This window comes from Lissotriton helveticus, chromosome 10 (genome assembly GCF_964261635.1).
Source record: "Lissotriton helveticus chromosome 10, aLisHel1.1, whole genome shotgun sequence".
Taxonomy (NCBI): domain Eukaryota; kingdom Metazoa; phylum Chordata; class Amphibia; order Caudata; family Salamandridae; genus Lissotriton; species Lissotriton helveticus.
This window is the reverse complement of record NC_136071.1, coordinates 278,190,266-278,334,444: the sequence shown is the minus strand read 5'-3', so window position 1 is coordinate 278,334,444 and position 144,179 is coordinate 278,190,266. Positions and strand designations below refer to the sequence as shown.

At 44.3% G+C, this 144,179-nt stretch overlaps 1 protein-coding gene across 4 annotated transcripts; it reads left to right on the top strand.

Annotated features, from left to right (window-relative positions):
* The first annotated feature begins 25,968 nt into the window (after positions 1-25,968).
* Positions 25,969-92,407, top strand: LOC144786256 (5-beta-cholestane-3-alpha,7-alpha-diol 12-alpha-hydroxylase-like). 4 transcript variants are annotated; one of them, XR_013602097.1, is made up of 4 exons: positions 25,983-26,089; positions 51,085-51,224; positions 89,877-91,901; positions 91,945-92,407. XR_013602097.1 is itself a non-coding variant. In XM_078665305.1 (3 exons), exon 3 carries the CDS (start codon positions 89,921-89,923, stop codon positions 91,454-91,456), a length of 1,536 nt encoding a protein of 511 aa, XP_078521431.1. In that variant the 5' UTR covers positions 26,006-26,089; positions 51,085-51,224; positions 89,877-89,920; the 3' UTR covers positions 91,457-92,407. The 4 variants fall into 4 exon arrangements, 2 of the variants coding, with proteins under 2 accessions (XP_078521430.1, XP_078521431.1); XR_013602096.1 differs by lacking the exon at positions 51,085-51,224 and having other exon boundaries at positions 25,969-26,089; XM_078665305.1 differs by having other exon boundaries at positions 26,006-26,089; positions 89,877-92,407.
* Positions 92,408-144,179: the final 51,772 nt, after the last annotated feature.

Sequence of the window (144,179 nt, the reverse complement as noted above, 5' to 3'; positions counted from 1 at the left end):
TGTCCAGTAGGAGACCAATTCTGGTCCTGATGCAAACCATCAGTGACGGCCAACACCTCCGGGTAAGACAACATGAATTTCCGTACCTCTTTTTTGGAGCATCCCCAGTGGGGATACCACGAAGTTCTTGAGGGGTGGGTTCTGAAACAGGCCAGCAGCGCTGCCCAGCTGAAGCTCGTATACCACTTTCTGTTCTGCTATTTAGCCATGATCCTCAATAGATTTCAGGTTCTTACTGCGGCAAGCATGTGCGGGCCCACATACTGTATCAAGCATACATTATCAGATCCTATCGCTAAAAGTAGGGCCTCATTCCGCCTGTGGTAGCCATTAAGTTACTAGCAAAGTCTGGCTGTGTTAAGAGGTGTGGGTACCCTGTGCTTAGCTTTCTCTACTTCCAAGCACCTGCCTCAAGCTCAGTCCCCACTGCTGTTTCTTCTGTGAGTTCTTCTTTTCAGTCGGTCCATTCCCCTCCACCTTCCAGCATTCGCTAGCGGGTGTGCTCACCTGCAGTCCCCACAGGCATGCCAGAGTTTACATGGTGGCCCCCATTTGCATTTGTTCTTGTCATTCTACCAGCAGATGACTGCCGTCCCTCTTCCAGGTTTGCTCCCAGAGTAGGTTCTTGACTTCTCATCTTGATGGGTCCAGCCCTTTCGGAAGGGCAAAAAGGATCATCTAATCTACTTTCATCCTCTCTAACTGCCACAATTACCTATGTATACTCTGCCACATTCTTGTGGTTCCACTGTACATTGGTCATGTTTGCATCTTTTCCCTGAAGCTCTGTCATATTTTAACCAGGCATCACCTTGTTATATGCGCTGCGCCTAGTGAGATTCTTTGTCATAAAGCCATCGTGATGCTGCTCTCTGCAGAATCCTGGGTTTGGGCTCATCTTTTATTTCCTCCTCTTTCTTATTGTAGGTCTTCAGATCAAGGCCAGCCTTCCTGATTTCTGAGAGGGAGTTGTCGATTCATTCTTCTCACCAAGCCCAGCCAATAGCTTGTGTTCGCTGGCAGGTAAGCCACCAAGTGACAAGGTAGGTGAGGAGGGTAAGTAGCCCACAATTGCATTGGTGAGAGGAGATGCAGGGATGCCAGGTGTGAATGAGAAAATACACCTTAGTGCCACCCCGCATGTCTTCCCGCTGCTATTTTTGCCAACTACCCTTGTGATTAGTCCCTGCCATGCCGCTGCTGGGGGTGTCAAGGATGGTTAGCGATGGTGGTGTTCACAACCGCTACCTGCATGTCCTAGTTTTGGATACCATGATATGTGCTTCCTCCTGCCTCATGTAGCGCTCTCGATGGTGGACTTACCCCAGCTGCCCAACCCTAATGAGAAACATGCAGACCCTGCAAATTTCTGCTCACCAGTTGGTTGCTGTAATCCTTGGGTGTTGGGCTGGGTGTCCCCAGGTAATGTGTTTTTCTGTGCAGCACCTCAACTCTGCGGTCCCTGCTCCCGCTGTTGTCCTGGGTGGGGCTCAAGAGTTGTGCTAGAAACCAATACTGGCTGGGAACCCCGGCCATGCCTCGTTCTTTTTCGAAGAGGCTCTGCAGCTCCTTATCCTCAATGGGTGTTTCACATCTGGCCTGTCCGGCTCACCGGTCCTTTGGCCGCCCACTCTTGGAGATGTACCGTGCGACTTCCATTGTTGCTTCTGCTAAGTCGTTGCTCCACTGCCTCCTCCTTCGGTTGGTTGCATGCCATATTCCATGCTTGCAAGCGGGGAAATACTGCCTCCTCCTCACTGCCGCACTAGCCAAACCCTATGGTGCTACGGTGACTAACGTAGCGAGAGCTAACGCAAAGTCAGGCCAACCAGTGATGCACCTTGGTGGATTGGTGAGCTGTTAGGTCCCGGTCTCCTGTCGGTTTTGAAGGCCCCTTTCTGTGTGTCTTAAGTTTCAGAATCTGGCTGCCTGGGCAGCTTTAGCAGTACTTCTAATGGTTCAGAACTGGATGGAGATCACTTGGAGGGCAGGACTCACTTCATGCAGTGTCCAAGCGCAGGGTTCACGATTGTTGGAGCTTGTAGTGTCCCTGTAGTTTACACAGAAGGCCAGCTAACTAGCCCTTGGAGTCACTCCTGTAGCCCTGGGTTTAAGCAGTTAGGCCAGCCTGAAACAGCAGGGCAGTCTTCTGAGGATAAAAGGCAGGCTTCAAGCAGCAGGGCAGTCCTCTAAGGTACAAAGCAGGCTTCAAGAAGTAGGGCAATCCACTGAAGTGTCAATGCGCTGCTTGTGGGGGTCCTCTGCAGTTCCAGGAGTGACCTGAGGAATTGGTCTGAGGTTCTAATATTTATACCTGGCACCAGCCTTTGAAGTAGGAGAACCATATAGGCTATACCCCCATCTGGTTCTGGAAATGTCCTTCTTTGCCCTGTCTAGGTTCCATGTGGTCTAGGGTGACAATAGAATGGCCTCAAGTTCCTTTGTGAGTGTGCAGGAGGGAGCCCTTTGAAATGTACATGCAACAGGGAACAGCTCCACCCCACCCATCCCGGAAGGATGACCCATTCTGATAACACGTAGTCCCTCTTTAGTCTCACTGTCTGGGATGAATACACAAATGTCAATTGCCAACTATTCACAGCCATGTGACCCAGTAGACAGGCTTAAGGCACCAAATGGTTAGGACAAGAAAATGGTAACTTTCTAAAAGTGGAATTTTCAGGATTGTGCCCTAAAATCCAACTTTACCATTAAATAATATTTTAAATAACAATTAGTTTGAGACCAAACACAATGTTTCTACCTACACCAGTCAAAAGATAGCACCTATTAAATGAAGTAAGGTAACCCATTCTTATCCTATGGGAGAGGTAGACCTCACAGTAGTTAAAAATACATTTGGGAGTTTTTCACTACCAGGATAAATATAAAACGTAAAAATACATGCCAAACTTAAATACACTGCACACTGCCCTTTGGCCTGCTGTGAGCCTACTTTAGGGGTGCCTTATAGTATTAAGAAGGGAGGTTTAGGCCTGGCAAAAAGTTTATTTTGCCAGGTTGAATTAGTAGTTTAAATCTACACACAGGCTGCAGTGTGAGGCCTGAGACAAGTTTTAAAGTTCTACTTAAGTGGGTGGCATAATAAGTGCTGCAGGCACACTAGTAGCATTTCAGTTACATGCTCTGGGTGCACATATATGCATGTAAAATATGATTGCGTTTTGCTTTGTTTACCTCTGTGCTTGGGTCAGATGAACCCGGAATTTACTACCTGGTGTGTGCAAGCCTGCTATTGAATGCAGCAGATATCAGTGGGCTAAAAGACAGCAATGAATTTTAGTTACCTTCTATAAAATCTGCATTATACACTGACCCTTGGTCACTCATGGCCCTTTGCCTGGTAGTTATTGCTGCAAAGATAATTTCAAGGTACTGCATTCTGATACTGTAGTATCCTGATAGCAATCAGCGACTCATAGCTTTGTTTCAACAAGGATATCACTACTGCTGATGTGACGAGTTTGGTTTATCAGCAGCGAAGAAGGCAGGGACAGAGTGAATCCTATTCCTGCCTCTCCTGGGCTGGGGAGCCTCAACCTTCAGGGAGCACCCACTCCACCAAAAGCCTCTGAATATCCTTGATTTACAGGGAGTGTTGCTGGAACAATTTTCTGAGTGGGGGTGCAACAATCTATATTGAATCACAAAAGTCCTAATCATTGTGAAAAATCCAAACCCTAAACAAGGATCAAGTGTAGCAAATGAGTCAGGCCCATGCAGCAGGATGGCGGCAAGGCTCTGATGTGTAGCAAGAGGTGCATTTCGGAGCACACTGTCACAAATATATTACCAAAGCAAGATGCTGTTTACAAAAGCAAATTTACTGATCAAGTATAATAAATGGAAATTGGGTTTCGGTGAATATTTATCATTTGCACATCACAAAGTAAAGTCTCCTGATTTGTTTTGATCATATTAAAATCTTTGTTTCGATCACACTTTACAGTTAAAAAAAAGTGTTCTTTATATCTGATTTCCTAACTGCTGATATATTTTGAAATATTTGTACAGTTCATTTACAGGTATTTACGTTTTGTTGTGTGTTAGAAACAAATTGGCCTATTACAGCTTTTCCTTTCACACTCCCTGAACCCAACAAGATTATCACATATTCCGTTACTTCCTCTCCCTTTCCAGTCAGTGAATAAAAAGTAAACAATAATCTCCATATTAAATGGCTAAGCAGCAATTTGTCAGAAGGCATAGAATGGCATCTGACCTCTGTGACAAGATATAAACAGCATTTAAAGGTATCTTTAATGCTCATTCACCCTCTGAACTCCAGCAACGATATTTTAGGAGTGCTGCAGCACACACGCACTCCTACTTCCGGGGCACATGGAATCAGGGGCCCCTCATCACTTGATGCTGGGGGTGGGTTAGTTTTGTATTATGCTACTGGAAGAAGCCATGAACAACTGCAATATTCACCAATCGAAATCACTATGTTAGAATATGTATATATTTTCTCACAACACTTTGGTGTCCATTTTCTTGGACTAAGTCTATGGTAGTGCTGGAAAACTTTTTTGGTGCATGTTCTGGTTTGTGAGGATACACCGAGATGGTAAGGGTGTATTGGATATTCCCAGGAAGTCAAAGTAGTGTGGGTTTTACTGTTACTGTTGTAGTCCCGAATTGGGTGGAAACTCACATTACTGCCTGAAATGGAATTACCTCTGAGGGGCCTGATTACAAATGAAAGAGGATTTTATATTAAATGTTTTTGCATTAACACAACGTTACCACGTTGCACATGCATTTGTTATTTGTAGAACGTGATCATGTTTTTTCACATTTAGATTGACCATAATTAAGATAAGCCTGCATTGTAAAGTTGCTAACGTTGGTTGCCATCCTGCTTTGTGACGTGTACATTTTACTTCCAGAAGAAGCTGAAGTCCTAATTATCGGATGCATGTACTTCTGCTTTCTTTCCTAGGTGAAGTTTTTATTTTGTTTGGGCTAGTCATGGAGGGCCCAATTCACAGAACGAACTTAAGACAAAATCCTAAACTTACTACCATTTTGGTATTCACAGAAGGCACTTACTCATTTTGGTATTTTCAGAAGGCACTTACTCATTTCGGTATTCACAGAAGTTAGGAGTCCTAACTTTAGGACTCCTAAATGCCTTCTGTGAATACGGAAAGTCTTAAAGTTAGGATTTTTCTCAGTTTAGGAGTAGTAAAGTTAGGACTCCTAACTTTACTACTCCTTAACTGAGAAAAATATCTCATACTGGCTTGTTCTCTTCTTACATGATTTTGATTGATATTATATTTTTAATGATTTATCATGCATTGAGTTGTGGTATCAAATTGGTCACAAGAGGGAATTTTGTGCCGAACTTGAAAACTGAAGTGCCTTTCACGTATATCTCTTGTGCTTGTTGAAATTAATGTGCTAATTGTTCAAAGCTGAAATTTGGTGATCGTATTTGTTGCAAACCAAGATTCCTGGATAGAGACATATTTAGGTGCTCTTTGACTTATAGGTTATGGTGAGGTGTTGGACAGTGAGGTGCCATGACATCACCAAGATAGAGACGCATTGAACTTCTATTGTGAGATTACACTTACTGAGATTGAAGTTCGGATGTTCCTTCAAGCACAGGTGTAGTATTAGTCTGAGTGAGAGTTACAGCCTGTCTATTACTCGCTTTGTGTATTTTATAGTGCCAGGTGGGTACTATACTCTATTTCCCTTAGTCTGATTGCTAATTTTAATTTTCTTTAGGTAAACAGACAAGAGTTGTTTAATTTTTACTCATGTGAAGTTGATTGGAGTGAAGTCCGAGTCATAGGGCCTGACATATATTTGTGGAGAGGATACTACATCACAATGGCGACAGAGTTCCCTCCCCAACAATATAAAGGGTTCGCCCACCAAATTTAATGTCGGGCGAACCTAAAGTTTGATCACAATAGAGACAACTCTGTCTCTGCCATGGCCAAACTTCTCCAACAGCCCTGGGGAGTAACCAATTTAGATGGGCAGACATGTGGTAATTTTTACTGTTTCTTATTGCCAGCAAAATCGTTGTAATGCTCCCTCTGCCATGGAAGATGTCTCCCATGGCGAGGGGAGCATTATATTTTATTTCTTCAGAAAAATGATCTAGTTTCAGGATTTTCTATTTGAAAAGAAAAATGAAAATGCTCTGTGCTGCACGGATACATCTTGCAGCCCAGTAGCAGAGAGTAATATGCATTGACAGGAATCGCTGTCCCAACAGTTCCTGGCAATGCTTTTATAAATGACCACCTGCATGGCAGTCATTTATAAATCGGATTGGCTGTCCTTCCATCAGGGCATTGGATTCATTTACTCTGTTGCCCTGGCGGACCTATGGGTCACCCGCCAGGATTTATATCAGGCCCATTGTGCAGTGATGAAAAATTAAGTCATTAGGGATTGCACTGAGATTGGTTGTTCAGTTTGTGTGCCCCTGGCTGTGGTTGGTTGGATCAGTGGTGTTACTCTAGGATTGGGTGTTTGCATCTTTAAATACTGCATTGGAATTTGCTGGACAGCAGGTCATTTTTAATTTGGGGTTTACAAGTTCTGTATTATTTTGCATGAGTAGGTGTTGTGCTGTGTTGTGTTGTGTTGTGTTAATGTTAATGTCATGCCGATTGGTAGAACACATTAACACCAGGGCGGCTATCCTGGCACTGAGCAGGTGTGAGTCTAGCCAAATTTGGTGCCTAGTGAGACTACTTGAAAAGCCAGGGCTCCAGCTTTGTTTGGAATTCAAGAAATGAAAATCAGGAGGCTCTTAGGTGTAACGACATGTCTTTCCACACTTTAGGAATGAAATAGGAGGCACGCCTGCCATGTCTGGTTTTCCTTATCTGTAGAATGTGTGCAAGTAGGAGATGTATGACATTACAACGCATGCTTTTACCACGCATGCTTTTACATCGCAGTTTTTACAACGCATACCATTACAACGCATAGCGCTTTGGGGTGCTGGATAGTGAATAGTTTAATTTACCATTCCAACTCCAGTCCCCGTGGATAGTAGGGAAGGTGTTGGATAGTAAATTAAATCTATTCCCTATCCTAGAGCGCCCCCCAGCGCAATGCGTTGTAATGGTTTGCGGTGTAAAAGTTGCGATGTAAAAGCACTGCGTGGTAAAAGTTGCGTTGTAAAGGATGTTTCTAGCAAGTAGGAGTTGGACAAGCAGAGGCATCTGGAATGTTTGTGAAAGCAGACTTGATTGTTAAGGTACCCTCAGCCACTATTGTGTAGTACTCATTTGTGAATCACTGAGATAATATCAACTGACAGAATATCGACTTGCAAAAATATCGAGGAAAAAATATCGACAGACAAAATATCGAGTGTGTATCTACAAACAGGTAAGTACAAAAATATCGAGTACAAAATATCATTTACAAAAATATAGTTTTAAAAAATATCGACTTTATTAAAAACAGTGTTAAATTAAATTAAAATTAAAAATTAATTACTAAAATATACTTAAAAATACTTAAATTAACTTATAATAATTAAATAATTAATGAAAGTTATAAAAAAATTTTTTACAATCATATTTGTTAAAACATATATATATATATATATTAACATAATATAATTAAATATTATCCAATATTATTACCGTACGATAGCAGAAGTGTAAAAAATACTATTCCCACTCCACAGAGTGCAACTGTAGGGAAAGCGATGGATAGCGTAGGGGTAAAAATTACTATTCCCACTCCAGTGGGTGCAACAGTGAGGAAAGCATTGGATAGCGTAGGGGTAAAAATTACTATTCCCACTCCAGTGGGTGCAACAGTAGGGAAAGCGTTGGATAGCGTAGGGGTTTAAATTACTAATCCCACTCCAAAGAGTGCAACAGTAGGGAAAGCGTTAGATAGAGTAGAGGTAAAAATTACTATTCCCACTCCAGTGGGTGCAACAGTAGGGAAAGCGTTGGATAGCGTAGAGGTTAAAATTACTATTCCCACTCCAAAGAGTGCAACAGTAGGGAAAGCGTTGGATAGCGTAGAGGTAAAAATTACTATTCCCACTCCAGTGGCTGCAACAGTAGGGAAAGCGTTGGATAGCGTAGGGGTAAAAATTACTATTCCCACTCCAGTGGGTGCAACAGTGAGGAAAGCGTTGGATAGCGTAGGGGTAAAAATTACTATTCCCACTCCAGTGGGTGCAACAGTAGGGAAAGCGTTGGATAGCGTAGGGGTTAAAATTACCATTCCCACTCCAGTGAGTGCAACAGTAGGGAAAGTGTTCGATAGCGTAGGGGTAAAAATTACTATTCCCACTCCAGTGGGTGCAACAGTAGGGAAAGCGTTGAATAGCGTAGGGGTTTAAATTACTATTCCCACTCCAAAGAGTGCAACAGTAGGGAAAGCGTTGGATAGCGTAGAGGTTAAAATTACTATTCCCACTCCAGTGGGTGCAACGGTAGGGAAAGCATTGGATAGCGTAGAGGTTAAAATTACTATTCCCACTGCAAAGAGTGCAACAGTAGGGAAAGCGTTGGATAGCGTATAGGTAAAAATTACTATTCCCACTCCAGTGGGTGCAACAGTAGGGAAAGCGTTGGATAGCGTAGGGGTAAAAATTACTATTCCCACTCCAGTGGGTGCAACAGTAGGGACAGCGTTGGATAGCGTAGGGGTTTAAATTACTATTCCCACTCCAAAGAGTGCAACAGTAGGGAAAGCGTTGGATAGCGTAGAGGTTAAAATTACTATTCCCACTCCAAAGAGTGCAACAGTAGGGAAAGCTTTGGATAGCGTAGAGGTAAAAATTACTATTCCCACTGCAGTGGGTGCAACAGTAGGGAAAGCGTTGGATAGCGTAGGGGTAAAAATTACTATTCCCACTCCAGTGGGTGCAACAGTAGGGAAAGTGTTGGATAGCGTAGGGGTAAAAATTACTATTCCCACTCCAGTGAGTGCAACAGTAGGGAAAGTGTTGGATAGCGTAGGGGTAAAAATTACTATTCCCACTCCAGTGGGTGCAACAGTAGGGAAAGCGTTGGATAGCGTAGGGGTTTAAATTACTATTCCCACTCCAAAGAGTGCAACAGTAGGGAAAGCGTTGGATAGCGCAGGGGTTAAAATTACTATTCCCACTCCAAAAAGTGCAACAGTAGGGAAAGCGTTGGATAGCGTAGGGGTAAAAAATACTATTCCCACTCCAGTGGGTGCAACAGTAGGGAAAGCGTTGGATAGCGTAGAGGTAAAAATTACTATTCCCACTCCAGAGAGTGCAACAGTAGTGAAATTAAATACTTCTTATATTATTTCAGTAAATATTAATTAATATCTATCAAAAATTAATTAAAAGTAATTACGAATTTAATATAATATAATAATTAATCAATTAAAATTACAAAATAAAAGTAATTATTACAATTATTTAACTATTAATACAAATTATTACTAATTAACAATTAATAATTTAACAATTAAAAATTAATTTACAATAAATTCAAATTAAATACATTTAAATAAAGTGTTTTATTTAATTAATTATAAATAAATTACTTCCCATCCTATTCCCCTATAAACCCACAACCCACTACAGAAAATAAATTAGCAATTGATCAATTAAATAAAATTAATGAGCAATTCTAATTTAATTAATTACCCATAAAAAATTAATTAACAATTAATTCTAAAACAATACCAATAAATATGTTAGCATATTTAATTAATTATTAATAAATTACTTGCCACCCAATTCCCCTATAAACCCACAACCTGCTACAGAAAATAAATTAGTAAAATTAACCTAATTAGCAATTAATCAATTAATTTAAAATAATTGCCAATTAAAAGTTAATTAATTACCAAATATAAATTAATTAAAAAATAATTAAAAATGAATAACAAATAAATTGACATATTTAATTAATTATAATTAAATTACTTCCTACCCTATTCCCCTATAAACCCACAACCCGCTTCAGAAACTAAATTAGTAAAATTAACATAATTAGCAATTAATGAATTATTTAAAATTAATTGCCAATTAAAAGTTAATTAATTACCAAATATAAATTAATTAACAAATAATTAAAAATGAATAACAAATACATTTACATATTTAATTAATTATAATTAAATTACTTCCCACCCTATTCCCCTATAAACCCACAACCCGCTACAGAATTAAATTACGCAAAAAATAAAAAATAAAAATGTCATTAATTAAAATTATTTATAACATAAATACACACTTTTAACACATATAATCACATAAAAAACACTATAAAAATGCAATATTATAAAAAATTCGATAATTTTATTAACCTATAATATTTACTTCGATATTTTAAATGTCTATATTTTTAACATTCGATATTACATTACTTACCTTAAAAACGATATTTTTGATGTCTATATTCTGTCCAGTCGATATTTTGTCCATTCGATATTTAAAACTCGATATTGTGTCCAGTCGATATTTTGTAGTCGATATTTTGACTGTGCACCCTCATTTGTGTATATGGGCCAGGAAAGCTCCTTCAAGTGTGGTGTTGTAAGAAATTGGGTTGTTGGTTGACTGGGGTGTGAGCCCTGATCAAGCAGCAACCACAAGCCTTGTCATGGAGATGCACAAGGCAACCCTAAATTAACCTGTGCTCAACCCTCTAGTGTTGTGTGGCATTTAGAGCTCCGAGTGAATTTTCCCGATTCATGCCCTTACATAGGTACAATTCACATTATCCTTATATAGGCATAGACATCATTCCCTTATTTAGACATAGCCCATGCAGGCCAAATACAGGCATGGCTACTTCCACCCGTACCAAACGTCACAACGATTTCTTGGAAAATCGGCTTAAGCAGTTAGGGTACTTCGCTTTGCTTTAATATTGATTTGTCCAAGAACTCATGTACTTTGCAAAGAACAACTATTCCCTAGGGGTTCTTTCCTGACGTTATTATGCTTGACTTTACATCAATCTATGGCATGCCTAAACACCTTCAAGGTATAAATATACCTTCACTAGCTATGGCAAACTACGGTGGTTCGGAGCAGTTCGACTATACACTTGCCCGACGCAGCTCGCTACAACAAGTGCCAAAGGAAGCCGACCCTCCAGCTGACGCACTGGTCCAGAGGCTGCCTTTCTCTCACCGAGAATCCAGCTTCAGTGTTTCCAAGCTCCTCTTGCGGGCTGTTGGGAAATCGAGTCCAGAGACAGAGACACCAGACCTCCTTCATTCTAAACCAAGGTATGGAGCTGATTAGAACCAAGAGAAACCTTTGGTAGATTCTTGGCAAAAACAACTAAACCTATGCTACACAATACTTACTTCTTTCCGCGTACTAGACTTAGGTTAGGTACATTTGGGTAGGCGTATTTAGAAAAACCAGTTGAGTATTTTAGTCAATGTTATTTATGTATGTATTTTTATATGGCTTAGAAACCATACAATGCTTTTACAGTATTATTTTATAATACTATTCTCGCTGGACGCATTATACTTTGCAGTCTGCTTAACAATTGTAGCAGTTCACTTCTCTTGTATGAGAAAGAAGACTGTTCAATAAACCTTTTTATTGAAAACGCCTGTCTCTCTATTTCTCTGCAAACTCTGTTGAAACAAAGCATGCACGATTGACTGAGTGAAATACTTATCTATTGTTTCTGCAACTCGAGAGATATATTTCTTATTCTTGGGGAACAAAATTGTTTTGTTTATGCGGTTGTCAGAAACGAATCCCTTCTTGTGAATTCGAGAAAGTTTTCTTTCGAGGATGTTGAAATTCCACTAACATACCAAGAGCATGCACTCTGGTTTAAAGGCGCTCTAAAATGTACACATCACATTACAAGACGTGATCCACTAGGTAGACCAGGAGCAACATGGCCGTTATTAGCCAGCTATGCACCACATCCTGCCATTGAAAATATGACAGATGAGGAACTATTAGTTCAAATAAAAATGCTAATTAAAATCCACATTCAATTGGTTCAATATGTCATGCGGACCTTTACTGTCCAAACAGCAATAATGATTCCACAACACATCCCTTACCAGGGGAACACAAATAACATTACACCACAGCCTATACAATCAGTCATTGGTAAATTACCCGCAAAACGGGAACAAATTCCATTTTGGATAGCTAAAACAATTACTCAAATCGAGGCAGTATTTCCTGATACTACCCCTCATGAGAAACACAGGATTCTAACAATCTGTTTACCAATGGGGATCGCACCACACCTGGAGGACTGCGACACTTGGGGTACAGTCTTTGCTGCAATCTACACCAAAACACATGGTGTTCCGTCTATGGCTGTTATACCAGATGTCCTGAAACAGATTCAAAATGAATACGGGGCAAAGCCTGCTTTAAATCGAGGTATGAAATTACTGAAAGATTTCAAACAGGTCCCAACAATAATATTAGCTAATATTAAAGGTGAAGCAGCATCCGTGGCGATCCGCCAAAAGTTAAGAGAATTTGATGTGACTGAGCAACCATATGAACTGGCCAGAGTAATTGAAACATCCTATGAAGAAATAGGAAGAGACAGTTTGGGTGGTAAACCAGTGAAACCCCAACTGACTGAAAGTCCTGAAAACGTCTTCATGAAAAACATTCGTACTCCTCCCAAAATGAAGTGGGAGAACACTAAACAAACTTCTAAAGAGAAGCGTTCTCGATCCAGAGGCAGGTTTCCTCAAAAGGAACCCTCTGAAAGGAGGTATAACCTCAGGAATAGGGATCATTTGAGAAAACCTGATAGATATCAAGATACTGATGCACGTTCCTCTCGTACCTTTCAGACTTCCTCACAGAAATCGGAAAGAAGAGGACGATCAGAACAAAAAGAAGAACACGTGAAGTCCAAAGACGATCAACACATTCCAAAAAATAAGAAAACTCAATTCACCAAAAAGAAGGTAGCAGGTCTAAAAATCAGACATGCCTAGGATCTTGAGGACACAACTCAAGAATGGGGAATGGGCTCAGACGATGTTGGACAGCGCAGCAGAAGTCACCATAGCTCGCAAGAACTTGAAGGATCATCTGGAGACAGTGGACTTGAATGAGTCCATCCACATTGAAACTGCAGATACCAGGGTTAGTGTCCCACATAAGTTATATGAGGTAACACTCCTGATGGAGGGGGACATAACTAGAAAAATAAGAGCACTCTTTTCGGAGAAGCTCTCTCAGGGTTATGACATTCTTTTAGCTGAACAAGACTGGCCACCTGAATTTGTCAGGGAGTGCTCACATGGCGAAGACATCATTATGCCATCTTTCTCCAATCATATTCCTATTCATAAAAAATATACCTATGCCAGGAAATGGGCAGTAGCCCATGCTCCTGCATTATATTAAAATCATGTAGGATGGGATGAGAATTCTCCTCAACATAAAATCCAGTTAAAAAATCAAGCAACTGCACAAAGGCAGTATCCAGTTAAGCAAGAAGCTAAAAAACAAGTTAGGGAGATATTAGATCAACTTGAATACCAATGGTGAAATATGCACCTCATCCATGAACAATCCTTTGTTTCCTGTCTCCAAAACAGACAATACATATCGTCTAGTTTTGGATTACAGACATTTAAACTCTTGTTGCAAAACTTTTGCAGTACAAAATGCACACCGTGCAGCACTAATGAATAACATTGTGCGTAAAAAATATAAAACCACATTAGATATTTCTAATGGTTTCTTCTGTCAAAACATTGCACATGAAAGTAGGTATTTGACCGCTTTCTCAATCATGGGGAAACAGTGTCACTTCTGTCGTCTTCCCCAGGGATTCAAGAATAGTCCAGGCTTATTTTCCGCCAGAGTAACAGAGTTACTACAAACCTATGATGATGAGGCATTATCATATGTAGATGACATCTATCTAACAGACGATGACTTGGATAGGCACTTGAACAGAGTGAACACCATTATTTTGGGATTCGCCTCTGAAGGGTATAAATTAAATGTTAAGAAATCACGAATTGCCCACCTCATCGTCCTTTTCCTAGGATACGAGTTATCAAGTGAAGGCAAAAGCCTGGCAGCAAACTTTCTAGAGAAATGTGCGCTGCTCCAACCTCCAAAAACGCTGAAAAACTTACAGTCGATTCTAGGTTTACAAAATTTTGGAAGAATTTACATTCTAAATTAACCAGAAAGGGTTAAACCTCTCTACGAATTAATCGAACCAGATTTCAAACAAATTATTTTGACTCAAAATCACACAGAAATTTTGCGTTCAGTCCAAATGGACATGTTGGCAACAAAACATTTGCAAACAAGCGTAAATGTACGCAACTTAGTAATCCGAATCATCCCAGGAAGATCGGGATTCATGTACTTAACCTTTAATGAAGGAGAAAAAGCACCAATAGCTTACAAATCACACTTGTACACACAAGCAGAAATGAAATTCACCTCTACAGAAAAAAATCTGACAGTGGTTCAAACTGCAGTAGCAAAAGAGAGAGACCTCGCACAGGGTAGGCGCATAATGGTCGTTACTCCTGTACCTGCCTTAGAGGCAGTGACGAAAGCGAGCATTCCAAATGCTAAGGCTTTACATCCGAGATGGATACAATGGGTTAATTCTCTTGCTGCAACAGACGTTGAATACGTTTTTGACCATTATTTCAAAACACAAGAATTTCTACAAGATGAACAAGAATGTCCTCTGCCTACTGACATTCTGCCTCTAGAACAGTATTAATGTATCATATATACTGACAGATCATCACAGCCCGCTATTGGGGGTGAACAAGTATATAGTGCTGCGTGCGCAATCGTTAAAGGTCGCTGGTGAGATGGCAAATTCCGACCTATGGTCACTAAAACGCAATCTCTAGGAGATTGTACAGCTCAGCGAGCTGAACTACAAGCATTCAAGATGGCGCTTGAAAATACTGATCGCGAGTTCCCCACTCTCATAGTGTGCGATTCGTATTATTGCTTTCAATCTTACAATGAATACTTGCAGAACTGGATTGAAAACGGTAACAAAGATGCAAAAGGTGGCACAATCAAGCATATGTTGCTATGGGAACAAGTAGTACAGTTACGACAAGAACTACAAAAAGCTCACGTGATCCATACACTGAGTCATCAATGTGATGGCGTTCACGTTGCAGGGAATTCATTGGCTGATGAAGCCACGAAGGCAGCTGTGCAAACGGCATCCATAGCTGCAATCACTTGTTCAAAAATGAAAATAGACGGCGAAATAATGCTAGCTGTCAATGCGACAAGCAAAGGCAGTGGTGCAGCTTTACCTCAAAATTATCCACTCAAATATTCATACATAATTGACGCAAACTCTGTTCCTTTCGCTCGAAACCCTGGAGTGGGGGATAGAGTTTTTCCAAACAGGAAACATAGAGTAGCTTTGATACACATAGCACATTTGGGAGAGGGTCTGATAAATCAAGGGATCTTTAAATCTATACTAGAATTAAAAGAGACGTACTGGTGGCCAGGGATGAATGGTCACATTCCCACATTTGGAATTATTTACCATGACTGCAACAGATATCGCAGCAGAGAACGCCGCTAGATACCTGACTACAGTGTAGCCAGCCCAGTACAGACACCATTGTTAGACAGCATTAGACTTTCAACACGCAGATGTCCCTGTGGACAAATGCGGTCCCACAAATATTAAGACAAGATTAATTTGGATGTGGCCTCAGCACTCGGCTGACGCCCAAACTGTTATAAAAGATTTGCGAGTCTTTATCAGCACATACGCAGTCGGCACGCTACATTCTGACCAGGGTCCTGCATTTAGCTCTTGAGCTTACAAAGAGGCCATGGCCAACATGGGCGTTGCATTGCATTATTCTAGTCCATTCCATCCTGAGGGAAATTCGGTAGTGGAGAGAAAAAAATGGGACATAAAGCAATCTATAACAGCTAGGGTACTAGGCTCGGGTGATGGGTGGGTCAAACATCTAATAAGTGTCCAACGTAGTCTTAACAATCTGCCAAGAAGTTCTCTAGGGGGTATCATTCCATATGAAATCCTTTTTAGAACTAGAATGATTGTGCAGGACCTCGATTGTCACACTTCAGTGGTGGAACAAAAACCCTTTGATATCAAAGATCGTTTGGCTGTTTTGCAGGACTTAAATGAAATAAGAAACAGACAAAGTAACGTACTCCTGAAGCCAACAACCATTGAAGAGAAACCATCCATCCCGGGCAAGACCTGTCTGGATTCCAAAGATTGGGGATCTAGTCAGAGAAAAGATCGCGGACAAGAAGGAATTTGGGTCTTCTTACAGACAACCAGTACCTGTCCTAGCCATCCACGGATCAAGAACAGTATTACTGCCGCCCCTTGCTGGTAAAAAAGAGAACAGGTTCATGTCCATTGACCTGGTCAAACCACATCATGTGGCCGATCATAAGTAGTAGGCCAAGTGGACTCCAAATATGTAGCAGACGCCCGAATCTGGCTACTATCCAAGAGGTTCAAACTGAGAGACTCATCACCTTTGAAGAATCTGCTGTGTGAAAAGAAGGACTATGCAACAAAGCCATGGAACTTGTACCTCTTGAGACCCAAATAACAGTTCGTCAAGAAACGCCTGTCTACAATGAAATAACAACTGACTATAAAGAATGTAACACGTGATCAAGTGGTTCCAGCGATTTCACCAATTCCTGATGAAATCCCTACAATTGACAGAACTGCCTCTGGCTATTTCATTAACTTTGATACATTTTCCGAGGATCCCAGTGAACCTGAAACAACGGCAGCTTAAAGAACTTTCAAAGAACAAGCAACAGGACGTTTTCATCAACTGGAAAAGACTTATCTGGTTTCACCATGGATTGAACTTTGGATTGTGTTGGGTGTACTTTTTCTTCTAATTTGGTTGACTTTTGTATTTGCTTTGGGAATGCTGATAAATTGAAGATATGTTAAAAAGGGCAAAGCAAGTAAGAACATCAACTCATCTCATAGTGAACAAAGAGACTTGTCATCAGTGAACATCATAGCCGTTCCTATACCAGGTGGTATAGCTTGGGACAGAACTGAATATACATAGACACTAACCTAAGCAGATGCCAAGGGTGGGAACCAGAGGCTCGGGGCTAAGGGGCAAGCCAGCCTCCACTCTACTATGAATCCACAAAAGAAGACTGCCCCTAGATTGTGTTCATAAAGGTATCTACATAGTTTGGGGGAGACGCATTGCCAATGGGGGCATCTCATTAAAAGTTACGGACTGGCCTCACACACCGCCCGGTGTCATACTTCATCATCAGCTGTCCTCGCCCTCTAAAAACTTGGTTTGATAGAGGGTGGGCATACACCTGGAGACAGGGATGTACTTCTAAATCTAAGTGATGGATGTGGGGGGAGTGAAAACGTGTATTAAAAACCATTACCCTTGCCCATATCCTAAGAATATTCAGGGATCAAAGGTATGGTAGTTAACCACATCGCTGCTAGGCATGTTTTCCTCCTGTGCTGAGGACCAATACTACTGGGTGTGGTCATGACGAGCTCAGCTCGTCATGAGCACAGGAGCACTGTACTGCATGACGAGCTGAGCTCGTCATGAGCATGGAAGGGGTTAAAAGAAGTGGTCGGTGATATGGGACATTAATCTCCCTTCACCGTGTTATAAAGGGTCGACTTTTAGTAGCAGGTCAATTTTTCTGACACTAGGTGCCGGGAAGTGGACCTCTAGATAATAACCTCTCCTTGGTCCTGAAGAATGCTGCGTACCCTTCGGGGACACTTTAGCAGAAACATGTCGACCCTTTATAACATGCCCTCTATCAAACCAAGTTTTTAGAGGGCTTGGTCTTTTTATGAGATGCCCCCATTGGCAATGCATCTCCCCCTAACTCTGTAGATACCTTTAGGAACACAATCTACTTGCAGTCTTCTTTTGTGGATTCACAGAACTGAATACGACATTCTTGGTCCGGCAGAGCTGTTGAAGATTCTACACCAATTCAAGGTTTCCTTGAGTGACTTTGTTTCATCTAGTACCTTTTCTGATAATTGGGACTTCGAGACTGTTAATAATATGATGTCAGACTTAGAAATGTCTGCAAAATTTACAAATCATAAATGCTTAGAAGGTTCATCAGATTATGAACAAATGAATTGTTTTAATCACTATGGTCATCATTTCTTGCATAAATCTGCAAATCCTAGAAATGTATTTACTTATTACCAATGGGAACATTGTCCTACGCCACCAAAGGGTAGCTCCAAAACATTTAATGGCAAATTTCCATACTTTTCAGGGTATAATGTTTCAAATCCGGAATCATTTTACTTTAAAAATGTTAATAGGACTGGAATGAAAAGTATGTTTACAAATACAAAGCAAATTTATTCTGCGGCCTTTTATGCTAAGCTTTCCACATTAGGTTTTGACTTTTGGGAAGACACCATTGAGATATAAACTGTCTGGGGCACAAAAGACTGGCAAGTGCAGGGATTAGAAGCTTTATTTAGAGCCTGCATAATCCCAGAACAAATAATGTTTTTGAATGACACTGTTCTGCTGACATCTTGTCTTGGGTTAGCCAAGATGAAAGATTTAAACAAACCGTCCATACCTACACCTACACATGATAGTAGTAACACTTCAGAGGGGGTGGTCGACGTACATACTATTTTGCTTCACAACAGAACAGCTCCAGATTGGAATAAATGGTTAATTTGGCCCACAGACACAAACACCTGTCAAGATAGATTCCTGAATAAGACACAAGGGTTCACATTCACTAGGCCAGATCCAGGATATGTTCAAAGACAGCATCCATGGATAGTAACATCATACAGTGTAGGGATACTGTGCCTTGAGTGGCTACACAAGTCTACACTGAAGGAAGTAAAACAGCACTTATCTTTACTTAAAGATGGCGCTGACCTGAGGGACTTCTTGCAAGGACCTAAAAAACTGCGTCATAAACATTTTATATACGCCGTTATCTATGCGCTATATAATGAAGCATGGAAGATTTCGCATGCAGAAACTATAGAATGAATACAATAAATTGATCGTATTAATTTAGAGAAATCTCTCTCTGTAGTTGACAATGGGTTACCGACTCTGTCATCCAGAATATATTCTTTGGACAGCATAGTATCCTCTGCCATAGACATAATGGAACAGGACTTGGCCATGTTGCAACATGGTTAGTCACAATTACGTTCTATAATGCTATTGGGCTGGACGATACAAAACCTTTGTTCAGGCTATGTGCCTCGGCGTTTAATCAACACAATGTCATTGTTTTTGTGAATTTAATCTCACAGATAAACAAATCAAATTGGCGCAGAGCGGAGCAGACTATACGGTGCTGAGCATTGAAAAACTGGAAAGATTGCAATTTACAGTCGCTGAAAAACCAGCAATTGAATGGATAATACACGGTACAATCACTCTGGCTGTTACAATTTTCCATTTTTAGTATTGCTTAAAGCCTATATGAAAGGTTGGGTAAAGAATACATCAAGACATACTGGGAATTACCTTACACACACAGATGTTGGAGTGCGGGGGAAGAAGTATTTCTTAGTGGCAATAATTGTGAAAACGCACTAAGCGGTTCTCTCCTATGTCAGGGTATAAACCGTGGAGAACACTCTTCTGTCGATGAAGTGTCATGAGCGCCTAGTCCAAATTTTGGGATTAACTCGTTTAAGAGAATTAAATACCACATGGTTTATGTCTTACCTATTCTACGATGCCTGCTATGTGGAGAAGAATGCGTGTTAGACATCTGTCTCACACTCCCATCAGTCATGCCAACAGATGTTGATGCTTTGCTGGACCCGGTAAAGGCCCATGCGCAGTGTTGTCCCCAGTGGCTACCGATTCTGATGACGGAATTCATTTAGATCTCACAGATGCAAAATGCCGACGGTGAGGTACGAGAGGAAAGCGGCAAACAGGTACCGAATTCGAACATTGCTAACATGACCAACGCGGACGGCGATGCTTCGCATCTTTGTGCAATTATTCTTAACGAGGTAATCCAACTTTCACCTACAATGGTAGACAAATTATTTTGAGACTTAGAAAATTTGATGTTTTCTCTAAACAATAACACTGACTTTTGAATTGACATACAGTGTTCTGAGAGACTCTGAATTCGACCTTCAATTTTTTTCAAAACAAACTTTGGAACTCTATTTTTTCTATGATCAAGCTTTTCTTTTTCCAAATTTTTATATTTATTTTTTGGTACAAAGTAACCTGCTCATAGTAGAACTATTCATAGACAACTAGAATCATTTGAAAAAACTTCCAAGAGACAATATTTGACCTTGTCCACGTTCAACCAGTTTATATAATCCGCCATGGAATGGTCCCCACTTTTTCTTCTGTAAATAAGAGCCATTTCATAAACGTATTTACATGATTTATTTGGAGAGCATTTTCAAATGTCATCTATATGCTTTGAATGAAACAATGCTTTAAATGCGTACAGCACAAATGCTTTTAGTGTACAACCAGTATCAATGCGTGGATTTTGACACATCATGTTTAGATATGTTTTAATGTGTTTAGAACTTAGTAATGTTGTATATAATAAAGTGGAGTGGGTGTTGTGTGGCATTTAGAGCTCCGAGTGAATTTTCTCGATTCATGCCCTTATATAGGTACAATTCACATTACCCTTATATAGGCATAGAAATCATTCCCTTATTTAGACATAGGCCATGCAGACCAAATACGGGCATGGCTACTTCCACCCGTACCAAACGTCACAACGATTTCTTAGAAAATTGGCTTAAAAAGTTAGGGAACTTCCCCTTGCTTGAATATTGATTTGCCAAGAAATCATGTACTTTGCAAGGAAAACTATTCTCTAGGGGTTCTTTCCTGACGTTATTATGCCTGACTTTATGTCAATCTATGGCATTCCTTAACACTTTCAAGGTATAAATATACCTTCACTTGCTATGGCAAACTGCGGTGGTTTGGAGCAGTTTGACTATCTACTTGCCCGACGCAGCTCGCTAGTGCCGAAGGAAGCCGACCCGCCAGCTGACGCACTGATCAAGAGGCTGCCTTTCTCTCGCCGAAAATCCAGCTCCAGTGTTTCCAAGCTCCCCTTGCTGGGTGTTGGGAAATCGAGTCCTGAGAAAGAGATATCAGATCTCCTTTATTCTAAACCAAGGCATGGAGCTGATTAGCACCTAGAGAAACCTTTGGTAGATTCTTGGCAAAAACAACTAAACCTATGCCACACAATACTTACTTCTCTCCGCGTACTAGACTTAGGTTAGGTACATTTGGGTAGGCGTATTTAGAAACACCAGTTGAGTATTTTAGTCAATGTTATTTATGCATGTATTTTTATATGGCTTAGAAACCATACAATGCTTTTACAGTATTAGTTTATAATACTATTCTCGCTGGACGCATTAATGATTGTAGCAGTTCACTTCTCTTGTATGAGAAAGAAGACTGTTCAATAAACCTTTTTATTGAAAACGCCCATCTCTCTATTTCCCCGCAAACTCTGTTGAAACGAAGCATGCACGATTGACTGAGTGAAATACTTATCTATTGTTTCCGCGACTCTAGAGATATATTTCTTATTCTTGGGAAACAAAGTTGTCATGTTTATGCGGTTGTCAGAAACTAATCCTTTCTTGTGAATTCGAAAAAGTTTCTAGTGACCTCTAAACTAGTTGCCACTCACTATTAAGTTTAGTACATTCGATAGAGACCTAGTCGACCTCAGTCCTACGTCTAATCTATAGGATATATTATTCCAATGCGCAGAGCCTATTGGGAATATAGGAACTACACTACATTAGTAGCTGGGCACAGAGCAGTCAGGCTTAACATAGAGGCAATGTGTAAAGTATTTATTCAACACTTCAAACAGTAATAAAGTGAAAACACCACAGAATTAGAATGCTACACCAAGTCAGGAAAATGGGCCCTCTTTTAATAAATAAAACAAGAGCAAATTGAAAAAAAAGCCAATCAGTAGAACTGGAGACTTGCAATTTTAAAGATTTTAGTGGAAATTGTGGCAAAAAGCACAAAGCATCAACAGTGACTATCTGATTGTGCTGGACTGAGACAAAGTCACAAGTTGGGGCCGACTGAATTGAGTGAGAGCCGGCTACAGGGGCCCAGTTAAGCCTGCTGAACAGAGTACCTTAAATCCTGATTTGCAGAGATTTTAGGGGTTCCGCTTTCAAGATGTGTCGCGCAGCCTAAGTGATGCCTCGGTTTCCGAGATGTGGTGAGGTGCAAAGCGAGGACGTGTATCATCAACGAGGATGTCTGGCATCAAGGATGCAGTGAGAAGTCAGGGCGATGCGTCGGTTCTGAGGAGCTGTGAAGCTGCGATGCGGAGTCTGGAGTTGTCGTCAAGACTGTTGTCAAGGAGGGATACAAGGGCCTGGGCTGAGGATGCATCACACACCTGCAGTTCTGATGGACTGCGATGCAATTCAGGTCATTGTGACAGTTCAAATCCTTGCAGCAGAGGAGATACTTCAGTTCCACTGGATCAACAATGGCTGGCAGACCACTTCAAGCCCGCCTCGAAGGGTCCAGGACTGGGGTTGCCTCACTTGGCAGGGTAGACTCACAGATGGCAGGTGCATGGTGGTTGGAAGCCTATGTGTCCCTGTGGATTAAGATCAGGAGGCCAGCCAACTAGCCCTTGGAGTCACTCTGGGTTCTGGGTTCATAGATGCAGGTCCAGTCCTTCTCACCCAGGCAAGAGGGCAACGGACAGCAGGGCAGCAGACCGGGACACAGTCCTTCAGAGTATTCAGCAGCACAGCTGTCCTTCTGGCTGGTGGAGTATCCACAGGTCCAGTATTTATACCCATTTGAACATCTGAAGTGGGGAGAAGCTTCTAGAGTCAGGCCTTTCAAGTGCACAGGTACCCTTCCATCCTGGCCTTAGCTACAGACTAACTACATGGGGTATTCAGACTTTGTGTGGAGGCTGGGCACAACCTAATCAAGTGTAGGTGGGTCTGGGCCCAGCTCCCCCCTCCCATCCTGGCACTGATGGCCCATCTAGTTCCACCTAAGCTCCAGATTGTGTGTGGCTGTGTAGGAGAAATGCACAAAGCCTAACTCTTGACTACACCCAGTCATGTGACTCAGAAACAGACTGCAGCCAACAAATGGCTAAGGCAGAAAAATTTCAAGTTTCTAAAAATGCTATTTTCAAAAATGTGCAATTTGAAATCCGACTTCACCAAAAGTTAGGGTTTTTCATTAAAGTTTCAAAGACACGAAACGTGAACTGGTTACCTGTTCCCATTTGGAAATGGCACTTATAAAATCTAACAATGTAACATCAATGTAATCCTATGGGAGAGGTAGGCCTTGCAATGATGAAAAATGAATGTAGGAGTTTTTCACTACTAAGACATGTATAACTTAAACATACATCTCCTACTTTTTAAGTACATTGCACATTGTCCTCTGGCTGTCCAGGGCCTACCCTAAGGTTGAGTTTATGTATTAAAAAGGAAGGTTTGGGGCTGGCAAGAGGTTTACTTTAACAGGTTGAAATGGCAGTATAATACTGCACACAGCCTGCATTGGCAGGCCTGGAGCAGGTTTAAAGTGCTACTTAAGTGGGTAACACAATTAGTGCGGCAGACCCACTAGTTGCATTTAATTTACAGGCCCTGGGCCAATTGAGTAGAAGCCAGCCTTACCATGATTTAAAGAGAGAATACCAGCACTGTAGCCTTGATTAGCAGTGGTAAAGTGTGCAGAGTCCTAAAAGCCAACACAAAATAGGTTCAGAAATGAGGAGGGTAAAGGAAAAAGGTTTGAGGCAGACCATGCAGACAGGGCCAGGTCTAACACCTGGGATGTGAGTGCGGCTTAGGAGGTTGAGGTTGAGTCTGGACTCTGAGTTTTAAATAGTCTGCAGCCTTCTGGTGAGGTTTTTATTCATCCCAGGATAGCAGGTGTTGCTGTAGTCCAGCTTCTGTGCGATAAGGGTGTGCGTGATGGTTTTCCAGGTGTTGATTGGCAGCCATTTGAAAATCTTCCTCAGCATCTCTACGGTATGGAGGCATGAGTCATTTATGGCGTTGACTTGGGCAGTCATGTCGAGTTTGCTGTCGATGATGATCTCATGGTTCTTGGCATGGGCGGTGATAGTGGGTGTCAATCCTAGCTCTGTTGGCCACCAGGTGGAGTCCCACTGTGAGGTGTCCTTCCCAAATATCATGTTTTCTGTCTTTTTCGACATTCAGCATCACACATTTGGCCTTCATCCAGTTAGCTATTTCATGCAGGTATTGAACTTGATACAGGTAGTGAGCATCTTGTCCGTGAGGAAGAGAATGAGTTACGTGTCGCTGGCATAGGAGCAGACATTGTGGTACGTTCGTGTCCTGAGAGAGGATGAGGCTGGCTAGAGGAATCATGTATGTGTTGGAGAGGGTCGGGCTCAGGGAGGATCCATGCAGAACTCCTCAGATAAGTTGTTCAGTGTGAGGCTGACTGACTGAGTTCTTCCAGTCAGTAAGGAGCAGATCTATTGGAGTCCATGTACATGGATTCCAATGTTGTGTAGGCATTGGCCAAGAATAGGGTAGAATATCGTGTCAAGTTCTGCGTTGAAGTCCAGGAGGAGGAGGGCTGCAGTGTATCCTCCATTCAGAGTCATGTGGATGTCATCCGTGATGGCGATAAGGACAGTTTCCATGCAGTGGTGAGACTGAGTGGTGTTGTGATGTCTGTGGTCATTGATGTATTTGGTCAGGTATTTGTTGATGGTTTTCTCTAAGACCTTGACCGAGAATGGTAGCAGGGAGATCAATCTACTCTTGGTGAGTGTGGAAGAGACCTTTAGGGTTTCTTCAGCAAGCAATGGGTGGACAGTTGTGTGTTTCCAAGTTTCTGGGAAGGTTACCGAAGAGATGGAGGTATTCAGAGTGGGTGTGAGCATGGTGTTGATGGGTTGCAGTCCTCCACAGTAGGCATGGCCAGGGTCCGATAGAGGCCCATGAGTAAATGGACTTCATGGTTGCAGTGATTTTTGATATCATGCTTCTGTCCATGTGCATAAGGTGTGTATAGACAACAATGATCTTTGAATTACGCATGATCAGGTCTCTGAACTGGGAAACATCCTTTACCCCGCATGCGTTACTCCGCAATGCCATTACCCCGCAGTTTTTACACTGCAAGATCTTTTACAACGCAGAGCTTTACACCCAAACTATTACAACGCATCCCCCAAAGTAACGCCACAGTGGAGTTACAATGCGAAATTGCGTGGTAATCGGGAATTCGTTGTAATAGTTTGCGATTTAAAGCCCTGCGTTTTAAAAGATTTTGCGGTTGTAAAAACTGCTGGGTAATGGCACTGTGGAGTAACGCATGGGCTAAAGTGTCCCATTCAATTTGTTTGTTTTTGATTTGCGCTGTAGTAGATCAAAATATCTACTTTTCTATATCATCCTAAAAGAAATAATGAATCTAGAATCTTGGCTAGCAATATGATGTTTACGGCAAGTATAAATAGTTATGTTCAGATTTACTCTTTTTTACTCCACCTCTATGTAGCTTGGCAGTATAAAAAGGTAAGTATAGATTTACCACTCTTCTTAACTCCACCCATGCATTCCTATACTGTCAAGATATGTACGTGGATTTAAGAACAGTAAATCTATACTTACCTTGATGTTAAAGTGATAATCGATATTTTGAACGTGATCTTTTTCTATGTGGACATGTAAAACTTGATATTTTGATGTGCAACCCCAGAAAAAGATTTGTTTTGTTAATGGTTTCTTTTATTTATTCATTTCAGGATTCAATAATATATTTGCACTACTTTGCAGCATTCACACTGACTGGGTACTCAGAAGGGACATTTTATAGGCCTGTAATAGGAGAAACAAAGAGTTAAGTTCCACCCTGATATTCCAGGTCGATGGTGAAGGAGCAAAGGTCAGAACTTCACATACGTCAACGCTGTTATTGCACCTAAGAAGATACAAGGGTTCAGGTTTTACTAAGGGGAGAGCCGCCGTCCACTGTGCATGCCTTTGGTCGCCTTGCACAGGAACCGACAGATTCAGTAAGTAATATGCACATATTCTGTTAAACATTTTCCTCTTTTCTTGAAAGCATGTTTGACAGGAGTGGAGTGGGATTACAGAAACAGCACCTGTGGTATGCTGCAAAAGCATAGTTTAAGTCGTCTAATGTGGAATTCAACGCAGAGGGCATGAGTGGTAGGAATTACTGATACAGCTTTAATGTCAGCAGGGAATTCCTGCAATTATGAGTTTAAAACTCCACAAAACAAGCAATAAATGAGTGGAACCGTGTTTCTAGACAATATTCCACACACTTTTCTTGAATCCATGAGGTTTAATACATACACTTATCACCTGCTCACTGCAGGTGGTGACTGTCTCTGAGGGTTTTTCTGCAGCCTGAAGACTGAGGGAAGGGAGGTGGCTTTTGAGGGTGGGAGAGGGAAGAGGAAAATGTCAGTTGACAGGGTTCCCCTGTGGCTCGCCTGAGGGTCGGGTAAGGTATGGGAAACTGGTCCTGGGTACAACACATCCCGTGTGATTGTATCAGCTAGAATGAATCCCCTTCCCATATATTTCGAACTGTGTTTTCGCATTGGAATCTGTGAAGGAGCCGGGTTCCACGTTCCACGTTCTAGATCTGCTCTGGAACCCCAGGTCGCTGGCTCATTTTGTCCGCATGAAAGCAGGGAGGGGAGAGAAATCGCTAGCCAATCAATCTTCCAAATTACCACGACTCCTAAGAATCACAGACTCCCGATCTAGTTTGGTTAATTTATTACAAGGCCAAGAACAGCTGGACATTCAGGTACTTCAAGGTGAGGGTGTGGAGAGTGAAATTTACCACTGGAATCGTGGCCGTTCAGTGGCATATTGAACCATGTCAGTATGGCACTGATTTTTGCTTCCAGTTTTGCACTTTGTGGTGCAAATGTGCATTACCATCACAAAAATATTTTGTGTCTATTTCAGCTTGTTTAGGTCTTTGTTGTATCACTAACATTGTCACACGCATTAGGCTGGGGTAAAATGGGGCTTTATCGCTAAGTGAGAGAGTGTAATTTATACTGCATATGTAAAGGATGGCAATGAAAAAGTGAGAACTTATGAATGAGCGCGTAAGTGCTCCTTCGTATATGCAGCACTATGAATAACGCTTATCACATTATTGATAAAGCTCTAAATGAACAGGGAACCAGACTAGGACGCTTTGATGAATCCAACCAACATGGCATTTGCCCAACGAGGCTAAGGGCCAGCCTGCTCCAAGCCTACAGCCATCTTGAGAAGTTATCATAGCTGTGTTTGGTGGTCTTGATGCACAAATAAAGTAGTACATCAACTCGTTCAGATTTACACCAAAGTGCAATGGAAATGTACTACTGTCTGGAAATCACAAACATTCCCAAGAATGAGCATGGGAAGATGCGCCAAGTGCAGGATTCAATGCTGAAACGCTTAGGCTTAAGTTTATGTGAGTTGAGATAAATGCATAGCATTGCCTTATGGAATTATATTGTGCTGTCTTGTTTTTTAGTCATTTTCCCCATTTTGTACACTGCCACAAGGTCAACGTTTGATCCCTACAGAGTGGAAGTAAGTATGTGAGTGTTTGAGAATCAGTGGACGTGAGAAGGGGACTTAAATTAAGATGTGGAGATCTGAAGGAAAATTTGGGAAAGATGGATGTGAGGATAAAGAGAGCAAATGAAGGGAGATATGGGGTAAAAGTACAGACGGAGATAGCAAGTGAAGGCAGAACAGGAAAGTAAAAAGGAGTATATATGTATGTATGTATATATGTATGTATATATGTATGTATATATGTATGTATATATGTATATATATATATATATATATATATATATATATATATATATATATATATATATATATATATAGATGTTTAATGAGTGGCACAGCGCCGACATTTCACCTTTCCACCATTTGATAGCACTGCAATATTTCAAAATAGGAAAACACGACCAGCATTCAGAGTATACAGAAAGTGCGAGCAATGTGCATCATGGTTGTAAACTGGTTTTATTCCTTAAGGTCTTTCTAGGCAGTGTGCTTTGACATATTCTTGCACCTTTTCTGTTCTTTGCTTGCTAAATGGCATGTTAATACTTTCTATTCTCTTGCTCAACCAGGGTGCCTACAAACTCCTTTCAGCCTTCGTAAAGTGTATCTCATATAGCTTTCATCTTCTGCTTCCCGCACCCCACACTGTTAGCTGTTTATCATTACAAACTACATCTGCTGTACTCTGTTACACCGACGAGATCTGTTTTTGTTTTCCAAAAATGTAAATTAACTGCTAGAGTTAGAGTAGGTCGTTTGGGGGTCTCACTTCCCGAAGTGATTGATGGGAGATCATAGAATGCAGAAATGGAGGCTTCCAAAATATTTTAACTACAGGTATTACTATAGTAAATATTGAAGTCTCAAGAGATGTCTCTGGGAAATGTGTGTGTGAGAAGGTTCTTCATTGATTGATTATTCATAGACAGTCCAAGAGGGAAAATAGGCTGAATGTTAATATAAACCCTGAAATTGATCACAACTCCTCGGTTTTTATGGGAAAGTTGGTCGGACAGGAAAGAGCGTTGACTGTTATTAAGTTGGTGTTCTACAGATAGTATATCATACACACATCTATAGGAAAGTGCATCTGTTTGAGTTGCTCTCCTGTATTGTTGATTAAATGTCTGGCACACTTTGACCTTGGAGAATAAGGGAGCAATAGTGGTCATATAACCATATCTGTTCTACCCCTAAATATTGTATATGACTGGCAAACACTACTCGGCATATTTGACTACGTAGGTGGTAAACAAGTTAAATACCCAGTGCTGGACACTGTATATGCTGATACAGCACACATGTGGGAGTTTAACAACAAGAAGATGGCAGAGGAAGCCCTGTAACACTGCTGGCAAAACCGCACTGCCAGCATACCAACCTAACTTTAAATATTTAAATATATCTTTGACTTTAAATGAGGCACATTTTGAAGATGCATGGCACAGGTGCATAATATTTAGAAGTAAAACATGCAAGTTGTGTAAAACATGAGTCTTTAAGTAGGAGCAACACCAATATGCCTTACTTTAAAGACTGGAGGCAGCTTTCCATTAGCAAACCTGCGTTGTGTTCAAAACTGTACTCTTACACATCTTGGTCTACGAACCAGATACAAATACATTCCTGGCAATATTTCTAATTCAATGGTTATCTGAGGTTAAGTGGCCACATGTTACAAATCAAATTGTTAAAAAGATTGTTCTTTTCGCTTCCTGGACTGGGTTAACCATGCCTGGGCCAAAGCTTCCTGCAATGATTATAATTAGCCTTCCCCTGAACCCAGAGCTCTGTTCCCAGTGGTTGGAAGCATGCCTTTAAAAGGAATCTGCTTGAGAGAGAGTGGGAATTTTGGTGACAGTTGTGGACTCACTATCAACAAGCATTTACAATGCAATGGTTTCGCCTTTGGAAAAGTTAGAGCTATTGGCATTATAAATGACAACATTTGTATTTATGTGTTGGTTTTGAAAACAGATACATAAATGGCATTGTCATTTACATTGTCATTAGCTTAATCTCTGCAGTCACTCAGCAGTCCCTAGCACTCGATAGCACTCCCTAGTCACTCTGCACTCCCTAGCACTCTGCACTCCCTAGCCCTCCCTAGTCACTCTGCACTCTCTAGCACTCTGCACTCCCTAGCCCTCCCTAGTCACTCGGCACTCCCTAGTCCCTCTGCACTCCCTCGCACTCCCTCGCACTCTGCACTCCCTAGCACTCTGCACTCCCTAGCACTCCCTTGCACTCTGCACTCCCTTGCACTCTGCACTCCCCAGTCACTCTGCACTCCCTAGCACTCCCTAGTCACTCTGCACTCCCTGGCACTCCCTAGTCACTCTGCACTCCCTAGTCACTCTGCACTCCCCAGTCACTCTGCACTCCCCAGTCACTCTGCACTCTCCAGTCACTCTGCACTCCCCAGTCACTCTGCACTCCCCAGTCACTCTGCACTCCCCAGTCACTCTGCACTCCCCAGTCACTCTGCACTCCCCAGGGCAGGCGCGGTGCGTCCATTGGGGCGCAGGGGCGTAGCCCCCCTAAGTCCCTTACGCCCCATGGACCCACCGCGTCGTCGCTACAATAAAAATGCAAATATTTAATGATTGCGCTACCTGCCGGCCGGGAATGCGGGAGACACCCGACTTTTCCGGAGTGCGAATAGGGGGCTGGGCCTGCTGCAGCTTGAGTGACAGTCCACTCAGCTGCAGCAGTACTGCGCACGTGAATGTTTGGGCACAGACATGCCCGCACATGCGCAGATGGGTTTCCAGCTCAAGTTCCCCTTAGAGAGAGGAGCAGGGGGCTGGCCGCAGCCCCCGGGGTTGCAAAGGGGACTGGGCGAGCAGACATGGTGCCCCCCTAGCCAATCCTGGCGCTGTATGCAGCGCCAGGATTTGGCTGGTCCAGTGGTCCACGTGCAGGCCAATCACTCTGTGACTTAGGGATGGCCGCCGCTGTAACGTAACTTCCACTCTTAAATTCATCTAGCCTGGAGCTCGTACAGCCAGGTAAGGCCACAGAGCATTATGCGTTATGTTTTGCTTCCCGTTTTTCTTGCCCGCTTTTAATCCGGTTTTTTTGCCCTCTTTGCATTCGTTTGCCTTTGGTTATTTTGCACACCGGCCGTTCTTAAATGTAACTTTTAAAAGCATAATTTCAAACCTGGCGGGAATTGTAATTGTATTTATGTAGCGCTTGCTTCCCCTGATGAGGCATTAAAGCGCTTTGTTTTTCAAAGTTAAGTCCCAGTGGAACTGCCCTTTGCTTCGTGCTTTGTGTGTGTGTGGGGGTGGGGGGGGGCTCTGTGGTTATTTTGCAATGTTATGTTTCCCGTTTTTCTTGCCCGCTTTTAGTCCGTTTTTCTTGCCCTCTTTGCATTCCTTTGCCTTGCCCTCTGAGTTTCTCCCGATTTCCTTGCCCTCTGTTCCGTGGGGGGCTCTGTGTGTGTGTGTGTGTGTGGGGGGGGGTTCGTGCTTTGTGTGTGTATGGATGCAGTATGGATGCAGGATGGATGGGTGGATGCATGAATGAATGATGTATGGATGCAGGATGGGTGGGTGGATGGGTGGGTGGATGGATGGATGGGTGGATGCATGAATGATGTATGGATGCATGCATGATGGGTGGATGCATGATGGATGGATGGGTGGATGCATGAATGAATGATGTATGGATGCTGGATGGGTGGTTGGGTGGATGAATTGGTGGATGCATGAATGATGTATGGATGCATGCATGATGGGTGGATGCATGATGGGTGGATGCATGAATGAATGATGTATGGATGCAGGATGGGTGGGTGGGTGGGTGGATGGGTGGATGCATGAATGATGGATGCATGGATGCATGCATGATGGATGGATGGGTGGATGCATGAATGAATGATGTATGGATGCAGGATGGGTGGGTGGATGGATGGGTGGATGCATGAATGATGGATGGATGGATGCATGAATGATGTATGGATGCATGCATGATGGGTGGATGTATGATGGATGGATGGGTGGATGCCTGAATGAATGATGTATGGATGCAGGATGGGTGGGTGGGTGGATGCATGAATGATGGATGCATGGATGCATGCATGATGGATGGATGGGTGGATGCATGAATGAATGATGTATGGATGCAGGATGGGTGGGTGGATGGATGGGTGGATGCATGAATGATGGATGGATGGATGCATGAATGATGGATGGATAGATGCATGCATGATGGGTGGATGCATGATGGATGGATGGGTGGATGCATGAATGAATGATGTATGGATGCAGGATGGGTGGGTGGGTGGATGCATGAATGATGTATGGATGGATGCAAGGTGGTTCGGGCTCGCTCGCTGCGCTTGCTCGCTGCGGTGCAATATGGAAATTAGTTTCCGCCCCACCACTTTCAAATGTCACCAGCCGCCCCCGCCCCAGGGCACTACCGCCCGGGCATGGATGCAAGGGAATATATTGGAGGCGTGGGGGGAGGGTGCTGAGAGGGGGGCTGAATTAAAAGGAGGTGACAACCAGACGCCATACACGACAGAGCATGTCTTGCTGTCCGCGGACGGAGGGGGGGATTTAAAGCAGGGACCTAGCGCCGAGTGACGGGCTGCTCGCCTCTCATCCATGAAGGCGCTCAGTCAGTGAGCAGCACGGGTGGGGCGCGTGCCCCGCCCTCACATGCCCCCACCCTCTTCTCGGTGTCAAGGGGCAGCAGGGCGAGGGACGGAGGATGGGGCTTGCGGGGGCAGGAACTGTGTGCTGTGTGGTGCGTGGGGGGGGGGGGCGGGGCTGTTTATATGGTTCTCACATGGGGACAGTGGGGAGGCGTCGACCCCGTAACTATTTATAGCGCGTTATTTTGCAAGGCTGAAATACTCAGGGCGCTCTACGTTTATCACACAACTCACACTGCTTTGCCACCCCCGCCAAGGTGCGTCTTCTGCGGCTGGTGCAGATTCGCCAGCAGCAGGTGGGCGAGCCCCCCAGGCTACATTGCGCCAAAGTCCAGCCCGGCTGTTGGGGTTTGAGGCAGTGTGTGCAAGCGGAGACCTCGGGGGCTGACATGGCCGATGGGACAGGGCGGGCAACGCCAGCTGTGCGTGCTTGCTGGTTGCATTACAAGTTTCACCCGTGCTAGGCACGCGTCTCTCTAATCTAGCGCTTTGAAGGGTGCAAGCGCTGTGCGCGTGGGCATGAAACGTCACGTCACTTCTGCCCCCTGAAGGAGCGGCCTATGGGACGGGGGTGACACCAGTGTCGGCTGGCACACTTCTGCGCACTCACATGTTGTAAAGGTTTCATTATTTCCATGAACACGCTGTTTGTCATGTGTTTCACATCCACAAGGGACTGGGAAACTAGACACATCTGCATGTCAACAACCAGCTGTGGTTTCCTTTGGACCGTGCTCGAGACATATTGTGAGCCTCGCTTCTTCTCCTTGCGGCATGCAACCTATTTGGGGTGTTTTCGCAGATTCTTGGAACGCTCTATCGTCTTAGAAGTGTTTTTTACATGTATGAAGTCCAGGAACCGCACTGGGGTTGTGGGATGCACTTCCGCGATGCACGAGGCACTTCCTGTGTTTCTGCACCACGCCTGTGCAGCCGTGCAAGTCCGGCAGCCTTGCTGCAGGCGCTGTGATCTCCCACAGAAGCTGTCTGTTCGGGCTTCTGGGGGCTGTGGCTTCACACAGAGGCCGCTCAACGACCACAACAGAGCTCCTATTGCAAGGCATTTTCTGTACACATCACTAAGTGTTCCACCTAAGAATCGTCTCAATAATGCAGCCTTACTATAATAATGTGAGAAAAATGTCACGGACCAAAATATCGACACGGTGAGACTATGTAGGGAAATATAGGTTCTCTCACTTAACTTCATGCATATGTACCTGGCACGCAGGCTACTTGTGGGCTGCGCGGGGGAAGTAGCTTAGAGGGGAAAATAGAAGAAAAAAAATGGATGTCACCGGTACCTCACCCGTACTCCCGCAGGAACCGCTGCTCAAGCTTCACCCAGGGCCCTGCCGGGGTTTGCAAGATTCTACAAGGAAGCCTGCACCACACCGTGGATCTTTGGGTGAAGTTTGTGGGTGGGTACGGCAGGAGTACTGAAATACCTAAAAGGAAACAAGCATTTACAAGTGGGACACGGACAGCGGGAGGGGGGCGGGAACGGGGAGAAGCACACGGGGGGGGCGGGAACGGACGGGGGGGGTCGGGAAGGCTTCCTCCGTTGGAGGGGGGTGCGGGAAAGCACTCACCTGTACTTCTTCCGGCGGCCGTGGTCGGCATGGAATGAGGCAAACAAACGAATAAAAAAAAAACGAAACTCCGCCCACCGCCGCGATGACGACATCGCAGAGGCGGAGAGGGAAAAAATCGTGGGAACGCCCCCGAATCTGGTCCGTGAATGACGGACAGATCTCTGTTCCAATGGCTAGCCTCCATTTATGGAGCTAGCCAATGGAACAGAGGGCGTATTCCAGAGTCCCTTACTGAAGACTACAGATTTCTCTGGCGGCGGAGCTAAAAGCTCCGTGCTCCAGTCGAAACCTAAAAAGGATACAGGCAGCAGGATTACAAGAGTTTCTCTCACCAGCAAATACCACCCTTTTACCATCAGGTGGTTCAATCAATCAATCAGGAGTTTGTTAAAGCGCGACTACTCACCCGTAAGGGTCTCAAGGCGCTAGGGGTGGGGGGGTTGGGTGGGTGCAGGTTCCATTCCATCAAGGAGGGGATCTGTCGAAGAGCCAGGTTTTTAGGTTTCTTGCGAAGATGGGAAGCGATGTTGTCTGTCTGAGGTGGAGCGGAAGGGCGTTCCATGCTTTGGCCGCGAGGAAGGAGAAGGAGCGGCCTCCCGATCTGGTCTTTCTGGTGCGGGGGACCACAGCGTAGGAAAGCTGGGCTGATCGTAGGGTCCTTTGGGGTGCGTGGAATTTGAGTCGGCTGTTCAGGTATGCTGGTCCGGTGCCGTGGAGGGCCTTGTGTGCGTGGGTGAGCATCTTAAAGGTGATTCTCGCATCGACGGGGAGCCAGTGGAGTGTGCGCAGGTGCTGGGAGATGTGGCAGTGTTTTGGCAGGTTGAGGACCAGTCTTGCGGCGGCGTTCTGGATGTTCTGTAGCTTGCGGATGAGGTTTTTGTTTATTCCGGCGTAGAGTGCGTTGCCGTAGTCGAGTATGCTGGTGACCAGGGCGTGAGTGACTGTCTTTCGGTGTTCGAGGGGGATCCATTTGAAGGTCTTACGAAGGAGGCGGAGGGTGTGGAAGCAGGAAGATGAGACAGAGTTGATCTGGCGGTCCATTTTGAGCTCGGAGTCCAGGATGATTCCCAGGTTGCGTGCGTGGTCTGTGGGGTTGGCGGGTTTCCGAGGGCGGTGGGCCACCAGGTGTCACTCCAGGCGTCGGGGTTTGGGCCCGTGATGAGTACTTCTGTTTTGTTGGTGTTTAGTTGTAGGCAGCTGTTTTTCATCCATTTGGCGACGGCTTCCATGCCTTCTCGAAAGTTGCGTCTGGCGGTGTTGGGCTCGTTGGATAGGGAGAGGATGAGCTGGGTGTCGTCTGCATATGACACGATGTTGAGTCCGTAGGTTCTGACGATGGGGGCAAGTGGAGCCATGTAGACGTTGAAGAGCGTCGGGCTGAGGGAGGAGCCCTGGGGGACTCCGCAGGTGATAGGTGTGGGGTCCGAGAGGAAAGGGGGGAGTCTGACCCGCTGCGTCCTGCTGGAGAGGAAGGAGCAGATCCAGTCGAGGGCCTTGTCCTGGATTCCTGCATCGTAGAGTCTGCGTATTAGGGTGCGGTGGGAGACTGTGTCGAACGCCGCTGATAGGTCGAGGAGGATGAGGGCTACTGTTTCTCCTTTGTCCAGTAAGGTGCGGATGTCGTCTGTTGCGGCGAGGAGGGCGGTTTCCGTACTCTGTTTTTTTCTGAAGCCGGATTGGGAGGAGTCGAGGATGTTGTGTTCTTCAATGAATGTGGCGAGTTGGCTGTTGATGGCTTTCTCGATGACTTTCGCTGGGAACGGGAGCAGGGAGATGGGTCTGTAGTTTCTGAGGTCGGTGGGGTCCGCTGAGGGTTTCTTTAGGAGGGGGTTGACTTCGGCGTGTTTCCAGTCGTCGGGGAATGAGGCGGTCGCCAGGGAGCGGTTGATGGTTTGGCGGAGCATGGGTGCGATGGTGTTGGCGGCTCTGTTGAAGATGTGGTGGGGGCAGGGGTCCGTGGGGGCCCCTGAGTGGATTGACTTCATTGTCTTCAGTGTGTCTTCGGTGGTGAGGGCTGTCCAGTCATCAATCGCTGGTTTCCGGGTGTCGGGGGTGGTTGGTGAGGGTTCAGTGTGTTGGTTGTCTTCGTCGAAGTTGTCGTAGATGCGTAGGTGGTTAGGAGAGCCAGAGGTCCCCCACAGAGGGTAGGCATGATGGCCTGGTGTCCTACCACACATTCCAAGGACCAGGTCAAGAAGGAAGGGCTCCGATGTAGGACTCTCTTGAGACATGTTTTCTCCTTTCACCCAGGGTGGTAAAAGTATAGAGAGCCCAGATGTAGAAAAAATCTCTGAAAAGAAGGGGATTGAGAAGAATAGACAAACCAAGGAGTGAGTTTATGGAGCTCAGAGAGTAAAACAGGTCAAGACTCCCTTTCATCATTTTGAATTAGGGCTTTCTGGAATAGATTTGACCATAAACATATGAAGTGTTGAAAACTAACATGAGGGGGCCTGGGAAAGTCATAATGTTAGACTCAAGTGCTGGCAAATTTCACTACTGGGATTATTGCGATTAAATCTGAAATTCATAATGCGGGCCAATGTGAAGAAAACATACACGGCTGCGAAAGGCATACTCCTGCCACCTTAGGAAGGGCTGAGAGGAGTCCTGATTCCTCCTGAATCTCTAGAGCTGAGACATTCTCAAAAATCAGGGAAGATGGTGTAAGGATTTGGTCATATGGCCTGTAGGTGGCACTCAAGTAAGTCCTGTGAGATCATGCCTTTAGACCTACCCACGCCAGCATACACTCCAGCACATGGAACACCTTGCTCACATTACGTTCCGGTCCTTCTTTCACTTTACCATCCTGATACATTGTGCAATTCATTGTTCCATTGCTAAACCATATCCAGATCTTGTCCAAGAGTTGAGGTCTGATGAGCATCATTGCTGATAGCCCCTAGAAGTATACTGACGTCTTGAGATTTGCTTCCTCACCTTGTCAAGCTCTTAGTTACAATCCACATTCCTTTACTGTTTTCTCTGGTTCCCTCCTCGTTCTTTTCTCTTCTCCAAATTCCTGCTTAGCCTTCCTTTGATTGGTGTTTCCCTGAATCCTGTCACCTGAATGATGATTTATGCCTCACTCACTCTCTGCTTCTGTGCTCTTCCACTTTGCCTTCAGCTATTTCTGCCCTGGAAGCTCAGTGCCCTGGGACTTGCAACAATCTTTTCTGCTGAGCACCCAACTGTTCCTGTTCTGTGTTGCTGCCTTGATTTCAGGCTTGCTCCTTGATTCTGTTCTAAGAATTCGGTCCTGCTTACCCTGGGGCCAGTTCTTATTTTCAGTGTTTCTTGCTCTGTTTTATTTTGCTGTCTTGTGGTTGTGGTGATATCTTGGTTACTATTACTAAGAGTGCCAATGAGATTCTGAGGCTTGGTGCCTCTTGCAAAGAATCACCTAGCACTTTTCTCCCATAAGAGCTGCTTGGTGACTTACCAGACCGATGAGGGTAACTGCTCCTTGCCTTTTGTATGATCTTTTCCTCCCACAGAGAGATACATGTCCAAGTAGCATACAAACTATCATTGTGCTTACATCATCTTTCCTTATTGTGTATTGTTCCACATATTTCCTGTCTGTATACACAGGCGTAATGAAACTTGAGGGCCACCCCCCTGCAAGGTATGTGGAGGACCCCCCTCCGGACTCAATTGAGAGCTTTTCTGCCAGAGAACTGTGCTAAGGAACCCCCCTTGGGCCACCCCGCACCGCGGGGGCTGCGGGGGCCTGTGTTACGCTACTGACTGTATAGTTTTGTTTTGGCTTACTTTACCCAGTTCAGTTCCCTGGTCCCAATCACAGCAGGTTTTGACCTGTTCCAGTCCACAGTTTCTGCCTTGTCCTTTTCTTTCCAAACCTCAGGCATTGCCTTGTGTTTACAGAATGGCTCCTCCACAATTACCTTATCCTTGCTGAGAAGAAGCTCTCCTTGAAAATTAGTTTAATCCTGGCCACCACCAATTTCCTGACAGCTGGCCTCCTGAAACGGTGCCGGTATGTCAGGCACTCACATAGATTATCAATTCTTCTTGCTTCAGGCATGCCCTCTATGCCCACAATACTGGTCAGACTTACTTTGTTGGGAATCTGTTCCTCATAGGGCATCAGGTTCAGCTCTGTTGCAAAACTCTTAGGTCTGCATTTTGAGAAGCAGTCTGGACACGAGGTTCAATGTCATACAACCTCTTCTTAAAATCTTCAATTAAATGCTACCAGATCTTCCCTCTCAGCTGATCCATGGCCTTTTGGAGCAAATGGACCATGAGCCTGGCTCCTCTTTCACAACCTGCTGTTCAGACATACTGAAGTTGGACATTATCATGTGGTCAGAGACCATGGTAGATGGATGGTTTGCTGAGAGGATGGCAGTTTTGAGAGAAAGATTGAAATGGTTTGAAAATATTTAAAATAACTGCCAGGAGACATACTATTTGGAGCTGGCTTTCAGGTATGAAGGATGCATCCTGTACTGTTCTTCGGTACCTCAGGGGTGTAGTTCGATGTCTTACAAACTGGCAGTGAAGCCAGCGAGCAAAGAGGGCATGTTTCCTGTCTTGAAGTCATTTCTTGGTGACGTGGTATCCCTATGAATGTGGGATAATCCAGGCTGATAATACAGACACATAATTCAAGGTATGAAATATATTGGCTTTGGTAATACTGCTTAGTGTTTCTGATTCTGTGGGGCCTGGAAAAAAACTCCAAATTCTGGGGCTTGTTTCTAGATTTAGCCAGTGCTTAATTTGAGCCAGTGTTTTTCAGTGCTCGGCACCAGCACTTAATCGTCTGCACCAAGACTGATGAAAGCCAGCCACATGGTGGCACTGTTCGTCCAATTTACTGATGCACACAACAATTGTTAATTCTATAGACATTAAAAACATAATGAGGACCATAGTGTGGGGAATGTGGTGCTTGCAAATAGATCTTGTGAAGAGATTAAGCATAGGGGACATAGCTCGAGGCACTCTGTATTTGGATCCCATAAATGTGCGGCATGTAGCACCACAGTATACTGACTTGCAGTGCAGTGTTAATGATATGTAGTGATTGTAGAGGGATACACACTTGAAAAATATTATGACTCCTGGATATACAATATGATCAGTGGCGTAGCCATTGTGGTGGGGGGGGGGATGGGGCGGTTCGTCCCGGGCGGCACTCTTTTGGGAGCGGTGGCGAGCGCAAGGTCATTTTTTTTATTTTGTATTTTACTCTCCTCGGCGTCGTCTGTCACCTCACCCAACCCCGGGCCAGATGTAGGAGCCCTAATACCGGTCGGAAACGGCCGATTTCGGCCGTTTCCGACCGGTATTAGGGTTTTCAGATGTAGGGGGCTGAAAAATACAGAATCGGTATATTTACCGATTCGGTAAAATTAACGATACGGTAAATTACCGAATCGGTAAATATACCGATTCTGTAATTACAAATGTAGGTGGCACAGTTTACAGTGCCACAGGCCCTTAAGAGCCGGTATTTTACCACACAATCCTATTGTGTGGTAAAATACCGAATTCAGGTGTGCATGCACATCTGTGCATGCACATGCACACCTGTGCAATGTGACACACAGACATGCCCTTAGGGCATGTATGTGTGCCACATTGCACACAAGCCTGTACTTGGGGTGCTAGAGGGTGTCAAAGTGACACCCCCTGCACCCTTGCAGGATTCCGTATTTACCGATTCTGTAAATACAGAATCGGTATTTCCCATTGATTCCTATGGGCTTCAAAGCCCATAGGAATCAATGGGAAATACCGATTCTGTATTTACAGAATCGGTAAATACCGAATTTTACAGATTCGGAAATTCAGATTCTAAAATTACCTACATCTGCCCCCTTCCCATTTACAGACTCTTAAATACCGAATCGGTAAAACTCGGTATTTAAGAGTCTGTAAATGGGAATTACCTACATCTAGCCCCCCCACTCTTACCTGCACCGGCCGTCACTGGGTGACAAAGTCAGGGACCGCCCAGGGCGGCAAAAGCAATAGCTACACCTCTGAATATGAGGTGTTAGGAGCTAATTGACCAAAGCACATGAGCCAGAGCACATGTGCAAACTCTGTGAGAGATGAAGGATAAGGAGTGAGGGATGATAAGTAAGCAATCAGGAGTGAAGCCTTGGGAGGGAGAGAACAGGGGAATGGATATGGAGGGATGGATGAAAGGTGAGAGTTGAGCAGCGAGGGATGGGGATTATTGGGTTACGATGGAAGAGTAAGTGAAGAGATGAGAGGTGAGGGTTAGGTAACGAAAGATAAAGAATAAAGGACGAGGAATGAGGTTCTCAGAGTGAAGGGTAAGGACAAAGGGATGAGAAGAGAAGAGAAGCAGGGGGACTGGGAGATGAGTAAGGAATGGGAAGTGAAAAGCGAATAATGGTGATGTCCCAAAAAAAGCTTTACAATGTGGTTGTACACCCTGTGCCTTTTAGCCAATTTCTTTGCAAAATTGTGCTGTGAAATGCTTCTGACAGTGCAATTTGTATTGCAATTTTCTTTGAGTGGTGGAATTCTCCCCCATTTCCCTCCTAAAGCAGGTCTTAGAGCCGCAATATGAGTTCTCCGAATTTGGCCCTGTTAAATCTGCACACGTGACTTACCAATGGGGTTCAGTGAGAAAACATCGATGTCAAAAATATAGATGTAAAAAAATATAGGTGAAAAAATATAGAATGCAAAAATATTGACTCCCTACACTTAAACAGGTAAGTACAAAAATATCCCCCCAAAATATCGATGTTGAAATATAGATGTACAAAATATTGATTTTTCTATATAAATGAAAGAATAAATATTAAATATATCAAATAATATTTTTTGTAATGATGTAGATTTAATATACATTATAACAAATATAACAAATAAACTTAATTTAAAAAAAGGTACACATAATAATAATAAATATATATACATATATATTTAATTTAAAACAATTATTAAACTATTAATTTTAATTTATTTTAAAATGTTGTACAAATTTACACATATATATATATATATATATATATATATATATCAATAACATAAAAATCTATTTAAAAACATTCTATTATGAATTAACACATTAAACTATTTACAAATCTTTAAACTTAAATTTACCACTACAGTCCTTGCAACAGTAGGGAAAGTGTTGGATAGCGGAGGGATTAAATTACTATTCCCATGAAGTGAGTGCAATCATAGGGAATGTGTTGGATAGCGGAGGAATAAAAATTACTATTCCCACTCCAATAAGTGTAACAGTAGGGAATGTGTTGGATACTGGACGGGTAAAAATTACTATTCCCACTCCAATGAGTGCAAAGGTAGGGAAAGTGTTGGATAGCGGATGGGTAAAAATTACTATTCCAAATCCAGTGAGTGCAACAGTAAGGAAATTATTGGACAGCGGCGGGCTAAAATTTTCTTTTCCCTCTCCAATCAGTGCAAAAGTAGGGAAAATGTTGGATTGCGGAGGGATAACAATAAATATTCTCACTCCAGTCAGTTCAAAATTAAAAACATATTAATAACAAAAATATTTTAGAAACAAAATAAATAAAAACATATATAAATATGTTAAAAATTAAAATACAAATACATTTAATATTACAAATTTAAAAAAACATATTATAATGTTAAATGCATATCACACATACCTACAAATATTATATTAAATAAAATACACAATAATGTTCAAACAAATACATAATTTTTATTAGAAATTATTTAGAAACTGAAACATTAATTATTACATGCATTTACAATTTTGTATTTCCTAACCTATAACACCACACAATTCACAATCCACATCTAAATAAAAAAAATTTACTTACATAACTAACATATTTAATTGCCAATGAAATAAATGTCAATAATTAAAAAGCAAATTAAAACTCATAACAATTAATAAACTTCCTACACTTTACCCCTAGAACCCCCACAAACCACAGCTAAAATGAAACTGTAAAAAAATAATTACACAATTAAAACTTATTTTCAATTAAAAAACGAATAGTATATCACAACTAATTATAAAGTAAGTAAAATTAATTTACTCCCCACATTTTACCCCTATAAAGCAATACTCACACACAAAAAAATATAAACAATTACCCTAATGAAATATCAATTAATTAGTTAATATTAATGATCAACTAATTCATAATGAATTAAACATACATTACTTCCCACCCTTTACCTCTATAAACCCTACATACACACCTAAAATTGATTACATAATTTCCATATTTAATTTTCAATCAATTAATTAACATTGAGAACTAATTTTTAATTAATGAAACATAAATTACTTCCACCCCTTTACCCCTATGAACCCCACAACCCTCCCCTAAAATTAACTACACAATTTCCATAATTAATTTACATTTAAATAATTAATATTTATTAACAAATATTTAATTAATTAAACATAAATGACTTCCCACCTTTCACCCCTATACACTCCACAACCTGCACCTAAAAATATTTAAACAATTTCCATAATTCTTTTTCAATCAATTAATGAATAATAAATAACAACTTATTATTGATTAATTACAAATAAATTAGTTCCCACCTTTTAGCACTATTAACCCCACAACCCGCACCTAAATAAATTACACAATTACCATAATTAATTAGCAATTAATCAATTAATAATAAATTACTTTCCACAATTAACACTATAACATCTCAATTAAATCAATATTAATAAATAAAAAATAATTATTCATTTATTATAATTAAATTACCACCCACCCTATTCCCCTATAAACCCACAACCCGCTACGGAACTAACAAATGCAAAATGTAATTGAAATAAAATTGATAACTACTAAAAATGTAACACATATATTAAAAACATAAACAGTTCTTATACAAAAATAATACATCAGATTTATTTAAAATACATAACACTAATTTAAAAAAATCGATATTTTAAACAACTATATTCTTGCAAACGATATTAATGACTTCTATAATTTTAAAAACTATATTTCTTACCTTAAAATCGATATTCTTCACCACGATATTCTTGCTGTTGATATTTGTTACTCACGATATTTAGGACTTGATATTTCTGTAGTTTGGCAATTCTAACTCGATATTCTGTCTGCACACCTTTATAACAAAAAGGTCTGCACAAAATGAGTAAACAAACTCCGAAAGCATTGCATAAATGTATGTTATGTCACCATGCGAATCTTTTCACTCATGTAATATCAGTTTTAACACAATACAACCTGGTTGTTGTTTCGGAGAATAAAGAAACAATTTAATACATTGACAGTGAATGAATTTTTGGAATACGTTTGTAAGATGTCCAGATCTGAAATAGTGCTACGAGGCCGTTCAATGGAAGACTAGGAGCTATAAAAAAGCCTTGACGTGCAAAGAAATTATTATACTTGTTTTGCCTCAAACCTAGTTAAGGTTTTCAGATTTGAAATAGGAAAAATGTATTACCCAGTCCATAGGCAACCACAGGAAATATAATGCAGATTAAGTTACCTCCAACTTCTTCAAAGTTGCTAACTCACAACACCTGCATTATCTGTTCTCCATAATGCAAGCAAGAAAATGTATGTATTTATTAATATATTAACGGAGATTTCTGCGGCTGTATATATTACATAGAAGGAAAAGTGTGTCTTTTCAACTTTACAAAAATGTTGCTTGCATCGTAACATACAATCTGTAAAATGATCCACTTATCTGTACTATAAATTGTGTTTTCTTTTGCACCGCCATGGAAAGGCTGGTCGGATACTGCATCCTAATGTGGTGGGCGGTTCCTGCTAGCCTCTGCCACTATTCTAGGGATGCGGGGTCAGTCTGACAGGCAATTGTAATGATTGCTTCAGTCAGACCCATGGCTGACATACTTTCCGCCCGCCATCCTTATCTGGCGGGCAGGGAATGGCATTACGATGGCAGCCTGCCGGTGGCGGGTTCACCGCCATCGTAATCAGGCCTTAGTCATGTTCATATTTGGACTCTCCATCTTCATTGAACGTGACTGTGATTAGCTGCCAGGGTCAAGTGCTTTTTGGTATGTGTTATACATGCAATTCACCATATCTGTAGACATTTCATTCAGCTTCTTATCTATTTCATGGAGAGTTTTATTCAATCCAGAGTGATTCATATTGATTCATTTTATTCACATTTGGACTCCTTTCAAGGAGTGTGCTATTCACTCAAAAGTGATTCATATCTATTCATTTTACTCACATTCATAATTGTTTTAAAGTGTTTGTTCTTCACTGTAACTGTAATTTTAATTATAGCCACCTCAAGTTGTGTCACATGTAATTCTGATTTAGAATTACAGAGAGAATCTGTATTTCCAGGTCTGATTCTCCTGGTCATTTTTGCCATGAATTTCACCTGGAGATTTCAGATGCTTTTTACAGCCAGAGTCCTCAGGTGAAGCTTACCAGTCCTGCAATTCTACCAATGATCTTGTAGTTCTAACAGGGCTAGTAATATAAAGTCAACAGTAAATGTCAGTAATTCCACACACAATAGCAGGAATTACATGTTTACATGGTGCGGTGGTATTGGAATTACCAATTTTCCGTTTGCATCCAGTATTACCTGATGCAAGACAAGCCTTATAATTCCAGCGCTGGAAATATCAGGCCTGGAACTACTGGGTCTGGTAATACCGGTATTATTGGTCCAATATTACTGTGAAAAGGAAAAACATAATCAAGAGTGGCCAAAAACTCAAAAAGCCTTCCCAGAAAGAAAGAGCAACCATTTCTTACCATGGACAAATAGCTTTACAGCCTGTCTGACTCTAGAGCAAAAAGCAGGAATGTGTGAAGCCATATTGTGAAATCTGGACACTTGTTGCACCACGGAACAGGATCCAGTACAATCCTCTCTTTACAAAAGCCATGTTTCCAGCAATCCCACCTCAGAACATCAACATGGCCTTGGCAAAACTCAAGAAGATGGATTTTTCAGGGTGTGAGCTCCAGATCCTTGCTAAGGAAGTGGGCATGGAGCAGTCACACCTCATGGACCAAACTGTGGCAACCAATTACAGACAATATGAATGTGATGTCCTCTAATGGCTCAACAGCAGAGGATTGAAAATGGTTCAATGACCTGAAGTGCCAGTTCTGGGATTTAAGTGATTTAAGTGCAACTACTACAGGAAGCGACACTGACCGTGGCAAGTGCCTACCAGCATTCACCATCATAGTAGCAAAACGACAGTTGTTAAGGACATCACAAGTTGTTCCATACATACTTGAACACAATTATATCATGTTTAAGTTATGTTTTGTAGTCTATGGTCATGCTTATTAATGCATCAATGCATAATAACAGTTACTTTCCAAAAAGACATTGTGTAGACCACCAACAATGAACAAAATCTTGCACACATGTCTTTGAGAAAGGTTCTCCCAAAGTAGGTGTAGTATATCACATATGGACAGGAGGACCAGAATCAAAGGGACTTTACAACTATGAGTAGCTGAAAACTACTAGCAACAACAAAGTGTTGTATGCAGTGGCATCTGAGCCCCCACTTCAAATGCTACATCTTTCACCATTGACACCACCCCTGCCTCAGGCACCACTGCATCCATGGCCAGTTTATCTGATCCCACCAATCTGTCCTTTAGAGCCCTGCGAGGGGCTCACTTTCTACTTCTGAGCCAAGCAATGTAGAGTTGGGAGTAAGCCAGGAGAGATAGGAAGGCACCCAGCATTTGCTCCCTCTGGATGTCACAAAATGACAATAAGAGACGCTACTGAGAAAGTCCATTCTTTGACAGGAAGGAAAGGGAATTCAAATATATTGTACAGATCTTCGCCGCCCTGTTAGTGTCACATTATGCCTTACGGGATAATTCTGGGGCCAAACCAGCTCCCCAGACAGTACTGCCAGAAATTAATAGAAGCATTGGTGAGCTGGAAGAGGTGTAGAATTGAGAGAATTTATGAGCACTTAGACACACAACCCAAAAGAGGATGGACATCAGGACCTCAGAGCTAACTGGCCAGGGATGAGATACATGGTAGCAGCTGTCAATGGAACTCAAGCTCATATATGGTTCAGGCACAGGTGGGCATAATGCAAGTTGCCCAAGGAGAGCTTGTCATGATGTCTGCCCTCCAGGTGCACATACCTGTTTTGGAGAGCCTTGAGTTGTAAATGCTGCCTGGAACTGAACAGGCTGGAATTTGAACCAGTACTGCCTACTCTCCCCTCCGCCTCCTCCTCTCTTTCACATGCCTCCTGTGAGAAATTGGGTTGCTGGTTGAGGGGAGTGTGAGCCCTTCTGAAGCAGCAGTAAAATCCTTGTCAGGGTGAAACACAAAAGTCACTAAACTAACCTTTGCTTAACCCTCTGACAGCTTGGCACAACACTATTCAGGCTTAACTTACAGACAAAGGGACCCATTAGGATCGCCTGACAAAAAACGGGACCGCCCGCCATAATGGCGGTGGTCCCGTGGGGGCCATTAGGATGCGCCCGCCACACTGGCGGGCGCATCCCGCGTTTTTAACATTGTGGCGGGTGGTGCTGAAAGCACCCCCCGCCGCAATGCTAAAAATGCACATTGTGCACTTCAATGCACAACGTGACAGGCACCATGCGGTGCCTGTCACGTTCTACAGTGAAGTGCAGGGGGGTACCATAGGTACCCCCCATGTGCACCCCCCACCCCCCGGAGTCCCTGGGGGACCGCAACGGGCCCCCACAAGACATTCCCGCATGCCTTTCCGTGGCAGCATGTCCCCGCCTTCACCCTAATATGGATGGCGGTGTCTAACTGCCACCGCCACCATATGAAACCCTTTTCCGCCCGGTCAACTCCTTGACCGGGCGCCATAGTAATATGACGGGGGAAATGGGTGGCGGGCGGGGAAGGATTCCGGGCGAGCAATCCGCCCGACATCCTAATGGGGCCCAAAGTATTTACACAGCCCTCAAACAGTGATAAAGTGCAAATACAACACAAGAAAAATCTCACACTAAGTTAGAAAATAGAGAACATTTTATTTGGGGCTGACAAAGAGTTCCCTAATTGCTGTGAAGGATCTCCAGGCCTCTAATAGTTTCTCAAAGTTGGGGCAGCAGTCCTGGATGTTGGGCAACCTTCTTCTACTCTACCTCCCACTAGTACTTGTGTGGTAGCTTGAGACTAGCCACTCCTGTAGGTCCTGTACCCTGAGGCTGGACAGTGTCAGGAGTAAGCCATTCCTTCTTGTCCCTTCATCTTTGCCTTTGTGCTCTCTGTTTCCGAGCGGTATCCCCAGAAACATGAGCTTTCAGGGTACCCTAGATAGCCACCCCTCACAGCTCTCCAAATACCAGTGGCAACTTATTTCCTAGAATGCAATCAATGGGCTACATAATCTGGGGACTAAATATGACCCTCCTGCGGGTAACTGCCCCACCCATTACAGGAATACCGGAGCCACAGTAGCGGAAAAGGTCCTGCCCCTGGGCTTGAGTTACCCTACACGTCTGTCTGCTGTACTGCTCTGGGGAAACCAGTCTTTCCACTGCCTTGGTCTTACTGGCCCTGTTTCCCCTCAGACCAGTCACAGGGATCCCATTCTCTGTGACCTCGCGAACCTTACTACTCCCACCCTCAGTGATCCCAAGCTCACCCTCTGGGTCTGTGCCCCAACTAAGGGCCTGATTCGGATGCAGTTAGGAAGGCCTCCTAATGGCATTTGCTCTGTCCAAAACAGATCCGGAATGTGTCTTTCCAACCGACTCGGAAAGGTTTCCAACTGACTGAATACAATGCGAGTTAGGAATATCCCAATCCAAACCTGACTGCATTTGGAATGACCGAGCTGTACAGAGCAGAATTGTATGTCTCTAGGGGCACCGTTTCCGAACGACTGAGTACAATGCTGGATTTGAACAGCCTTTCCAAATCGTGCCATCTGACTCGAATCAGCAGTCAGGATCAGACTTTGCACCTGGAGCCTACCCAATCGGGCCTGTGGGGGTACCCATGTGTCTTCCCTTACCAGCCATGCACAGTGTGGCAGGCACCAGGGGGTGCCCACCACAGGGTGCCTGATTTTTTTCCAGCCACCCCTTTTTTCAATGGGAGCCTATGCATTCAGTCAGAAAAAAGGCTCCCATTGAAGTCAATGGGAGTTCAATCAAATCGTATCTGGAAGCATCCGGATGCATCGTACTCAGTCGGTTGGGTTCTCCCGATCTGATTAAGTTGGAAACCATTCCCAAACCCATTTGTTCTGGAAGCTTTCCAAACCGCATCAGAATCAGGCCCAAAGTGAGACAACAACATGTTTGACCATCTGACCCTGGGGACTACTTCCTACTAAGTCCACACCGACCATCTCCTTAGAGGTCCCACCAGTGGGTGGTTCCCCAGGATAGACAGAGACCTTCTGCTTGTTTCCTAACTTAGAACAATCAAACCACCAGGCTGAAAATGGCGCCCGGTGAAATCTAGCCTTTGCATACACATGAGGCTCTGGAAGATGAGACTAGCTTTATGCAAGTCTCACAGGATACACCTCAGCCACAGCTGTCAGTTCATCAATTGTCGCTCCTCAAGTGCTTCAGAGGAGTTCAAGGTAGAACACCCTGGTGCCAGCATTCCAATTACATCATCAGACCCAGCATACAATGTGTGCTCTGGCAAAACCATTAAGACCAATAGGAGAGGGGAGGAAGAGGGAGGGGAAAGGGAGGGCACTTATTAAGGAAGATACCCCACATCCCCCTTCTTCCTAACTTTATGCGTACTTCTTGTAGGAAAAAAAAAGGAGGACATAAAATAAAAACATGATGAGGAAAGCTGATAACAACATTTACAGATAAACACCCTCAAGAGGGAAAACATAAACATTAGGATTCTTGTGGAAGTGACTACATAGTCTTCAAGAAAACTCAGACGGCATGTTCTCCTCCCACTTGACCTAATCAGATTTCTGACCCTCTCTCTGTCAGGTGTTACAGGTGCACTGACTCTTTCTGGTGCAGCATTTTGTCACCCTTCTCTGTGGTCACATTTTCCCCAGGAGTGGTGCATCTCCTAACACTTCCCATGTTCCAAATTCTCCCATCTTGGGGTTTCACCACATTTATGAAGAGTTTTACAATTCTCATTGGTTTTGTGCATTCTGACCATTTTGCCCTCCCAGTAGGGGTGGGCAAAATGGAGAGCAACCACCCACCTCCTGATTATACATGAAATGGAATCTAAACCTTTTTTTAGTAAACACTTCCCTGAGTGGCTTGTGGTCAGTCCTCACAGAGAATCTTGTCCCCAAATGAAATATTTAAACTTATTGATTGCCCAGTGTACAGCCAGCCCCTCCTTCTCCATCACTGAATAGTTATTTCAGCTTCCTTAAATGATGGAGATGCAAAGGCTTCTCAACCTATCATCCTATTTATACCATTACAGCACCAAGGCCTTTGGAACTGACATCAGTTGTTATTACTGTTTGTCTGCCTGCTATGAATGCCTTTAGATTGGGAGCTGTAGCTAACACAGCATCCTCAGATTCTGCCTGACACTTCTCGCACCAATCAAATTGTACCCCATTTTTTATTAAGTTCCGTATGTGATACGTTCATTTTGCAAAATAATGGACAAACGTGCTGTAGAATTCTAGCTTTCCTAGAAGGACGTAACCTCTTCTTTAGTCTTAAGGGTTGTCAGATTCATGATGGAGGCTTTCAGCTCAGCCTTGGGCAGTATGCCGTCTGCTGTTATCTTTTTTCCCAAGTAGTCTATTTCCTGGCAGGCAATTTTGCACTTCTCCCTTTTTACTGTTAGTCCCTGCTCACTGAACCTCCTTAACACTAGCTTGATTTAGTGGTCATGTTGTTCCTTGTTGTCCCCTAAAATTAATATGTCACCCTGGTAGCCGAACACTCCTGTGATCCCTTTGTGCATGCTGGTCATTATTCTTTGGAACATAGCGGCTGTCGACACAAGTCCAAACGGCATGAATTTGAACTTGTAGGCCCCCATGGGAGTAATGAATGCTGTTAGTTGTTGGGACTTTGGTTGCAGTCTGATCTGGTAGTACGCAGACGTTAGGTCCAATGTGGAAAAAACGTAACTCCTTCAACCTTGGTCATCATTTCTGTGATGGTGGGTAGTGGGTATTTATCCACCACCACCTCTTTGTTCAGTGCTCTTAGGCCTACGCAAAGACGAACTACCCCATCACTTTTCTTGGCCACCATGATTGGAGCCAACCACTGTTTGGCTTCTACTGGTTCTATCATCCCTTTGCTGCACAGTCTCTCAAATTCTTCCCTCACTGCCTCATGCATTGATAAGGTTAGGCCTCTTACTCTGGCTGATATATGTTGAGAGTTTTCCCTCAGCTTTATCTTGTGTACATAGTGTCTTAAACACTATAGTTGGTCTGTAAATACCTCAGGATATTCCTTTCCTACACCCAATTATGTTATGTCTATGCTCTAGACTAGTATTTGAGGATCCTTGTTGGGGTTGAGGTATATTCCAAGATCCTTTGTGCCGGCCATCCCAGAATATTGTCCCCCTTATGTGAAACATACACTTTGGTGACAGTGAATATGTACTTGTAAGCTATATTCCCCCAAAGTGCCCCTTCATCTGTATGGGTTGCCCAAAATACCCTCCTGGTTTGATGTCCATTTTAAACAATGTTCTCTGTCCTTACATTTTTTTTAAATATTTTCTCAGAAATTATTGTCAACTTTGAGCATCAGTCAAACATCGCTTCTGCGTTATGACCCGTAACCTGTAAAATGATCTCATCACAAGCTTGTGTTACACTACCTTTAGGATATTTTCTGTTATTTTGGTTACTTCTGCAGCAAATCCTGATATGGCCCTTTTTCCCACATGTATTGCATACTACTTTTAAAGCTGGGGAATCCTTGTAGTTGGCCATGTGTTACATGTTCCCACACTAATAGCAATTGCCTATAAAGGCCCCCCCAACTTTTGTCATCCTTGGGCTCCACCCTGGTACCTTTGACTACTAACACCTCACCCAAATTGTCTATGATCTTGCTCACTTTAGGCTTTTCCGCATCATCTTGTTTTATTTCTTTCACACAATGTATCATGTGCTTGATCTGTTTGGCAACTATTAATACCTCCCCCAGTAGCCCTTTAACCACAATTATTCTCTTATTCTCTTAATCTCTAGGCACACTGGGCCATCACCCACTAGAAACTCTCCCCTATTTTTCAGAAGGGGCCTGGGAACTCTTTCCCCTCACATTACTCAGAGACTCGTCTGTCACCTTTGACATCCCCCTCACTCTGCTCATGGGGAACCTGCATGTGGTAAGTGATCTTACTATCCACTAGGTGTTAGTGCAGCTCTGTAAATCAGGTACTGAGCATTTGATTCCTCAAAATTAGATTTTACAGCCCAATAAAATCATTCACCTTGCTGTCTCTCACTCAACCACTCAGTGCTTTGATGGAAACGTTTAAGTAATCCACCACCCAAGACTGGTTTGGCAGTTTCTGGATGTCACTGAATCTGAAGTTGTACTTTTCAGTGGTCATCCCAAACCTGGCAAGCAAAATGGCTTTTATAAGAGCATACTTCATTTGGCCTCCCACCTCTAGTGTAAGAAGGCTGTCCTTCCCCACTTTGGGCATGTATTTCCACAACGTTGCTTCTCAAGCCCTCTGAAACCCTGTGCGTTCTAAGGCAGAAACCCATTTATCTGTGTCATCCCCCATCACATAGCTGGATACCAGGCCTTGTGGTATGCAGACTCTCCCCTCTCCAGTGGACACTGAAAGTACGCTGCCACCATTGTTGCCGGACTCTGCTTGCTCATGAGCCGTTCTCCTTTCTTCAATTGCCAGCATCTTTTCCTCAAGCATGCAGCTGTCCTCCTCTGCCATCATCTTGGCAGCAGCCTCCTCCATAGCTGCCTCCAATTTTAATTTGGCAAGCTGCAGCCAGAACTCCCTCTCAGTTCTTTTGTCTTCCAGCTCTTCAGAAAGAGACAAAATACATTGCTCTCTGCCCTGACTAGGGCTCATCACCTGGGGATGAGCTGCCCTCGTCCTCGGGGGCTGCAGCTCAGAGGGTGCTCCTTCTCTATAGCCTCCTCCTCCTCTACCATGGCTCGCAACTGGTGGGCCTCCTTCCAGTATCTGAGGGCCCTTTGGAGCTCCTGCTTCATGGGGCTCCTATTTTCTGGAATGCTCTTCTCCTTGCAGAATCCTCTGAGCTCCGTTGCTGTGTAGTTTTCCAGACTGTGGAGCTAAAACTCCATGCTTGCAGATAGAGTCACAGGCCCAGAGAGTTGGTTAGAATGGGAGCGAATTCGGAAAAAGCAATAATGGAGAATTTAAAAGGAGGATAAATCTGCTATCAAATTATTTATTAAGGGATTTTAGTGTTATACAACATTTTTGAATGGCACTGGACAAACACAACTATGGGTCCCAGCACTGAGCACTATTGTGAGTGGTTGAGGGGGTGTGAGCCATTCTCAAGCTGCAGCCACAATCCATGTCAGGGTGAGCCTGACAAAAGTTTCTAAATTAATCAATGTTTAACCTTCTCATAACTTGGAACAAAAGCACTTAGAGGCAATGTGTAAAGCATTTGACGCGACTCGTACACTGTGCATGATTTGCACACTACATCTTCTGAACTGCCCCAGTGACTAGTTGTCATATTATGCTCCTGACCCCAAAAAACACACTACCACCAGTGAGGCAGTCACTTACTGATCCCCTTGCACAGCCACCCTCCACCTTGCGGATCACCCAACAGCAGACGCAGAGGATTCCGTGAGACAACATACATTCTGTGCCAATCATGCAGTGGTATAAGATTTTTATTTGGAACAAGTTGCCAACCAGTAAAACTCAGCCCCCGCTTCCCGCACCGTGTGCCGCAGGGCCTAGAGACACAAGATCACGCGAGATCTCAACTCTACTCAGTGGCTATCTTAGGGTGCAGCCTATATAAACAGCACCCTGTGCCTCCCGAGTTACTTAGCTTCATCGAGCCTCCCTGGAGGAGGTTCTTGCTCCTGTTCTCATGATTCTGTTTCCTGCCCGATTTAGCTTCAGAAATCCTGCTCTCATCTGGCTCCTGCTGCTCGACTCCTTCTCTTGCCTGGCTCCGCCTGCATGACTCCTTCTCTTGCCTGGCTCCGCCTGCATGACTCCTTCTCTCGTCTGGCTCCCGCTGCATAACAGCCCGACATCTACAGAAAACAAGCATTTACAATGCAACGGTCTCGCCTTTGCCAAAATTAGAGCTATTGGCATTGTAAATGACAAAAATGTTATTTATGTGTTGGTTTTGAAAACAGATAAATGGCATTGTCATTTACAATGTCAATAGCTTAATCTCTCACAAATGCGAGACCTATTGCATTTGCACACTTACCCACACACACACACACAGAGAGCCACACACACACACACACACACACACACACACACACACACACACACACACACAGAGAGCCACATACACAGAGCCACACACACACACAGAGCCACACACACACACACACACACAGAGAGCCACACACACACACACAGAGCCACACACACAAAAAGAGCCCCCCCACACACAGAGCCCCCCACACATGGAGCCCCGCCACACACACAGATCCCCCCACACAGATCCCCCCACATGCACAGAGCCCCCCCCCCACACACACAGAGCTCTCCCACACACACACAGAGCCCCCCCCCACACACAGAGCCCCCCCACACACACAGGCCCCCCCACACACACAGAACCCCACACACATAGAGCCCCCACACACACACATAGCCCCCCCACACACATAGAGCCCCCCACACACACAGAGCCCCACACACACACAGAGAGCCCCCCCCCCACACACACAGAGCCCCCCACACACAGAGAGCCCCACACATAGAGAGAGCCCCCACACACACAGAGCCCCCCCACACACACAGAGAGCCCCACACACAGAGAGAGTCCCCCACACACAGAGAGAGCCCCCCACACACACACAGAGCCCCCCATACACACACAGAGCCCCCCACACACACACAGAGAGCCCCCCTCACACACAGAGCCCCCCCCCACACACACACAGAGCCCCACACATACATAGAGCCCCCCCCCACACACAGAGCCCCACACACACACACAGAGCCCCACACACACACACTGAGCCCCCCCCCCCACACACAGAGCCCCACACACAGAGCCCCCCACACACAGAGCCTCACACACACACAGAGCCCCCCCACATACACAGAGCCCCCCACACTCACACATAGCCCCCCACACACAGAGCCCCGCACACACACACAGAGCCCCCCACACACACACAGAGCCCCCCACACACACACAGAGCCCCACACACACACACAGAGCCCCCCAGCTCCAAAGTCAGCAGCTCTGGCCATTACGGAATTGATGGGATTAAGTAATCAAATCAAATTCAAAAGCTTTATTCGACATTTGTCATGAAAGCATTTTCACCCTAACACTATACAAATAAATACTACATCTAAAAAGTTAAGTAATCCACAGCCCCCCACACACAGAGAGAGCCCCCACACACACACACAGAGCCCCCCATACACACACAGAGACCCCCACACACACACAGAGAGCCCCCCTCACACACAGAGCCCCCCCCACATACACACAGAGCCCCACACATACACAGAGCCCCCCCACACACACAGAGCCCCCACACACACACACAGAGCCCCACACACACACGCTGAGCCCCCCACACACAGAGCCGCACACACAGAGCCCCCCACACACAGAGCGTCGCACACACACAGAGCCCCCCCACACACACAGAGCCCCCCCACACACACAGAGCCCCACACATACACAGATCCCCCCACACGCACATAGCCCCCCCACACACACACAGAGCTCCCCCCATACCCACAGAGAGCCCCCCCACACACAAAGCCCCCCCACACACACAGGGCCCCCCACACACACAGAGCCCCCCCCACACACACAGAGCCCCCACACACATAGAGCCCCTCCACACACACAGAGCCCCCCCACACACATAGAGCCCCCCACACACACACAGAGCCCCCCACACACACAGAGAGCCCCCCCACACACACAGAAGAGCCCCCCACACACAGAGAGCCCCACACACACAAAGAGCCCCCCCACACACACAGAGCCCCCCCACACACACAGAGAGCCCCACACACAGAGAGAGCCCCCCACACACAGAGAGAGCCCCCACACACACACAGAGCTCCCCCATACACACACAGAGCCCCACACACACACACACACACAGAGAGCCCTCACACACAGAGCCCCCCCCCCACACACACACAGAGCCCCTCACATACACAGAGCCCCCACACACACACAGAGCCCCCCACACACACACAGAGCCCCACACACACACACTGAGCCCCCCACACACAGAGCCCCACACACAGAGCCCCACACACAGAGCCTCACACACACACAGAGCCCCCCCCACACACTCAGAGCCCCCACACAGAGCCCCCCACACACAGAGAGAGCCCCCCCACACACACACAGAGCCCCCCGATACACACACAGAGCCCCCCACACACACACAGAGCCCCCCACACACACACAGAGCCCCACACACACACAGAGCCCCACACACACACAGAGCCCCCCCCAGCTCCGAAGTCAGCAGCTCTGGCCATTACGGAATTGATGGGATTAAGTAATCCACAGCCTGATGACCTCAAAACAATGGAATGGTGTGATCCACGGGCTCATGACCCATTGTGATAACTATTCACTACATAAAATATAAAATGTGTGGCCATTGTTTGCACAATTATCTAATGTAAAAATCTGGCTTAATGCAGCCCTCTGAGACTCGTGCTGGACATCCTGCACTAGGGAGACAGTGCTTAGAAACAGACGTGCAGCACTTCAAAACATACATTTGTAAGCGCTTTATTGTAGCTGTTCTTCACAAGATGTACACCGCGGAACTGTCCTTTTCACTCAGAATGTATCAAATAAATCTGAATTTGATGTTGTCGTCTGGGGTGGGCTTGTTGTGGACATAAAAATGCACTCTTTGACGTTACAAGAGCACCATTTAGGCCCCCCGGGTCACCAGGCCACGCCCTCCACTTGGAAAGCCGAAACCTACAGACACCATCTGGAAATGTTTAGGCGCCCGCGACTCCCCCCCCCCCGAGTGAAATTCTTTCAACTGCAAACAGCGAAGGAAAGGGACGGGTTTATTATTTTGCTCTGGGTTTTCTTCCCGGGGACGCGATGAATGCGTTCCTGGCAGCCTCCCTGCCCTGCAGACGCTTCCCATTAGCGAGAGGCGCTTCGAGTTTCACATCTCATGCGCTATGTGTCGGACAAGCCACGTAATCCCGGCGCTGATCTTCGGTTCCCCTCGCAGATTCCTGCTCGGGGCTCTCGCTGCCAAGCAGCCCAGAGTTAAGACATCACTCGTGTAGCGCCTTCCACCAATAATGGGACACATTAGCGCTAGCCCGGCGCCATTTTTTCTTGCCACCCTCAGCCGGTCCTGGCTTTTTAGTCCACTTCCCAGGGTCGGATTTGTAGCCCATTCTGGGAGTTGTGGTGCAACTACAACTCTCAGAATGCACTGTCCTGTTGGATACAAATAAAAACAGAATTAGCTGAAGTTTACTTGCCACCCTCAGGCGGTCCTGGCTTTTTAGCCCACTTCCCAGGGTCGGATTTGTAGTAGGGTCTTTTAAACCCATTCTGGGAGTTGTAGTGCAACTACAACTCCCAGAATGCAATGCTCTGTTGGATTAAAGTATAAACAGAATTACCTGAAATTGAGTCACTCCCTTGCCCTCGCTCACCACACCAAGACGCCATCAGGGCACACCATGGGCTCCACACGACCACGTTTCTCCGAGGCGAGGCAAAAATGCCTCGGAGAAACGCAGCCTCATTTTGGGATTGAGGGGCGTGTTTTTCGTTCTCTCCTCTTCCCATTGGCTGGAAGGTAAAATTCCAGCCAATGGAAAGAGGAGAGAAAGAAAAGAGAAAGAAAGTAAAAAACACATCCCTCAATCCCAAAAAGACGGGGCTTGAACGGAGTGATGCCCCTCTCCTCCAATGGCTGGCCTCCGTTTAGGAAGCCAGCCAATGGAGAAGAGGGGCGGGTTCAAGCCCCACTCTCTAAAACATCAGTTTTCTCCCAGTGAGACTGCGCAAGCGCAGTCTTCGCTAGGCGAAACCTAAAAATTGGCAAAAAGAAAAGTAACTGTGAGTAGAAAAACCACAACTATCGCTTATGCTCAATAACGCCTGGAACAACCAAAACAAAGGCCAGTGCACTGTACCGTGAAAATAGCTTAAAATACATTGGCAGTTGTAATTAACCCACACTTCAGCCTATGCTAAGAAATAGGTGCGGAACAAATAGAAGCAACACAATCTATGCAGTAATAGATTTGCCAAAGGATTAGAAAACTATGTGATGCTACTAATGTTTTTGATAGCACTGCTGAGCAGCAAGTTAACTGTTTATGTAACTAATCTAGTGAACAGGTTGCTCATCAGAGATTTCCAGCTAACCTACAGATTTGTGTACTAAAGACTGCTAACCAGAGATTTATCTGCTAACCTAATGATTTGTGTACAAAAGACTGGAAACATTGCATTGTAGCTAATCCTGTTGTGCATTTTAACTACGAATCTGCAAACCTGAGAGTTTCTTCTAACTTTTCATTGAGTTATTAGAATCATGTGTGTATAATCACAAGGACCCAGAGTAGCGTGTATTGTGTATTACATGCCCTACTTGTACAAGTGTATGTCATATTGTCTTTCAATTTTTATTAAGGTGTTCCCTCCTGTTGAGGTGTAGACGGGCAATCAAGGTCAGGAACTCATTTGTGCAGCAGAAAGGTGTACCGTCTCTTCCCCTCTCTCCACTTCCCCTTCCTCCTCTCCCTTAAAGACTAATCGCCCGTACTCGTTTCCTTCCGGGTGTTGAGGCTTAGTCTGAGGGTGAGTAGGTGGCTAATCTACTCTCCCGTGAAATCTGGATTTCAGATGAGTGGCACTTGAAGTGACAGCATTTATGCAGCACTCAAACAGTAATGAAGTGAAAACACAACACAATAAAAACCCCACACCAACTTTGAAAAATAGAATAAAATGTATTAGATTATTGGACACCAAAATTAAAAACGTCCAATTGGTAGAACCAGAGGTATGCAATTTCGAAGAAGTAGATATAGCGCCTAAAAGTGCAAAGCGCTACCAGGGGTCATCTGGTCGTACTGACCGGGAGAAAGTCACAAGTTCAGGCCGACAACGATGGAGAGCAGGCCTGATACAGAGACCAAGTTAGTCCCTATGAAAATGTTGCCTTCTTAAAATTCGGCACTAATTGCCAAGTTCACGGTGGAGGAGGCTGCAAGGTTATTTGAGAGCATTGTGGAAGGTCATCACTGTTAGCTAAAGAGAGAACCGTGCATCATGGAGGTCGAGACCCACGGGCAGTCATTGTTGGAGCTATGCGTTGGCAGTCACCACGGGCTATCAATGCTATAGCCCTAAGTGCAGATCTTGCATTGCCAGTTGGCGCTGGCCGTAGCCATAGCACGAAGAGTGGGCATCACCAGAGCTTTGTATTAGTGGTCATCGCGGGCAGCAAGGCATGAACGGGCCCATTTGCGGTCACAAAGAGCCAAAAACATCAGGATTTTCCCTTATCTCCAGGAGGAGCTCAACTGATAAACAAGCCAAGGTTCAAGGACTTGGGAGGCACCTCTTGGGGATCAGACACCCACTCCAGCAGAGGCCAGCAGGGCTATGGCAAGTCCAGGCTTGTCCAGTGCAACAGATCAGCTGGGCACTTGCAGGGAGGCCTCTAGAGCTTATTATGTCCCTGTAGCCCAGAACAGGATGTCAATCAGCTGACCCTTGGAGTCCCTTCAAGTAGCTTGGGATGAAAGAAGCAGGACTAGTCTTTCTTCTCAAATAGCAGGGCAGGCATCAAGCAGCCGAGTGGTTCACCTTCTGTAGTATCCAAAGGTCCAGGAGGGTACTGAAGAGTATGTCCAAGGATCCAAATTGTATGCCCACTGAAGAGGAAGACACTTCTAGAGTGCCCCCTCAGATATGGTGTTGGAATTCCCCTCCTCCCTGACCTGATTCCAAGATGTCTGGGAGCACAAAGGGCTAATGTTAACCCTTTTGATATTCATTTCAATGTATGTTATATTCACTTCAGAATTTGTCATATTCTTTCTAGTGCAAGCCATATTCATTTCAACAAATGTTATGTTATATTAATTTCTGTGTAGGTGATATTCATTTTAAGGCATGCATAGTTATTTTTGCTTACTTTCAAAGCATGGCACTTTCATTTCACCACATATCATATCACCATAATCCATATTGATTTTACTGAGTATTAGATTTCTCCTGAAAGGGGTGATATTTATATTAATATATATTATAATCAATTCAATATATGTCATTTGTATTTCTACGTAATTCATATGAATTTCAACGCATGTCCTATTCATTTAAGCATAGATCAAATATATTTTAGCAATTGTCCTAGTTATCTTAAAGTGTTTCATATATTTTCAATCCATCTCATATTCATTTTGACACAATGAAAACACATTTTTAACTGTTTCAGTTTCCTATGAATGCATCCATAATCATATCAACGCATGTTAAATTAATTTTACTGTAGGTAATAATCATTCTAATACGTTTCATGCACATTTCAGCAAATTTCGTATTCATTTGAACACATGCCATATTAATTTCAATATTTCTCATATTAATATAGCTATAGTTGTTTGAAAGAGTGCAGTGTTAATTTGAATATGAGCCATTAATTTTAGTGTGGGTCATGTTCATTTCAACACCAGTCATATTCATTATAATATGTGTAATGTTCATTTCACATTTTTTCATATTATTTCAACTTGTATGATATTCATTTCAGAATGCAATATATATTTTAATGTATGTCTTATTCATCTCTTTGATGGTTACATTAATTTCAGCTTATAATATCCATTTCATTTTGTGTCATATTCCTCTTAAAACTGTTAGTCATTTTAGTGAATGTCATATTCTTTTTTTTATGCAAGTTGTTTTCATTTCATTGCTTGCTATATTATTTTCCTTGAGGGCCATATTAATTTCAGTTTGGTTGACATATGTTTTTGAGTATGTCTTATTCAATTTAGCAATTTTTCATATCATTCACTAAGTAAATGTAATAATTCTGCTGTGTATCTTATTTGTTTTGCCACATGGAATGTTGATTCTGCCATATCTCACATTGCTTTTAAATTATGTGATATTCATTCTGGTGTGTGTTATATACTTTTTGCTACGTGCTATGATTTGCTGGATGTGTCATATTTATAGAGCAGTGATGTTAACACAAGAAGCCTCCCATAAGCCACTCCAAAAAACAGAGTTCAGTACCTTGTCTTTCAACAAGAAGACACTCTTGTTATAAACAGCATAGTTGTAGGAGAAACTAAAGGTAGTTTCTCATTCGTCTTGTTAAGCATGTATTTACATTAGACCTGAGTCTGTGAGACTGTCTGCTTTTCAGCATTGAATGGGCCATAACTTCGTATATTCAAAGTCAATAAAATTGAAATGCTGATGATTGGTTAAAATTGATCGAGTTTGGAAATGCCGTGTGGCTGTCTTGCTGGAAGCAAAGGTGAATTCCCTGGGTGTCACATTGGACCAGGGCCTATCTTTTATGGCTCAAATCATTGCATTGTCTGATCCTGTTTCTAGCTTTTAAGTTTCATCAAAGAAATGCAAAAATTTCTCTGAGTTTGTATACAGTGTAGATAGCCCCTGTATATCATCTTGCATACACTTGTGCAGGAGTCTTTACCTCAACCTTCCTAGTTATGCATTCAGCAAATGTTAATACTAAGAAGGTTTTGCTATGAGAACATGTCTACATTTTTGTAAGTTTGGCCATATATTTCAGGCAAGCAGGGTCCAGCATTGAATGGCAATTGAACAGAGGTTTCAGTTTTAATGTTTATTCCCCATTCACCAATGTTTTATGGAAAAGAGGCATCAGAGCTTCCCATTAAATGAGCCTTAGGTAGCTGTTCACTTCTTGTACTCGGAGAGTGTTTTGCTTTCATAGGTTTCGCTGATACAGCAGACACAATCTATTGGTCACAAATTTCTTAATACCGCTCTGTCAAACTCTAAATGACCCCTTAGACTCCAGATAAATAAAGCCACTGGATAGTGTACAACTGTAGATAATCTGATTAGGGAACTGTCTGAGAGCAAGTGAAAGCTATCTTTAAGCATAAAAGTTGACAGTTGAGCTAAAGACCTGACTGTCTCCAATGTCTTCTTTTAGATTTAACGCAAAGTTTAAGCTTTGTGAACAGAGAGAGACCTCTATTGAGCTCTCACTATTCAAATATCTGTCACAGAGCTCTAGGAGGGACTATTTGCAGTGACATCCAAAACGTCTTTTATAAATATATGATACCTGGGCCTGCAATCTGTCTTTAATTGTAGTATACATGATACTTAATAAAATTAAAAATAACATTCACAACATTTAAATATATAAAATATCCCCATATATACAATAGCAGGAGACTAACATATAGACTGTAACTCTGAAGATGGAAGATTTAGAGGACAGGATGCATAGCAATAACTTGCGAGTTCTTGGCATACCAAAGGGTAAAAGATGATCATAGAGCTTATGTAGAGCATCTCCTTAAACAAACATTTCCCCAATTTAATGACTGGGACTGTTGTATATGAATTTAGGACCCTAGTGTAATTTTCCCAATTCATGCCCATATATAGGTATAAATCACTCTATCCTTATATAGGCATAGAAATCATAACCATATTTAGACTTAGCCTATGCAGTCCAAATACGGCATGGCTACTTCCACTAGTTCCGAAAATCCATAACGATTTCTTGGAAAAACCCGCCTTCAGCAGACAGGGACTTCCCCTTGCTTGAATATTAATTTATCCACGAATTCATGGAGTTTTCAAAGAACTGAGTCTTTGATGACGTTATTATGTCCAACCTTACGTCAAACTTGGCACCTTCAAGGTATAAATATGCCCACACTTGCCCAGGCAAACACACGGTGGTTTGGAGCAGTTCGACTATCTACCTACATGACACAGCTCGCCGCAGCAAGTGCCTGAAGGAAGCCGACCCTCCAGCAGACGCACTGAGAGAGACGCTGTCTTTTCTCTTGCTGGGATATCCAGCTCCAGTGTTTCCAAGCTACCCTTGCGGGTTGTTGGGAAATCGAGTCCTGAGAGAGAGAGATACCAGACCTCCTTCATTCTAAACCAAGGTACGGAGCTGATTAGACCCTTAGAGAATTCTTGGATAGGTTCTTGGCAAAAGAATACTGAGACTAAGCTACACCTCACTTACTTCTTCCCTTGTACTAGACCTATGTTAGGTACACAGGGGTAGGCGTATTTTAGAAGCACCAGTTGAGTACTTCTTAGTTTTTATTTATTAATGTATGTATTCTATGTTATTTTATATGGCTTAGAAACCATATCATGCTTTTACAGTATTATTTTATAATACTCTTCGTACTGTACGCATTGTACTTTGCAACCAGTATTACGATTGTAGCAGTTCATTTCCTCTGCATGAGAAAGAAACTGTTCAATAAATACTTTTATTGAAAACGCCTGTCTCTCTATTTCTCTGCACCTTTGGTGGAACGAAGCATGCACAATTGACTGAGTGAAATATATATCTATTGTTTCCGCGACTCTTGAGATATATTTCTTATTCTTGGGAAAAAAGTTGTCATGTTTATGCGGTTGTCAGAAACTAATCCCTTCTTGTTCATTCGAGAAAGTTTCTAGTGACCTCTGAGCTAGCTGGCACTCACAAGTAAGCCTAATATATTCGATAGAGACCCAGTCGACCTCAGTCCTACGTCAAATCTATAGTATATATTATTCCAATGCGCAGAGCCTATTGGGAATATAGGAACTACACTACAGGACATAGAATGCAAGTGGAAAAACACATTGATTTTCTTTTCGCCAGACCAGTAATGCTCTAGTTAGTCAACATCCAAGTGCTCTGTTAATACATGTAGCAAACTATATTCTGGGACAGCCTATATATCAAGCAGCTGAATGGCACCTTTGCTGACTAATACCATCGATCACAAAGGCTGGAATGACAGACTTTCTGTTAGAGCCTGCTAATTTGAAAACAACCTTCAAGGGAAAACTCATGTATTACCAGGAGGCTGCCAAAGCTCAGGGGTTACTGCAGCAATGGAGCACTTGGAATATTTCAGACAAAGTTTAAAGTATAAACAAATACATGAGAACTAGCTGCAAACGTTTTTCTAAGGGCAGTTGAGCCCGGGCCAGCATGAATAATGTGATCATTTCCCCATTTAGATAAAGATACTTTTTTTTCTAAACTGATGTGTCCATTTGTATTGTTTCACTGTGTTACTGTGTGTTATGTGCAAATGCTTTACACATTGCCACTGAGATAAGCCTGACTGCTCGTGTCAAGCTACCAAGGGGGTGAGCAGTTATTTTTGGTGTGTAACTCCTTTATCCTCACTAGAAGGAAGGCTCCCTACTTGAACAGGGTGTACGCCACTGGCAACTAGAGACCCCCAATTCTAACAGTGGTACTCAAAGATGGGTAGCTAAGAAAGTGGGGAGGCCTCAATGGGTATTGTGCCACTCCTTCCTCTGGGCAAGGCAGGTTGTCAATATGTCGACAGCCTAGAGTGACCACCATTTCTCAGCCCTTAAAGAAGACTGACTGTTCCTGTAGGATTCTAATGGTGACAGCTGACTTGAGAGGGCCTGATGGATGAGGTGCAATAGGGACTTGCTTCAGTATAAACTCCCTGAGGTTGTCTGCCCTTTTGCTTGTGGTGAACACCACATATTTTGGTGACGAGGATGGGATGCACTTTTTGTGGATGAATGCACCTCAACATCGTATTTCATAAGGGACCCACTATGAAATCAGTTCTTACCTTGCCAGCCGATTTCGTAGCCGCGTGAAGAGAGGAAAGTCGTCCCGACTAGCATGGAGGTGTGGTCCACTCTGGTGTGGCTGGTGAGCAGTCTTATTGAAGCTTTGGACCTCAGTTGTGTGATCGGCGCACAGTGGAACACACCTGCGTTCCACTGCATGGATTAGAGAACTGGGGTGGCAGAGTGGGCTAAAGAACGGTGATGGGTCAAACCCAGATCTTTTGACTGGGTGTGAGTGTTTGATTGGTTCAGATGCTCCGTCCATCACCACCCCCTTTTGTACCGCTTTTGGCCGCCATAAGTGTGGCAGGGTATGCTCAGACGTGAGTCCCTTGCTCACTTTGCCACTAGATTCAAGCAAGCCGGGCTGAAGACGGCTGTAATGCCAGAAACCGGTCCTCGGAAGCTTGTTTCCGGTCCAGGGAAGGCATGGCTTGGCAGTTCGGTCTGGACTGTTCCCATGAGGCACAGGGTCAGACTGATTTGCATATAGCCATGTCTGAACTGGGGTGGCAGAGTGGGCTAAAGAAGGGTGATGGGTCAAACCCAGATCTTTTGACTGGGTGTGAGTGTTTGATTGGTTCAGATGCTCCGTCCATCACCACCCCCTTTTGTACCGCAACAATGGTACTGCGCAGGTTCCAAAGGCGGAATGCCAGTTCCAAAGCCGATGTGCCAGGTTTCTCCATGCAGTCAAGGGGACGCATCGATCTTCTGTGTCGACAGTGTCTCCGATGAAAAGCTTCCAATGCATTGTTTCTGATGGCGATGCTCTGGTTCCAAGTGTGATGCGCCGGTTCTTTTACCGCAACAGCGCCGATGCGTTGATTCTTCTCATGCAGAATAGGATGCGTCGGTCCCACTGGAGCAAGCACCTGGATCCACTTAAAATGGACCAGGCACAGGGGCAGAGTGTAAGACTTTGATATCCCTGAGTCCTAAAACAGGAGGCAAGCCAGCATGCCCTTGGAGATCACTCTGGGTACAAGCAAGCTAGTCCAATCCTTCCTCAGCCTGGCTGAGGGTAGCAGGTAACAGGGCCGCACATCAAAAAAAGCAGTTCTTACAGAACAGCAGTACAGCAAAATGGGAATCCTTGTAGCCTCACAGAAGTCCTTCCTCCAAGCATAGTTCTTCACAGATCCAGTAGAGTCTGATTTGATGATGCCATGGACCCAGTACCCATACCTAGCTGTGCCTGGTGGTGACTTCAACGTGGGGCTTTAAAGTGAACAGATGTCCTCCCTCCCAGCTCCTGCTCCAGACTAACTACAGGGTGTATGCATTCTTTTGTGTGGGGATAGAACACAGGCTATTCAGGGGTAAGTGTCAGCTCCTCCCTCCCATCCTGCCTAGGATAGCCCACCAGGATGTGGATGGCCGCTCAGCCACACTTAAGCTCCCTTTGTGTGTGGCTGTCTAGAGGGAATGCACAAAGTTTGTTAGTCACTCACCCCAGATGTGTATTGGAGACAGGATGCAGGCACATAGGGCTAAGAGCATAAGAATGACATCTCTTTAAAACTAACAAAGATTGGGCAACCCAGTATCCCTTGTGGGCTTGGGTAATAGAAATTGTCAAGTGAAAGTACCTACAAGGGATTTTGTTTAACAATTTAATTCACTCTAACTATGCTCGCAAATGGCCTGATAATAGCATCAAAAATAAAAAATGTCAACATAAATCCAAAGATTCTGTAGTTAATACATTTAAAGTAAAAGATCTGGGTGTATTCCTTTTCTCTATATTTATGATCAGAAACAGAAATGTAAGTGTATACATATATCTCCTATACATAGCTAACAGAAAACCACAATCACATGAAATAATTTATGCTTGTCACCATTGTACTAAAACCCATTAAACATGATCTTAAGGGAAACAGCCTATATATAAGACATCCATTTCCTAATCACAAAATTTCTGTAGCAAGTTGGAAAATGGGTTGATATGTCGATGGTTCGGTCTTTTATGTTGTGCATTTATAAGACCATTTTCAGGACATAGAATTCACATGAAGAACAAAGACCCTTTAATGAGTCGTTCAAGCAGAACACTTGTTGGTTATTGTTGTATGGAGATATTGGGGTGTGAAGCTCCATGTGTTGTACGCCATACAGATACGCTGATCTCTGACTGCAATATAGAATGATTCAAGACACTTTACGCATTTTGGCGCAGAGAGAATCTGCACATCTCGGCAATTGTAGTAAGGGGCTCTATCAGTTACAACCCTTGGAGCTACACAGCCCACTATCTCCCTACAACAATAACCTGTAGATGTTGGACCCTAGCTCAGTCGGCACCAAGACAAACCTAGCCAATCTGTGCATTTATTTAAACTAGACACCTAGGGGTATCCAGGGTGGTCTAACTTGCATGGTTCTTACCAGGTTTTCCGACCCAGAATTCACTGCAAACCTAAAGATTTGACCTAAAAACACATTTTCTTCACAGGTCTGTAATAGAAAGTTCTGAAATCTGCAGGGAGCCACAAACTTCCTTCCACTTGGCATTCCCCCAAATCTCTCGATAAAAATGGAACCTCAATTGTGTGGCTAGGCCTAGAGCCTGTGACAGAAACTGATCAAACCAAGGTCAATGGGAGTCCCCTGGTGAGGGCTTATATTGACCTTGGTTTCAGCCATTCCTGTAGCGGGCCTTATGCCCAGCCACACCAGTGGGGCAGCATTTTTACTGGCACAAGTGGGGTAATGCAGAGTGGTAGGAATTTTGTGGATTCCTACAGATTCTGGCAGTTTTCATCACAGAAATGGAAGGAAAGTGTGTGTTCAGTCAAAGTTTGAGGTTTGCAGATCAGTGGGTAAAAAAACCTTGTGGGATCCGTGCATGGCACACCACCTCAGATCCCCTTGGTTGTCTAGTTTTCAAAAATGTCTAAGGTTTGTAGATATGCATGGGTGGCGCCAGGGTGGCGCCACAGCACAGCCCCAAATACAGCATCTACCCCTATTGTTTATCTCTCAACATAGCGATTAATTTTGTTTTCTCTTGGGCCACACACACAAGAAGGGTACTGTTCTTGTCGGGAGACGTGTGGGATCTCAGGGTGGTAGGTAGCCTGTGACTTCCAGCATATTTCCTATCTTTCCATCACATGTATGTGATGAAAATGTGCGTTTCTTAACAAAGTTTGATGTTTGCAAGGGCTTAGGGGTTAGAGCCACGCAAGTCATGCACCCCTGGGCTCTCCTGGTTGTCTAGTTTAAAAATATGTGCAGGTTTGCCTAGGTGCCAGCTGACCTAGGGCACAAAATCACAGCTGCGCACACTGGAAACAAAAAACAAGAAGCTCTAAGTAAGGGCCAACTTTACATTTTGGCTGATAAAGAAGACTCCGCCATCCTGGCGGAGGACTTAGGGCTTCATTTACAATATTTTGCCATAGGGCAGCGCTACAAGCCTTCCTGCTGTGTTGACCTATGGCAATAGAAAAGGGCAGTAATTGGCCTTATCTATCAGATAGGGTGCATACCTGTCCTCTTTCCCTATGCTGGTGCTCAAAATGCAGGTACCCTTTCACCATGGTGCAAGGCTGTGTTCATCGTGGGAATTATTGTTTTTGCGCAGTAAGTGGCACCCTCCTGCACAAAAACAATCAGTGGAGAGATTTCCTTCTTTCATGTGTGCTGCCGAATGCAGCACACATAGAAAGAGGGATAAACGAGGAGAAATAAAACTATTTCTCCTTGTTGAGCCTTCCCTGCCCCTCCCCTGGGGAGGCATAGGCTTTTGACACATTCCCAGATTTACAGAACATTGCCAATCTGGCAATGTTTAAAATGCCATGGGTGTTACGTGGGAACACCCACTGTAATGCCAATGGCACACCTCTCAATCGCAGTGCGAGACAATGCAGTGACTTGCGCTGTGTTGCCTCACACCATATCTACAAGACTATGAAAAGTCACGCAGAGTGGCATTACATGGCCTTGAAGATATGGCACTGCAATGTGTGCTTCTGGAGCGTCATTAAAAGTGACATTCCAGTGGCACAGGGGCCTTGTAAATGAGGCCTTAATGTCTGCCATGGTGAGACTACCCCACCCTCCAAATTTAGAAAGGACTGCTAAATTGGAAGTCAATTGAAAAACATTAACAGGAGCCACTGAAACTGCAATTCCTGTCAATGCCTTTTTATGTTAGACATACAACTCCAATACCAACAACAAGAGAGAGAGGGAAGAGACACTCTCAGTCCCCCGGGTTCTATTTATAAACAACAAAAGAGTGTCTGCATAAGGAAAAAGGATATCCAGCACAGGTTATCGAGAAAGGAAAGGAATCGACCTAAGAAGGAGTCACTTAGGGATTCTTTAGGAAGCCCTCACTCACCACCCTGGGTGGTGACATGCTTCATCATCGGGCCCACCAGGAGAAGCCGAATGCCTCCCTGGTGTGCTACAACACCAGATTACTGCGGAGCTGGTTGTGTGACAATAATGTGCAAAAAATATGGTGAATTTAAAAATGCCAACAGACTATACCATATAAAAAACTTTATTCAATGGTTAGCTGGGCATGGGATAAAATCAATGTGTCGGGAAATTTACCAACTATTGTGTTGGGTGTTTTCCCCTTTAGAGTGGGGTCAACATGTTTCTGCCCTTATGCGTAATGGTTTACGGGGCTTTCGTCAGGACCATGTCATCGTGTACCTCGGTGGTATGGGCGCGCTAAGGCCCACCCTTGCCTGAGGACGTGAAAGTTAAAAATAAAGTGTAAAAGGTAGTGCAAAAAAACAAACCAAAAAGCGGTGGTTCGCAAAAATAATGCGAAACCTGTGGTCTGTAAAGAAATGACAAACACACATAAAAGACAATGGTGATGGTATTAGTAATTGGACTGGAACGTATTTTGCATACACTGATCTCGAAGTTCTGTGCTGTGGTTGTTTGGGAGCATGCCAGTGGACTGTAGCCATATTTTATGCCTAGAGAAGTGAATCAGGCCGTGACCGGGCATGCAATAAACAAGGAAAGGAGGACAGTTGCTCGCTAGGTCGAATTATCTGGGTTTCTATATCACTCGTGATACTGGGATCAATGCGCCCAAATGGGGGGCTGAAGTGGAGATGAAACCCAAATGGAATGTGGTGATAACTAATATATAACACAAAAATTAAAAATAAAATTAAAACGTAAAAAGCACGGCGAAATTCTCACTTGTTAGTTTAATGATCCACACTTCATGGGTCTCGGGAGGGGGGTGGTGGCGACAATGGCACACCCTGCATGGGGTTAAAACGGACAGAGACCTGCTTAGTACGAGGAGCAACAAGAAACAAGGTACTTAGCTGTGCGCAGATTGTGCTTCGCCAACAGACAGGCCTTACGCCCGCAACGCCAAACACCCGCTCGGCACCTAGCGATCTCCTCTGCCGGACCCCGTGGATGGGTGTTCCGGTGAAAGCGACCCGCTAAGTACGGAAGTGCGGGAGGGCGCGAGGCATGGGGGCGTGCCCAGAGTCGATAGTGGGCGTGCGCGTGACGCGCATGTCTCGAGGACCAAATCCAAAGTGAGGCTTGGGAAGCAAGCCTTCACGAAGTAACCAGAGCAGGAGAAGTGGCTTGGAATACAAGCGCGGGCCTATGGGCGTGTCCCAACTCATTCAGGGGCATGTGCGTGACGTGTACGTCTCGAGCACTAATTGGGATGTCATATCCAAAGTGAGGCTTGAGAAGCAAAACTTCACGGGAAAGTCGAGGAGGGGATGAGGCTCGGAGTGTGGGCCATCAGTTGGTGATCAATCAGGGTGCATTAGCTATTTATGTATAGATTCGCAGATCAACTAAAAATAAAATAACAAAAGGAAGTTTAATTACCACGAGACCAGAACTAATGGCAGGAATTGGCCATTAATGGCACATTGATGATTGGGAAAAATTGGCTGTTACCAGATTATCAGTGAAGGTTGAATTCTTTTCTCAAGGGATTAGAGATATGTCAAGTTGGTAATACAGCAACGATGTGTTCATAGTGGCGCTCCAAAGCGGTGGATTGTATTTAACTTTCACAAGTAAAAGTTACTAGAGCTTGACTGTGGGAACAAGGCAGGTCAGCGTTTTAAGACCGTGGCCCAAGGTATTTGGTCATTGAGCCCGTTGATATGGGTACCAAGTCTGTATACCCAACGTTGCTCTTTTTCAAATAGGATGTTGGCAGTATTTCTCTCTGTGGTGATCTGCTCTATTATTGTCCAGTGGAGGTCATTGGTGGTATGGTTCCTCTGAAGGAAGTGTTCACTCATTTTTGTGGTTGTCTTACGGCACCTGATGTTACTCCGGTGCTCGCAGATTCGTTGCTTCACTTTTCTTGTGGTCATCCCAATGTACCTCTTAAGACACGGGCATGTGATCATATATACGACATTGGTCGAATTACAATTGGTATGATTCCTCTGTATCCATATTTTGCCTGTCTCGAGTGAAAGTTGTTTGGTGTGCGCTGTCAGGTGGCAGACGCTACAATTGGAACAGGGGAAATGGCCAGTCACGGGGGGCATCCCCCAAGCGCTCGTGATGGACCTTACACTTCTAGTGTTTGAAGTGTCCATTTTTGGGCGGGTATGTACCAAAGAGTCTTTTAGGCTTATTCCTTTTTTAAAAGAAAAAAGTGTTTTTTCCCATGTTCTGTTGTTACTTGTTATAATTTTCCAATGCTTGTTCACTGATTTTTTCATTGCGTCAGAAATAGAGCTGTATGTGGTCACACATGTTAAGGGGATTACAGATGGTTCTTTGACCGTGTCTTCGAGAAGGGACTCTCGTGGTTGATTTCTAGCCCGTTTAGTCCTTTATCCAAGATTTTTTTCGGGTAGGCACGTGCTTCGAGTTTTCCAGTGAGATCTGACGCTTGGATCTTGTAATCTTTTATGTCTGAGCAGTTGCGCCGTATTCTGAGGTACTGCCCGTAAGGGAGATTCTCCCTTAACGGTCTTGGGTGGAAGCTGGAGAAAGCCAGCAAATTGTTCCTTGCCGTAGGTTTATAGTGGGTTTTGGTTGTTAGGCCCATCCCGCTGACTGTGATAATGACATCAAGAAACACCACTGATTCTTTACTGTGATGGTTGGTAAATTTTAAGTAGGGGTCTCGGGTGTTTATCCAGGTTAGAAATTGCTCTAGATTATCAACCTCACCCTTCCAAATGAGAAGGATATCGTCGATATATCTTGTCCATAAGTTTATGGAGGAGTGGAAGGGGTTGTCAGTAGGCAGGATATGTCTCATCTCAAAATCATGGACATAGAGTCCTGCTATGCTTGGAGCAAAAGTACTGCCCATGGATGTCCCCGTACATTGTAGGAAGAGTTCACCTTGGTATTCAAAATAATTTTCTTTTAAAGCCATAGTGGCACATTGGACAATGAAATCTTTTGGGGTGACATAATTCCACTCAATGGAGTCTAGAGCTCCTTCCATCACTCTGAGGGTGTCATCCTGTGGAATGCTAGTATATAGACTTTCTATATCTAGTGTCACTAAGATAATTGAGTCCGCTGTGAAGGTAACTTGTCCGAGCATTTGTAGAAGATTCTTGGTATCTTTAAGGTACGTAGAGGTATTTTGTACCAAAGGTTTTAAATAGTGGTCACAGAAGGTGGAGAGAGGTTCGAGCACAGAACCAATGCCAGAAACTATCGGCCTTCCTGGTGGTGGATCAATGTTCTTATGCGTCTTGGGGAGAGTGTAAAAATAAGGGATTGAATTTCCCCCTCCCGTAAGAAAAGCCGCCTCATGCTTGGAAATGTCCTCATTTTCTTCTGCCTCCTTGACCAAGTCATGGATGCGTGCCTTCAGTTCCGATGTTGGGTCCATCGTGAGTGGTTTGTAATTAACTCTATTATCCAACAGAGTACGGCATGCTTTATCATAGTCATCAGTATTTTGGATGACAATACCGCCCCCCTTGTCCGCTGGCTTAATTACTATGTCTTGATCATTCTTCAGTATCTCTAATGCTTGAAATTCAGCTGCAGAGAAATTCTTGAATGGTGCTGTTACTGGTAGTGATTCCATGTCGTTAAAAACTGCTTGTTCAAAGGCAGTTATTTCAGCAGGGACAGTATGGGGCGGTGGGACAAAAGTGGATTTTATTCTGAAATTGGTGTCAAATGCGGGGGACTCGTCATTAGTTTCTGTTCTGGCCTCAAAGAAAGCTTTTAATTTAAGCTTCCTAAAGAATTCGGATAGTTCGCAATGAAGTTTAAATTTGTCCGGTCTGGCTGTGGGGACAAAACCTAGCCCTTTCTCTAGGACTTGCTCTTCTGTTGGGCTTAAGATTTTACTCGACAAATTTGTTATCAAACCCCTTGGCCGCTGGTGCTCGGTGTCGCTGTCTTGCTGCGGGTGTGATCGCCCACAACATGATGGAGCTGCCCAACAATTTATATTTTCAATTTTTAAAAACAAAACGCAAATTTGGATTTTGTTTTTGAAAAAAAAAAAATGCCACACTGAAGATGGGAGTTATTTCCTTCAGCAAGGGGTGAATTAGACAGTTATCACTTCCCTTTACCACCATGGTTTTCCAGGCGTTGACAGGCAGTGAAAATTGACCTGTATGTCTGCACATTTAAATTAGGTGGGTAGACACAGAGGTCAGTCACAGATGGCCCTTACTCAATCAGGACTTGGGAAGACTGCAAACAATGCCACAGATGGAGTATTCTTCCCCACGGTTACACCAATGCACACATGTGATCAAGGCCAGCTTGACTGGCCGAAACGCGTAATGGCAGGTTGTGGGAGCACAGAAGCAGAAAATAAAAAGAACTGAATCACATCAATTGGAGTTCGTGTTTCTCTCCATCGCCGTTTGGAGGTTGGGGAGTTTCTGGATTTCTTGATATCTATATATATATGTTTCCAAAAGATGCCCTGCATTAAGGACACACTCCACAGCCGGTGATTTTCACAATCCTTTATTACAAAAGGAAACAGGCATTTCATTCCAATCTTTTTCAATCCTTTCGCCTAATGCATTTCAGAGCTTCATGCTCCTTTCTCAAAGGCATCAGAACACACAAACAGATTGCGCGCTGCCACAGTTCCAACTTCCTGCTTTAAAATTAATTAGGCCTCCGGTGTGCCTTCCTTAATGGTCTCCTTGCAAAGCATTCCGGAACTTGTGGTTCCATTTTGACGCTCAATTATTCCCTCCAGTGGGCTTTGTGTGAATTCTGCGTTTTTAAAAGGACACACAGTGTCCTATTAAAAACACAGAATTCAGAAGCCACCCAGTATATATGATATATATATATATATATATATATATATATATATATATATATATATATATATATATATATATATATATTCAAAAACTATGCAGAACACCCTTTTGAGAAATCGGAGCCACACGAAGGTTGAAGTACAGTCCCTTTAATGATGAAAGACAGCCTGCCAGCAGGCTCATTCAGGAAAGCAAAATGTCCATAAGTAATAACGCCAGACGCATTTCAGGAAACATCCTTTCTTCAGTGGCGTATTGTGGCACAGAAAGGCTGTAGGCGCTGCTGAAGAGCACTCAGTGGCTGATCACCTGCTCCAAGTGGGCGTGGCCTAATGCAAGGCCTGCTGGGCGATGTAGTGTTCTTCCAAATAATCCCCAGTGGGCGCGCCTGCACCCTTTCTTTTGATCAAGCCTTAGTGAAATGCTGAAATCCATGATAGAACCTGCCCTGCTTTATGCGCTGTCAAATCTGGAACTTGGAGCTGGTCTCCCTGCACGATTCCAGCTCCCCTTCGTTTCATGGCAGGCAGCACCAGAGAGTGCCGCCTTGAACTCGTTGTTGCGAGGGGCTCCTTCTCGCGACCGGGACGGATGCTTAATATTAAAAAACTATGCAGAACACCCTTTTGAGAAATCGGAGCCACACGAAGGTTGAAGTACAGTCCCTTTAATGATGAAAGACAGCCTGCCAGCAGGCTCATTCAGGAAAGCAAAATGTCCATAAGTAATAACACCAGACGCGTTTCAGGAAACATCCTTTCTTCAGTGGCGTATCGTGGCACAGAAAGGCTGTAGGCGCTGCTGAAGAGCACTCAGTGGCTGATCACCTGCTCCAAGTGGGCGTGGCCTAATGCAAGGCCTGCTGGGCGATGTAGTGTTCTTCCAAATAATCCCCAGTGGGCGCGCCTGCACCCTTTCTTTTGATCAAGCCTTAGTGAAATGCTGAAATCCATGATAGAACCTGCCCTGTTTTATGCGCTGTCAAATCTGGAACTTGGAGCTGGTCTCCCTGCACGATTCCAGCTCCCCTTCGTTTCATGGCAGGCAGCACCAGAGAGTGCCGCCTTGAACTCGTTGTTGCGAGGGGCTCCTTCTCGCGACCGGGACGGCCGCTTAATATTCAAAAACTATGCAGAACACCCTTTTGAGAAATCGGAGCCACACAAAGGTTGAAGTACAGTCCCTTTAATGATGAAAGACAGCCTGCCAGCAGGCTCATTCAGGAAAGCAAAATGTCCATAAGTAATAACGCCAGACGCGTTTCAGGAAACATCCTTTCTTCAGTGGCGTATCGTGGCACAGAAAGGCTGTAGGCGCTGCTGAAGAGCACTCAGTGGCTGATCACCTGCTCCAAGTGGGCGTGGCCTAATGCAAGGCCTGCTGGGCGATGTAGTGTTCTTCCAAATAATCCCCAGTGGGCGCGCCTGCACCCTTTCTTTTGATCAAGCCTTAGTGAAATGCTGAAATCCATGATAGAACCTGCCCTGCTTTATGCGCTGTCAAATCTGGAACTTGGAGCTGGTCTCCCTGCACGATTCCAGCTCCCCTTCGTTTCATGGCAGGCAGCACCAGAGAGTGCCGCCTTGAACTCGTTGTTGCGAGGGGCTCCTTCTTGCGACCGGGACGGCCGCTTAATATTCAAAAACTATGCAGAACACCTTTTTGAGAAATCGGAGCCACACGAAGGTTGAAGTACAGTCCCTTTAATGATGAAAGACAGCCTGCCAGCAGGCTCATTCAGGAAAGCAAAATGTCCATAAGTAATAACGCCAGACGCGTTTCAGGAAACATCCTTTCTTCAGTGGCGTATCGTGGCACAGAAAGGCTGTAGGCGCTGCTGAAGAGCACTCAGTGGCTGATCACCTGCTCCAAGTGGGCGTGGTCTAATGCAAGGCCTGCTGGGCGATGTAGTGTTCTTCCAAATAATCCCCAGTGGGCGCGCCTGCACCCTTTCTTTTGATCAAGCCTTAGTGAAATGCTGAAATCCATGATAGAACCTGCCCTGCTTTATGCGCTGTCAAATCTGGAACTTGGAGCTGGTCTCCCTGTACGATTCCAGCTCCCCTTCGTTTCATGGCAGGCAGCACCAGAGAGTGCCGCCTTGAACTCGTTGTTGCGAGGGGCTCCTTCTCGCGACCGGGACGGCCGCTTAATATTCAAAAACTATGCAGAACACCCTTTTGAGAAATCGGAGCCACACGAAGGTTGAAGTACAGTCCCTTTAATGACGAAAGACAGCCTGCCAGCAGGCTCATTCAGGAAAGCAAAATGTCCATAAGTAATAACGCCAGACGCGTTTCAGGAAACATCCTTTCTTCAGTGGCGTATCGTGGCACAGAAAGGCTGTAGGCGCTGCTGAAGAGCACTCAGTGGCTGATCACCTGCTCCAAGTGGGCGTGGCCTAATGCAAGGCCTGCTGGGCGATGTAGTGTTCTTCCAAATAATCCCCAGTGGGCGCGCCTGCACCCTTTCTTTTGATCAAGCCTTAGTGAAATGCTGAAATCCATGATAGAACCTGCCCTGCTTTATGCGCTGTCAAATCTGGAACTTGGAGCTGGTCTCCCTGCACGATTCCAGCTCCCCTTCGTTTCATGGCAGGCAGCACCAGAGAGTGCCGCCTTGAACTCGTTGTTGCGAGGGGCTCCTTCGTGTGGCTCCGATTTCTCAAAAGGGTGTTCTGCATAGTTTTTGAATATTAAGCGGCCGTCCCGGTCGCGAGAAGGAGCCCCACGCAACAATGAGTTCAAGGCGGCACTCTCTGGTGCTGCCTGCCATGAAACGAAGGGGAGCTGGAATCGTGCAGGGAGACCAGATCCAAGTTCCAGATTTGACAGCGCATAAAGCAGGGCAGGTTCTATCATGGATTTCAGCATTTCACTAAGGCTTGATCAAAAGAAAGGGTGCAGGCGCGCCCACTGGGGATTATTTGGAAGAACACTACATCGCCCAGCAGGCCTTGCATTAGGCCACGCCCACTTGGAGCAGGTGATCAGCCACTGAGTGCTCTTCAGCAGCGCCTACAGCCTTTCTGTGCCACGATACGCCACTGAAGAAAGGATGTTTCCTGAAACGCGTCTGGCGTTATTACTTATGGACATTTTGCTTTCCTGAATGAGCCTGCTGGCAGGCTGTCTTTCATCATTAAAGGGACTGTACTTCAACCTTCGTGTGGCTCCGATTTCTCAAAAGGGTGTTCTGCATAGTTTTTGAATATTAAGCGGCCGTCCCGGTCGCGAGAAGGAGCCCCTCGCAACAACGAGTTCAAGGCGGCACTCTCTGGTGCTGCCTGCCATGAAACGAAGGGGAGCTGGAATCGTGCAGGGAGACCAGCTCCAAGTTCCAGATTTGACAGCGCATAAAGCAGGGCAGGTTCTATCATGGATTTCAGCATTTCACTAAGGCTTGATCAAAAGAAAGGGTGCAGGCGCGCCCACTGGGGATTATTTGGAAGAACACTACATCGCCCAGCAGGCCTTGCATTAGGCCACGCCCACTTGGAGCAGGTGATCAGCCACTGAGTGCTCTTCAGCAGCGCCTACAGCCTTTCTGTGCCACGATACGCCACTGAAGAAAGGATGTTTCCTGAAACGCGTCTGGCGTTATTACTTATGGACATTTTGCTTTCCTGAATGAGCCTGCTGGCAGGCTGTCTTTCATCATTAAAGGGACTGTACTTCAACCTTCGTGTGGCTCCGATTTCTCAAAAGGGTGTTCTGCATAGTTTTTGAATATTAAGCGGCCGTCCCGGTCGCGAGAAGGAGCCCCTCGCAACAACGAGTTCAAGGTGGCACTCTCTGGTGCTGCCTGCCATAAAACGAAGGGGAGCTGGAATCGTGCAGGGAGACCAGCTCCAAGTTCCAGATTTGACAGCGCATAAAGCAGGGCAGGTTCTATCATGGATTTCAGCATTTCACTAAGGCTTGATCAAAAGAAAGGGTGCAGGCGCGCCCACTGGGGATTATTTGGAAGAACACTACATCGCCCAGCAGGCCTTGCATTAGGCCACGCCCACTTGGAGCAGGTGATCAGCCACTGAGTGCTCTTCAGCAGCGCCTACAGCCTTTCTGTGCCACGATACGCCACTGAAGAAAGGATGTTTCCTGAAACGCGTCTGGCGTTATTACTTATGGACATTTTGCTTTCCTGAATGAGCCTGCTGGCAGGCTGTCTTTCATCATTAAAGGGACTGTACTTCAACCTTCGTGTGGCTCCGATTTCTCAAAAGGGTGTTCTGCATAGTTTTTGAATATTAAGCGGCCGTCCCGGTCGCGAGAAGGAGCCCCTCGCAACAACGAGTTCAAGGAGGCACTCTCTGGTGCTGCCTGCCATGAAACGAAGGGGAGCTGGAATCGTGCAGGGAGACCAGCTCCAAGTTCCAGATTTGACAGCGCATAAAGCAGGGCAGGTTCTATCATGGATTTCAGCATTTCACTAAGGCTTGATCAAAAGAAAGGGTGCAGGCGCGCCCACTGGGGATTATTTGGAAGAACACTACATCGCCCAGCAGGCCTTGCATTAGGCCACGCCCACTTGGAGCAGGTGATCAGCCACTGAGTGCTCTTCAGCAGCGCCTACAGCCTTTCTGTGCCATGATACGCCACTGAAGAAAGGATGTTTCCTGAAACGCGTCTGGCGTATTACTTATGGACATTTTGCTTTCCTGAATGAGCCTGCTGGCAGGCTGTCTTTCATCATTAAAGGGACTGTACTTCAACCTTCGTGTGGCTCCGATTTCTCAAAAGGGTGTTCTGCATAGTTTTTGAATATTAAGCGGCCGTCCCGGTCGCGAGAAGGAGCCCCTCGCAACAACGAGTTCAAGGCGGCACTCTCTGGTGCTGCCTGCCATGAAACGAAGGGGAGCTGGAATCGTGCAGGGAGACCAGCTCCAAGTTCCAGATTTGACAGCGCATAAAGCAGGGCAGGTTCTATCATGGATTTCAGCATTTCACTAAGGCTTGATCAAAAGAAAGGGTGCAGGCGCGCCCACTGGGGATTATTTGGAAGAACACTACATCGCCCAGCAGGCCTTGCATTAGGCCACGCCCACTTGGAGCAGGTGATCAGCCACTGAGTGCTCTTCAGCAGCGCCTACAGCCTTTCTGTGCCACGATACGCCACTGAAGAAAGGATGTTTCCTGAAACGCGTCTGGCGTTATTACTTATGGACATTTTGCTTTCCTGAATGAGCCTGCTGGCAGGCTGTCTTTCATCATTAAAGGGACTGTACTTCAACCTTCGTGTGGCTCCGATTTCTCAAAAAGGTGTTCTGCATAGTTTTTGAATATTAAGCGGCCGTCCCGGTCGCAAGAAGGAGCCCCTCGCAACAACGAGTTCAAGGCGGCACTCTCTGGTGCTGCCTGCCATGAAACGAAGGGGAGCTGGAATCGTGCAGGGAGACCAGCTCCAAGTTCCAGATTTGACAGCGCATAAAGCAGGGCAGGTTCTATTATGGATTTCAGCATTTCACTAAGGCTTGATCAAAAGAAAGGGTGCAGGCGCGCCCACTGGGGATTATTTGGAAGAACACTACATCGCCCAGCAGGCCTTGCATTAGGCCACGCCCACTTGGAGCAGGTGATCAGCCACTGAGTGCTCTTCAGCAGCGCCTACAGCCTTTCTGTGCCACGATACGCCACTGAAGAAAGGATGTTTCCTGAAACGCGTCTGGCGTTATTACTTATGGACATTTTGCTTTCCTGAATGAGCCTGCTGGCAGGCTGTCTTTCATCATTAAAGGGACTGTACTTCAACCTTCGTGTGGCTCCGATTTCTCAAAAGGGTGTTCTGCATAGTTTTTGAATATATATATATATATATATATATATATATATATATATATATATATATATATATATATATATATATATATATATATATATATACACATATATGATATATATATATATATATATATATCATATATATCATATATACTGGGTGGCTAGACCATTGTCTTCACTGTAAGGGGCAAGAATTCTCTGATGCTATTGTGACGTACTATCCTTACCGCCACAAATATAAATCTGGTACAAATTTTTTTAAGTTAATCCACTACTTACACTGGTTGGTTTTAGCACCTCTAGAAATACAAGCTTCAAAGCACAAATACTTTGAATATTGAAAGCAAGACTTCTGAAGGTGAGCCATAAAGCTGCTTCAATTCACCAGCCCTTTATGGTGCATTCACACATCATTCACGCACCACACACATGGCTTTCATTCTTTCGACTACAGGTTGAAACATCGACATTCCCTCCCTAAGTTGCTTTAAAACCATGTTATGATTCTCCAGGATAGGGTAGCAGGACGTTGGTGGGTTTAAACTCCCTCTAGTTAATTGTTGTGTTTTTAACGCTTGCAAATCGACTCTTGTGCCTCAATCCGTCCTTCCTGTTTTTTTTACTTATCTGTGGCACTGTTCTCTTTGCATCGCTCTTTTAAGAACTGCATCGTTCTTTTAAAAAAGTGTTTAACATTGAATTTGAATTTGACTGTTGTAATCCTGGGGTATTACTGACCTGAGCAGTTGGGAATCGGGGTTATTTCCGCGAATGCGAGGGAGGGAACAGCTTTCATCTCTAGCCGGACCGAGGTCTCAGTGCTTGTTGGCCATTTCTCCTCCTTGGGAAAGACTAGAGTGGCCATTTGGAAGTGCGCACTCTAGTTTACCTCGCATCCCCGTGTATTTAGTCAGGGATGCTGCGCGCAGCGGGCCAACTGCTGGCGTGCCAAAGACAAGCCCATCTGCACCCGTCAGCGTCCCGGAAGAGACCAGCACCTGCCACTATGCTGGTTTTATCAGGAAAGGGACTCCCAGTATCTTTTATAACCCATCACAACTTCGGGATTTGGCCCATACATCCACGTGTACCCCTCTTAATCCCTACACCCTTGGTCTTACTCAAACTAAAAGCAGATCATGTGACGTCTGCATTAACGCCAGGGGCCAACCTTTAAGGGCACTATCACGTTCCAGTCCACATCTTGTTGCAGGCTTAATCAACTCCTGCTCTCTTCCAAAACACGCTGAGAATATTCATGATCTACTGTGTAACGAATACTTTAATGTGTATTTTTAACAGAAACATGGCTCTCAGACTCCTCTGGTCCAGATGTTTGGACAGCTGCCCCCAAAGGCTTTAAGATCACAAGGAAGCACCACGATACGGGAAGGGGGGTGGACTTGCAGTTATTAACAAGGAGTGCTACTCTCTGGCCCCTCTACCCCCAATGGACCAAGCTGGTGCAGAGATTTTGGGTTTCACTCTCTCCCTCTCAACCAAACAATCGGTATATGGGACACTTATCTATAGGCTTCCTGGTCCCTCAGGAGAGTTTATTTCCTCTTTATGCAATGTCCTAACCCCTTTAATTTATAAATATGTGCATTGGATGGTGTTGGGGAATGTTATCCTTCACATGGACTGTACAGAGGCATGAGAAAGCTCTCTGCTTTTGGAGAATTTAGCGGTTATGGGCCTTGCCCAGTCTATCTCTGGCCCTACTCATCTGGCTGGTCATAATCTTGACCAAAGTTTCACTTCCCGTCCTTTGGAAGTTGATTCTCCTATTCCTCTGGATTTGTTTCGACCACTACTTGCTTAGGCTCAATTGGCCAAAGCTTGGGGACCCCCCGGCCAGGAATGGCAACTTATCCAGTACGGTAAGAGCCTTCCATAAAGTTCAACAGGATGTTCTATGCTCCACACTAGCAGAAGATAAACCAATTCTTTCCAGCAATATTGATGAACACTTAAACCGGATTGATAGCTGGATTAAGACAGCGATTCTAGCTTTTGCCCCAGGAAGGAATTCATTGTTCAGCAACGCTGCCTTAAATTGCCCAGTCCTTGGTACTCCCAGGCGTTGAAAAGCTTAAAGCTGGAGTGTAAACGCATAGAGGCAATGGAGAGTCACATATTGGCCAAAGGCAAAAACAGACTACAAAGAAGTTCTCAAGAAGTATCATAAAGAGTTAAAATTAGCAACAAAAAAAATATTTTGAGGTTGGCAACTGCTCTAAGGAATTTTTTTAAATTGGTAAGTCTTTTACCTCGTGGGAGGCTGAGACTAACTACAAACTCGAATCCCAGAAACTTGCCTGTACCTTCTATGTCAAAATAACTTCAATTCAGACTAGCCTCCCACCGCCTAGTGCTGACATTTGCTGGGTGGGTCATAGAGAGTCAGGAAGGTGGGTGACTCCTTTCCATCAGTGTTCATCTTCAGAAGCAAAGATTGCTTCTTGGTTGCTTCTTGGACTCTCTTTCTCCCATCTCAATGGAAGGCTCCTTTCTAGCCCTAAGTTGCCTTAAAATAGGCTCGCCCTCTGATCCTGGTCCTTCCTTCATTTTACCTTGAGGCAGAGGTTATAAATCTGCTGGTGCATCAAGTACTTACTACGTCACAGGCGAAAATCTATCGTTTAAAAAAAAATCCCAGACGGATCCAAATTACCCAACCAATTACAGACCTATCTCTCTCCTTCCAGCTCTAGCAAAGGTACTTGAGAAACACGTCAACCGACAGATCTCTGAGTACTTAGAAAGCAACAACCAGCCAATCTGGCTTCCAGCCCAACTATAGCACTGAATCAGCTTTGCTGGAAGTATCTGATCAGTCTAGACAGTGGTGACAGAGCGTTGCTGGTGTTACTCGACTTATCGTCAGCGCCCAACACCATCTCTCACTCCATCTTTCTAGATTGTATACTTTCAGTGGGAAATAGAGGGTGGGCTTGACTGTGGCTTGCTCCATTTTCGGTGGATCGGGGACAAGAGGTCTGGTGTAACCCTTTTTTTTATGTTTCCCATAAGCTAAGAGTAGCAGTACCGCAGGGCTCAGCTCTGAGTCCAATGAACGCTATTTAATATCTATCTTGCTCCCTTGGCCTCTCTGGTAGAATCCTTGGGTGCAAACATTGTGTCTTATGAAGATGACACTCAAATGTTCTTTTCCTGGGGGAACGGCAAGACTTTTCAGGGGAGAAAATTAATAAATGTCTGAATGCAACGTTCATTTGGCTATCCAGCAACCAACTTAAATGCAATGCAGGGAAGACTGCGCTCCTCTATATTAGTTCAGAGGACATGACACCATGGGAGACTTTCCGGCCGAAGAATGCCCCCCTCCCTCTTTTCAAAATCAAGTGGTAAAAAACCTGGGCTTCAAATCACAATCACAAAAAAAACAGCTCCACTGTAGTTCAGGTGTCGCAGCACACCCTGATGGCACTCGGTCATCAGGGTGGACCCCAATGATGAAGCATGTCACCAACCAGGTTGGTGAGTGAGGGGTTTCTTAACAAAAAGATAATATTCTCTTTGTTCTTAACATGTCCCATTCAGAATCTTTCTTAGATTCCTTTGGTGATACTCCTTTTTTTGTTATCTTTATACCTTCTTCAACGCCTTCATTGGCTCCCATTCATGAAGAGAATCACTTTTAAGATACTGCTCCTTACCCAAAAAACGAAACTGGCCCACACTATCAACAAAACAGAGATAAGCTTTATGCTCCCCAAAGAACCCTCCGATCTGAAAATCTTTGTTTAGCCAAAGTTCCTCATATTAGAAAGGCAAAGGCAGGGGGCAGATCGTTCTCCTTCCTGGGCCTTTCTCTTTGGACAAAGCTTCTGATGTCTCTCAGGTGCATTAGGGCAACACCATTATTCTGGAAAAAACTTAAGACCTATCTTTTCTCCTGCCCCTAGTTCCCGCCTTTCCCGGCTAGCTGATGTTCCTTCTGCAGTAGCACCAGGACACTCTTTAGAGTAACAGTTGGGCTTTATAAATCTCCTACATAGACATAGATAGGAGATACCATACATGAACAGAAAGTATCTACACTTATGTTTGTTTGATATGAAATCCTATGCAACCTTGGTATCTCTTCAGTGTCTTGTTCTATTTTGTTGTATATGTACTTGTTCACTGCATCGTCTGCACTAATTTGGATACATAAGGAAATGTATATTGTCTTTATACTAAAGATGTGGAAACAATCATCATAGAATATATTGTACCCTTTTTTTAATAACATTGGCCATGATACAAGTTAGTAATTGAGTTTGTACACTTTCAAACCAAGTAGAAATGTTGGTGAATAAGTCCCACAAGACATTTGTTTGACTTATTACACTTACTCTTGTTCTCGTAGGTAATAAGGGTGGTTCTTGTTTTGAATACTTAAGTTCCCTAAAAAGCACTTTAAAATATAGTCAAGCCTTAAAACATTTGCCACAGAGGGTACTCTGTCACATCTTGGCTTATGTTCTGTCTACCATTTTGTGTAGTGTGGGGACCATAATGTACGTGTCAATCGGCGAACAGAACACCTACCACGTTTTGATTGCAGATAAAGGTGTTGAGCAGGCTATAGTGCATGATTTCTTCAAGTAGAGAAACTAAAATTCAATGGCTGCTTGCCTACTGATGTAGTGAACCATGGAAGGTAGGTATCCAATCACAGCCATTGAATAGTTTACCTAATGGCAGCTCCACCTCAGTCAATTTCCCAATAATTCACTTTTGTATGGTACAACATAAAGCAAGTAAGAAAACACAGGGCTGGCTGAGATGGGCATTGGGGACAGTAAACATGACTCTCCTGCCCGTTTCCCTGCTTACAGTAGACTCTACTACAAATAGGCTCCTGCGGGAACCCTTTGCGGTGACAACAAACTGTACCACATGCCACAGTGCCAGTTTTGTACAGCTCACTCAACAGCTCTACCCCCATAAAGAAATTGTCTACATAAAGGTTATAACCTTTGCGAAGGAGTGGCTGGACAAGCTCCCATACATTCTTTCCTGTGACTCATGGTGGGGAGGGTAACCTACACGGTTTAGATTGGAGTCCTTCCCTGTATACACTCTCAAGCTGTACACATAGCCAGTAGAGCTCTCACACAGCGTGTGCAACTTGATGCCATAACAAAGCCTTTTGCTTTCAATGTACTGCTTGAATAACAGCTACCCTTTGGAAAGGATCAAGGATTCATCAATGGCTATATTCTTTCCGGGAGTATAAATCTCTGAAAACCTGTCAGACAAATGTTCCACAGAAGGCCGAATTTTGAAAAACCTGGCATGGTCTGGATGGTACCAGGGCAATGCATCAGAAGTGTCACTGAAATACAGCATATGCTGCCATAGCAAAAAAAGATCAACACTCATGCACGGTGGGACGATGGGGGTTACCCAAACCATGTGAGTAGACCAGTAGGACTGCAAGGTTGGTTTCTGCACTAACCCTATTTTGAGCGTAACGTCAATAAATATCTTCAACTCCTCAAGCGAAGTGAGAGTCCACTGGTTTACCCTAGAATAAGGCTCTAAAGAACCTCCATACTCCTTTAGAAATTGTTCAGCATGCAAATTTGTTTGCTGTACAATTTTCTCAAGGAAGTCAACATCCAAAAAGAGATGGGGGTAGTCAATTGGCAAAATAATGGGTATAACAATATTACATTCAGCATCACCAGTGAAAGGCGGAATTTGGAGCTGAAATAAATTGGGGGCTGCCAAGAGAGCACTCCGTCTGTGCTTGCCATCACACGTGCCTGCTCTCTGGGTTGGTCTAATCTGCAACAGTTGCCTCACTGCACGACAATGCTGGCAAAGGGACAGCACAACTGTCATCCTTGTGCCCCCTCGGATTCGCTGGAAGATGACTTGTCGGATCGAGCTCCGTCGACTGAATAATCACATAAAGCATCTGCTCCATTTTCTTCTCCCTCAGATGCTGTCTCTGATCCTGCCTCAGACCTGTCCTTCATAACCCGAGTTAGCGCCTGGGCATCATTAATCCACTGAGAAGCCATCTCTGCTACTGGCTACAACTTTTCTTTTAAAACACTGTCCTACGTGGAATGCAGAATTGTTATTCTAGAACAGTTGGTGGGTGTATACGTGTGAGATGTGTGCAACTGTAAATAAATACAAAGTCAACTTACCTTATCTTCTCTCTAAAGACACTAAAAAAACACAAAAAAGACACAGTATTACTTCACCTTGCCACATACCCAATATCACAGCATACTTTTAATGTGACGTATGCAAAACTTTATTGTTGGAGGTACTGCTGGGCATTTGCAAGTATAAAAGCAATTCCCCAAAGCTACAAATTAACCTTTGATCTCAAGAAGCACACATTCACATAGTAGACCCTGTAACTTTATGTGCATGCTTGTTCCTTGTGAAACTCACAGTGGTATAACTAGGGTCAATGGAATTATGCGGCACGAGGCAACCAAATTATGCAACATATTTGACTAAATTATGTTAGTGAAGCTTTTAAAGCGCACTTATACCCCAGGGTGTCCTGGTGCTGAACACTGCCTAACTGGTTGACAGACAAAGATGATTATTTGGATAACAGCCATGTTTTCAGCCCTTTCCTAAAAGAAAGGAACTCGGTGGTGCATTTAGGGAAGTTGTCAGGCAAGAATGTTGAGTTTGAGTAGGATTTAAATTTGCCAGAAAGAATTAAATTCTGTGAAGGATGATCTTAAGAATGCTCCTTGTTTAAAAGTGTGCGCAATTGGTTTGTAGACATGCATAATAACAGATGCTAGTGCCAAGAGAGTAATGTTCGTTCAAAAAAAGGTGTAGAGTTGAGCATTTGATTGCTTGTGCCTCTCAGTGCCTAAAGGGATCTGAGTTTAATTACTTAGTTATTGAAAAGGAGGTGTTAGCAATCTAGTGGGCGCTGGGAAAGTTCAGAAATCTGGTATATGCAATGAAACTTAAGTTACAGTTGGATCACAAGCCTTTGAAAGAGGTTTTTCAAAAACGTGTGAATACCATCTCTTCAAGAATTAGGAGGTGGGTCATTTTTCTACAAAAATATTGTTTCTCTTTTAAATATATTCCTGGGATAAACAATTGGTTGGCAGATTGTTTATCGTGTTTGGTGGATTTGGATGAGGTTGAGGAAAATTTAGACACATTCTTGGATGATGAGTTGAGTGTATGTAAGGTCATTTTGGGAACCATAAGAGAAGATGAGTGGAAGGCTAAAGTAGACAAGGGTCAGTTGATCTCTAGAGTGGCTGAGTTTTGTATTAGCAGAAACATGTAAATTACTAGATACGCCTTGGTCCATGATCACAGACAAATTATCTGTGTTAAATAAAATGCTCACTCGAGGAACAAAACTTGTGCCACTAGTTAGTTTGCTTGGTAAATTGTTTAACTATGAACTTGAAGGGCACATGGGTATTGGTAAAACTAAAGAAAGGTTAAGGGTACATTTATGGTGGCCAGCCATGGAAACAGAAGTGGAAAGACTGGTGAGAAATTGTATACAGTGCAGAGTGAGCAATTACATTTTGAGAAATATACAAATGCCTATGGTGTGTAGAGAGCTTCCGAAATTCCCATGGGATAAGGTTGCTGTTGATATTATGAGACCATTACACAGTGACATTACACAGTGACTATCACACTCCATATCTCATAGTGATAATAGATTTATTTTCTAGATGGACAGAAGTTACAAGCGCTAAAGATGTTTCCACTACAATTGTGATAACATTTTTGGAGAAATACTCAAGAGGGAAAGTTACCCAAAATCCATTTTAACTGACAATTGTCCCCAGTAGTTTTTTTCTAGTGAAATAGATACGTATTTAAAGGATTGTGGTATTCTCCATAAAGGAAGTTCTCTATATCACCCAGAAACAAATGGTGCTGTCAAGAGGATTAACAAAACCTTAAAGGAGAGCAACAATTTGAAATGGAGGATAGTTCTACAGGACAGAATAACAGCTTTTCGAATGTAACTTCATACTACTACTCAAGATACCCCATTTGAACTGGCAAATTCTAAGTAGTGTCCAGGGTGGACGAGATGGGTTAAAGGCTTGAAGTGCAATGTAGTTGGTGAATGGAAATGTAATGAACTAAGACACCAAGAGTGTAGGAAAGAATATTTTGATAGAAGGAAATGTGTAGCTTATAATCAAGTTGTCCTAAGGGATGTGGTAAAAATAAGAGCACTAGTGGGGTGTCAACCATAGTCCAAGTACTCAGGAAAGAGAAAAGTGAATACATTGTTCAAGCATGCCTTTAATAAAGACGATGGAAGGACTGGAACAATGGTCACGTTGTGTTCCTTCAGCCTCAGTGTGGCATTGTCGATCATCAGAATGGGTGTGCTCATTCTGCTAAAAATGAACCTGCTGCATTCATAGGGAATTACATCAGAGTTCCACAAGAGAAAGAAGTATAAGAATAAGTAAAATGCCAGTGCACATCGTGGATTATCTGTGTAACTTGTAAATTCTCTTTCTTTGGTGTGTTAGGTTATGTTATATGTAAAGTGAGTTTTATAGTTTATCTTCTTTTCTAAAAGGAGGCGAAGTGTAGTATGACATAGGGATGTTCTGTCATAGAACCTTATCACAGTGGGTATTCTACTTTCTATTCTATTCTACTTTGTGTTTAAGGGAATGTGGGGATTCTACTGGTGACAATAATAATTTTAATAATAATAATAGTGTCATTGGTACAGTGCATGGCTACTTTGCACCAAAGTGTCCCAGTGCTAGATAAAGTGACCCATATCCCCAAAAAAAGACTATAGATGAAACCTGGCACATTATGCTAACCTAAACAGCCAAGTCTTTAACTTTTTGTGGCACAGTAGTTCTGAAGGTTCCTGTCTAAGTAGCAACGGTAGGGTGTTCCATCGTTTGACTGTTAGAAAACTGAAGGAGCAACCTCCAATTTGTGCCTTTTTAACAATGGGAACTAATGCTAGCAAAGACCTGGCAGATGTTAACCTTCTAGTAGGTACATAGGGCTTAAAGAAGGGGTGTAAGTAGCTGGGGTCCTTGTTCCAGAGGATCTTCTGACAGTAGCACACAGCTTTAAAAGTAAGTTGTTTCTCAAGTGGCAGACAGTGCAAGTTTGAAAGAAGAGGTCCCAAAGAAGACCGCCTAGGGAGATTCAATAGCAGGCGAACTGCCGCATTTTGTACATGCTAAAGTTTCATCAACCAAGACCGTGTTATTCTCAGATAAATGGCATTACAGTAGTCTATGCTTAAAATGACCAAGAAGTGAACTACTGTCTTTCTGGCAACCTCAGAGAGGAGTCCAAGAATCTTGCTAAGGGATTTTAGGATCCCAAAGCACTTGCCTACAAGAGCTGGGATCTGACTACCAAAGGAAAGCTTGGTATCGAACCAGGTGCATAGGTTTTTTACTTTCAGCTTGGGCAGAGGCTGATGGCCAAACATGTCTTGGCTCCAGGCAGAGAACCAGATAGATGGCTGGTTACCCAAGATAAGGACTTTTCCCAGCATTTAGCTGAGACAACTAAGGTCCATCCACTGGGTCACCTCCGTCAAACAGGCCGTTAACAGTGCAGCAGCGTCAGCTCCATTCTGTGACAGGGTGACAACATGTCATTGGTTGTCTTGAAAGTGCCTGATGGATGAGGTGCAACAATGACCTGCTTCAGCATAAATCCCCTGAGGTTGTCTGTTATTTTGTTTGTGGAGAACACCACACACATCAGCAGCTGCATTATATTTAGTAAAAGCATTAGTAAATACAGTAATTGAATTGTGCAGCAGGTTGTTCATATGAACTCACTGAGAGAATTACTTGAGATTTAGCCACTAAAATGTGCTACCTGTACAGCAGAGATGAATAGCTTGTAACTGGCAAAGATGTTGATGGCTTTTTGAAAACAGGTATGATTTATTTACATGAGAGACGTATTGCAAGGATTGGATTTGGATCCTTATACTAGGATCATTATAAGTTACCTAATAATGCAAAGTAGAACCTGGTGGAGAATTATGAGCATTACATGAAAAGCAAGAGGTTGAAATAAAAAAGTGTTAGCATATATTCCAACTATTGTGGCAGAGTACAGAGAAACATGCCTTGTTTTCGCGAGTAGCTGCCATGAGAGAATTCCAAGCGCTATGGCTTGGATGAACAAATTGGCCCGGTCATCACAAGTATGAGGAATAACTAGGACTAAACCCAAAGACCAAATCCCTGTTTAAAATGCTCATGTGAACCTGACATATTAGAACATATGATCCCTTTTCTTTTGTTCTGTCATTGGTATATTAGACAATTCTCTAGTTTCCTTGTCCCATTATCCAAGTTATGGGATAAAGATATGTAAGGAAAAAAGGTTACTCACTATGTAGATTTCTATATGTCATCTGTCCCTTAAAATGAGAGAGAAAATAACAATGGGAATCTCAAAATGGCTGCTACTGAACAAAGAACTAAAATCATTTGCTTTATTGTTGTATTTACAACCTTTTGGAAGTGAAAATAAAGTCTAATGTTTCTAGAGAGCTGTCAAACTTATTGACTTGATAATTACAAATTAGTGACATCATTTCATCGATGAGTCCATAACAAGCTCAACTACATGTTCAAGAAAGGTTTTGTAAGCATGGTAATTTGGAAATAGGAAAGTGCCTCTTTGCACTTGCTAGTTTGTATTGAAATAGCCAAAATATGTACCTGTATGTAAAACCATGTATATTCTGAAGAGGAGTTTCACCCTAACTACTAATGAAACAATGTTTTTATTGAATACATACAGGAAAGTGATATGATCTGTTTTTTTGTATGTTATATCGTGTTAATTTCTGAAACAAATTTTTGGATGATTCTAGTAAATAGAGTTTTCATACATTTCTTCTGTCTTTCAGGATTCCTCTCAGTCTTGACTTGGTTGCACAAAAAAAATTCCGAGATGGCTTTCTTTGTTCCAGTTCTTTTAACTCTCATAATCTCTGTTTTGGGTGCACTTTACCTTCTGGGAATGTTTCGTCGGAGAAGACCCAATGAGCCTCCATTGGACAAAGGTGTTATTCCATGGCTCGGTTATGCTTTGGATTTTAGAGATAACAGTGCTCAATTTTTAAAAAAGATGCAGCAGAAGCATGGTGATATTTTCACTGCACAGATTGGAGGCTACTACTTCACTTTTCTGATGGACCCTCTGTCTTTTGGGTCAGTGGTGAAGGAGGCACGGTCGAAGCTGGGTTTTGAAGAGTTTGCACATGAATTGGTGGCTAGGGTTTTCAGCTACCATAATATATCTGGTGACCATAAGCATCTCCAAACATCAAGTACGAAATACTTAATGGGGGATGGACTTGTGGTCATGACGCAGGCAATGATGGAGAACTTGCAGAATCTGATGCTTCACAGCATTGGTTCAGGGCAAGGGAAGAACACATGGCAGCAAGATGGACTTTTCCATTTCAGCTATAATATTGTTTTCAGGGCTGGATATCTTGCGTTGTTTGGAAATGAGTCGGCAAAGACAGTAGGAAGCAAGGAAAAGGCTAAGGAAATAGATCGACTTCACTCAGAGGAATTATTTAATGAGTTCAGAAAGTATGACCGCCTGTTCCCTCGTTTGGCTTACGCCGTTCTACCACCCAAGGATAAAATAGAAGCTGAACGTCTGAAAAGGCACTTCTGGAATAAGCTGTCTGTGAAGAACTGCATGAACAAAGATAATATAAGTGGCTGGATCGCTGATCAACAGCAGTTCAGGGAGGAACTTGGGATGCCAGAGCCCATGCAGGATAGGTTCATGTTCCTCCTGCTTTGGGCATCACAAGGGAACACTGGACCTTCTAGTTTCTGGCTTCTCGTTTACTTGATGAAGGATCCAGAAGCAATGAAGGCAATTAAAGAAGAAATTGACCAGGTAATTAAATCATCTGGTCAAACGGTAAAGCCAGGTGGTCCATTACTGAACCTCACTAGGGACATGCTGTTGAAGACACCTGTTCTGGACAGTGCAGTGGAAGAATCTCTACGCCTGACAGCTGCTCCAGTTCTGATAAGAGCAGTGTTGGAGGACATGAATCTCAAGATGGCAGATGGTCGAGCGTACGCTATCCGCAAAGGAGACAGAGTTGCCCTGTTCCCTTACATTGCTGTCCAAATGGACCCAGAGGTCCACCACGAACCACATGTTTTCAAGTACAACCGCTTTCTTAATGCTGACGGCACAAAAAAAGTCGATTTCTACAAGAATGGGAAAAAGGTGAAATATTTCACAATGCCTTGGGGTGCAGGAACCACGATTTGTCCTGGTCGTTTCTTTGCCGTAAACGAACTAAAGCAATTTGTATTCTTAATGTTGACCTATTTTGAATTTGAGCTGCTTAACCCTAAAGAGGAAATCCCCCCAATCGACCAAACGCGATGGGGATTTGGTTCCATGCAGCCAACTCATGACATTGAGTTCAGATATCGGATACGTTTATAAAGCAAGTATTATTTTGAAAGCTGATTTAGAGAGGTCAGATTGTTACTACTGAGATGTAATAGGTTTCTTAAGGAGTCATTAAAAGCCAGAGAGAAATACTGATACATTTTCCATGTGAATCGACTGACATGAACCATTTCTAAGTTACTGAAAAACAGAGAAAACAATATTTATATTCCCCGCATAATCATATTCTCTAACATGATAATAAAAAACCTTGAATTTAGAATTATCCAATTTTGTTTCTGATTCTGGTATTTAAGCTTATGTGTCCAGCTTGCAATTATGTACATGTTCACTCTAGCCCTTTACTGGCATCCCTCAATTAAGAATTTGCTCCACTCCTAAAGAACTTTCAATTATGAAAAGAAAGGACTGATCATTTTATGTTCAGTATATTCAACACACAACATTGTCTACATTATTTGTTTATATTAAATGACTGGTCTTATATCAGTAGAAATGATAACTAAGACTTTCTTTTCCAGAGTTTGTGAACTACCCTGCCATAATACCACTCGAGGAAATGCAGATACGTTGGAATTGTCTTTGGTGCAATATTACATTTCCATTTTGTATCCAATAGGTCAGAATTAAGGTTAATCCAGTAATACTTGCGATTTTTACCAGTTAAGAACTGTGTTTCCCCTGCACAATGTGGAATTTATGGAACTAAATAGTGGGTCTTTGCAAAAATGGTGCAAAATGTATAATTCCAATTGATGTGCACACACCTCTTTGAATCTGATTTAGCCTTACCAGTTCAAATGTAAGGAGGTCCTTAGATGTGGTCTTAGGCCTCGAATGTTTTTGTTTCGTATATAAATTAATTTTTATTTGATATACGTGAAATTGTAAAGTAACATGTCTAATTTTTGTGTTTACCAAATTGTCTGATTTATATGTAGGATTAATAAAGCTGTTGTTCCAGGTGTCAGCGTGCATTCAAAATTGCCACTTTAGCATTTTGTATTTTGTGTGAACGTTATAAAGAATTGCAATACAAAACAAAAAAAAGAAAATTACCACCCTGCAGTGTTAGACCAGTGGAAAAACTACATTCAGCACAATTGGCGATTGAAAGTAACCATGTGCTCATTTAACTTGTTACATCTAAACAAAGTTGTTTATTGTTGGTCCACAGTCAAACAGTTCCATTTACCCTTTTCTCTCTTCACATTACAGCAATGTCTGGAGAGAGTGGTAATTCACCTAATGTTTTTGTATGGTATTACAATTGACCATCTGTGCCCTCTTCTCCTCATTTTTCTCCTTCTCCTGTATTAGAAAGTATACAATCTGGTTTGCTATCAGTATGCTATCAGAACACTTTGTCATTGTCAAGTAGTCTGCCAACTTTAAAAGCCAGACCACAGACTTCCCACCCTCCCATGACCTCTGCAACAAACTCAGCACCTTTTTCTACACAAGATCAAGCAGATCTATGACAGCTGCAACACCTAAGATTCTCCCACCACACTCCTGCCACCTCCACACCCAAAGATGCCGCCCCCAACAGATCCTGCTCAACTGGACCCCGCTCACCACGGACGACATGCTCAAGACCATGAGCAGCCTCCACTCTAGAGCACCCCCGCCTTCTCGGACCATTAACTGCACCACATCTTCCACAGAGCAGCTACCTCCATTGCCCCGGAGCTATGCAGCACCATCAACTGCCCCATCGAGAACGCCACCTTCCCCGATGACTGGAAACACATTGAGAACAACCCCCTGCTGAAGAAGCACTCCGCAGACCAAACAGACTTCAGGAACTTCAGACCCATGTCCCTGCTCCCCTTCCCAGCCAAGTTCATCGTAAAGGCCATGAACGCCCAACTCTCCGAGTTCATTGAAGCCAACCACATCGTGGACATCTCCCAATCCGGCTTCCGAAGCAACCCGAGCACCATGACTACCCTCTTCGCCACCTCGGAGGACATCTAATCCGTCTTCGGCTGGGGCGCAACATCAGCCCTCATCCTCCTGGACCTCTCGGCAGCCTTCTACAGAGTTTCCCACTGCACCCTAAGCATGACACTCCACAATGCCGACATCCACAACAAAGGCCTGGACTGGATCTGCTTCTTCCTCACCGGTCAAACACAGCGAGTCAGACTACCACGTTCCTCTCAGAACCCACATTTATCATCTGTGGAGTGCCCCAGGGCTCATCCCTGAGCCCCACCCTCTTCAACGTCTACATGGCCCCACTTGCAGCCATCGTCAGGAACCACGGACTCAACATCGTCTCCTACACCAACGACACCCAGCTGATCCTCTCCCTCACCAATGAACCCACAGCCACAAGAGACAACTTCCACAACGGTATGAAGGCCGTCACCACGTAGATGAGAGACAGCTGCCTCAAACTCAACTTAGACAAGACCGAAGTCCTCATCCTGGGACCCACTCCCTCTGCTTGGGATAACTCGAGCTGGCCCATCGCACTAGGAACACCCCCCATCCCCACAGACCACGCAAGAAACCTCAGCATCATAATGGAGTCCTTGCTCACAATGACACGCTAGATCAACACTGTCTCCTCATCGTGCTTCTACACACTTCGCCTGCTTCAAAAGACCTTCAGATGGATTACAACCAAATCCACTGATGCGTTCATCACCAGCAGACTCGACTACGGCAATGCACTATGCCGGCATCACCAGAAACTCATCAGGAAACTACAGAACATTCAAAACACCACAGCCAGACTGGCCCCCCTCCACTGTCTCCCAGTCAATAAAAGAGTCACTTTCAAGTTCCTCACATATGCCTGCAAAGCACACCACGACACAGGACCAGCATATCTGAACCACCGCCTCACATTCCACCTACCTACCAGACACCTCTGCTATGTCAAACTGGCCCTGGCCACCATACCACAGATCTGCAAGACCAGAACTGGAGGAAGATCCTTCTCCTACCTCGCCACCAAGACCTGCCTCTCCACTTCAGGCAAGCCTGTTCGCTGACCCAATTCAGGAGGGATCTCAAGACCTGGCTCTTCAACTGAACCCCAGCGCCCAGACAAATCAGAAGCCCCCCACCCCAGCACATTGAAACCCTCACGGGTGAGTAGTGAGTTGAATGCATTCAAAACAAGGATACACTACATACATAACACCAACAGAGGGATTGTCCGAACTAAAGGGAAATATGTAGAAGGGATGTTCTGTTCTTTCTGTTCTCCCATTTTATCCCATTTTACTCTGTTAACTCCTTTATCATCCTCTGTTTTACCCATGCATTAGCTAGCTCTGCCGCAATTGCAAGCGTTTGTGTTGTGGCCATCTAGGGAAAAACACACTGCCAAATTCAGTAGAATGTATGGAACAGTAGAGGCTGTATTCAAAAGCACAGAGGTTATTTTTCTGCTATTGTTATATATGATAGCCTTTGCCATAACAATAGTCTATAGAAGTTCATCTGTCTGACCAATAAATCTGTAGAACGGGGCTTTGCAATTGTGTACTTCCTTCTGTTTAGCAAAAACATATTTGGGGAACTGTCTCCCTAAATTTCCCCTCCAAAGTGACAAGTAACTGTAATTCATTTTAAAATGGATTTTTAGCAAATAATGGTTAGTTCCTTGTTGCAAACATCAAGTCAAATGTATTTTAAGGAAAGCTTTACTTAGATCAGCATTGTCCTGTCAGACGAAACTGTTTACAATTCTGACAAGATGAGTTCTTTAATAATTTGATCTTTACAGAAGATCAGAAAGGCTTTAAAGTCTACTATTTACTCAATACCAATGCAATAAAATGAGCATATCCAAAGAAAGGAATTTTTGGGCTGGGTGTGTGTCCCACCCTAAACCTTTCCCTATCCCTCCCTTAACCCCTCGTTATACCTCCCTAACCCCTCACATTTAGGTGTAAATTTGCCCCATTTGACAGTCATCCTGTCTCCGTCCCGCATTTACTACAAAAACATATGTGTACGTGTGTAGAGACTCTGCACGCGGGATGGAGGGTTTTGCACAGAAAAGATAGCAGAGTCATAGACCTCGTTAGGTAGGGATGTGAATAGCATTTTGTAGTAAGTGAGTAGTCTACTGCAATACTACAAAACATACTATAAAATAAAGTTGGTAAATAGGCTTTTAGGTCTGCAATTGTACTATTAGTGGCTCTACTACCACTACTATATGTGGAAATTAGATAGTAAAAGAGAAGCAGAACCTTCAAATAATACCCTTTAAAATTACTCATCTCTGAGGCCTAGATATCCCTTGGTCATATGCTAAAAACCTAGTGTACTGAATCTCACTGTAAACATTTACGCAGGTTTGGAAGGCTTGGGGCTCTTCTAAAGACATCCTTAATTTCTGCTGTTTCTGTCCTTCCACAGCTCCATCTACAGTTACCTGTTGAAGGCACAGGAGGGAAGACTTCATTCTTCCCTACTGTACCACATCATGGTCTGGTGAGTGTGCGGGTGGAATGCAAGGGTGGTGGAGAGCTGCATTATTCAACACCATGTTTAGCATAAAGACCCAGAGACTCTCTGCTGTGTGGCTCCACCAGCGACTACCAGACATTTGGGGCCAGATTATGAAGCCCTTACGTTGCCCTTGCATCACTCATGGCAACGTAAGGGCTTAAGTGACATTTACTTAGTTACTCAAAGCCACCTTGCGTGGCTCTCCGTGACTTAATAAATCCACGGTAATGCAAGGCAGAGCAAATCGCTGCCTTGCTTTAGTCTGCATTGGTATTAATCTGCCATGGATTTTGACACATTCCCAGATTTGCTAAGGGTAGTAAACCTGAGGTGGAGCAAGGGGAAATATCTTCATTTCTCCCCATTATTTCCTCTTTCTACCTGTGCTATATTCTGCAGCGCACTTAGAAAGAGGAATATGGCTCAACGGAATGTTGTTGTGCAGGAAGGTGTACCTTCCTGCACAAAAACAATACTTCCTGTAACACAGACACCCTTGCATTATGGTGCATTGGTGCCTGCGTGGGTGCTAGGCAGCACTCAGTGTGCCAGTAGAGGGAGAGAGCGGTAATGCGTCATATCTTAGTAGATATGGCGAATGGCGCATGGCGCATTCCTGCTCTCTCCGTGTCAAGCAGCACAGCAAGTTTCCTTGCTTCGTTTCCCTGTGTTGACATGCCAATAACTAGGGGAGAGGATGTGTACTTACGGCTAGACTGCCGACTTTGGAGTTGGGAAACCAAGGTTCGAGCCTCGGGGTCGACTCCACATCCTGTGATTCTGGGCAAATCACTTAATCCCCCCGTGCCTACCAAAAACAAAAATTAATGTGTCCTTGTGTAACATAACTGGTGCTCATATAAAGCGCTCCAATACCTTCGGGTCAAGTTCGCGCTATATAAATCTGCAAAAAATAAATATTCTAAAATGGTCTCTCCACATGCTGAGGTAGCAAGTTGGGTTACACCAGTAGTGCCAGGATGGGGATGGCCTCATATTTTCCTCCTTGTGCTATCTCATGGCATGAGGGCAGAAGAGCCACTTAAGCTAAAAATCAGTAGGCAGGGGAAGGCACATGATGCTGTGCTTGTGGACAAAAGGCTTAACTTGACTGGGTCAGACTGCATAAGAACATTTAAGGATGAACCTGGACCTCTGGGCATACAATTGTGCATTTGTGCATCGGAAGTGTATCCATGAGTATTTGTGGGTGTGCCTGGACATTTGAGTCTGTGCATAGGTAAGTATTCTTTGTGCCAGGGCATGTGACACTTTGGGTTTGAGGAGTCTTAGGTTATGTGAAAGCTGATTGCACCACTGCCAAAATGACTTACCTAAAAGGAAAGTGTCCATCAAATCCACTTGCTAGGCGCAGCTATGCAACACCGAAAACAACCGGATGTTTCTACTTTATGCAAGCAGCTTCTCAGGTTGCTATTGTCAGAAACACAAAGGTCTGCTCAGAACTTGCCGCATGGTATAGCATTATATCTCTTCACATGTGGAAAGGATGAACCAACCAACAGCCACCAGGTAACTCACCTCTGAACCCAACACTCCTTCCATCTTCTCTGCAGAGTATTCTTGTCTAGAGTGAATCAGTCTACTTAGGACACCTATGCAGGTGCAGAAAAAAAGCAGCCATGTTCACCTTCAAAAAAGGTTTGTGCACGTCTATATTAAAAGCGGACATACGTTCTCTCACCAGATGTGGTACCTCTGCCCAAATCAGTTAGTTCATGACCCTTCTTAGTTCGGTAAAGGTTCAAATCTAAAATATATACATGACAATTGTGGTGTGGCCAGCTCATTGGAAGGGCTAAAATGTGTTTATTGTCTTCCTGCCATCAAGGGTCACAAATTATTGTGGTCTGAGTTTCACCAGTAAACAACGATGACGCTGGTGAGGCAAGTTTAGTCGAGATATGCAGAGCCAAAGCTGGGAAAGATTCACCCACACTAACGCCATACCAAATTGACACCACCGACTGACACTCACATCATACCATTCAGAATGATTACACACATAGGGGCCTCATTTACAAGGAAGTGTTGCATCGCTGCTTTAAACCAGTGATGGGCCAGTTCACTTGCACTTACAGCAGAAACCCTTGTGCCACCATAGATGAGCTGTATTTACACAACGACGTACCATGGCGCAGGTTTTGCTGGAGTTGGTGGGGAAACCAACGAAATTCCAGCAATGCGTAAAAATACAGAGGTGATCCATCAGTTTTAACTGACGCATCGCCTACTGAATAGGGACCGATGCGTTTGAGCGTGAAAAGGAGACAAAGTCACCTCGCGCTCAAACATATTGGCTCTGGATGTGATGCATTCAAGTGGGCATAGGGCCCACTTGAATAACTGGCATCAGCACGTGATGTCATAAATTGTGACATTACAAGCACATACTTACCATATGTGGCCCGCTTACTTCATGACTTGATTGAATATTGCAATCAAGTCACTGCAGCCTGTGTGGTCCTTGGGCAGAGCCAATGTATCATCCGTACGCCTCAGTTTAGCAAGCGTAGGGATTGTGACCCATTAGTAGTGCAGTGGCCCGTAACAGTAAAAAAATGGTAAATACCACTGCCTCAGTTTCAAGGCAGGCGTTTCCGACGTAATGCCTACCTTGCATAATTTACAAACTGAGGCGGCGCAGGTGATTCTCACGCAGGTGAAAACCGACGCAGCCTGTAAAAGGGTGACGCGTCTGTAGCCATGTAAAAATGCAGCAGATGCGGCGTCACCGTTGCATAAAAAAAGTGACACAATGGCGGCACAAGGGGCCTGTAAATAAGCCCCATAGTACCGTGGCACTTTCTGGAGCTAGGTACTACAGCAACATTCAAAGAAAGCATTATACACTTAAAGGATAAACGCAGAGTCAACACTATATAAACTCTGTCTGATATACATCTATGTATGTTATAAATCCCAGATACAACTCACCTCCCCTAATTTAAAGAAAACTCAATAGATAATAAAATCCTGATAGTTGTTAGGTAACAACACATTTTGTGGCTCTCAATAACTCTACTAACCACTGGGCACTCTGCAGAGCCCTCTGTACATGATCCTTCACCAGTTTTACCATCATCATCATCATCCACGTGAATACCAATATTCACCTCAGAACAATTGTCATCCACTCTTTAGGGTATATTCACAAGAACCTGTGATAACTACAGCAAGAGTAGAATAACACAACTTTCAACATCGCAGCCCATTGCGGGAAAATAACCCAGTGACAACGTGGGATTCACAACACAGCGTTAGCATGCGATAGTTTGATGACACCATAGACAATGTCCGCGAAACAACCACCTCGACAGAGTTAATAAGACAAACCCCAATGAGAAAAACCTGCGTTGGGCAAAAGCGCAATAAGAAAACAGTGACAACCAGCGCGAGGGCAGCAATGCTCATGTGCAATGCGGGAAAATAGTACTAGAACAGAATATGGAAAATGTCACTGAACTACAATCTTCAACAGCGGAGTACCACGGATGCACCCTGGCCAACTGCAGAGGACAATGTACACCACAACATCCAAGCACGGTGGAAGAACAGAACCGAGAGGCACACCGCACCATAGAGACCAGTGGCAGACAAATTAGAGCCGCAAGAGCGACACACCCACCGTGCAGCATACGCACATAATTAGGAGTGCACCCTGGCATTGACAACATCACGGGACAAACAGCACCCTCACCACATTTGAACACAGGACACAACTGGTTCGGAAAATGTGCACAACCTACCAAATCACATCTGAAATCGCAGGGAAACGTAACATCAAAATGTACAAGTACAAGCTGAAACCTGCAAAAATGTTTTATTCACACATGCAGTGCATTTGGACATTTTCTACTGTCGCTTGATTGACGTGGATGGTCACAATGTGACTTGCTCATGAGAAGTAAGAATCAATGATGGTATTCCTACGGGCCATTCCTGCCGCTGTTGCAGTGAGATGTGGGCCACCTGCCCCATCACCACCATCATCGGCCGGTACCTCTGGAACTGGGATCCATGGGGCCCTGGTGTGAACACAGATGTTGTGCAACACACACCATGCAACGATCAGCTTGCACAAAATGTCTGGGCTGTACAGGAGCTTCCCACCTGTGCCGCCAAGGCACCTGAAACATGACTTCAACACACCAAATGTGCGTTCAACAATGCCTCTGGTACGTATGTGGGATGCATTGTACTGCCGCTGGGAGGGTGTGTTCGGATCTCGGAGGGGTGTCATCATCCAAGGGCAGAGTGCATATCCTTGATCACCTGTGACAGGGCAAGGAGAAAAGAGTCAATACTTGGTTCGGCAGAATGTGATGGCAGGTCCACCAAGCAAGTTACGCCCGTGATGGCTGTGTGTAGGGTGAGTGTTATCCAGCCTACAGGGAGTAGCTGATGCAGGCAACTACACCACCAGTCATCAGGCACTCAGGCATGCAATGTCAGAATTACAAGGGGGATGACATGAGTTGCACAGAGCTAGTGGCCCCGGATGCACAGCGGACCACATGGGCCCACCGCCACGGGATGCTGACCTGCGGGGGACTGGGGTAGGGTCATGTGGGCATAGCAGTGCTTCAAATATGTTATGGCTGCATTACGCATCTCCACATGTTCAACTGTTGTGTGGCTGTGGTGCCATGAAATGTCTGTATTGGGTGCAGGGGTAGGCCAGGATGACCATGGAGTGGTGCGGTCATGTCTGGTAGGTGGTCGTGTAGTTTGACATGTTGAATGTGGTTTGGTCACATATGCATCCCCACAGTTATGCATTGTGCTTTGGAGGCACTGTGATGTGTGGTGTGTTGACTCGGTACTTACCAACGAGCAGTCCTGTCCCATATGTGCCTTCCTGGAAGCGCTGGTTGATGACGGACTGTCGGAAGATGAAGGAATCATGCACACTGCCTGGGTAATTGGCGACGACATTGGTGAAGAGTCTCCGGTAGTCCACTATTGCCTGCACATTGATGGAATGTGTGTGCTTTCCGTTGCGGTAGTGGTGTGCAGTATCCACAGGGGGGCACAAGTGGGACATGTGTGCAGTTGATTGCCCCCAACATGGCCGGGAATCCGGCTATGGCGTAGAAGCCTGGCTTTGTCTACAGCTGTTCCTGCGCTGTTCCCAGTGTTGGGGAAGTGAAGGTACTGGGGTATGAAGCTGAGGATGGCATCCAGGACAGGTGTGATGAACTTTGATAGGGCTGGCTGTGAGACCCCTCTGACTCTGGCAGTTGTTCGTTAGAAGGTACCAGAGGCCAACACGTGCAGCACAGCCAGCAGCTTTATCTGCGGAGGGATGTTGGTTCTTTGCTGTGTTGGGACCGTCAGACTGTGGGTCATGATGCGGTGAATGGTTGTCCTTTTGAGCCTGTAGTGGGCAAAGACTTCCTTGGGTGTTAGGTCTGTGAGAGTGGTGCATTTTCAGTAGGTTCGCTGTCTTACTTTGCACTGCCTCTGTGGTGGTCCGGAGGGGGGGGGGTGGGTCCGGGTCCTGGGGGTAGTGGAATGGGTGTTGTGGCCCTGTTGGGGCTACGAGCTGCATGATGAGTAGCTCCATGGTGTCATTTGTTCTTCGGGTGTGGCTGTGTGCGGGGTTCTGTTGCCTACTGCAGGAAGTGGTCTGTCTTTACAACTGCTTGAGGCAGGTGTTAAATACCTGCGGCTACCGCGGCTTATCGCATGTTTTCGGTTCGCTTCGCGGATCTGTCAGTTCGTTGTGAAAATGGTGTTGCTTTTTTTGTGTGTTTCTGTACGGGAACGCCAACTCTGCATTTCATTAGCGTTGGTTGGTCGTGTCCGCCGTGGTGTTAGGCTTTAGGGCTGTTATTGCGGAAATTCTGATGATGTCTGCTGTTTGCACCAGCTTGTGAATGGGGTGTTAGTTCTATCTCCACTTTTGATGCATTAAGGTGGTGATAAATCGGAGGTAAGTCCTTGTGAATATGCTCCCTTGTGTATTTCCAGGCACCAGAGCAACATCCTCACACAAGTTGCTCTGTGACACACCAATATCTACGACCTCTGAACCAGCTGTCAACTTTTCCTCAACAAAACCTGGAAACAAATGACTTCCCATCCCAGACACACCACGAGAATTACTCATCACTTTACCTTGTGAATCCTATAACTTGACAATTTTTTTTAAACTTCACCACCCAATGTCTTCTAATAATACTGAATTTTACCTACTCTGATTACCTGTCCTGGACAAGTAAACTGACATTCTCCTTTGCTAAAGAACCCTGGTTTTCTAAGACGCATTCACATGTCTTCAGTCACTTGTCCCTAGCCCCAACATTTTGTTCCTACATTATTTGACATACGAGTCACTGAAATCCTCACCTCTGGTCACCCAGCCAACAGGGAAAAACCTTTGCGATAGCAAATAATAATGTAAAAGGTGGAATACCTGCTGCAGAACATGGTGTATTAGTGTAGCTCCAGATGATCTCTTCTACATCCATGCCAGATGCTATTTTGTATGTATCTGTGGTCAAAAAGTAGAACTTAAAATTGTACAACACCCAGTGCCACCCCAAATTCTAATTGTTTCATGAATACATTTGGGACTGTTACCCAAACCCATTATTTTGGTTAAAATTTCCAATGCAAAAATTCTGCTTAAAAATCTGATGGTCACACTCTCAAATGAATAATGACTCCATTTGGAGTAATAAGCAATCACCACAATTGAGTAACGCACATAGGGGCAGATTTATGAAGGCCTTGCGCCGCCGGTGCGTCATTTTTAACATGGGAAAAAGTGACGCACCGGCGGCGCAAGGCCTTCATAAATCTGCCCCATAATGAGTAAACACTAATAATAATTCCGATACGTAAAGCGCAAACAAATCACCCCCTTAAGGGTTTCAAGGCGTTTGCAGCCATCGGGGAGATTAGGTGAGCTATTGCCCAGAGTCACGTGATGCTGAACTGCCGCCACTGATCAAACCGTGAACCTTGCGCTCTAAAGTCAGCCACCCTGGCCGCTATGCCACACCTCTCCCTTAAAAAGTTCTGAGAAATCAATGGTGATTTTCTTTCATGGTGCCATCTGCCAAGGTATGTTGTTCACTGGTGTTTTAACGACCAACCAATGTTTACCTGAAAGAAACGATCTCCCTACATGAATTCATGAAAGATTGTGCAATGGTATCCAATCATGGCCTACAATAGTACAGTCTAAGCCTTTCTTTTGTAGCTTGGCCCTTAGATGTACCATGGTATGGCCAACGGCCAACAGAGCTGATAATGAGAGCCAGGTCAAACATCCCTGCATCAGGCTTGCTGCAGTTGCTGAATAGTGCCACCAAGCTCTGTGGAAGAGCTTGGAAAATTGTTCATGTTGTTCTATGTGTGCGAGCGTGGCATTGAATAGTGCATCCTAGTTGAATGGAAGAGATTAGAATTTGAAACATGATTGTGGGTAATGTACCATCCTCCATGAAATTACCCATCCACACTTTGCCTGCACATCGTGGATTGTAAATGGAAATCACGATTGAAATCCTCACTAATATGAGACTACTCTGCCATCACATATTTCAGCCTTGGCATCAGCATCTGTGTCTTTGACAGCCCAGCGTCCTTTCAAAATATCCTTGTGGCTCTTCTTGTGGGAGAGCTGAAGAATATGGATATAAACCCAGCGCTGTGGAAGAATCGGGAAATATTGTTCATGTGACTCACCTCTTAAGCCCAAACACCTCCTCGAATGACGGAAGGTGTAAATGTAAAATCATTAATTGATGTAAAAAGTTATTTATAATTAACAAGTGCTAATTTCTGGTGATATTTAGTAATGATTTTTTTGAGGAGTGCCACCGCTTGAAGGCATTATGCACTTACTTGAGTTTTCTCCTCCTTTACACTCCGAGGGGCATATTTATGAAGAAATGATGAAACGCAGAGCTGCAGCAAATTTTGCAGCGCCACGCACTGCCATTTCCTAAATACAGAGATGAGTTGTATTTACAACAATGTGGTGCACCCCTGTGTTTACCCTGGTACTGGCGCTAAAAATTGCTGCCTAGCACCAACGGAGAAACCCTTGCACTATTTCCTGGTGTCTACACAGAGGGGCCAATTCCGTTCTCGGTCAGAAGGGCACCGAATCGGGTTCGGCATTAGCGGATCCGATTCGGAGGCTGGATTTCCATCCGAGTTGTACGCGGGTCCAGGCGTCAAAGTACGATGCGAACAAGAGAGAAATCTCCGTCTGAATCGTTTCCGGGTCCCAACCGCTCTGTACGACTCGGTCACAAGCAAACCGTGGCGCGCAATGGAGACGTTTCATGACCGAGCTAGTACAATGCTCGATTCGGACAGCCGGATCGAGTCGGAGCGTCCGGCTCGCAATAGGTCCCGGAGTCGAACTTCGGGGGTCCGCGTCGGACCCCTGTTACCAGCAGCCTTGCGACTCGGACACCCAACACAAGCATGCACGGTGTGGATGGCACCGACGCGTACCCACTATAGGGGGCGCACTTGTCCACGTTGTACCCATTCAGTCAATGGGTGCCCATGTACGCGCCTTACGACTGGCTCCCATTGACTTCTATGGTAATCCGACCGAACAGAGTCCGATAGCATACGGCTGCATCGTACTCGCTCGGTCGGACTGCAGGACTCCGGCTCGGTTCGAAAACACCCCAGATCCGGCTCGGTCGGAGTGCTTTCCGACCCAGATCGGAATCGCCCCAAAGTGTGGAATCGCCCGAGCTCACCACATCGACAATCTGCTCCTTTTCTTTTCACATATTGTATTAAATGAAGAAATTATATTCATTCACTCACCAACTTCAATTCTCAACTCCACAAACACATGATGAATTCCAAAAATGTTAAAGTTTTGTTCCATGATTTATCACCCCCCCCTAATAAGGCATTGACAATGAGACATTTAAGCATGGTGTGAAAAACAACCATTGCGGAGGAATCTGGGTTCAAGGTCTTGCTGCAGGTCCTGGTTGCTCTTTGCCTCAATCCTCTACATGGTTCAGCTCATTTAAACTTTTATCCAGCCAGCAGGCAAGGGACATCTTTGATCACGAAAGTGAAGACTGTTTGGTGCAGGTTGACAGCAAACAATTGATGGACGGAATGCGGACAATGCAAACATTCTCCCCCAGTCAAAAGATCTGGGTTAAATCCATCATTCTTTTACCCACTACGCCACACCAGTATGGATCCAGCCATATTCTAATCAGTCTTGACCCTGTGCACCATGGGAACAGACCAAAATGAACTGCCAGGCCAGGTCCTCCCTGGACCGGAAACAAGCATCCTGGGACCGGTTTCAGGGCATGTCACCCTTCTTCAGCCAGGCTAGCTTGAATCCAGTGGCACAGTAAGCAAGGGACCTACGTCTAGGCATACCCATCCCACTTAGGGCTTGTTTCCGATCCAGGGAAGACATGGCTTGGCAGTTCGGGCTGGGCTGTTCCCATGAGGCACAGGGTCAAGATTGCTTTGCATATAACTGTGTCTGAACTGGGGTGGCAAAGTGAGCTAAATAATGATGATGGATTGAACCCAGAACTGTGACTGGGGGTGAGTGTTTGAAAAGTTTCAGCACTCCGTCCATCATCTCTTTGTGTTTGCTTTGTTCGCCCTAAGTTGGCAGGGTATGGCCAGATGTGGGTCCCTTACTCACTTTGCCACTGGATTCAAGCTAGCTTGGCTGATGAGGGCTGTTACGCCGAAACCGGTCCCAGGATGCTTGTTTCCCATCCAGGGAAGACATGGCTTGGTAGTTCGGGCTGAACTGTTCCCATGATGCACAGGGTCAAGACTGATTTGCATATAGCTGTGTCTGAACTGGGGTGGCAAGTGAGCTAAAGAATGATGATGGATTCAACGCAGATCTGTGACTGGGGGTGAGTGTTTGAAAAGTTTCAGTACTCCGTCCATTATCTCTTTGTGTTTGCAGTGCAGGTTGACACCATATAATTGGTTGACTGTGTGTTTGATTAACAAGGGAAACTGCACGAATCCGAGAGACAAGTCTTCAAACATGCTAAAAGGTCCAGAATACTTAAGAAAGCCAAAGGTAATACAATTGTAGTGCCTGACTACATTAGTTCTCACCAACAGATAACGTTCTGATGTTGCTGCCAACATTTGACAACAAGCCATATGGATCATATAAAAAGGTGGAATCGTTAAGACCTGTGACCTACTGAGTCTCCAAATCTGACAGGAAACTTCCACATCACGTTTATCATGTAAACTTGTAGGAGAAATGGGAAAAAACAAAATCACCCTTGCTTTTTCTGGATTACGAAAGCTAAGTAGTTGTGCTCTTGCTCCGTCGCCCCTGGCACAAATTAAACTTTGATCATCTCAGTTCCATCCTCTCCTCGAATGTGCCTTGCTGGCCGGAAGATCTAGATGCCGCCAGTGAAGCATTATCAGACTGGTTATGACTTCCTTTGGATGATATGATCCCTACCAAACAATCTAAGTGTGGGAGCACTAAATTCAACTCATGGTATAACACCAACCTTACCAATATGCGTAAAGCATGTAAACGGATGGAGAGGGCATGGAGGCGAGACTTTGATCCCATATTAAAGAGCTCCTATCAGTCAGCCGTTAAGAAATACCATAGGGCTGTCCAGAAAGCACGGGCAGCACATTTTGCTGATGAAATCAGAAACAGCCACAATCTTTCTAAAATAATTTTGTCTTTTTTTAAAAATCTTTAAAATGCTGGGGCACCTGTGACGTCTGCCATCGAGTCTGACAAACACTGTGAGGACCTTGCCACCTTCTTTAGAAATAAGGTGGATAACATCTATAAGACCTTCCCTCAGGTTACCATGGGCTCCGATCCTGGGGATGCACCCCTTGCTGTCCATACCCTGGCCATCTTCCCGCCAATTACCGAGGATGTACTACGTGTACTTTGTGGAAAGGTTAAATCTGGCTCCCCGGCTTACCCTATGAAGCCTGACCATCATATGAGATGCTACCTGTGCTACTCACACCAGTGGGACAGGTTATCAACATGTCTCTGTCTATGGCCATGGTTCCCAGGTTATGGAAGCAGGCCAGGGTAGTGCCACTATTAAAGAAGCCCACACTCGATCCAGCTAAACCGGAGAACTTTTGCCCTATTTCCCTGCCTCCCTGGGCCTCTAAGATCTCAGAAGCTTATATTAATTCTATCTTGTCAGGCTACCTAGAGGATAATAACATACTGGACTACTCCCAGTGCTGGTTTCACCCGGGCCTGAGCAAGGAGTCTGCCCTCCTAGCTGCACTGAACATTTGAGTGTAGCACTGGATGAGGGACGCACCTCGGCACTGATCCTATTGGATCTCAGTGCGCATTTGATATGGTCTCTCACCAGATTTTGATACGGAGGTTGAAGAGGTTGGCATAATGGGCCTCGCCCTAGATTGGTTTATCTCCTTTCTTTCGGATAGGTCCTTCCAGGTGTCGGCACCCCCTTTCACCTCCAGATTCCATTCTATCAAACAGGGAGTTCAGCAGGGCTCTGAATTAAGTCCAACGCTTTTCAACCTGTATGTTCAGCCCCTTGCTGCGGTAGCCAAGAGGAGAGGGTTGACTCTAGTATCATATGCTGACGACACACAATTAGTAGTCGCCCTCTCCGATGATTGAATGGTGCTGCAAAATTCTGGCGCGGTCTTGCGGACGTCGCTGGGTGGATGACGGCCAACTGTCTCCAGCTCAACGCCAGCAAGTCTGAGGTCTTGCTGGTCGGGAAAGATCCTCAGCTATGTAGTGAATAGTGGTGGCCCACCACTCTGGGCCTTGCATCCACCCCCAAACAGGTGGTGAAGAACCTTGGGGTCTGGGTGGATTCGGCCCTGAGTTTCTAAACGCAGACTAAGAAGGTGGCAGCACCATGTTTTGGCATCCTGCATGGGTTTAAACCTCTGCTGTTTTTTTTTACCCTTCCATCAGACAGATGATTGTCCAGGCATCAGTACTGTCGTGACGTGTCATGTCAGAATATCGACCTACAGAAATATCGAAGCAAGAATATCGAAGTCAAGAATATCGACATCCTATCTACATTAAGGTAAATACAAAAATATCAGGAAAAAAATATCGATGTCAAAAATATCGTTGCTAAAAATATCGTTTTTATTTAAGTTAAAAAAAGTAAAATAAAGTAAATAAAATATAATTAAAATAAACATAGTTAAAACTATTTTAAAATGTATACAAATTATAAGTAATATATATAATGTAAAAATAAATTAAACATATACATATAATATATAATATATATGCTTTTTAATATGTTTTTGTAATTATTTTAATAACTTATAACTTGTTAAAAAACCTTATAAATTATAAATATATCTACACACATAAAACAATAATATAAATAAAAATGTAATTATTTTTAATCTTTTTAAAATTAATTATATACTACATTAGCTAAAATAATACAAAAAATGTTGGATATCGTAGGGGTAAAAATTACTATTCCCACCTCAGTGAGTACAACAGTAGGGAAAGTGTTGGATAGGGTAGGGTTTAAAATTACTATTCCCACTCCAGGGAGTGCAACAGTAGAGAAAGTGTTGGATAGCAAAGGTGTAAAAATTACTATTCACACTCCAGTGAGTGTAACAGTAGGGAAAGTGTTGGATAGCGTAGGGGTTAAAATAAAAAAAATAATCATAAATACCAATACAATTAAATTAATATTTACTTAAATAACATTAAACTACTTCTCACCCTATTCCCCCATAAAAACACAACCCACTACACATAAACAATAACACAATTAACGTAATTATCAATTAATCAATTAATAAAAATAAATTAACAATAAATTAATTAACAATAAATAAAAAAAGAATAATACATTAATTATTAATTAATATAATTTTAAATTAATAAAAATGAATCACCAATTAATAATTCATTTACAATAAATTAATAATAAATAATAATAAATAAAAACATATTAATTACTTGATTATAATTAAATCACTTCCCACCGTATTCCCCTATAATGCCACAACCCACTACACATAAAAAATAACATAATTAATGTAATTATCTATTTATCAATAATATAAATTATTTACCAATTAATAATTAATTAACAATAAATTAATGATCAGACATAATAAATAAAAACATATTGTTTCATTAATTATAATTAAAGTACTTCCCACCCTATTCCCCTATAAACCCACAACCTGCTCTGATACTAAAATGCTAAATTTACTTTAAAAGAAATTAGTAATTTCTAAACATTTAATACATATATTTAAAAATAATAAAAATACATTACAAAAAATGTTAAACATACATATAAAATACATACTAAAATACATAACACTAATTTAAATATCGATATTATTTACAACAATATTTTTGCTAACGATATTACTTACTTCAATATTACTTACTTCGATATAAAAAAAACGATATTACTTACCTTAATGTCGATATTCTGGTCACCAATATTCTTGACATCGATATTCTGTCCCTACGATATTAAAAAGTCAATATTAGTGTAGGTCGATATAAAAAATTTGATATTTTGACTGCACACCATCTATCTAACGATGAAGGTAGGGGGATTTTTCTTACAACTTGAAAACCCTGAGGCTCTGTCTTGGGGAATTTGCCTATAGGATTACTGAGGTATGAAGACAAGCTGGGGAAGCGATGTTCACCGTGGATAAGACTGAGCTTTAAGACAGAGAATGGACCCCCACCTTAATACTAGTGCTAAAGCCCAAAGTTTCTATCCACTTTTGCATTGACTTCAAACAAGTAAACAAATATAAAGACTGGCTGAGTCCAAACCGAGGTGACAAAAGAATGATGGTTTGGAATGTTACCCCAAGTGATTGGCATTGGTTAGACACATTGAAAGTATTCCTCCTATCATTTTTTGTGTGTTTGATGTACCGCCCTAAGCGGCAGGGGTATGTCCAGACACGGGTCCCTTCCTCATTGTGTGACCGCAACTAAGCTACACCTGACTCAAGAGCCTGAAAAAGGCCGAAACTGGTCTTGGGCTGGCAGTTCTGGCTGGACTGTTCCTATAGAAGCAGAATGATGACTGATTTGCAAATGGCTGCATACAAACTAAGGAGACATGTTAGTAAAAAAAATGATGGGTTGGAATGCTACCACAAGCAATTGCCAGTAGTTAGACAAATTGCAAGCATTCTTTCCATCACCTTTTGTGTGTTTGACATGCACAATTTCAACAGTAAATGAATTGATAGAGAAATGAAATAAAATTGAGGTAATCAATAAAATCAATCCGACTAAGGGGCTGATTCGGATCTCTCTGGGAGAAGGTTCCGTCCGATTCTGATCTGGAGGGCTTTCTTACAGACTCGTGCTCCGGGGCTCTGAGCGCCCGAGTACGATGCAAACAAGCACTGACGGACAAGGGTCGCTCGGAGCCCCATTGTAGTCAATGGGAGCCTGTTGTACGACGCATACGTAGGCTCCGATTGACGTAAAAGGTACGTTGAGCACAAGGGTGACCCTGTAGTGGGGATGTGTCTATGCCACCCGCACCGTACATGCATGTGTAGGGGGACCCTTGGCTCCCCCCCAGTGATCAACTCGTATGACTGCGGGTGTTGTGGGGTCCTGCACAGACCCCCGAAGTCCGCTTCCCGGAGCTTTACATGACAGAGGCTCCGACTCGATCCGGCTGTCCGAATCGTGCATCGTACTGGCTCGGTCGGAAATCGCCTCCATTGCACGGCTTGCTTACGGACGAGACATGCGGAGCAGTTCGGACCCGGAAACGATTTGGTCAGCGATTTAGCGCTTCTCGCATCGTACTTGCTTGCTCATACAGCTGTACGAGTCAGTCGGAAAACACGTGTCCGGCTAGTACTTTTTGTCCGGCCGGATCGTGTTCGGAGCCCTTCCGAGTGAGATCGGTATTGGCCCCTAAGTGTTACGGACAGGTGCAACGCTGACTGGCAGGTTGCATTGTTTATCTCAGTTTTATACAGTGCAAACTCAATCTTAGGTATTGGATTGCTTCACATGTGTACCTGTTAAATTCCACACAATCGCAATAATTTTTTTATGCATGGAGAAATTAAGTGATTTGCCCCAAATCACTGGATGTTAACCGAGGCAGAGATGTGAACCTGGTTCCCCAGTTCCAAAGTCACCAGCTCTGGCTCTCCCCTAAGACCACCTTCTCTCTACCAAATACATACTAAAAATATCTTACCTTTTGGTGTTCATGAGGTACCTACTACCTTTCAGCGGCTCATGGACAAACTGTTGAAGCTGTAGGGTTCCTGCACTCCAGCCTTTTGGACAAATTATCATCTTCTGCCCCTGGTTATACCATTTAGATCACCTGCAAACCGTACTGTCTGTTCTCTGGGTTTCACAGCTAAGCTTGCTAAATGTGTCCTTGCAGCCAAACAAGTGAAGTACTTTTTATATATTTTGGGGAGCGGAATCAATCACTCACAAATCAGCAATGTTGATGCTCTTAGGGCTCGTCCCATCTCGTTGATCAAGTAAGAGATTGATAACTTAGGTTTTGTCAACTATTATCAATGAGTCTTTCCTTTTGCAAAGTAACCCTTGCAGATCTCTTAAGGAATCTGGTGCATAATAAGGTTCCCAAAAGTGAAAAACAAGTCAAAACTTGAAAGCCACTCTCATGTTTGAACCAGAATTGAGATTCACTAACACTTTATTTCCATTTTTACCACAGACAGATGCATCTGGGATAAGCTTGTTTGCAGTTTAACCCAATACGTTAGAGATGGCTTACACCCTATTATCTCATTCAGCTAGAAGCTCCTTGCTCAAGAATTGTAATTTGCAATTTTGGAGAAGAAGTGTCTGGCTCTTAAATAGATCATCATGTCTCATCCCCCCTGATGACAGTCTTCAAATCAAACATATGAGGCTCCCTACAGTGGCTAGTGTATCATAAATAGGGCCCCCGGTTTTATGGTATTTATTTTTTTAACACTTCCGTCTGTATTTATCCATGTTTATTTCTTGGCCATCTTATTGGTATTTGTCCATATTTATTTTGTGTTTTGAGAATAAATGGAGCCACAAAATGGTATATTTCCACGTTTCTTTAACTGTTGGGCGTGCACTCATACAAGGATGCCTGTCGCATTTTAGCAAATTAAGCAGCCACGTTTACCAAAACACTACACTCACAGCTACATCCTAGGGGTCGATTCCGATTCGGGAAAAACCGCTCCGAATAGCCGTTCGGAGCATTTTTCCTGTACGAATCGTACCTGCAACGTCCCCCATACGTACGATGAAGTACGATTCGTACCAGGAGCTGGACTCCATACGAAACGTACAGGGACCGTAAGACTCAAATCTCCGTACGTATCTCCCTTGGAACTCGCTGTACACGACATCCATATGGCTCGCGGCTGGTTTTTCCGACCCAGCAAGTACGATTTGTGTCGGGTACGCACCTTACGACCCTTTTTCTACGGGAGCTGAAAACAGCCGTAAAAGCAGAGTTCACCTCGAAACAGGTACAGAACGGCCCCCCCCAGGTACATTGCATACACCCCATGATCGCAGGGGTACGGTGCGTACCCCGCGATCATGGGGTGTACGCACCGTACCCCATGTTCGCTGGGTATACTGTGCGTACACCCTGCGATCGCAGGGGTACAGACCGTATCCCCACGATCATGGGGTGTACGGACCGTACGAGGTGTATGTGATTGTGTGCTTTACCGTACGAATCGCCCTTACCTGACGTGGACCGTACCAATCGCGTCCTCATACCCCGGTCCGGATCGTACTTGTCGGGTCATACGGTATGTTTACGATTCGTACGGAGAGGGCTCCGGATACGAATCTTATGGACGTTTTTTTCCCAGGATCGAAATCGACCCCTTAGTGTTATACTACAAATATATGTTCACATATGCCTATTTGAGGAAATCTCTACCTGTTTTTTAACTCCCCATGCTGTCAATCTGCTCATCTGTTGCCTAGAATTCATGAAAGACGGCATGGAGAGTCTCTCACAATAGGCACCATTTTCAGTATTTTTCCGGTTTTAAAAATAAATACAGTCAGGAAACACATTGTTTTTTGTCTGAATTATCTGTAAAAATCAGTAGAAATGAAAAACCAAAAGTCTTAATCATAAAGAAATGAATTACCACATACGTAGGTAGGCTTTAAATTGCCAGCCATTCTTCTTTTCTGTCAAGGTGAGGTCCACACTTGCCAGCTTTGGCTATGCATCTAGTATACTTGTGTCCACTGTGTGGAGACAGCATCCAGAGATACAGAAAGTGTCAGGAGCAGTGTAGAAATCTTTACTTCATGCTAGAGAGTCTGACCATGTAGAATCCACCACCATGGATAGAGGGAATGCTCAGGGACCACTTGGGGGCTGATTTACAAGCCCCTTGCGCCACCCTTAATTCACTTTTCCCATGTTAAAACGGATGCAAAAGTGACGCAAGGGACTTAGGGGGTCATTAGGATGACGGGCGGACTTAGTCCGCCCGCCATCCTATCGGAATACGGGACCGCCCGCCCTAAGGGCAGGGGTCCCGTGGAGGCTATTAGGATGCACCCGCCACAGTGGTGGGCGAATCATGCATTTTTAACATTGTGGCAGGCGGTGCTCTCCGCCCGCCACAATGCTAAAAATGCATATAATGCATTTGCATGCACAAAGCGGCAGGCACCGCGCAGTGCCTGCCGCATTGTGTATGCAAATGCAGGGGGATACCAGAGGTACCCCCCATGTGCACCCCCCACCTCGCAGGGCGACCGGGGCGGAAAACCGGCGATGGTCTTTCTGTCTGCGGCGTTCCCCCCGCCATAGTAATATAGCGAGGGGGGAAATGGGTGGCGGGCGGGCAAGGATGGCGAGTGGATCGCCACCGCCAGCATGGCGGAAGCGATCCGCCCGACATAATAATGGGCCCCTTAGTGTTTATGTAGCAGCCACTCACAAGGATGATGGCTCCCATGGTCCAGAAGCTTAAGTTACAGAATTAACACTGAAAAAGGTCAAACTCAAATGCTCACCTACACAAGCATATAATCAGCATTACCAGGGAGGGTCGTGGGCCCATTTTAGTGCAATGTTGATATCAGTGCATTTTACCACATAGTGAATCTTGTGTTTCTCAGAAAGGAGGAAGGATAGGGGTTGCTATAACTGGACTGGAGCCTCCCCAGACAAGACTGTTTTTTTTTTGCTGAGTTTTATATAGCGCGAACTAGGCCCGAATCGGGTATCAGAGCACTTTACATAGCACCAGTTACGTTACATGAGGACGCACATTCATTTTTTGTTAGGCACGGGGAGATTAAGTGATTTGCCCAGAATCACAGGATGTTTGGCGTCGTTACCGAGACTTGAACCCAGTTCCTCCAGGTCCGAGGTCGAGCGCCCTAGCCGTTAGGCCAACTCCTCTCCCCGAGGAGATTTTTTCCCAAGGAGCACATCCATACCAGACTTTAGTGAGGGGCAATGCAGATGGGCAGGTTGCTAGAGGAATGAGAGAAATGATTCTCGAATCTTTACTCAATTGTTGGCAAATGACCTTGGAATAAGAATAGCTGTAATCAGATATTAGTTTATCATGTAGGACTTTGGACTAATGTGTTCGCTGAGGGCAGTTATTACTCAGAACAGTACATAACAAATAATAATAAACTACAACATACCACTGCTTGTGTGTATATTGATTTTTTGGTTGGGGCGGGGCTCTGTAAAATCTACTGAAGATGAGAGAGCTCTGATAGGTTTGTTTGACTCTCAACACTCTTATCCACATGAGCATAACTCAGTGGGAGGGGTGCAAAACGTATGCCAAGTTTCCTTTTTCCAGAAAGGTTGCAGTTTCCTTTTGCAGCTTAGGAAATCTACCGAGCATGTTTATAACAATTTCAGGGAACATGAATGGAGACAGGATTTACCAAAATTGTGCTGTCTAATCCCTATTATTTTTTATCAGGAATCCGAGTAACCTCCGAGTGACTTTGAGAAAATCACCAATCTAGAAAATAAAAAGTTATAGAAAATCTTGTTTACTTAAACTGAGGTCAAAGATCATGAAGGAGTGTTCTTTGCCATATTAGGCATTCTAATAGTCTAATAAACCCTGAAACCTATTCACAACTGTGCCACGTTCACTAAAAATAGCAACAAATGCCTGACTGCTGCCCCAGCAACACAATAACAAAATATCATACACAGAAAGAATTGCAAGTGGCAAAAAGAAAAATGTATTGTTAATAAATGTACATGTGTTTCACGATAGAACTCGCTTCCTCTGTGCCTATTTAGCAGTTCCAATAGTCCTGTAAATCACTCCATTCGTATTTTCAAAAAAGGTTTTCCCTAATAGCAGTGATATACTCAAGTTTCAAATTGAAGGCAGTTCTAGTATAATGAGAAGAGTAAGCAGCAAAGTGCTGTTCCATGATCAGCATATCAGCAAATATATACACAATTCTTTCTGTGTATAAAATACAAACAAGTTGACAAGCATCATCACTAAAATAAAGACCATTTTGCTGGTTACCAGCATCCTTCCACCACCACCGATTAAATCCCCAGAACCACTTTCTACAGTAGGCTCACAATGGTAGCATCCTAGCACCCCTATCTCCCTCTTGGTTGGCAGTTCGTATAAGCTTCCTTGTAGCACCCAGCTCACAAGCTATTCCACCATCAGGCACTTCAGATAATTGTGCCTGGACCAATAGACGAGATAATAATAAAATATTTAAATTTTTTACCTTCACAGTAGATACCATTTTTACCGTAATCTGCATATTTTCACTTGGCCAACCATGAGCTGGGACCAAAGTTACTCCAAATGATGCATTAGCCTGCTGTTTTTGTAGCAGTCTGACAGATTCTTGCTGTGTGCATTTCTTTTTATGTAGTGAGAGATTTACCTGTTCCAAAGCCTTTACAGATACAAAGCTGGATTGTATTTGGAGCCCTTGGAAGCTAAAAGGCATGCAAGAAACAAAATCAAATTAAGAGAAGAATAGATGTGACAAGATTGAAGACTGATCCTCAGAGCATTTTACAATCATTTCTTCCACAGACCTGGCTGAATGGCTGCATTGTGCCAATGTCATATTGTAGAACCAAAGTCGAATTCATGTGTGCAAACTAACAAGATACAACAAAATAAAATACTTAAAAGGACACAGACCAAGCTAAATTTGTCAAGGGTAGAAATGTTTATAGGAATTGTAACAAGGCACAGGCACATTTCCACTCCAGTCAAACAGTAAAAGAAATATTAAAATCAATAAGTACAATTAGAAGATTTGGGGTAGATGGTTTTGTGGCGAATGAACAGATTGAGTAAAACTTCTTGATCGGAGGATTATCATTTAAGTCAAAAACCCTTTGTGGCCGTCTTTATTGAATCGGGAAATGTTATGGTCAGTGTATGTTTTGTCTCGTCAGGCATTCAGACGGTGGTCAGACTGATGGCTGGTCTCATAGATATGGAGTAAGACAAAGCAGAGCAAATCACTGTCTTGCGTTACTCTGCATCAAGGAGGTGTTCCATGGGGGTTGCAGTGGGATTTCCCATGCAGCACCCATTGATGTTGACTCTGCCTCAGATTTACTTAATCTTCTAAACCTGGGGCAGCACCAAAACCTTACGCCTTCCCAGAGTATGCGTAACAAGGAGAAATAATTGTATTTCTCCTAGTTTTTTCCTCTTTCCATGCGTGCTAAATTTTGCAACACACTTAGAAAGAGGAAAACGTTATCCTGGATTGTTTTAGTGTAGGAAGGTGCCACTTTCTGCACACAAAACAATCCTGCTTGCAACAGAGGTACCCATGCACCATGGTACAAGAGTGCTCACATTGGCGCTAGGCAGCAAATTGCGCACCAGTGCATGGGTAAAGAAAAGGAATGCACCATATGTCATAAAAAAAAGTGCCTTCCTGCCCTTTCACATTGAGTAGAGCAGTGCAGCAAGAAGACTTGTGCACTGCCCTATGCCAGTTCCTCATATATGAGCCCCTCGGTGTGAAATTCAGTGGGCTTTGCTGCAGATGGTTCATTTTTCTTTGACATTTAAGTGATAAACAGATATTTTAAGCAGTTTTTCACTTTTTCATGCCCTTCTCTATTTAAGGAATGTAGAATTAGGCTTGTTTGATTTAACAATAAAGCGCTTCCAACCAAAAGTGTGCAAGCACACTAGTAATGCATTGTTTACACTGCACATGATTAAAACTGAATTAACCTCCATGGTTATCCTAATACTAGTATACCCTGAAGCTTGCTGGCTGCATATAATCTCAGCAGAAGATGGCTGAACAACCTAAACCAGCTTAAAATGTACTCTTTTTTATGACAATTTAAGTAAGCCAGAAGAGTTTAACAATAGCATGTATAATTGGTGCCACTTTCTTTCAGGCCAGCTGTCTGTCATTCATTCTGCACACTTGAATCCACCCTCCAGGACTCCTCCCCTTCGCTCACAATCAACAATGAATGTGTTCCCACAAAACTTTTTCAAAACTGATTACAACAGATGTGAATTAGAAATGTGTGAGTGTGCATGCAATATATTCCTGGGGCCGTATTACATATAGTGCAGTGGGGCAAAAAAGGCATGTGCTCCTGCTTTCTGCTTCCCTGAGGTACTATGGTATTACAGAAGGAGCCACAGATGTTTGTGCTGCCCTTTCTGTAATACTGATAGCACTGGTGCACATGTAGCAGGTAAGAAATCACTTTACCTCTGCCCCCATATGCAAAAGAAACAATTGATGGACGGAATGCTGGACAATGCAGACATTCACCCCCAGTCACAAGGATCTGAGTAAAATCGGTCATTCTTTTGCTCACCACAACACCCCAGTTTGGACCCAGTTATATGCAAATCAGTCTTGACCCTGTTCCTTGTGGGAACAGTCCAGTACGAACCGCCTAGCCAGGTCCTCCCTGGACCGGAAACAAGCATCCTGGGACCAGTTTCAGGGCACCACCCTTCATCAGACAGGCTAGAATGCAGGCGTAGAGGTAAACAGGCCCTTAAAAGGCAAAATTAAAGTGCTCCACAAAAAGGTGGTACATTGTTAGTTCACCACCTGAGGAATGTTGTTAGTTCACCATCTGAGGAATCCCTCTGGGTGGTTTCAGTAACCCCAAATATCCCCTTTCAGACGGGTGCAGTCATTCACTGCATACACCTGCAGTAGAATCTGCCACCTGCAATTAAATCATAGGGCAGTTTTGAAGCAGCCACTCCGTATTTTACTGAATATGCTGGCCCTAGAGGAGGCGCGAGCTCTCGACTGCTTTGGGGGCAACACATTCGTCACAGTAGGATGCACTATCCCGATCTGCGCCAGGTGCACTTTTGGAAGGTGCTCTGTGCCACTAACTGGCACTGTGCGCCTTATGTATAATACAGGTCCTGGTGTGCAGGTGTTTGCACCCAAAAGACCAACGTTTAAGCAACATGCTCTTCCATCTTTATTTTGTGAGTTGACTGTGTCAAGCACAGGCCCATCATACATTTTAGTAAGGAAGTTATTTTCAGATTTAGAGCTCATGAATGCACTGAACTTTATACTTTCACTGGGGGTGCTCCACTTCTCTCCACTGATGTCTCATTTAAAGGTTTGGGCATACTGTGGTTGTTTTTGCATAGCCTGACAAAACTGCAAAGTATCTGAGTGTTCACGGCAGGGCTACCGTCTGAACAGAATAACAGAGGACCGTGTAGCTCCCCAGGTGCAAGGGGTGGCCCAACCCTCAGGGGTGGTCAAACCTTCAAGGCCCTCTCACTGCATCTTAAAGCGGGCCTCATTCGGCTCCAAGCTAATCCATTTCTGTGAGATACGGGTGTGTCTCACCAGAGCATTTTTCTGCAAGGATCTCTGTCTTTTTGCATTACTCCACAAGATGCCAGTATAGGACACTACTTGAAACCTATCGAGTTCAGCTAATCATTTGTGTTGGATCCAGAATAGTTTCTGTGTTGGTCAAAGACAATGTTAGCTTCACACCACTGAATGTTCAACACTCATATCATTTACAAGTATGATCCAAAAATATAGCTAACCTAAAACCACTCTAAATCTGATAAAGTCTATCTGAGGCACAATAAATTCCCTTAGTTATAGGGCAGAATGTTACCCCTTTCATCAGTAACCTTCCAAAAAACATGAAAGTGAGAAAGATACTAGAGGATATAAGAGGGAGAAGAAAGAGCCGTAAAAATAAAAAAATCAGAAAAAGAAAAAGAGGAATCAGATTCAAGAGGGATACAAAGAAGGAGTCCTGGAGCTAGATGAAAGAAAAAAACAGGGAGAGAGTAAGAGGCAAATAAATCTAATATGTGTACACCGATTGCAATACTGTTACCACAGTACACCCCTTGCACCACTTAGGGCCCGATTCTGATCTGGGTCGGAAGGGCTCCGAACAAGGGTTCCGAATGATGTTCGGAGCCCCTCCGACCGCATCGGAATGTGCCGGCCGGATTCCTTCCCGACCGAGCTATTCCGATGGGCTAGGTCAGAAAGGAATCCGACTCGAATTTCCGGATGGCTTACGACAGGCTCAGAGAGCCCTCCACCGTCCAGAATCCTTCAGTACTCCCCCAGTCGCCTCTTTACGACAGAGGGAGTACGATGGCAATTTTCACTGCCTTTTCGTGTCAAAAAAAGGCAGTCAGAAACTGTCTCTGGGGGCCCCCAGCAGGGCCCCCATGGGTGCGAGGCCGCGGAAAGGCGGCCTGGGGGCACCTATGGTGCCCCTCTGTTGATCCCTGCATCCGGTGGCAGGCACTTTGGGATGCCGGCCACAGGGTGCAGGGATGACCTGCACCCCTGCTTTTCACAATGCAGGCATGCATTCCGCTCGGAATGCATGCTCCCATTGTGAGGTATACGAGTGCGACCGAACCCTGTTCGGTCGCACTCGCACTTCGCACATCGCACATCGTACTTGCAGGGCCGTAACCGATGACAGCAGGTTGGTCTGTTACGGCTCCTGCCTGATGTCGGACGGACCTGAGTCCATCCGACATCAGAATCGGCCCCTTAGTAGCCGATGCGTCATAGCAGTAAAGAAGAATTAAACTGCTGAATTTGAATGAGGGATATGGTGACCTTCATAGGCACCCAACTCCTGAAGTTAATACCAGCTAAGGCAGATAACAATGTCTTTGCAAAAATTATTCAAGGTGAGCCACAATTAGATTTTGTTAGAAGCTGGAAAACTTGATTTTTAAGCAGCTAAAACTGAAACCACTCAGGAGCTAATGCCTCTCAGTCCTGTACTCTGATTACAGGCATATTGGGGACATGCATCAAGGTAATCATTTGCGATTACCAAATAGCAAATGTTAAGGATTCGCTATTTGGTAATCGCAAATGCCTATGCATGAAGGATGAGCAAATATTTTTGTGGATCCTTAACATTCCCTAATACCAAATTGGTAATCACAAATTGCAAATGCAATTGCAAGGGTGCCAGGGGGCCTAAGACCCCCCCGATGCATCCCCAAAAAAGCTGAGTGTGCACATGTGGCGCATACACATGCCCTTTTATGCATTTTTCAAAGGTTTCTCAAATTACCATCAACTTAAAGTTGAAGGTAATTTGTGATTCATAAATGCAAAATAGCATTTTGGAAATGCTACATGCACCGCATTTGCAAATTAGATAATCGCAAAAATTGCAATTACTTATTTCGCGAATGCAATGCCTTTGAGGCATCGGAAAAGGCATTTTACCGGTCGCAAATGAGCGAATAGGTTTGCGACCGGTAAAATGCTTGATGCATGTGCCCCATTGTTTCCTTTTTTATAAACCACATTACCTGCTCATCCTCATTCCTCATCCCATTCATTACTTTTTGCAACCATCCATGACAGCACCAGCACACGTCAGTTTCCAACCCAGTCACAAAGACACATTTTACTTACTTTTTCTAAACATCTGCCAGTAAAAATCTGAAAAGCTTGCTGAAGCTCAAACAATATCTAAAATTGTGAAGTAGCACTCTACCAACAAAGCCTAGCCTGATTAATGCTGTAAAAAGTCAGGGGAGTGAGTTTACCAGAGTTAAATTAGGATATTACTTAATTACAAAATCAAGAAAAACTGAACATGACTTACCACCACCCTCTGTAGTACTGTCGTGGCTCTCCACAGCAGTAGGGTCTCATAGTACTGCTCCAAAATAAAAGAAAAACATATACTCTAATGAATTTAAAATCTCCCAAAGTAATAACCCGCAAACATGTTTTTAAATAAACAAAAACTTTTGTCTCAGTAATCTGCTAATAGTTCCTTGGCCAAATTGTCCTACTTCATACTCCCCATCACTGATACATTTCAATTTCACCTCCTTCACAAAGCAGAGGCAGGTGTTGGACTTGCTCAATAGTCTTGGTAACAAGGATGTATTGAGGTCAAGTTGCTCTTTATTTGAACTTTACTTTCTTTAGTCTTTTTTCGAGTACCTGGGTGTGTCTGTTTTTCATATCCTGAGGAGAAGTAAAAATTGCTGCTTGGATTCTAGCAAGGAGACATAGATTCTGTTTACTTCAGCAATCATTATCTAACATTGTAGAGTCAGAATCAGTCATATACTTATTATTGCATTAAAAAGGGTGATCTAGTTAAGAAAGAGATAGTCACTTACATCCCAGTGCTCCATCATATATCCTACTACCAATGGAGAAGCCAGAAAATTTAAATACCCCCCACTTTGAACTAAGGGTGCGCGGATTTCATGTAATTTGCCTTTGCGTAATTATGCAAAATTTCGGGATGGGCAAATTTGGAATTTAGTGATAGAGAACTTTCCAATGGATGTGGTGTTTGTCAAGGATGTGTCCTTGCTCCTACATTATTTCTGTTATTCATTAATGAAAGTATACCCTACCTAATAAACTGTTTGGATGATGCTCCCAAAATTGGCTGGTCCAAAATTCCAGGTCTGCTATTCGCAGATTACATACTTCTCTAATACAAAACTGCTATGGGTCTCAATGCCCTTTTAGGGAAGATCAACAAATTTTCTAAAGACCACGGCCTAGACATAAACAAGTCTAAAACAAAATGCATGATATTCACACATAGAAGGAAAGCAAAAGGGAAGGTGGCTCTAGATGGAGCCAACTTAGATTGGGTGACACAATGTTACTTTTTAGGGGTGAGGTTGTCTGACTCCACTAGTTGTGCAGCTCAGAAAGGAAAAAGCTCTCTGTCCATTAACCATAAAGCTGAGTCTATAGTCAGACATGCAAATAAAGCTTCTTCTTATCCTAATTCACCGGCACTGGATATGTATAGGGTCCAAGCATGCATTGCCGCTCTCTATCGCAGACGGGCTTTCCTTTGGCACGCCTTTGGTGCACCGGTAGTGCAGCCGCCATTAAGTAGGGGTCAAAGGGGGGGCGATCAGCTGGGAGGCGGGAGCATCCCGCTTGGGGTGAAGGGCCACGGGAACTGCATCAGCGAGGAGCGCGGGAAGAGGGAGCGAGGATGGAAAAAGGAAAATAGGCAAAAAGAGAAAAGGGGGCAAAAAGAGAAAAAGGGGAAAAGGAAAAAGAGGCAAGAAAGAGAAAGGAAGTGGCAAAGAGCACAGAAGCAAAGAGTGACAGAAAGAGGCAAAAAGAGAAATAAAGAGGCAAAGAGTGCACAGAACAGAGCTGAATAGCAGAAGAGCAGGCTGCTCTTCCACTAGACCACAATGTATGAGGCTCAGGCAGAAGCCTGAGAGTGGAGGAGGGCCTTGAACACCTACCTGAGAGGAGCTCGGGCTGGAGGAACAAGTGAAGGAAAGAGGCAAAGCGGCAAAAAAGAGAAAGAAAGAGGCAAAGAGGGCACAGAACAGAAAGGAATAGCAGAAGAGCAGCCTTCTCTTCCACTAAACCACCAGGGATGAGGCTCAGTGGAGGAGGGCCTCTAACATCTACCTGAGAGGAGCTCGGGCTGGAGCTTAAGGGCAGACCCTTCACGGTGGAGCTGCACAACGGGAGACCAGTGACTCTGATCAGGAGATCATAGCCCTTACTCTTCTTGCTGCGCAGCAGCTGCCATTAAGTAGGGGTTGGGGTGATGGCGGTCAGCTGGGAGGGGGAAGCGTCATGCTGGGGGGGGCGCAGGGGCAGCAGTGGCTGGGAGCAGGGGAAAAGGGAGCGAGGATGGGAAAAGGAAAAAGAGGCTAAAAGAGAAAAAGGGGAAAGAGGCAAAAAGAGAAAAAGGGGCAAAAAGTTAAAAAGAGAAAAAGGGGAAAAGGAAAAAGAGGGAAACTAGTAAAAGAAAGAGGCAAACAAGAGAAAGAAAGAGGCAAAGAGGGCACAGAACAGAGTGGGATAGCAGAAGATGCATGCAGCGCGCGCATTGTAATTCCTTTAATTTATTTATTTCTCTACTTACCTCCGTTCGGCCGTATGCCGGAGTTTACTACCCCCCCGCCCCCGCACCCCCACCCTACCCCTCCCCCGCTCCGCCACACCGCCCTGCAGCACTCCCTCGAGGAGTTGCTACTGCAAGCACGGAATGATTGAAGGCTCTGTGGACCGGCCGGTATATGAGCATGCGACCAAGATGTCAAACCAGGCCCGGTTCTAGAGGGTGGGCCGGGTGGGCCAGGCCCACCCAAACACGAGCCTGGCCCACCCAAACACGAATCTTGGCCTTTGCAGCGACGCCAAGAAGGCAGCAGAAAATTTGCACTATAATTTAAAACTTTCCTCTGAACATAATTTATCATCTCCTAGTAGTTGTGTGATTGGGCCTGGGCTCTCTCACAGGCATCCCCAATCACGGATCTCCTTTAGAAAGGTGAGCTGAGTCCCCGACCACTCGTGTAGGTAGAATAGGGGCATGCCGAAGGGGACACATCCCTTCTTTGGCACCAGGTGACCTTTGCGCGCTGCTTGGATATTTCCTTCTTTTCAGTGCTGGAGAAAAAGAGTTTGTTTATCCCGATTCACCTTTCCTGACCCCCTTCAGCTGCTTATTTGATCAGGCTGTGAGACAGATTTCCAACCCAGCAGGTAAGAGAATGTGTGGCTATTCCGTTTTTTACAAAATCTGCTGCAAAGGCCCAGCAAGATACACACTTCATGTATGCTCCGAGAAGGTGTGGCTATTTGTTCATATTTTTAAAATCTGTGAGGGCCCAGCAAGATACATACTTTGTGTATGCCGTGTATATTTCACTTAAATTATTTGTATCATTTTCATGACTGGCTCTGCCACAAATGCAAGACAACAGTACAAATGTCCAGGTGATTAACCCCTTCGATGCAGATGACGAGTTCAGCTCGTCATGAGGTACGCCTGTCGTACGCTGATGACGAGCTGAGCTCGTCATGTAACGCGGCTTTTTTAAAAACACAGCGCACAACGGGAAAACCGCTAGCGCGCATGCGGTTAATGGTCCTGCTGGAGAGCAATATTTTGTCTGTAGTTTTGGAATGCAGATAAACTGTAGTTTATGTGGATAGGTCAGTGGGCTACTGCCTTTGACACAGAGAACCTTTTGTTACTTGCAGTACTGAAGTTGCAGATCTAACATAAGACAGTGGCCTATGAACTGTATTAAAAGAGCTGCATACAAACCGGAATGGTATAATTAGAACTTTTTTGTGTGCTGCGATATAGTTAGAATTTCCCCAGTCTTTCATTATTCTGATGTTGCTATAAAGAGTTTGTTTGGGCAGATATACATTTTTATCAGTAAAGACAAACCCTAACCACTGGGGTATGGTTTAAATCCTGAGTTTGTGCTTCTCCAGACCTATCCCTATTAAAACATACTGCCCCTCAGTATGGATGATATGTGATTCCTACACCTGGTAATCCTCATTGGCTTATGTGACATTCCCTATAGGCTGATTTACATATTTGTATGATTCATTGTTTCTGCATAATGTGTACGTGATATAAAGTATTGTGAAATCCTACACTACGAGTAGCGCTATACAAAAAATGAAAAGCATATGAGAGAGTGGATAAGGAGAGATGATGGGCACTGTTGGAGGGTGGCAATGTCCGAGGAGGAAGTGAATATGGGGAGAGTCTATGTAGAGATGAGGGCACTGTTGGAGGGTAGCAGTGAGCTAATCAGAGGAGGAGGTCATGGGGGGGCTACGCAGAGATGAGGGGCACTGGTGGAGAGTGGTAGTGAGGGAGTATGAGGAGGGGGTCAGGAGGGGGAGAGGCTACAGAGAGATGAGGGGCACTGTTGGAGGGTGGTAATGAGGACATTCGGGGAGGAGGTCAATAGGGGGAGAGTCTATGGAGAGATGATGGCACTGTTGGAGGGTGGCAGTGAGGTAATCTGAGGAGGTTGTCATGGGGGGCTACGCAGAGATGAGGGGCAATGGTGGAGGGTGGTAGTGAGGGAATCCGGGACATCCTGCGGTGGAGGAGGGGCTACAGAGAGATGAGGGGCACTGTTGGAGGGTGGTAATGTGAGAGTCTGAGGAGGAGGTCATGAGGGGGAGAGGCTACGGAGAGATGACGGGCACTGTTGGAGGGTGGTAGTAAAGATATCGAGAAAGAGGTCAGCAGTGGAGCACCAATGAAGACTTTTACACCAGTGCTAAAGCCGGCCCTGTCATGGCCTTTCTGTTTTTGTTTATTTAATTAGCATTCGGGTCATTAGGGCCACTCTGGAACACATTTTAAAGTGTGTTCTAATTATATTTACTGGTTTATTTAATTTTTTATGTTTGAGGGGGATTATACTAATGTTTTTTACCAGCAATAATGAAAAAGGATCCAGATGGTGGCTGATATGGGGCTGGGGCCCAAGGTCAGCTGTGAGGTAAGGTGCACAAGAGATGGATGGCAGAAAATGGATAATCAGGGATGGAAGGGAGGGTGCTGCAGAGTACGGGGTTAGCTGGCAGTAGTAATGAAGAGAGATTCTCTCTGAAGGCTGGCAACGAGGAAGGCTGAGTAGTGTTACTTGCCTGATACTCCCACCTTAGAAACCTCCTCTTCTCATCAAAGGGTCCTTACATGGGATGCCTTTTAAAAAGAAAAATGAAACGTCTGTTTCATTTTTTAAGAGCAGGCAGCGGTCCGTGGGACCAGTGCTTGCTCTTAAAAAATATTTTCACATCCTTTCACAAAGGGGAAGGGCTCCCCTGGCGACCCCTTCTTCTTTCCAAGTGGCTTACAACCTACTTGGAGTAGGTGGCAAACTGCGAGTGTTTTGTGGCTTTAATTATGGTCGCAAAACAATGATACATACAAATTCTGCTCGCTATCAGGAAGGGCCGCCCCTACCTAATACCGTTTTGCACCTTAGCGTTTGTACATGCTAGCAGGGCAGGGCCACATAGGCCCCTGGCTGGGTGGCATACTGACCAATCACAGCGCTGCTTGCAGCATTGTGGTGATTGGCTTAGGGGAGGGAGCCTGGCTACCTGCTTCCTGTTTTTTAAAATGAATATTAATAAATTGAAAACCTCCCCACCAGACCTCTGCACGCGACCCCCCGCCAACCCACCAGTCCGCTCTCCACAACTCTCCCGCGAGTCGCAACTGCCGCAGTGGCCCACCCAAATGCACCCTTGGCCCACCCAAATAAAAATTCCTGGAGCCGGGCCTGTGTCAAACACAAATCAGTTCAGTCGATATAATTTTGAGACCACTGAGCTACCATCTCTGCCATAACGCAATAATATTGACACATTTAAAAAAAAATGCTCTTAAATGTATTTATATACCTCCTACCTTAAGAAAGGAAGGTTGAATGGAATACAGGGTGACCTTTTGGACAGTTTGTTGATTTTTCAGGCCCTTAGTGGTGTTGTAAAACGTGTTCTTTGTGGAGAAGGAACAATTGTACCTAACTACATTGGTTTGTAGCACACGGTCCCTTGCTCATGTCCCTGGAGTCTGAATTCCCACGGTGAGAACTGGAGCTGCTGGGAATCGTTTCACTGGCTACCAAAGCTGGCATCAAGCACTGAGTAGCTCAGGGCAGTTCATCTGCCACCGGCAGGAGCGTGACGAGCAGAATGTTTCCGCATCCACAATGTTTTCAGCATGAGGGGGATCTGAAACATGCAGCTCCACGTCACTCCTCGTGACGTCAGGTGGGGCCCACACGGGGAAACAGCGCTGAGCGGCAGAGGGGATGCTGACACGCTACAGCCTCGCTGCCAGCTGTGCCACTCTGCGAAACTGGCAAACGTATGTACAATAAGTGAACCTGTGTAGCGCACTGCTCAACAACTTCTACAAGGAAGAGGGATGCTATGACGATACATTTTGAAAACCGATTACATTATTACATTGATTGCTAATTGAAATCAATACCGAATACCGATGACTTACCACATTTTGGGTCCCCTGCAAAAGGCACAGATTAGTTTTGGCCTAGTGTACCGAGCCCACACAGAGAAGGTAAAACAATGCTGGTCAGACATCACCTGATCAGTAAGCCCATTCAACCAGTAGCAGTGCTTAATTTGTAAAAATAATAAATGTCAGGGCCCCGACCAAGAATCCTCTGCAGCTTACACCAACCATTACCCCATTCACGCTGCCAACGACGGTACCAAAGCAACTGCTAACCATCTCTCTCGCCTGCAAGTGTGACAGTTCAGATTACTCCATGTCCCCAAAGCTAAAGGAATGGCTTGGGAGGCAGGTATTAGTAATTGTTGATGTGTATTTTATTAATAGTGAACCGGTGTTCTGCTCATCTCTAAATTAGATGAACAGCGCCACCATGTGGCAGACTGTCATAAGTGCAGTGTTGACAATCAAGTGCCTGTGCAGAGCACCGTAACCACCGGCTCAAATTAAGTACTGCATTAACCATACTCAACCTACGAGCAACCCTTCTCATTGTTAGTATAGCAATAGATCTCAAATATCTCATTACTCCACTCCCTATCATATACACATACAGCCTCAGACAAGAGAAATACTTGCAAAGGTGCAAGAAGGAGCATATTTTCCTCAGTAATACATCTGAGACAGTGGTTAGCCAGTAGCGCAAGCAGCACTGTGAAGCTGGCGAATGTTTAAAACAAATAGAATGAACTGCAAGTTGTATAATTATATCTTTTTTTAAATGACAGATATTACAACTGGCTTACCAGCTGATCTCTGGGCTTCCAGGCCCAGGTGCTGCAGAAGGTGTTCCTTCCGGCCAAAAATTTCTGCCCAGCAAAGCTGGACTTTGTGGTAGGAGAATACCAGTCTAGTTTTGTGCCACATTCAGTGGTACAAACACCCCCACTGGACATGCTGATCTGATAGGGGGCAGCTCGGTTAGGCCTGCTGCCTCTCAGTAACATGTCAGAGGGGTGTGCTGTGGCACAACAACATCCACAATTAAACTTACTTTGCATCAAAGATGTCCAGAGGCTGAGGGCGAGGGCAGCAGCTGCAATTTTGGTAAAAAAAATATTTAAAAAAAACAATGCCTAAATAAACAAATTGATAATGAAAAAAAGAAGCTGGAAACACAGGAGACCCAGAAGTAAATTGCAGATGGAACATAATATTTAAAAATCCATCACAGCAAGCAGATGAAACAAAGACCTCTTAGCTCATCTCCCCAGCATCTCTCCCTTATACCTAATCCTCTTGTGGACCATTACCTTTTAACAAAAAGTCTCAGAATGGACAGCTAAGTGAAGTGACCAGCTAACTGGTATGTGATCTTAAGGGACACCATAAAGGGACTAGTATATGCTCAAAGCTACCAGCTTACTGAGAACCATACACTGTGCACCTACTGCTCCTACTTCTTCATCCATCACTTTGCTAGATGCTGCCCCCCCCACATAACTCATTAACAGCCCCTTGGTGGTCATCACAAATGACATAGAAACACTAGCCACATAGGAGCAAAACAAAGATGACACCCTACAATCACACACACTCTACACGGTGTAGTGATACCCTTGTAAGTAAGTGGTTCAGTGCCCCACGTAGGGCTATTAAGAGCCATATGAATGTTTCAATACAACACACTGCAATACACCAGACGTAAAATATTGAGGTGATGTTATCATGCTTATCCACAAAATTTTGAGTTTTGACGCAAATGTTTATTTTGTGTGTAATGACTTGATATCTCTCAAAGCTTCAAAGAAAACATTATTGCAAACATTGATGTGTATAGAAATTCCATTAGTTCATTAATTAACTGATGAAGCCTCCAGATGTTCTGACTCAGAAACAACTGAGGTCTGGAATGAACATACACTTGTTAAAGATAACTGGATCTCGCTTCTCATTGAGGAAATAGGTCTACAACCTTTACACCGCGGTCAAAACACCGCGGTGCCATTACAATGCGTCTTTTACAACGCAAGTCGTTCCCACGACTTGCGCTGGAGGGGGCTCTAGACTAAGGAATAGTAGATTTACTATTCCAACACCTTCCCTACTGTACATAGGCTGGAGTTGGAATAGTAAATCTTACTATTGCTAAGTCCAGCACCCTACAGCGCAAGTCGTGGTAACGACTTGCGTTGTAACAGATGCGTTGTGATGTACCGCGATCATTTTGATTGCGTTGTAACATCGTACATCCAGGAAATAGGATCACATCTCACTTCTTCTGATCAGCAGCTTTATCTTTGACATTACCATGATAGTCGATGAGTATTACTCTAATCGGTGCCATATTATTTACTCCCGCGAACCATAGCTCTGCAGGCCACAGAGCATCTGACATATTTAACCTCTTTCTCATGCTTGGCAAAATAAAGTTAGAATTCTCAAATCATTACATCAGAGTCTGGTAGCTTACATTCTTTGTATTTACTTCAATGTCTTCTGAGCTCTTCTCATAAGAACGCTGAACGCTTTCAGCTCTATCTGGGGTTTAGGCTTCTGTCCTCTGCGATCATTTGATGCTTCTATGCAAGAAGTCAAGTCAATGGAAGGCACCCCTCTGCAGCAGAGTGAGGGAAATGGCCGGGATAAATACACTTATAAAAGTAAGTATCAAAATGATTGTCAGAAGAATTAGACACAACCCATCAAGAGCTGAGGCACATCATTAAATGCCATCTAGGATAGAGGGTACTGATCCATGAAACTCCTCAGGTTTGATTATTTTATAGACCTCTGGTTATTGGACCGCTGCTTTGGGTAAACCTCCCAAATGGGTGTCACTCACTGTAATGCTTCTGTTAAAATGGATCTGCGCTGCAAACACAAGTAGCAAACATGAGGTTGGCTGCTATATACAGCTGGGGTAAAGGGCACTCTGAAGGCTGGACACGACACTTTCATGCGTGCACACACACATGTAGAAGTTGGGCTAAGGACTCAGTGCACAGATGATACTCTTAGCAAATTGGATTTGACCTCCCAAGGCGTTAAAATTCATTTGAGGATCCAGCAAGGTATGTTCCATTTGTTTTTTGCTGAAGAGCTAATCTGTCATGCTTAAACTGTTTTATACTTTCGAGTAAATATGCCTAAAATGTAACTTTTGATTGGCTCAAGTTACAAAGGGCATTCATATGTTCTTGCAGATTATTTGCTGGGCTACAATCCCGTATGAAGCCGACCCTCCTTAGAAGAGCCATCTATCCATCTGTCGTCTTTCCATCCATCCATCTGCTCTTCCTTCCACCATTCCATCTACTCATCCATCCAATTATACAATCTTCAATCCATCCACCCGTTCACCGTATCATATATACATTCATTCTTTTAATTATCAGTACATCCATGTATCTATCCATTTTGCCATCAATACTTTCTTTCCTCCCTTTCACCTATATGCCCATTGTTCCATACACTCAGACTTTTGCTTATTGATCCTTTCACTCTTCAGTCCACCTGCTCACCTTTTTTTTAACCCTTTCATCCATTCTTTTATCTTTGCATTCTGTCAATCCTTTCACCTTGCTATCCGATAATTTCTGCTTTCTTTTTTTACCCTTCTATCCTACCTTTCAACTTTCTTTTCTTCCTTCTTTCCTTTCATCTTTTCTCTCTCAGTTCCTTTCAAAATATCTCCCTTCTTTCCTTTCGTTTTCATCCTTTCTTTCACCCTTCCTCCCCCTCTCATTCTTTATTCCCCCTTTGCATCTACTCATCTTTTTTCTCCCCATCCTTACCTTTTTATTCTATTTGTATCTCTCTCACTCACTCTTTCCGATTCGATTCGAAAAGACACAATCACATTAGGCGATAAAATAGCAGGTAATATAAAATACAGCACATGAATTAGATTAAAAACAGATAAAAACTATAAAAACACTCACATAATGTTTAATAAAAATATACAAATTAAGTGCAACAATTAGATACAAATACTTTGTCTGATTCGAATCGCTCGTCAGATGTAAGTGGCAATGCTACAACATAAAGTAGAGGCCTCCAAGGCACACAAGAAGCATAGGTCAGCATTGTAATCCCTGATGTTGTGCACAACAAAATCAGTTTCAGAATATAGGGGCATATTAGCAAGAACCTCGTTAAAATTATCGCCGTTTTATCGTCAGGAAACTGCCACGAAAACGGCGATAATGGGCTTGCTAATATGCGTTATAGAATTCCAATAGAAGCCCAGGTTAGATGTCCTGCACATTCCTTGAACCGTCGTAAAAATGACAAAATAGCATAAAGTGCTGAGTGCTCTGTTTCAAAATACCTTCACAAGGGCATGGTACCAGGTCCCTGTGCCACTGGTCCCTAATGGGGAAGGAAAAAAGACGGTACACTATCCCCAACCACAACCTTGTTAAAGGAAGCGATGTTGCCTACTTGTTACCTGGGGCTGGTACATTTGAAAGCTCACAGGGAAGGCAATGGACAAGTATGTAACCAAAGAAGGCTTCTTGGCCTCAACAAGGGCTCTGTTTTCAAACTTAACACCTAAAAAGAGGCCTTGTCTTCAGTCTTGTGAAAAGCAACGATTCCAGAAGTGTCTTGCAACATGGGGGAACCAAACAATAATGTACAGATAGTCTTTCTATTTTCCTCTCTCTCCGCGGTTCTTTATTTTCATAATTTCTCTCTTCATTTCCACAGGCCTCTGTCATAATATCCGGTAACAGTATTATTTACCACCATTTGCCTGCAAACTGCAGAACCTCATGGTCCATAAATAAATGGTTTAAAGGGAGTGGGTTTAGCAGCCCATGGAGACCAGTGGGACTCACACTTCAGCTGAAATCTTGGCAAGGGCGAGTCAACCTTACATCTTTCGGAGGCCAGTAAACCGAGTACTTATACACTGGGCAATAGTAACCCTTGTGATGCTAATGGACTTAAAAATGCAAAATGTGATCTGATGCACAACGTTAAAAGCGTGATTGTTTTTATTAATCAAATGTCTAAGTCTGGTTAGGCTGTGTTCTCAACATTGTCTGATGCTGGTTGAAAGGTACAATGCAGTTTGTTTAAACATTATGAGCTGCACTTTAGCACACCATAGAGAATTCACCTTTTTGTGGAACCTCCCCAGATTTTTCCCTTTTATGGAACCAGAAGCACTGGCATATTTTGACTCTGTGCACTGGGACACTGCTAAACATTTTTCATTGTAACCATCATCACACATACGAAAGCCCACCATCATACTCCCACATAATCGCCATCAGACACCCACACGTCCGTCAGTTGATCACACACCCATCATCATATGTCCAAAGATCCACATCGCACTTCCACAGATCAACCATCATACACCCTTTGATGCCCACACAACCTGCCATCAGAAACCTATTCACTGGCGTAAATAAATACACACAATCACACAGCCACTATCATATGTTCATATGTCCAGACACATGCCATCATACACCACCACACCCATCATTACACTCAACCAAACCCATCCTCTTTTGAGCTCCCACACACCATTACGGCCTTCCACCCATCATTATGCACCTTCAAAGCCACAATCATTTGTCCACAAGCTCACCATCATGCCAAAACACCTGCCATCAGTTGTCAAAACACACCAATACTTTTGCTATCATACCGATTCACATCCACAGTCATATACCAACACATAACACAAAACAAACAACAAAATCCCCTTGTTAAACTAGTGAAAAGAGAAATAGGAGTTTCTAATTCTAAAAAGCAACTACCTTCACCTAATCTCCCACTATAGCATACTAACTCAAGTTTAACTCTCACCCGCACCATAATTAGGTCAGTCAATTTTAACTAGTGAATTTTTGTGTTTTTTTAATGTTAATGTTGCACCTATTTCAAGTCCTAACTATAATTTCACTTTAAATGTATTCAGAAAACTCCTCCACTGATCACATCCGTAGACCATGTGAAGCAGGGGGATTAACCCCTACACTGGTGTCCAGACCCCAACTGTGCATGGAATTCTCACCTAACCTGACCCCATATGGTATAGAAGGGATTGGATGTAAAGTGTTATGCTCCTTTTTTGTGGGTGTTGTTTTTCACACTTTATTTGTATTTTTTTACTCTTTAGAACTATTGCTTTGTAAAAAAAAATTAAATCATTGAAAAAAAATATGTAAATGTGTATTTGTAAAGTGCGAACTACCCACCCTTACGGGTCCCTAGGCACCGTCGTGGAAAATAAGTGAGCTATTGCCCAGAGTCACATGGTGCTGAGCTAACCTGCCGCCGGAGCCGGGGATCAAACGGAGAACCCTGTGCTCCTAAGTCAGCTGCCCTGGCCGCTGAACCACACCTCTTCCACTTGTCCTTGAGCTGTCTGACTCTTTTGCATCTCAGGACAAGCTATGCTGCTAGGATGCATAGCCCTCAGATCCTTCAATATCCCACTGGTTCTAATTTAATAATCTGTAAAAGTTTCTTACATTGAGCACGTGCTTTCACAAAGTGCATGTAACCTCCTACACACTTATTGTTTTGTTGACCAGTTGGAAGTTTGAAAAACTTCCACTCCCCCGATTCTTTCTCACGCCTCAGTTGTTGGCGTGCAGCAGAACTGGATGGAATGTTAATAATGTCATCATCTTCTGATGCTCCACCTGTGAAAGGCCTGGAGGATGGTATCCTTTGTGTTTAATGGTGGCCATTTTTGTCTGAGGCCATGATGGATTTGGATTGCATTTACAACAACATTCTGCTTTTAAAGACAAATCCAGTAATGGTGGTCAGGAACATTATTTGAGGTTGTTTCTAAAGCCTGTGGCCTTGATTTTTTAGCATTGCTTTTTGAACGGTCAATCAAATGGATGCATAAATTAAATGTTTTTTAAAACCCCCCTCTATTAATTCCCAAGGTACTCCAGTGGGACTCACAAAGCCAATTAGAGAGTGCCGTGGGAATAGTGCCCACACCGCCAGCGCTCGCTCCGCTCTGCGCACATTAACACTTATATACCAAGGAAAACTCACGAGACATATTTGTGGGAAAGCACTGTTGCAGGTTTATTTCGTACAACAGGTAGCTGATAAGGTGGGTCATCTTACAGGCGATCCAATGCGGCAGCCCCTCGCTGACCCGCATGCCTAAGGAGCCATTTTGCACGGCGAGTCGATGCTCTGACAGTGCAGTAAATTACCATTTTATTTCGTTATCCTCCCGCCCCTCCTGTCAGGGCGGAGCGATGAGGCTCACCCCCGGTCGGTTCAGGCCCCCCGACCGCCCGAAGGACTAACGGGGCGCCGACGCTGTTTCCTGGAACCCCCTCGGCTCCAGGTTCTTGGCTCAGGCACCCTTACTGTGCCAGGCAGAGGTATTTAGACTGTATCCTTCTGCCGCAGAGGTACCCCTACTGTCCATCTGCTTCCAGATTGCCCTGTGACTCCGCCTGCAACACAAAACATGACCATTAACAAATTCACAACTTTCGCCCGCCGCTCTGCAGCTGGGTCAGGGTTCAGGGTGGGATTAGCGCAGAGCCTAGGGAACCAGGCGCGGGAAAAAGAGGCCGAGCATAGTTGCTGGGCCTGTTTTATACTCCAAGGAACGCCCCCTTCCCCAGGTGAGCCCTCCCTATTGGCTGTTGGCGAGGAGGGCGGCTCAAAGGGGTAGACGCGCTACAAGCTCTGCTCGCCCGTCGTGTGGGACTAGGGCGCTGTCCCGCCCATGCTCCCCTGCGTGTCGCGCGGTCAGCGGCATAGTGCCCACACCGCCAGCGCTCGCTCCGCTCTGCGCACATTAACACTTATATACCAAGGAAAACTCACGAGACATATTTGTGGGAAAGCACTGTTGCAGGTTTATTTCGTACAACAGGTAGCTGATAAGGTGGGTCATCTTACAGGCGATCCAATGCGGCAGCCCCTCGCTGACCCGCATGCCTAAGGAGCCATCTTGCACGGCGAGTCGATGCTTTGACGGTGCAGTAAATTACCATTTTATTTCGTTATCCTCCCGCCCCCCCTGTCAGGGCGGAGCGATGAGGCACACCCCCGGTCGGTTCAGGCCCCCCGTCCGCCCGTAGGACTAACGGGGCGCCGACGCTGTTTCCTGGAACCCCCTCGGCTCCAGGTTCTTGGCTCAGGCACCCTTACTGTGCCAGGCAGAGGTATTTAGACTGTATCCTTCTGCCGCAGAGGTATCCCTACTGTCCATCTGCTTCCAGATCGCCCTGTACTCCGCCACAGCTCTGGAGGAGGCCCCTGTCGATGACAGAGCCCCCCACCCACCTAGCTATTTTCTGACGCTGTTTAGTGCACCTCTATCATAGTCCCCTTCACCACACCACTATGGAGATTTCTTAGAACCGTTCTTGGGACACGCCCTTAGTTACATAAGCCGCACCTCAAATGGGGATTGCGTAGATACGGTTCTTAGGCCACGCCCTTAGTTAAAAAGCCCACCTCTTACAGAGATTCCTTGGCGGTTAGTTGTTTTTGTCCGGACATATTATACGGGGGATCGGCAGGTGACTATTTGCATTATTGTATCTGCTGATAATGGCAAACCAGTGATATTTGTACAAGCAAGGTGGTGGGCTTATGAAAGTCGTGTACAGTGCTGTACTAATCATGACAGTGAATGTCCTGGCAAATCACTGCAAGATCGTCATTTGAGATTGTTTAGGGCACAAACTAGCATCTGCCCTAGCCGTCAAACGTCATTCCCAGTTCTCTGTTGTATTGCAGTATTACACCTCTAATTATACTGTATTTTCCCTTGTAACCGTTGTTTGCCTTTGCTGCATGCACAAGTGCCACCATCGCCTACATTACGTTTGTTCTAGGCCTGAGTGTCTAGCACATGTTGCAGTATTTTACCTCCAATTGTACTTTGTCTCTCTTGCAACCTGCACACTTATCACTTATCCCTTCTGCAATGCACTGTACGATTATTACCTGTCATTTCTTGTACTTATTGTGAAGAGCTCATGCCTTCGGGTAACGTCCGTGCCATATAAAAACGCATAATTGATTAAATGAACAAAAGTTGACCTCGGGCAAATTCAGGATGACGTGCTTATCGACCATGCATTGCATAATCGATGTTTATAGTGGGAGCCAGGAAAGGGGCTGTGCGGCCTGCTAGAGCACTTGGTGTTCAGAATCTTTACTATCATATTTGAATATATGTGTGTTACAACAAATTCCTTCTCTGTAAGGGGCTGATAGCCAGATAGCCAGAGTTGGCGACAGTGAGCTAATATAGTTGCTCACCACGAAGCCTTGTCGGGATGGAAACAAGTTCAGGGGCTCTTTCGACTGGCGCCCTAAACAACATTTTTAATATGACCATAATTCCAACTTTGTCTGAGCCTGTCTGTGCCTGCTAGTACAACCAGATATATTAACTAATAATCTATTACATAACGTATACAGTCACTGTGTGCTCCATGTCACTCCACCGCACCCTCTGCCCTGTATGTACCGACCCGAGCTCACTCCCACAAATGGATGCATTCTCAATGTCTTCATAAACTCGCCCCGACCTAACGATGGAACTGTTAGTCAGTAATGGTTCTCTTAGTTAGGAAGCCACATAAGCTAGCCTGAATTGCCATATACACTTCGCTTGTTACTATTCATTACCTTAATTCCAGCTCCGTTCGGCGCCAGAATGTTAAGGGCATAGGTCACAACAGTCATCTCACATTACAGAAAATCAATAGTAGAAGTCTTAGTAACTGTGTTACTGACCTTAGTATGAATTATACCAAACTTAACTTTATGATGCCTTTAAAACATGACACCTTTGCGTCATTATGGTTACCTAGTGGATGTTGTGATGCTTTCAGTGGCATTGGACCTGGACTAAAATAAGGGCAAAATATACTTTAAGGATAGAGTGCTATTTCCGAATGTTGGCACGTTTAGTTGAATGATATTGCATTAATATGTCAAAACATCCGGAATGGACAATCCTGAAAGTGATGTGGTTTACTGTATAATACTGCGGTGCCTTTTAGGATTACATGTGTGATTTAGACACATTTGGATTCATGCCTGCAGAATTAATCACCCTTTAAAATATTTTTCCACGTGTCCTACACCATAGCTGTCCGTTGTCTTAAATATCCGTTATGGCTGCGTTCACTCACCCGATCTATCAAGTTTTATTGCTTGAAGTTACTTCGCATAGTTGAACTTCACAACAGATAGATTTTATTGGTAGGGAAAGTGTAAAAGACGCTGCGATGGTTTAAGGTTTCATATCTCACTCTCCATCATACCGATGAAGGCTGTATCACAGATGTGCACCTCAGCTTACAAGTCAGGGAGAGAATTTTAATCCCCGTGGCAAACATGCGTGACATTATAAACAATGATGCCAGTCCCTTTACTGAGGGGATTACTCAAGGCCCTCAAAATACCCGTTTGGTAAATTATGTTTACATTGGGGATACTCTTAATTCCGAATTTTAATGGTTGCTCCCCCGTGGAAACCTATGCGTGACCTCGTGTCGCACTTGTGAAGTTTAACCCCTCATGACATCGCTGGGCCTGTTGCGGGTGCTGACTGGTCACGCTCCACTTGTTGACCTCCAATTTCAGCAACTTTAGTATCGGATTAAAGGCCCCACCTACTGGGAGTTTGAAAGGGTGATATCGTGGCGCAGGCGGTTTTAAGCGGCTGCTGAGTGATGCAGGTGTCTGGAGCTAGCTGGTGTCACATGCGGGCACTATGGAGAGACAGAGAGTGCAAGCAGCTTCTGGGAGGCGTCACAGGGATAACACAGGGCCCAGGAATCTATCAATAGACTGTAGAGCATGCAAGGAATATATGCATGGAAGCGCTCTGAAAACCTTTTACAGCTGGCGCTTTATTGCTACCAGAAAAAGCATGGAGTAGGTAGTGCTCCAAGGTAGGCGCGCCGAAACCCTGCCTACCTGACTGATCGAAACCGCCCGACGCCCACGCAGCTAGTGAAAAGCGAGCGTGAGAAAGTGTGAAACTGAATCCTCCAGCAGCTAGCCCCAAGAAAGCATGCCGTTGCCATGACGCACCAACTACCAACATTTGACCGATGCCACACTACATCCACACTCGCAGCAAGCTTCAGACTCGAGAAAGACAGAATCCACAGCGCCCCCCCAGACAACGAGAGCGAAGGACACCACTTCCCCGGTGAAAAAAGCGGGGTCTGTAAAAGCGGCGTGCCTATGTAATTAAGGATGTGGCTAGGGCTTTAAGTGGGCCGGGTCCTGCCAGTGCTCCGCACTGCCATTAATAACAAGAAGATGATGAGACGGGTCTCTGTTTGTCTCGCTATTTTTTCCTCACCCTCAGGATGGAAAAAGATCTTAACTCTGAAGCTGGGCCACTCTTCGCTGCCTTTATTGTAACTTCCAAGGGACTCAGTATAGTTCTTTCACAGTGTCACCATTTCAGCACTGACGCATTTTCAATATTATAGATAAAGCCACGGTCGTTGCTTATTTATCTTGTGCAATTAACAACCACCGACAAAGCCAATAGTCCTGGCTTGTTGTAGGTGTAATGTTACTTGTATTATATAGCTGGATGCAATAACAGAAGCAGCAAATTTACCAGTCGGGCGCACACTACTCTAAGCACAGGTTGTATCATGGCAGCGCTAGGGTCAGAACGTGTCTGTGCTACAGTATGGGATGCTGTTGTCTTAAATACTTGTAAAGCAGGAGCCACGCGGTTTCGCGCTCGATTTTGCGACCTCGGGAAAATTACTGATGCAGGCATCAGCTAACAGGGCGTTGCGCACATTATAGACAGACTTAGTAATGACCATCGCTCAAGAACGCATTAATTCACACTTAAGCCCTCACTCTGCGGTGTGCAGCAAACATCACTCGCGCCGTACCAGGGGATAGTCTGGATATTCAGGTGTGCATGACTATAGTAAAACGATAAAGCGCCTCGCCATAGTTGGGAAGTCAATGACTTCGAATTGCTGGGGATTACGTGCGCCCTTGGTTGGGCCGCAGTCAGCGGGCTCGCCGTGCTCCACGTTTCGCGCGCGCGTTCCGAGCCACAGAACTACAAATCCCAGAATGCACAGCACATGCGACCTCATGTGCTTGGAAGGCCGGGGCTCGCGTTATCAAACTCGCGTCATCAACCCGCCCTCCCAAAACAGTGCAAACTCATGTTTGTGAATTTCTCGTGCGCACGGCTGTCAGCTAGCCAATGACCATGTCGCATTTGTAAACCTGGAAGAAGTGGGTATAAACCTGCACCTTCCTTGTTCAGAGTTTTGCTGTGCGTAAAGGAAAACAGCTTACGCTTCATAAAGCACCGACCCGTAAATGAAAGAGCTGAACACTGAAGCAGCCGAAACCTATTCCTGGACTACATCGCGTACTATGAAGAAAGGTGGCTTCAATGAAAACGTCCCCGTGTAACGAGGAAACCACGATGAGAGAGCTAAAACATCTTACTGCCTACTTCTTGCATCTCTGAGGACTTCGGCCAGACTTCGGCAGAGACAGCCTGTATAGTTCTATTGCGACCTATTTACAGAAGCGTAACGCCCAAGGAGGGGACACTTTGAACAAATGTGATACGGGCTTCTGAATTCCTCACTCAAAGAAGACACGTTCTCTGAAATTAGAGCTCCTCAAATTGAAAGGACAGGTCAGGAAACAATGGAAACGAGATATCGTTCGCTGACCTTCAATAGGCGACCCACGAACACTGGTTGTTCTAAGCTGGCCGGTGCACTCGCTTCATGCTAGTGGCCGCCTAATACGACAGCGGACGGGACACTCTTCCACAACACCACTGCAATCCGCAATTCCTTACCATACCCCAATAGCAAATATCCGCCATGTTGGAATTGGCTCAGCGCACATGGGGCCACAAATCCGAGAAAAAACGAATCCTCCCGCAGCCAGCGCCGGGGAAACATGTGGACGCCATGACCCATAAACACCGAGGCGGCATGGACACTCCCGTCACCCGCCCGAATCAACACTGCCCGGCCATAATACAGAATACGTACGCTTCGCTCTGCCCACCCGCCTGTTTGTACCCGTACACGCACAATAATTCGATGCACCTCGTGGCTTTCCCCGCATGCATGTAAACGTCTCCGTGTCCCCGAAATCCGACTCCACAATCCAGCAACCTTACTCCACTTGACTAAATATCAACAACCAAGTTGCACAATTAAGAGCCACCCATGCGCCCAGCACCGACTGTTTGTCATCATAACCCCCCAGCCGGTCGGATGTTTCTCTTGAGTTTCACGTTTCTTTCAAATCGAACTAAACTTACATTTGAATTGAACGATTTTTAAAGTCTATAATCAACTACATTTTGGGAAATTCTGGTGGGAAAATGAAGGCAATAGTGAAAACTGCTTGCATTTTAATGAATTAGATCTGAAAGCCACCTGAATCAATTAAAAACCTTAAATAGTTTCCATGAGAAAAACATGTCACTGTGTCTTTGACATAGTTCACTTGTACGCAGTCATGCGTAATGTACAGTGTGACTCCCAGACAACATAAACGCTGTGAGGGAAGATGCGATACATTCTGCACTATAATCATCAGATTATCTAATACAAAGCTTGCTGCTAGAGCCAGGATAAAACATGTGTTTTGGAACAGTAGGAACAAGATCTAACTTTAGGTCGAAGAATTTTACTGTCAGAGCAAAGTGAGTTGTTCCTGCAATACAATCTTTCACACTTTAGTCAGGCACGGAGAAATTAATCACGTAATGTTGCGCGTCCCTACCGAGACTCGAACCCGGATCCCCAGCTCCGCGGTCGACCGCCCTAACTGTTAGGCCACCCTCTCTCCCTGAAAACCAACCACAATGGAGGTAAACACTGCACACGCTAAGGGGCACTCCGCGCCATGCCCTCGACCTCGCTAGACACATAGCGATGCTACCCCTTAATTAACTAAAGCTCTCCTGCCCATCATAGTCAATTGCACAGGCGGATTCCTGTTCACGACAAGGAGCCAGAATCCATCCTCCTAAAATTGCCTATAGTAGCCGACTTCCGAGCAGACTGGCTGACTCGGCTGTAAGTCGTGTTGGTGACCCGCGGACCAGGGGCACTCGGGCCAACAGCCTGGCCTAGCAAACTTCGTGCAGAGGAGGAACGTGCACGCCGCTGCTACCCATCCTCGCCGTGTATCCTATTCATTTGCAAACCGATCGTTTGCGAATGCGTTGTAAGGCGTCGCTGCTACCCATCCCCTTATGGGGATGAAATGTCCACCCCGCCTACCTAAACCTAGTCCGATCTTTCCCACCGTTGGACACCGCCTGACAAACGCTGCTCGCGGGAGACAAGATCAACGCGGCCCCTTTCACACGACCCTGAAAATTAGTCCAGACATTCAAACAGCCTCTAACAGATGCAGCACCCTCGATGAACACGGCCTGACCAACCATCCCGTGCACGCTCTCCCTCGGCACCCCAGGCCACCCAAACTGCTGCTCGGCATCGGGTACAACCAACGTCCCCAAAACTTCCGCTCTTTGCCCCTACCGCTCTGTGCCCCTCTACAATCAAAAACGCCCGCAAGCGGGCTCACGAACACCAGCACTCACCGCAAAACACGTCGATGGGAAAAAACCCGACGCAAGACCAACGTGGCAGGCAGGCGCAGGACGACCGGAAAGCAAACGACCGATCAGCGCAGAGCCTAGGGAACCAGGCGCGGGAAAAAGAGGCCGAGCATAGTTGCTGGGCCTGTTTTATACTCCAAGAAACGCCCCCTTCCCCAGGTGAGCCCTCCCTATTGGCTGTTGGCGAGGAGGGCGGCTCAAAGGGGTAGACGCGCTACAAGCTCTGCTCGCCCGTCGTGTGGGACCAGGGCGCTGTCCCGCCCATGCTCCCCTGCGTGTCACGCGGTCAGCGGCATACTGCGCGGGTGTTACCTCTTGTTCCAAGTCCCACACGAGCACGCTGTGTTTACTATGAATTGGTCATTTTAAATAAACTTTGAGCCTAGGGTTTCCTCACAGCCACAAATAAGCAAGATGTCCTGCAGTTTTTAGTGATATTCCTGTATTTTTAAATGTCAAGGTACCACTGTATCCAGAAATGGTAGTGACTCACAGTAAAGCATTTTTCTTGCTATCGCTGACTTCATTCACCTTACCTCATTTCTCTCATTACATGCAGATCTGGACTTGAGGGTGTTCACATTTAATGCACTCTGCTTCGTTGTTCCTGGTAATTTTCCATTTTGGGTTGGTTATCTATATTTAGAAATAATTTTGGCATCAGGAGGCGACCAAAGGAAACATCAGGAGCCTCAGGGAGAAGAAGTCGAGGGGAGGACTATCCTCAATCTATAGTGTGGATGTTCTTCTCTTTGCTTTGCCTGAAGGAGAGAAGAAAGTATTGGCCAAAATTATATGTTGCAGCTTATGCAAGAGAGACTTTAGCCAAGGGACTGGCAAAACATATTATTTTGGGATTTCGGAATGCTTTAACACCTTAGAGCATGGCATTCCTGCTAAAATGGGGCAAAATGGAGATGTGATGCAGATGACCGTCTACAGCTTCAGTGGATTTCCAAAATGTTTAAGCTGCAGTAGATGTTCTTGGAGTACAACAGGATTATCTACACGGTTCCTACTCAAGGATTGGACTGTTGTGCATGGACTCTGGGAAATTATTGTCTGTTAGAGAAGAGTGTGACGTAGTTTGTGTTGCGACAAGCAGGTAGCTGATCACAAAGTCATTTGCAGACATGTGCAGCAGGGGGATAGCCACATATTATGACCTGTGGCTAGGCCATTTACCCCCCCCCCCCCGGAACACAGCCTCCCCGCAGGTGACCATGCCGCAGTTGCAAATGACCGATTAGGGGTTTGGCCTCAGGGCCTGGCCAGCACGCAACACCATGTGGGCAGCCATGTCCAATGTGCACAGCCTTTGACCATGCATAACAGGGGACATTGTAGTTAGGTGAAAATGTCAGATTAAACACACCATTTCAAACAAATAATAATAATAATAATCCACATTTGTAAAGCGCACAATCATCCGTAAGGGTCTCTAGGCGCTGGGGGCCGTCGGGAAGATTAAGCGAGCTATTGCCCAGAGTCTGGGCTAACCTGCCGCCGGAGCCGGGGATCGAACTCTGATCCCCAGATTCCAGTGTCAGTCGCCCTGGCCGCGGCGCCACACCTCTCCCACCAAACAAACAAAACCACTGACATTTGCCAGTTATAGTAATCTCAAATAACTCTAACTTGTGCCATGAAGTAAATAGCTTGTGCCCTCACCATGCACGATGTTGTCATAAATGATGTCATTTCAGACTTGGCAGTTTTGTCATCAATGACACATACGCTCTGTCTCACTCTTACTCGCACATGCTCCCGCATCTGCAAAAGCAAATCAGGAGGTTGCTCATTCTCCTGTATTGCACCCGAGATATGGAACGACCTACCTCAACACATCAGAGCCTCGTCCTCACTTCTTGAGTTTCGCAAGAAGCTGAAAACCTGGCTTTTCGCATAAGCACCTTGGGGACCACACACTCACAACTGGCCAAGTGCCTCGATACCCTCTGGGGTGATTAGTGCACTATACAAATCAACATATAATATAACATAACCTAACTTACACAGAATGTGTCATGAATGATGTGAAATGTAAGGTAATTAGCAGTGCATTTTAAGGGTGCGAATTATAGTTACATTAGGGGATGAGTCATAGATACTTGAAACAATGATAACTGGTGTATTTTTGTGGTTTTGCTAATTTAAAACTATATGATTTAACTGACGTTTTCACCTAACTATAAAGTCCTTTTAACCTTTCGTTTTTTTCAATGAATTTGTAATGTTATTTTAAAAATAAAGTAACATATTATTATAATTCCTAATTATAATTAGGGCTCCCGGTTTTCCATTTTTA

What these genes read in the sequence shown, in the direction of transcription:
- LOC144786256 (XM_078665304.1), top strand. Translation starts at nt 89,921, where the DNA reads ATGGCTTTCTTTGTTCCAGTTCTTTTAACTCTCATAATCTCTGTTTTG.